A 105,416-nucleotide genomic window follows, 5' to 3' on the forward strand; every position below is an offset into this window, starting at 1 on the left:
GCATCAAGGGCAAAGCACTTCAATATTGTTGCTGTTGTTGGTTGCCAAGTTGTGTCTGACTCATCGCAACCCCATGGACAACATTCCTCTTGGCCTGGTGGAGTGCATGGTGTGCTGTTTTTAAATCTATCTTTTCTTTCTCTGTATTTTTATTTATTTATTTATTTCTGTACTGTAAGCTGCCCGGAATCCTACGGAATTGGGCGGCATATAAATGTTATTAAACTTACAAACTTGCAAACTTCCTGTCCTCTACCATTCTCTGGAGTTCATTTAAGCTCACGCCGACTGCTTCAGTGACTCCATCTAGCCACCTCATTCTCTGTCATCTCCTTCTTTTTTGCCCTCAGTTTTTCCCAGCATTATGCTCTTCTCCAGTGAGTCCTTCCTTCTCATTAGGTGACCAAAGGATTTGAGTTTCATCTTCAGGATCTGGCCTTCTAAAGAGCAGTCAGGGTTGATCTCCTCTAGGACTGACCAGTTTGATCGCCTTGCAGTCCAAGGGACTCGCAGGATATTGTTACCAAGAAAATAACTTGAACAAATCTACAACATTATCAGTGCTTGAGTAGAATCCAAGAGAATCTCCAAGATAGCTTCAAGGGAATTTGGAGATAGCAGAGAATGAAACGAACATATAAAATGCACACTTTCCCTCTCATAGAATTTTCCCTGCGGATCTCACTTCTGCTATACAATATTTTTTAAAGGAGAGAGGGGGGGAGGGAGGGAGGAGTGGGACTACTGGAGCATTTACATGTGATGTTTACTTAGGCCTTCTGATCCAAAACCACAAGCTTTCATGAATGTAGTCAAGCGCACTCACCACCTGGCCCCTGAAATTCTCACATGGATTTTTCATCTGAACGTCTGTTGCTTTGATCAGAAGCCTAATCAGAGAGGGCCAAAGTAATACCCCCCCCCCCCACCCATCCAGCTGCGAAGCAAACACATTAAAAACTTTCAACTTGGCCCTGATGGAAAACTGGTTATTTTCTTATGTTTCTGAAATCCTGAAAAAGAAAATAGTAAAAGGGCAATCTGTAATCATTTTGGAGTGGTCTCATGTGGGCTTTTTCTGTTCTGGAAGATGGGTTATTATTGCTCTCCCCACCCACTCCTCTACCCTGAAGGCACAGAAGAAACTTTTAAGGCCTAAAGTATTTAAACACAAGGCTTCAGAATGACTCCACTGATCCAAAGAGAGATAAGATTTCAAGTGTGTTTCTGAAGTTAATCTGAGATTGTTTTTTTTTTAATTGCACAAATACAGTTCTTGAAATAGCATTATTTTAAAGAAGGCAGATGAGAGAGCAGAGCAGATAACAACCCAAAACCAAGGCCTTTCCTCAACAAGGGAGGGTTAATTCTCTTGAGGATCTGCAAGTTTTTCTTTAATATTTCCATCCTTTGCTACTGGGGCACCGTGTTGGCAAATCGCCTCTTTTTCCTTTGTACTGTCGTCATTCTGTGTTACATAATATTTGGTTCACAGAGGTTCTCCTAGCAAAGCAAACACATATTGCACATTAGGACCACCTTGTTACAAAGCCAAATTTGCTTGGTGGCCAACATTTGTACAGCTTCATTTCGTGGTCTTTTTAATCTTGGATTGCTTGAAAGATTTCATGTCATGCAGATGTTTTTTTTTTAAGAAATCAAGATACCCTTTAGAATAGAATAGAATAAAATAACAGAGTTGGAAGGCACCTTGGAGGTCTTCTAGTCCAACACCCTGCTTAGGCAGAATACCCTACACCACAACAAATGGTTATTTAATCTCTTCTTAAAAGCTTCCAGTGTTGGAGCATTTACAACTTCTGGAGGAAAGTTGTTCCACTGATTAATTGTTCTGACTGTCAGGAAATTTCTCCTTAGTTCAAGTTACTTCTCTCCTTGATTAGCTTCCACCCATTGCTTCTTGTCTTACCCTCTGGTGCTTTGGAGAATAGTTTCACTTCCTCTTCTTTGTGGCAGCTCCTGAGATATTGGAACACTGCTATCATGTCACCCCTAGTCCTTTTAATCAGACTAGACATACACAGTTCCAACAACTTTTCTTTGTATGTTTTAGCCTCCTGTCCCCTAATCTTCTTTGTCTGCACTCTTTCTAGAGTCTCAACATCTTTTGTACATCATGGGGACCAAAACTGGATGCAGTATTCCAAGTGTGGCCTTACCAAGGCATTATAAAGTGGTATGAACACTTGACTTGATCTTGATTTTATCCCTCTGTTTATGCAGCCTAGAACTGTGATGGCTTTTTTAGCAGCAGCAGCAGCAGCAGCAAAGAATCTTAGTTACATAGTCATCTGCCTTCTCACAAGGTTTGGGTCTCCAAGGCCATGCATGGTCCTCAGACTTTTTTTCTGGTGCCTCCTCAACCTCCTCCAAGTTCCTATATTTGTTGAAAACCTACAGTATAGTTTCCTGACATATAAATAAAAGCATCCTTAAACTGTAGTGAAAGCCATCACCTGGTTTATCAAAGTTTAAAATCATCTCCCTCAAATCCAGCGGGGGGGGGGGGGAAACACAGTTTCCTGAATTAACCCACATATGTCCCTGTCCACTACAGCATCTTTGCACTAACTAAGGCAGCTCTAAAATATCTGAACAATTAAATGCAGTCCTCAGGTACTTCTCTTTTAAACGTGCAAGATATTTTGCAATCCAAGCCCACCCCATTTGATAAACATTTTTGGGCATCAGACGTACATGAGAAATCCTCTTAGATGTAACAACTAAGTATTGCAATGAGAAGGGAACAAGAAAATGAATCTTGGTAATTTAGAACAGGCCTGTCAAACTGGTGGCCCGCAGGCTGGATGTGTCATGCGCAGGCCATGACCACAAAGGCGAGAAACATCGCGATATGTCGCATGACACAATCGAATTTGTCACCCATGATTTAGAATGTCTTCTACCACTACTTGATAATACTATATAACCCGGTCTTTAAAGTCAAATTCTATCAGAATATTTCTGCATCTTAAAAAGTGGATTGCTTTTATCCACAGTTAAATATCTTAAATCCCCTATGAGCACTTAATGTAGTTGGGAATTGGCAAAAACTTCAGGATGTCTTCCATTAAGTAGGCTTCTTAAATGTAGGATATTACATAAGGTCATGGGACGGCAAATTGTGAAGTGAAAATCTCAGAGTGTTATGTTTAGACAGTTCAAAAATTAAAACTCAATCAAAAGCTAAAAACATTAAAATAGGAATTAGCGTTCCTGCCATTGCATCAAACTTTTAATTGTTGTTGACTGCTGTTATTGCTGCTATTACTTCATAAGCTGGAGCAAACAGTAATACATTCCAGCCTTTTCCTGAGATTGTTCTAACTTTGGTTCAGAGTCCTCAAATAATTTCTATTACTTCATTGGAAAATTTATTTCCAACATTCCTTAAATCAATGGTTGGCAGTGGTGAGAAGATTGAAAAGACGGTCAATTGCTTCGGCAACTCTTCCTATTTCAATGATTTTCTTCTGAGCAATATTGTCTGAAAACCCAAAGGATATGACATGCTAATACATATGAAAAAGAAAAAAAAAAGAGCTCTTATCCAATCATACTAAATTGGTAGGTGAACTTTCTTTACTGACCTTTATTATGTATGTAGCTTTTTGAATAAAGGGCTTAGGCTAATTACGCTAAATGAGCTTCTTTCAAAGCTTGAGACTTAGCTGCTCAGATTTTGCTCTATAAAAAAAGTTTTTATAAAACCCAAAAGTGATTAACTTTATTATGTTGATGTCAGGAGTGGGTTCCTGCCAGTTCTAACCTCTTCTATAGAAGAGGTTCCACAAATCTACAGTGCCGTTTAGAACCAGTTCCAGCTCCCTCCCCCCCGCCCATCCGCACATCATCAAGATGAAGAGTGAGAGGAGGAATTCTGGGAGTTGAAGTTCACAAGTCTTAAAGCTGTCAAGTTTGAACACCCCTGGGTTTTTTCCCCTAAAGGGTTAGGGGTGCAAGGGTCTTGCGTGCTTCAATGCCAGAGTTCCTGAGCCAACATGACTGGAGGAGGAATTCTGGGAGTTGAAGTTGACCACGCCTACCTGGTCACATGGCCGGCAAGCTACTCCCACAAAGCAGGCCACACCTACAGAAGAGGTTCTAAAAATTTTTGAAACCCACCACTGGTTGATGGCCATATTCCTCAGTGTAATTTGTTCAGGAAGGCACTATAGATAACACCTGATGGCAGAAAGGAACATTTATCTATAGTAGCTGAATCTTTCTCCTGCAGTTTGGTTTTGAAATTGATCTGAGTACTATATTAGCCCTTGTGCTTTTGTTTGGGCATCTCTATCTTAACCATGGCTTAATATATACAGTGTAGCTTCCACCAACACATATTTTTTACAAACTCCTAAGCCCCAGCTGCTTCAGTCCTTAGAGAGTGGCAAGATTTTCAGTTATTGAGAAGCCAATAATATTGGCAACAGCAGGCTTAATTGGGCCAATATTGGGTTAGGGCAGTGATGGCTAACTTTTTTCTCCTTGCATGCCGTGTGCTTGGCCACACCCATAATGTTATATATCCTGCCCTCTGTGCATGCGCGCATGACCCCCCCAACCGCAAGCTCCCCCACCTCCCTTCCATGCGCGCACGACCCCTGCCACCCCATGCATGCATGCGTGTTTCCCACATGCATGGAAGAGCCCTGAAAATCAGCTGGCTGGTGGGACGTGCGCGTGCATGCTCAGTGGAGCTGAGCTGGGCAACGGCTTGCATGCCTGCAGAGGGCTCAACATGCCACTACATGCCATAGATTCATCATCATGGGGTTAAAATGTTGTATGAGAATATGAAAAAGCAGTTAATTGACCCAGCCAACTAACTCCAGCAAGGTTAAGTTTAGCCCCAGGCTGACCCAGTGACACGCAGGGTGAACTCCACTCAGTCTGCTGTGGAAATAATAAAACCCAGTGAATTGCATAAGAAGGCATATATGAGACAGGCTTTTTCAGGAACAAAGTTTGAATTTACGGTCTCAGTAAGGATTCAATTTGCCATATTTTTTTCAGTGGGACACTTTTTCACCACATCAAAGAACAACACATCACACCCATTAAAAGTGAGCACTCTAGACTTAACTGGCACTCCTATCCCTGATTAATTTCCCATCTGTGGCGAGACATACGTTTCTTTAAATTACCATTATTTCTAAAAACACACATTTTGCACACCCAGCTTTGGGATTGCTGTTTTAATTATGTTTTCCTTGTAATATTGTAAATAAGAGTTATGAGATTGTGGCAGAACAAAAATCATACATGCATACAGCAATTTTAAGATAATCCAAGCTTGCTTTTTATCCTTGTTTTAAAATGATGAAATCATCCTGAAACCAATCTCTTAATCTGGGATGGAGATTCTATGGCCTTCAAAGTATCACCAAGCAATGACTCCCCACAATCCTCATCATAGGGCAATTAGGAGCACCAAGGACTCCTCAGTTGTAGTTCAGTACTTTGCAAGTTCATTGCTTCCTCATATCTGCTTTTAAAATAAACTTCCATAAACTAGATTTCTAGATGTGGTTTTTCTTTCTCAAGCTTCCTAGCCATCAAATGGTAGAAAACAGCTATTCCTCTTACATTATAAACATGAAGAGATTTTTCCTAAGTTTTGCTGAAGTTTTTCTTATGTAATACTAGCTGGATATCCATGCTCCGCTATGAAACTATGTGATCCGAGCTGCTAAACCGACACTTACATCTTGAATATTAATGAGTAGTTACGATCGGCCTCTCCTCTTCCCTTCTCTCCCTCAGGCTGGCCCCATTGATCCTCTCCTATCCCTTTCTCTCCCTCAGGCTTGCCCCACAGAGGTCTCTCCCATCTTATCCACTTCTCTCCCTCAGTCTAATCCCTTAGTATCAGAGCGTTTTTTCAGGTGAAGAGGGGAAGTTGAATGTCTAAACTCCAAGCCCGCAGGCCGGATGGATGCCCATACCCATGCGGATGTAGCTGGCCATGCCCATGCCCAAGTGGCAGTTGGAACAGAATTCTTTTCAGGTGGGGAGGAGGAGTAGACCCTTTAACTTCTTAGCATCAGAGCATGTTAATAATAATAATATAAGAAATACTAATCATCTATGGTCATTTCAAAAAATCCTTTCTCAGCACCTAGAAGCCAAGAAGAACATATGTGCCAAATTTCATATAATTTGGCCCTCTAATCGTAATTCCATTTATCCCTCAGCATGGTTTTTAGCAAATCAAATGCAAGTCTAATGAAATTTTCCACAAATATTAGCACTTCTTAATACCTTTGAGAAATGAAAAAAACAACAGACCAAGCCATTTCTATTTATTGAGGTGCAGTTGTTGTGCTTATCAAAAATTCAACTGGGGAACAATGAACCAAACAGCAATGTGTTAGGACAGCCCCTTCCTGAACAAACTATGTTTGTATAAGTGACAATCAAAACCTTCTCAATTGTGGCACAAAGAATGTAGCCCAATTTCCATGGATATTTATTACAAAGTCAATCACTTTTCATAATATATGCATATACGTATGTATAAATAAAAAAATTTCTATTCAAGTACAATGTGGATTGATTAGTTGGCCAGTCACTTGGATTTACTTTTCAGGCAACAAAATTAAATGAGAAATTTTCAACCATAGCTCTGCTTAGAGGTTACTACATCAAATTTATTATTTTGGTTGCAACCAAATTTTATTGATAAAGAAATCCATAGTATTTCTCAACTGTTAAAGTGTTGCACTGTTGCTATATTTATCACATTATATAAAGCAATTACTGCAAAAAAGGGATGTCATTCACCATTCATATTTTTAAATTTGAACTTGAGAAAAAAATCCTCTCATACAATATTTTTAATATTAAGCGTTTAAATGTTTTGAATTTTACTTAGAAAATGCCATGTGTTAAAATGACAAAGAATCCCTGGCTTTCTATGAGTGCTAAATTTATCAGTTTGGACTGGAGATGAACAGTTAATGTTCCCATAAATTTTATGAGAGTATAAAATATTCTTTATAAATTGGGCCAATTGTTGCACACGTATTCTAGTCTAGGCTAAGTAATCAATGATATTTGGGGGAAAATATGCTTAACATCTTTTATTTTTAAATCTTCATATAAATCCATCCAATCTCATTCCGACAGATGGGGAAAAACTTTTTTCTGTAGTTCGTAATGCTACTTTTTTTTTTAAAAAAAAATCCCATTTGATCTTTCATTGCACAATTCAAAGGTTCCATGAAAGATTCTAATAGTCAGTGCCAATCTGAGCTAAGCAGTTGAAGCAATCTGATGACTTCCCAATATATTTGTAACTAATGAACTTATTTAGCTGAAAGGAAAAAAAATGGAAGGGGGGAAAACCCACTTTCAATTTATCTTGGCCTGTTGTAGCTTGAATGAAAGATGTAACTAATCTGGTAATATTTTTGCTTTTTAAATCATTCCAATCCATTAGGTAAGAACAGTGCAATGTAATTGTTATAAAGTACCAAAAATAATGACGTAAATTAATGCACTGAAAATATTTGAGGTCAGTAGCATGCAGACTTTTATTTCTACTTAAATAGTTGGCAGAAAGGCTATTTCCTCCCTTTATTATGTGATAATTCACAAGTGGATAATTCTGTTCACATTGTCCTTCATGCTTTGTTGTTGAATTTTGGGGAAATGTTTCATCCTGCTCAGGCAATCTTTATATGAATTATGTTATAATTATGCAAATGACCTATATAGTAGTAGAGTGTTTTTAAGCAAAACCAGAAAACGTTGGCTATTTGGTGGATAATAAATAAAATAAACAAAAATGATCTTCTGCACATTTGTTTGGCTTGGCGTAGTGCAGGGGTGTCACACTGGCAGCCCGCAGGCAGGATTCATCACATGCAAGTCCCCCCACCCCTACCGCTCTGTGAATGAGAAAAACGTTGCAAAATGGCAATATGACTCAGCGAGTTTGAGACCTGTAGTGTAGTAGTTAAGGTGCTAGCCTAGAAACCAGGTGACCGTGAGTTCTAGTCCTGCCTTAGGCATGAAAACGGTCTTGGGCTTTCCTGAAAAGCTTGAGCCAGTCGGTCTCTCTCTCTACCCAACCCATCGCACAGGGTTGTTGTGGGGAAAAAGAGGAGGAGGAAAGACCATTATGTATGTTCACTGCTTTGAGTTATGGTACTTATAAAATAATAAAGGTGGGATAAAATAAAATAAATACATAATTTGGCCATTCTAGCTCCATTTCTTAATAAAAGAAATCAAAGATTGGCATGTTTAAAGCTAATAGGATAGTGAAATCCAGGATACCTGGAGTTTATTTTCTCCACTGCTGGCATGAAATTGCTGTGTGAACACTGCTTTGTGTACAAAGGCAAACAAGATATAACACCAGGCTTTCTCCAGATTATTTTGATGGATTTATCCATGGCTTTAATTCTCAACTAGCCCTTTTGTCAGGCAAAATGTTACTTATTCACCAGCACATTTTTTAAATACCTGGCGTAACCTGGTACAATTACCTAAGGAGAAATGTTCTCTTATTGAAAAATAGCGTAAGAGTGAACTCTTATGCTATTTTTCAGCAGGAAAACGTTTCTCTTTATAATAATTAGTTTTCCCAGTTTCAGTTAGGAAAACCATTACAATATCCAACTGAGATTTTTTCTAAACTTGGATTTATGTACAAATTAGCGTATTTTTGGACTATAAGACACTCTAGTCTATAAGACGCACATTAGCTTTAGAGGAGGAAAACAAGAAAAAAGAATCTGCCTCTGCCTTCACGGCCCGTTCAAAAGCGCTGTGGCCTGTTCGCTGCTACTGTGATCCATTCACTGCCGATAGCCATGAACAGGTAGTGGCGGCAGTAGGTGGCAATGGCAGCGATCTCTGCTGCCTAGAACAGCTGACTGGCGCTGTACCAACCCCCTCCCCCAGCTCCACAAAATGCACAGACATTTCCACCCACTTTTTTCTTGGGGGGGGGGGGGGAGTGCATCTTATAGTCCAAAAAATACAGTACTCTAGACTTGTTTTTTGGGCTGTAGGTTGTAATATACAGGATGAACCAGGTCTGCTAAAATGAAAATGTTTGGCTAGTATACAATTCAATGGATTGTGTGTGCTTACAAAATGGGATAACCTAGTAATAAAATGATTAACTGAACTTGACCTTTGTAGATTGGTTGGGGGTCCATAGCTCTAAAGCAGGGATTCTTACTCTGGAATCCATAGAGTTGTGAAACTGGATGGAAAAGTAATTACAACTCAATTTTTTTACTAATCTAAGTCAAATGTAGCTATTCACTCAATACTTTAGTTTGATTACTCAGGCCAAATAAAAGCTTTTGCCTTGAAGTTTTTTAAAAATAAAATTTAATTGTAAATACAATTTTAGTATTAAAATATTATTTAATTAAAATAAGATAATTACTTATCTTTTAAACATAATTATTGCTTTGCTGATTTAATGTATTAATTAAGCACATGTATTACTAAATTACACATAAGTTACATTTTAATAATTTGATAACTATCAGAGAACAATTTGTTTCCTGTTGCAATACAATCTATATCAATGCAATGTATGCATTTAAATTATGATTTTTCCAGAGTTGTTTGCTTATTTCCAAAGAAATTCTACATGTAGCAATAGAACCACCATTTTAAAGTACAACATGTAATTTTTGCTTACTGTATTTTCCGGAGTATAAGACGCACCAAGGTTTTGAAGAGGCAAATTAAAAAAAAAATTTTTTTTGCACTCGGCAAATCTCCCAAAAATGGCCTGTTTTTTGCAAAAACGGGCCTGGTTTCTCCCTCCCCAAACGGGCATGAATAACCCTTAGGAGGCTGGTAGACTGTTCCTGTGGGGGAGAGGGGGCAAAAACGAGCAAAAAAATGGCCCGTTTTTTGTGAAAAGAGGCCGATTTTTTTTAAAAAAAGGAATTAGGAAGCTTATAGAGTGCGCCTGGGGGGCTGGGGGGGGGCAAAATTGAGAAAAAATGGGCCTTTTTTGCTCATTTCTGCCCTCCCCAGCCCCCAGGAGGTCTCTGAAAGCCTCCTACAAGCTATGGACGGTCATTTTGGTGAAGGGGGCGGGGTTTCAGGAGGCAAAAAATGCTGTATTCAGTGTATAAGACGCACCCAGATTTTCAGCCCCCTTTTTGAGGGAAAAAGGTGCATCTTATACTCTGAAAAATACAGTATTTTCAAATAATACAAAATCAAGTTCCAGTTACTGTACAATGTAATGTGCATTTCATTAGGCAGCAAATCAAAATATTAGTTTATATAAACATGCTACACTTCTAAATTTGTTTCCTGAAACAAGATGCCTTGACCTTTTGTGAAACAGGTTGCACTAAATGGTTTGGGATGCTTTGTTCCAATTCATTTAGCAAGAGATTTCAGATCAAAGCCATAACTACAGTTCTGCTAACCAAGAAGACCATACTTCAGAGATCCTTTGAACTTTGATATTGCTACATAATGGCCATCTTGGCTTCTGCTATATACAGGATGTGTTAGGATGTGTTAGGAGACCTCAAACAAACTCAGGCGGGTGACGTGGGAAGACAGTCTGAGGGCATTTATTTTCCTCTATGTGGAAAAGTCACAACTAACAGCAGTCAGGACAGATGGAATGGAACAATAGTAATGTATTGTTTTTAAATGTTCCAGTAAAGAAACATAAGTGCAAAAACCATAAACTATTTTGGATTTTGGTTCATATGCACGTTACAGCATACCAGTTTGTTCTTGGTTTCTCTGGATCACAGAAGGGAATAAGGATAGATTTCAACCAGACTCTCAAATAAATTAGGAACTGTAAATACATTTCAAATGCCAGAGTATATTTTTAATGACCGATTAGGACTTCCAGCTCGGAGATAATTAACAGTACTGAAAACACTTTCTATTATTGGGAGAAGCAGAGCACAATAAATATGGAGATGGGGTGTCAAATAGTTGCTTGTTATATTTTAAGGCATTCCATCAGATTCAGGATTAGCACTTAGTGAAAATGCGGTTCATATATGCACACTTACAGAATACTTAAAATCTATTTAGTGAAATTAATATTATTGATGAAATTGCCCAAACTCTGAAAATATATGCATTGTTTAATACATGAAGGGGTCTAGCATTTTTTTCTTTAAAAAAATATAGAAGGCTCTCTTTCTAATCATTCATTACTAAGTTTCTCTATAAGACGACTAATGGATTTGGGGGGAAATTGATGAGTAAATGGCAGACATTTGAAACACTGTAATGTTGTGGGTTGTTTAGTTATAACACCCCTTTAATTTATCAGTACTTTGTTATCATGTGCAAAGTTAGGAAATCATGTCTTTCTAACAGTGTTCAGAACTTACTCATTTATATATATATTACATCTTCTATATACTGAATTCACTGTAATTTTCAAGAAGAAAATTTTATAACAAGGAAAGACCACATGCTTTGCCAGGCAGGATAACAGTGATACAATCTGTTACTATCCAAGAGTTATATTTGCAATAATGGTAACTGGACACTGTAAGAAGAAAAGAGAGAGCGCGCACGAGAGAGAGAGAGAGAGCACGCGAGAGAGAGAGGGGGAGGGAGAAAGAGAGAGAGAGAGAGAAAGAAAGAGAGAGAGAGAGAGAGAGAGAGGCAGTATAACAATATCTAGTAACTTGCCAAAACAAAATGATGTTCATTAATTTCAAGCAGAAAGCATTCCCTTTTATCCTCAGTCCTTCTTCCTGCCACTCTTATTTTTAATTCTTAAATCATGGAACAAACAAAATGTGTGCACCTATTCCAAAGGTAGATACGGTGCTTTGAATTCTCCTACAACATGGAGACGTGGATCAGCATTCACTGAATTCTGAACAGTTACCAGGAATAGACATAAAAATAATCCTTGTAATTTAGAAGATTATGCAGGGTGGCATAATTTAGATGGAAAGAGGGTGTGTGTGAGTCCAGTCTCATCTTCAGTTTCACCCTGGATATTCTTAGGACAACATTTACCCAAGTCAAAGACACCATATCTTATATAAGGTAATGTAATTACATAATGTGTCAGTTTTACCGACCTTGGTTTTTAGTCTAAATTCTATACAAAATGAATATATTATTGTGCAAAGCTGCTGCTTTTAGAGAATACCTCATATGGCTCAAGAAATTCAGTTACAAGTTTATACATCTGCATTTAACAGAGAGAAAGACTAGGCAGTGCTTTTAAGGAAAAGTTAAACATTTCCCCACCAAGGGCAACACCATTAGTCGCTAAATGATGATTCACTATCAGAACTTTCTCCTTTATTTGTCTCATCTCCCCATGCAGGCACTGGAGCATCTGGTGTTCTGAAACACAAAGGCAAGATATCTCAACAATGTGAGCTTTTATGTCTTCAGGCATTCAGAACCTTAAAAAGTATCTTCATATAGGTGCAAAAATGACTTCTGGACCTGAGAAATTGGATAGCAGCTGGGCTCGTACAGTGCGTTAAGTCATACTTAACAGATTGACAGCGTTGGAAGGCACCTTATAGGTGATCTAGTCCAGGGGTCTCCAACCTTGGTAACTTTATACCTGGCAGAACCTTGGTAACTTTATACCTGGCAGACTTCAACTCCCTGTGGACTTCTGGGAGTTGAAGTCCACCAGGCTTAAAGTTGCCAAGGTTGGAGACCCTTGAACTAATCTATAAATGTAATTATAATAAATGTAATTATAAATGTAATTATACTGTACTTCAGGGGTCTCCAACCCGAGCAGTGGCCCACTACCGGGCTGTGGCTGGCTAGAGCATGTGTGTGCATGCTCACAGCTCAACCTGTGCACAGCTCAACTTGCACAAACATGCGCACCAGCTGGCCACTCGTGTGGCATAGTTCCCCTCTTCCCCCCAGCTGGGCTGCCAAGCCACAAAGTTGGGGACTGCTGCTGTAAGTAATAAATTTTAATTAAAGCCTAATTAAAGCCAAACAAATAACATTATGGTCCAGCATATTGTGTGAAGCAGATCATCACTTATCTACAATCATCAACTATATGAAATTAATCAATAAAATGCTTGCTAGGCAAAAAAGCCTCTAGAGGTATACCATAAAGAGATGGGGATACAGTGGAGGAAACTATTATATTAAAGTTTTTTTCTCTGGATGTAAAATCCAGGAAGGCTAGATAACTGATATTGTGAAATGGCTTAAGTAAGCAAATTGAAAGGTTCCAAGTTCACATCTTGCTTAGTTTAGGTCAACTTTCAGTTGACTTCACAATTCTGCAATAAGGAGGTAACACTGGTAGATTTCCTAGAGCTGTTGGCAGGCTCACTGAGCATTCCAAGAACACTTCATAAATTCAAACTACTATGCCTATTTCCACATAATTGAAAAGAATATTTCTCAACCAGTTGGGCCAGCTGTACAACTTTTGTTCTTCTGAGGACTGTATTATCTCAGGATAAATCTTGGGAATTGGGAAAATGCATTCAAATATCAGATCCATTTAGATTCCATGTAAATAATGTTTAAACAAAATAGATATTGCTACTTACTCAAGAAGATCCGGGTTTAATCCTTCAGAAATCATTTTGTTTCTTATTGCCATAACAGGAACACCCTATGGAGGAAAAAAAAAGACTGTGAGAAGCTCAGAACATAGGAGCCCTACCCCAAACATAAGCACCAATATAAACATTAAGAAAGAGGCCCTGGAGACAATTACTAATGACAAATTTTATTTTGACTGATTTATAGGCAGTTTCTCCAACCTGCTAGTTATGCTGCTAGAATTTGATGGCAGCTATGATGGAAGCCAGTAATGCAAAAAAAAAAGAAAAAAGGGTGGGGATATACTTTTCCATTTGAATACAATGCCAAACAATTTTTAAAGGATCCCTAAAGACAGACTTGCCTTAATTTTTTTTAAATATCCCAGTATGATAGACATTGGATACACTCAATTAAACCTTTCAAGAAGCTCAGTACTACTTTCCAGGCGCTACCTGTATCTATTGCATGATGTGGGCCAAAATTAAGTATCACTGTAAAAGCAGCTGGAATTTGGCAAGATGATCACATAAGTGAAGCCAAGGGAAACCAAACAGCTAATGCAGCAAGGAAAGTATGAAATTGCCACACTGCAAATAAGTAATAGACCAAAATTCAAACCAATTTCTTCCCAAGATCCTACCATCATTTCAACCTTTTAAATAGAGGTCTGAAAGGTTAGATGAGATGAAATAATCATTTAATTCATCATTTTAGCTGCATAATGCAAACCAGAATATGAAAGACCACTTGTGTTCCCAAGCATCATGAAGCAGTATTTTTATTTATCTAAGATTTATTTACTGCAAATGAACAATAATGCTTATTCCACCATAAAACATGATTCAAAAGCATCATTAAAAAACAACAACCCAGAACCTTATTTTTCAATTGATCTAACAGTACAATAGAAGCCATGCTGGAACCTGACTGTGTAAGAAAATGGTAGCATTAGCAAGATTCCAGCCAGAGATGACATAATAGAATAATAGCATAATAGAATTACTTAAAATACCTATACTAGAAGACAGATAGTGGAACTATCCTTTCCAATTCAGTTGGCTAATTGCAGTTGGTAGAAAAAAACCCTCGTTTCTTATTAAACCATACATTTAGATGATGATCTAGACTCTAGACCATTCTTGTGTTTATATTTATATGAAGGTTATACATTATCAGTACTATATCCTTTCATGTTGCAAAGGTAAACTCCACCAGCTGAATAGAAAGACATAACTTGTATCAGTGATAGTCCTTAGTGTTAAACTATTCTCAGCAATTACCTTCACTAATCTTACAGCATATTTTATCTCATTTATTTTTTGTGGAAAAGCTACTTTTATTTAGTTTTCCTCTACAGTTTTTTTAAGAAAACTGTGCTCAACTCAGAAAGGCCTATATGAATTTTAGCAGCATGACATCCAGATTTTCATACTGACTGTTCACAATGGCATACTTCAGCCAATTATTCATATGAAAGGAAAACAGCTTTTCCATTAAAATTATCTCAACATTTGTGGATCACTCATCACTAAACATTCTCCTTTCATATTCTTTCAGACTCCTAGGAATAATCTGAAGTCAAAGGTCTTTGCTAGAGATGTTCCAAGAGAAGCTATTCCCATGTTTCTGCTGACAAAGTTCAATAGAACATTCTTTTGACATGAAAAGAAGAAAGAAAGAAAGAAAGAAAGAAAGAAAGAAAGAAAGAAAGAAAGAAAGAAAGAAAGAAAGAAAATCTTATTTCCAAGGTTGATGGCAGGTCCGAAAAGGATGCAAGAGACCTTGGTTTCTAAATTAACAGTAATCAATGTAGTGTAGTTGTATTGGCATGGAACCCAATGACTTTTGGGCCAAGGTAAGAACAATATTTTACAAAGAACTTAACTGTTAAGAGAAGTATCTCTGTACTGGTGTCATTGAGGAAAGCAAGCGAGTGGTCAAGATTAACATGGCAATAACCATGCTGATGTGGTGATTAATATTTTCCCTTGCATATCTGTAGTTGGAGCGCTTTACCCTAATATAAAACTAGCTATCTCCAATAAAAACAATTACACTCAGCAGTTTAAGAGTGGGAATTTACAGAGCTGTCATTACTGTTAGCACACAATTTTTTTAATGACTAGGAGTCACCATCTGCCATATGGAAAATGTATCCTGAAATACAAAGACTAAATTGTGGTGGTGGCAGTGCTCTGTTATTCAGAACTTCTTTCTTATGTCTTACAAATGGAAAATGTTACTTAATATTATTATGTAAACATTTTCCATTTGTAAACAGTATACAATTTTTACTGGGGAAGGGAATCACAAATTACAGCTGAAAATTCACCACAAAATTATAAAAGGAAATAACTTTAAAGAAATTTGTCACTTCAGAATTCTCCAGTATATGTTGTTAAACAGATATGTCAAATTATACCATCGTGGAAATGACCATGGAAAAAATGGTTTATTAATAAGGTCAACATAACTTTTTGAAGCAGGAGGGGAAGCCTTACAAGGATCTCTTGGAATAGTTAAATAAGACATTTATAAAAGCAAGTAATTTAGTATGCTTTAATTATGCATATATACAAGATATTTTCATCACCAAACACATGGCCACAGAATTGGAAACTATCAGTGTTCATTCCATTGCCAAAAAAGGGTGACTCCAAGGATTGCTCCAAATATTGCACAACTGCAATATTTCATCCTAACAAGCTAGCAAGATTGTCTCTAAGATCATACAACAATGTCACAACAAAGCATGAGCTCTAAGATCATACAACAGTTCAACAGTGCCAACCATTGAAAGGGAATTAACAGGTGCCAGGTTGCCTTCAGAAGGGGTAGAACTCATGCCCATGTTGTAAGTCTATGCTGGATCATGTAAAAGTCTAAAGAATATCAAAACAATACCTATCATTTGCTTGATTGACTATTAAGAAAGCCTTTGAATTGTTTTGATCAGGACAAGTTGAGGGTCTTGACACATCTGGTCATTTTTCTGCAGTTTCTGTACTGCAGATCAGGAAGCTATCGTGCAAACACCATATGGTGATCCCAACTAGCTCAAGATATAGCAAGGAGGGTGGCAAGGCTGCATTCCTTCGACTTTCTCATTTGAGCTAGAACTTGAAGAATAAAAAGTTGAAAGAAAGATTGGATCAACCATCTTCAATATGCTAATGACACAACTCCTCCCAGAAACCCAAGAAACCCTGAATATGATCAAAAGGATTAAAGAAGAAAGCAAGAAATTTGACTTCTTCCTAAACAAATGACCATTGTAGGGAATGGAAATGTCAAAATAATTGACAATGAAGAGATCAAATGTTTGCAAAAATTCATTTTCCTAGAATTGATTGATGAAAGCAGTGAATGCAGTGCAGAAATAAAGCATCAAATCACACTGGGTTGCACAGCCTAATGATCATGGATGGAGAATGAAAAAGCAAGGAGATCAACCAATTTTAAGATATGTATGCTGTCTGGGGATATCTGAGAGTTGAAATCCATGCATCTTAAAGTTGCCAAGATTCAGAAACACTGAATCTAATATGATATTCTGTTCCTAATTCAGAGTTTTTAACTATTGCAAGGCTTCAAAATTAAAACAAAATCAAAATTTTCTCATCTAGGTTTTAATCCCAGAAACTGTCAAGGATAATATGAAGGATGGAATGGGTAAGATGAAATGCCACAAATTATTTACCATACTTGCCGATAACTTTATCTAACAGAGAGATGATGGTAACATGATTGATAATTAACTAAAAAGAGAATTGTATCACATAACTAATATAAGAGAAATTATATCCTTGGGCTTAGTTAAAAGTTAGCTTAAGATTTATGAAACAGATGGAGACACTATTCCAAGTGAAAGGTCATTTATTTCCAGACCTACCTTTACATAGAGAACAATTGTATTTTGTATCAACTTAAAATAGGAAAGTTGTCTTTCCTAAGGCTCTGTGTTGGCTTGGTTACTGCTACAGAGAGCTCTTCTGCTTTTACTCTGAAGTTTACACCAAACATTTGAACTTATCACACCCATCTTAATAACAGCTCCACATGGATATCTGCCATTACCATCATTGCTTCAAACTTTTTACTGGAACTGTAGTAAAACTGATTCCTTGGTTATCAGATTAGAACATATTCATTTCCTTAATGGTCAAACTATTAGAGCTCTCCATGCTTTGAAAAGGACTCAGGAGCATTTGGGATTGTATATGAGGACAGTATCTCTCTGCTTCATACTGAAGTCACAAAAGTAGTAGCATTTTTTTTCTAGCTACTCATTTAGAAGCCTGAAAAAGATTTAGTATTTCGTTAGCAAATTAATTCTAGGATTGTATGAAGTCCAGAGCATTTCTTCCAAAACATTGTCAAAATATGCACCTTCACATAAATATAGCTTTTCAACATATATCCAATGAACAGATATTCAAGCAGTAGTAATGATTTGAAGAATTTGTCCTACTTGTCACACCAATGCTCCTCAGTCTGCATTACATGTGCTAAATTCTTAGCAATAGGTGTACACTTTCCTTATTTATTTGTTATTTTTGAAATAGGCCACCATACAGAAAAGAATTCAGCATCTTTTATTCTACTTCTCAGGCACAGACATTTCACTATACATCAGATTTGCATAAATCATTAAAAAAAACTGTTGCTATTCCAGGTATGCAAATTCTTAAAACTTTTGTTCTGCCCTAGAGGATAGATATTTAAGAACATAAACCCTAGCTGAATGATAGAGAACCCTATCAGCAATATTGAACATCTATTCCTGTATAAGGACTGAGTACAAAAAACAGCAGGCCATTCCTCTCTCCTACTCAACATCCAATCACTGAAACAAGAATTGCTCACGGAGTGCAAATGTGTCTCCCCTTAAATGGGCATCTCAACCTGATGCATTTAAAAGCATCAAACGAGCAGACTTAAGGGATGTTTCAGTCCTCCTTGCTTATGTGTTAGTTCTTGTCTATAGTATTTCCTTCAAGGTCATTTCCTCTTCTTCACGCTCCAGTGAACAACTCTGGCCTCGTTTATATCATAATCCATATCCAGGAAAAGGAGAATCACAAAAGCTTACATTTTCCTGTGATTTTTACCACTATTGAAAGAGCTGTAACATTATATTGCATTTCAAAATTATGCAGTGCTTCAAAAGCAAAAGATATTTCAGAATCCACAGTGAGTTCACAAGCCTACAACTTGTTAAATCAAATGTCATTTTCCCCTCAGGACTGCACTATGGTTGAAATGGGTATTTGTGTGCTTCCAGCAAAACTGTAAAGAGTGGCAAAGCAAATGCCATCAAAATTGCTTTGTTATCATATCCTACTTGGGAGAATGGCGACAAAACCACAAGTTTCTAACCTTCTCCATGATGAGATCCTACTAGGGTCAGAAGCTAAATAGGGCAAATGAATAACAACAGTTGAAGTGGAATTATCAATGTAATTTCTTACCTTACCTCTTTGCATTAAATCTATTATATACAATATTACATACACAGAATTTTTAAAAAATGTGCCTATTCGTTCAATTTAGTTTCACTTTGCCAGGCTTACGGATTATTTTCATTTTAAACTTTAGTGTATTCAAGTTGAACTCTTGCTCATATTTTGCACATGTTTCAGCATCAGAAGACATTAAAAAGAAAACTGTTGGCTCTGTCAAAGCTTGACAGGAACTCTGTCAGGAGCTCTTTTGTGAGCAAGTAATAGAGCCAAAAACAAATTCTATGTGATAGAATAAATGGAATGCAACTGGTTTTCTGGGACAACCATAGCCAGCAACGATGGGAAGAAAATTAAAGCTAAACTGGTTTTTAAGTTGTCTATCACAAATAAACACTGTTGGATTAAAACAATCACAGAAACCATTGGAGAGATTTTTTACCCCTAAACAGGACAGAGTAATTCATAATTGTGCATACAATACATACATACATACATACATACATACATACATACATACATACATACACACATACACACATACACACATACACACACACACACACACTGCACATAATGAAAAATCAGTATTTTTAGTAATGACGGACAATTGGGTAAGACATAGAGGAAAATTGTGTTTCAATATTTATGTCTCAATCCATCTCTATACTAATTTCTATGCTAAAAGCATATAAAATTCAACCTACATTCACAATTAACCTCAAAATACAAAATTTACTTTAAAGGAAGCTTCAGGGCATAGAAGTCCAAATGTTTATGATAAAGCCTGGTAAAATAAATGTGACTTACCACTTGAACCATTTTGAGGTATCTGGCATAGTGTGGATCCTTTGCTACAGTGATGACATTGTCATCAGTTCCATTTGTTTTCTGTTGCCCCAACTCAGGTACACTGGTCTGGAATACAACAAACAGTGCACACCAGTCTTCACATGTCCTCAGACTTTACCATATTTTGATATCACATTAAGTTTTTTTAAAAAATATATAGCTTTACCAGCAACTTATACCCAGAGTTTGATTGGTCCTGCTTGGCTCCTCCTGCCAAGGCAGCAGTTAGACAAACCTGAATAGCAATGCCTATGAATCAAGAATTCTATTTCTGTCAAGATACTGCAGAATTACTTTTTAAGATAATAACGTTTAGTCAAGCTTCATTGACTGCAAAAAGCTATGCAGGGTTGGACCTACTTGGGATCTTGGTGCACCCCAAGACAGTTGGGGCACTGGGGAATTGAAGATGCATCCCAGAAGAAGGCAATGGCAAACTACTTCCTCATTGGACTTATTAGGCAAGAGTCTATTAAGTCACCAGAAGTCAAACTGGAGTCCAATGAGATGAATCTTTTGAATCTAAACAGAAGCAAGCCTAAATATCCAGTTCACACAAAAGGTACTGTGTTTTCCGAAAATACGACCTACCCTGAAAGTAGATCCTAGCTTGATTTTTACATTTGTGCCCACTATAAGCCCTACCCCCAAAATAAGCTCTAATTAAGACCCTATCCACTCCAGGGTGCACGGGTAAAAATTAAGCTACGGTGGGGATGTGGGGCTGGTGGAGCTGCCCTACTATTTACCTTCGGATACTTACAGCCAGGCCTCGCACACCCCAATACTTGACTTGCTGGCCCATTTCTTCTGTAGCTGGCAAGGTTTTCCTGAAGGCCTCTGGAGCTGATAACAGAGTTCTGGATCGATCCTGAACTCTGTTATCAGCTGCAAAGGCCTTCAGGAAAGCCTTGCTTGCCTTGCAGGCTGCAAATGAAGTTCCTGAAAACCTCTGACAGCAAAAAGGAGGCCGGGGGTGACGTGGGCAAGTGTGGTGAGTTAGTAGACGACATCCCCCCAAAAATAAGTTAATGCCTTTTTCGGTAGCAAAAAAAAAAAAAAAGACTGTCTTATTTTTGGGGAAACACAAGTAGCAAATCAAGGGATAAATATTTCTGTATTATTTGGCTAGTTGCCAGAATCAATGAGAGCAAACAAACAGCTTGCACCAACGATTTGGTTATTTTCAAATAATTCTGATTTTCTTGACCTTTGAATACAGTCATATTGTGCTTTGGAAAGACTAGCTTACCTCCACGTTAGGTGATATATTTGTTGTCTGTGGCTCTACCAATGTTTGTGAGGCAGAGCCATTCATAACACTGGTGTTTGAGATCTCATCTTCTAGGCCAGGCACAGAAGATAACTGAGGATGGGGCACATCACAAGTAAATGATATTTTAATATTGAACATACAAACATTCCATCTGTAATACATCTGATAAACAATTCTCTTCTATAAAGTTTCAGAATGTATAGTTAATGATGCTAGCATTGTCAGACTTTACATATGTCCAAATCTTTACCTTCACTTTGCACTACTGAATGTATCTATTTCCTTTCTGTTCTTTTTTACTTTCCTTAATACTAAAAATATACATGTTTATTTTTGTTTGTAGACAAACATGATCTAAATGAAATCTACCCTCAGAATCCTACAAATTATATATTTAAGAATGTTTAAACTACCACATAAAAAGAAGCATATTAGGAACAAACCTTTGCATCCAGAATATTGAGCAAAGTTTCAATTTGCTGAATACGGAGAGAAAGTGCTGACAATTTCTGGGAATAAGAAAGAGAAATATTACTCAACAATTTCCTTAGTATCATTTAACTCCTCCACATTTTCCATCCAGTAATACTTAGCTCTTTCCCATCACCCCAATCCTGAAAAGCAAACTTATTGCTTCGGTCTTTTGGAGACTAATACGAAACATATTGGACAATAATCTTCTAAGTGCTATTACATAGATGGTTTGAAATAACCGATTACACTATGATGATCAGCTGTTTTAATATACTACTATGCTAATATTCATTCCATTAACAAATAATATGGCGCACATGACATATGATTATATCCCTATTTATCAAGCTTTACTAACAAATAATTTTAACTAAAAGACATGAACTCAGCAACAAAGAAATCAATACTTGCAGAGAGTTCTTATTAATCTATGCATCCCTGGACATTTAGAATAGCCTTAATTTCTGGTAATACTAAAATGCACTATATAGGCAAGAGATGGGATCGTGAACTCAAATAAATATAAACAAGCAAATTAATCTAATAAATTTATTAAGCATATTATTGAAGAAATAATTTAGTATTCATTATCATTAAAAGCTACTGCTTTTTTTTCTTCAGTCTGGTGCCAAAACATAAGTAGCTACCAAAGGTAGTTAATTGTCTGAGTTCCAGAACTTGTTGTTAGGCAGAGACTAGTTGGGAAATGCTTTTAAACTATTAGTCAAGATTCAACTGATTTATCTAATAGGTTTTAATAAACAATCCCAGTATGCTTCTAGTTAAAATACTATTGATGATTTAGTATTCTTTTTAATTAATAACAAGTACAGGTAAGCAATACAATATTCCTGGACAATTTGGAGTTTACAGAGACACAAAAACCTCAAGGTCCCACTGAATATGGCAAAGTAATACTAACACATTAAAAGAATGGCAAAATTGTAACAAAAAGTCTCTTGTAAACCTAACTCCCTCTTTATACACTGACTTTTCAATTTATGTTTCATACCCACAAATAAAAATATATTGCTTCTCCAGAAAGATTAATATGGTGACATGGTGATGAAAACTGATAACTACCTCTTGTTTAAAGCAATAAAGGATGAAAACCAAGTTTCCAGACATATTCCCCAAAGCATTGCATGCCAAAGCCTCACAAGCCAACTTTGAATACAGAGACATTTTCATGTTTTCCACTGGCAGATTATACTTCTTCATTGTTTTAACCTTTTCATGGTGGAGAATGAGAATTTAAATTATTTCTGTACCAAGCATGCATTATAAAGAAATGTAGTATACGCTGGCTTTGGAAAGTTACAGTATGGCATGTACTACCTCTTCACAAGTAGTTGAAAATCGATTCAGGAACTGAACTGTGTGAACCACAAATTGGTTTAGAAACGCCACTGTTCTCTTTTGTTGGATAGCTGGAACCTGCATTACATAAAACATAGAAAAAAATACAAGAAGAGAAATCAATTAACTAATGGCCAAGTCACTGCCATTTCCTTGGCAAGATTTTTCTTAAGTGGTTTGCCAATGCCTCCTTCCTAGGGCTGAGAGTAGTGACTAGCTAAAAGTCACCCAGCTTTTGTGGCTAAGGTGAGACTAGAACTCATGATTTCCCAGTTTCTAGCCTGATGCCTTAAACACTACACCAAACTAGCTCTTTTAATATCTCTCTAATATGAAGCAAATACAGTATCAAACATTTACATTCAAACTCTGAGAATGGCCAAATATTTGAATGATAATTTATTATTTGAAAGCAATGTGCCAAGATGCATAAAAGTATAACTTAACTTTTATCAAATTCGCAGTTTGTCAATTGAATAAACATATTCTCTTTTATCAGAACTGTACATTAAAACATGGAAGAACAAAAGGATAAGACAGTCAAGAGTTTAAAAACATAAAAGTGAATAACTTTTGAATTTAAGCCAAACTATTTATTAGTGACATTGAATAAATAGGAGTTGTAAATCTCAGATCCTGAAATTGGCACAGGAAACATTTTGGAAGTATATTACAGTTTCACTGTTTTTATAGACTGCTGTCAGAGAATGAACTAGGCTAAAAATCGTATCCTACATTTATTGGTGCTTTTGTAATTAATGAGAAACAACGTAAGGAATTTGTTCATGGTCAAACTGAAAATCCATAGCAGCCACTGTCTCTTAATCTAGCATCACTAATATATCCTTTGCAAGAGAAATGATTAATATTTCAGCAGAAAAACACATTAACACAAAATTTCCCATTTCATACTTATCTACAGAAATTGGCAACAACCATTTTAATGATAAACCATTTATTTCATTTATTTTTATTTATTAACTCAGTTTTAAAGATCAGTCAGCTATACTGACAATAGATATTTATTACACAATGCTTAATCAATCAAATTGAATGCCTTATCAACATTTTTTCCCCCTTGCCATATATGTTGAATTTTTTTTCTTCCATAGAATTAAATACTAAGATCTCTTCAGTATGAAACTTTTGGAAGTTTTTGAGATTTGTCTATTCAGGGAAAAATTTGTGGGCTTTGTTTAGTTTAATTTAAATTTAAACCATCTTAAAAGAGTTTCAAACTCTTTTAAATTTAACCATTATATTAACCTTCCTTACCCTGCTGTTTGCTTGATCAGAATAGCTGGACAATATGAATTAGTATTCAGCACATCTGAAAAGCACCAATTTGGGGAAGTTGTCTTATACATTTTATTTATTTAAAACTATATAGCCATCCATCTTATAATCAAGGCTCCCAATTAAAAATTACAACATCATAATAGCCATCTTAAAACTATAAAGATGAAATAAACTCAGAAAAAACATGGAGTCAAGCCAAACTTCTTGGATGAGCTAAACAACTCATCCCACTGCTTGGAGAAAAAGCCAGGCCTTCAAAGCTTTATGGAGTGGAGGGCAACTGAATGTTGGGGGGGGGGGGGGAGAGTACCCTATGGCAGGAGCTCATTCATTTCATTTATTCATTTACTTTATTTGTATGCCGCCCTTTTCCCTGAGGGGACTCAGGGCGGCTCACAATTCAAGGGAGGGGAAAGACAGACAAATTACAAAACACAAAGACTATACACAGTTAAAAAAGCACAACAATCATACCATTCGAGGTGGGGCTGCAAGTCTTTAGCCCCAGGCCTGTCGGAACAGCCAGGTTTTAAGGGCTATGCGGAAGGCCTGGAGGGTGGTGAGGGTACGAATCTCCACGGGGAGTTCGTTCCAAAGGGTCGGAGCAGCCACAGAGAAGGCCCTCCTCCGGGTAGTTGCCAGTCGACATTGGCCGGCTGATGGAATTCGGAGGAGGCCTAGTCTATGGGATCTTATTGGTCTAGTGGAGGTAATTGGCAGTAGGCGGTCTCTCAAGTACCCAGATCCAATACCATGAAGGGCTTTGTAGGTGACAACCAGCACCTTGAAGCGCACCCGGAGACCAACAGGCAGCCAGTGCAGCTCGCGGAGGATAGGTGTTACGTGGGTGAATCGAGGCGCACCCACGATCGCTTGCGCGGCTGCATTCTGGACAAGCTGAAGTCACCGAATACTCTTCAAGGGCAGCCCCATGTAGAGCACGTTGCAGTACTCCAGCCTAGAGGTCACAAGGGCACGAGTGACTGTTGTGAGAGCCTCCCGGTTCAGGTAGGGACGCAACTGGTGCACCAGGCGAACCTGGGCAAATGCCCCCCTGGTCACAGCTGACAAATGGTGTTCAAGAGTCAGCTGTGAGTCCAGGAGGACTCCCAAGTTGCGGACCCTATCTGAGGGGCGTACTATTTGACCCCCCAGCCTGAGAGATGGAACACTTGGCCAATTAGTGGGAGGGAAGCACAGCAGCCACTCGGTCTTATCTGGATTGAGTACAAGCTTGTTACAAGCTGCCATAGAAGAGGTACATTTTGAGATACCACAAGAAGGCAATGTTTAAGGAAAGAGATTAGGACTGTGCCCATCCTATTGTCAGACCTGGAAGCCATTTTTTTACATTGGGACTTCAGGCCTGCCACATTTTTCTACTGTGGGAAGGGAGGATTACATAAGAGCATGGGTGATATACAGTCAAAATAACATTCTTATTTCAGAGAGTCAAGGAGACCTTGGCCTGCAGCTGTGATGAGGTGACTGGGAGGCATCTCTAGTTTTGGATGGTGCCTGATTGGATCATGTGACAGATATGTGGGTGTTGGGCAGGAACTTGAACTTTCTTTTGGGTGGGGAAAACCTGGAAACTTTCAGATTTGGGTCTGAAGATGTGCCAATATGACATCTATTTCCTCAAATGGAACTTTGAGGAAACTCCAGCCTCGGAGTCTTATTTCATTGGAGATGTTACTTTGAACCCTGACACCTATCTGATCTGGCAGGATGGGAATATCCTTAGGGAAAGGCGCTCATACAAATAACCTGGCCATATAGGACTTTAAAAGTGATGACCAGCTCTTTAAATTGCACTTGGAAAGAAACTGGAAGCCAGTACAAATTCTGCAACAGTGGTTTTACACAGGTAAACCAACCCCCCTCCCCTCGCTCCCCAGGTTACTTTGCACTGCTGCATTCTGGACTAGCTGCAATTTCTAGGTGGTCTTCAAGGGCAGTCCCATCTAGAATACATTGCAGTAATCCAAATGGGAGGTGACCAAGGCATGAGCTACTGTAAACATGTACAGTGGAAATTTCTTTCTATTTCAAACTTTATTTGAATGTAGGAATGCTATGGAAACCCATTTCAGGAGCTATGGGTGCAAGAAGATTGCAATGTTATTCTCTCTCCTGGTAGGATGGCTCGATTCATGTAACTGCATAAACACAGTAATAATATCATCCTATAAATGTTATGGTATTTTATGATTTGTTTTAAAAAAGTTATAAGTAACGTACGCAGAGTCACCTTAACTGTGAGATCTGCAGTGATTCCCTTAACAATTGTAAGTCGTAAAAAATGAAGCAAAACTTGTTTAACAGCTGCCTCACTTAGCAACATAAACTTTGGGCTCAATTGTGGTCGTAAGTCAAGGACTACCTGCACAGAACAAAAAAATTACTGGAGTAGCCTAGAAGACCCATAAGCAAATAAATCAATGCGTTTTCATGTATATATCTACTCAGAGATGACTCAGGGAGGTTTCCTCTCCTGTTCCTGGATATATATATGATTACAGCTAAACAATGCAAAATGCACTGACAATGTCTCCTGGAATGGTGAGGAAACATTTGCAACCAAATAAACCAAGATAAACCGCTCTGAACTCGACTGCAGAAAATATGACTTCAGCAACAGAGTGGTCAATGCCTGGAATGCACTACCTGACTCTGTGGTTTCTTCCCCAAACCCCCATAATTTTAACCTTAGGCTTTTTACTGTTGACCTTACCCTATTCCTAAGAGATCTGTAAGGGGCATGCCTACGGTCCCTGTCCTACTGTCCCCATTTATTTGTACCCATTTCTTGTGCTCATGTTTATGTTTACACCTATACCTGTTATCTTTTACATGTTTGACAAACTAAATAAAATAAATAGCCAAGCTCGGAGCTCAAAACCAACAGCCTATATAACTACCAACTCGAGCTACTAATATTCAAACGCTGTGAAGAGTAACGACCACGACTCTTTCCGTCTGTTGTCTCTTCAGCCTTCAGGCCCCCCATTCGAGGCTGTTACAGATTTTGCTTCATCATAAAACTTTTTTGCTTCTGCTTTCCCTGTCAGAAGTGGGCTCCCCCCCAGTACACACACATTTGTGGGCCTGCTGTGAAATATTACTGCAGGGAGCGGGGGGGGGGGGCTTTTAAAGGGATGGGGAAGGCAGCGGGCACCCAGAAGGGGCTCTCGCCCGGTTCCTCCTCTTCCCCACCCGAACGCCAGCTGGGACACGGGGCGGCCGTAGAAGCGGCCTTTCGGGGCAGGCAGGAGTCGCTCCACGCATGCGCAAGACCAGGCCGCCCGCCAATACCTTGGTCAGGTCGATGCCCGAACCTACGAGAGGCAACCCGTCCTCGTCCATCCCCGGCGACCTCTCACAGCGTCGAGACCACGGCCGCAAACCTCTTCCCTAATCATCCCTCGCGACCTCTTCTCACGGGAAGCTCTTCCGACGTCTCTTTCGTGGCCTCAGAGCAGAAGGAAGGGCATCATGGGAACTGTAGTTCGGATGCTTGAAGGTTGAGGTTCTTTAGACGCCGAGACTTCCCGATGTTCGCAGCATCTTTTGCAAAAGGAGGTTTGAATGGCAGTTTTAATTATGAAGGTGCTGACAGGAGCTCTCCGCTCAAACCCACTCAGTAAAGACAGACGGACTGGAAGAAACTTGAGTGTGAAATGAAAATGGTTACGACTTGGTAGGACGATATAATTTCGATACAATTCTTTATTAGGGTGCAAAGCGAAAGTGAATCTTGGGCAAGCCACCCTGAATTGGCTTATTGGGCAGATTGGCAGCATATAAATTAAATCAATAAATCCATCCTGAGAATGGGACAAATAATTTGAAATGGTCTACAATTAGAAGTGGAGTCTGGGTGTGTTTGGTGGAAGACTGACTCAGATAACACGGAAGGTTGTTCTAGTCTAGTCAACCTGGATGTATTGTGACAGGCCCAAACTTTTATCTGAGTATATGTATATTAACATCCATAAAGGTAAAGGTTCCCCTCACACATATGTGCTAGTTGTTCTAGGAGTAGCCAACCTTTTTATACCTATCACCCACTTTTGTATCTGTTAGTAGTAAAATTTTCTAACCGCCCACCGGTTCCACAGTATGGTGATTTATAAAGTAGGGAAGTAACTTTACTTTATAAAATTTATAAAGCAGAGTTACAGCAAACCCCTACTACCCACCATGAAAACTGGAACGCCTTACTAGTGGGTGGTAGGAACCAGGTTGACTACCACTGCTCTAGGGGGTGGTGCTCAGCTCCGTTTCAAAGCCGAAGAGCCAGCGCTGTCCGAAGATGTCTCGGTGGTCATGTGGCCGGCATAACTAAATGCTGAAGGTGCATGGAATACTGTTACCTTCCCACCAAAGGTGGTTCCTATTTTTTTCTACTTGCACTTTTACATGCTTTTGAATTGCTGGGTTGGCAGAAGCTGGGACAAGTAACGGGACCTCACTCCATTACCTGGCACAAGGGATTAGAACTGCCAAACTGCCGACCTTTCTGATTGACAAGTTCAGCATCTTAGCCACTGAGCCACTGCGTCCCTCATGAGCCATCACATCCCTCACTCTAACATCCACAGTTACATGGAAATGCACGCAGGCATAAATAAATGGCTAGTTGATAGAAATTGTCATCAAAGAAAACACATCCTTTGCACACAGAGGAAACAAATTACCCTATGCACACTGTCTATGATTTTCAAAAAGTCATTGACAACATTTCTCATCAGAGGCTTTGGAATAAATTTAGCAGCTATGAATTGAGATTTGTTTTTATATACAGTACATTGCCAACTGATTAAAAACAAGATGTATTGATGGCCACTGCAATGGACTTTAAATGGGGTTTGGTATATTTGTGTAGGGCACATCTATCAGACTCTTGAATTTGAACATTTAGTATTCCTCCAGATTGGTGGCACCTTGTGTCTGAAGAATTCTTGGGATCAAATAAAAAGCACCTAAGCCAAATATATCTTCTGAAGAAAGTAAAACTCAACTTAGCCATTAAAGATGTAAGTCAAGGAATGCTTTAGATACTGGGGAAGATATTAGTAGGCAAGTAGAGTTCTGAACAAAGAAACTTTGTTCATAGAACCTCTTTGTTGTTTCAAAATGCCATTGTCTTTGTGGTCCTGGATGCTTCATCAGTTCAGTTATGCCCTAATGGCCTCATAGCAGAGAGACCTAGACAAAGGGAACTGAAACATTCCTTAAATCTTGGAAAACAATATTCAGAAACCATTCAGGCAAATATCTTCCTAATTCAGAAGGATATATGAAGCATGAGAGGACCAACACATCTAGACTTGCAAGGTTCTGTTATTATAACTTATCCCAAAAAAGTGTAATTCTGGTTTTTCTGTGGAGTTAATTTTCTGATTCTGGTCTACCTAGTACAGCTGATACTGATCTCACTCGGCACATGATGTGTTGTATCCAGTGAAATACCTGGCTGTTCAATCTGCGGTATATTTTAATATGCATAAGTCTATAAAACAAACTCCAACCCACCCTTCTTTAGGCCTGTCTCTGCTCCAGCACTGTCAATAAGCCAATTTGTGCTTTAATTTAGTGTTCTGGTTTCTGGTTCAAAAGCACCCCTAAATTCCACAGCAAATTATGTGAGAAATGGGATGAATGGAAACATAGAAGCTGAAGTTTTCACTGATGAATCAGATGATTCTGAAATGCTCCCAGACAGTTGAGGAGGATATACTCATATAATCCTAGTATTTAAAAAGGCAGTGAAAATTTGGGAGTCTATTTGAACTAAAGACAAACTATAATCACCAAGAAAAAAGGAAATGTTCCCCATCTGACTATATATATTGCGTGTGTGTGTGTGTGTGTGTATATATATATATATATATATATATATATATATATATATATATATATATATATATATGTGTGTATATATATATATATATATATATATATATATATATGTGTGTATATATATATATATATATATATATATATATATATATATATAATTTGTGCTGATAAATAAATAAAGGGAGACTAGTATAGATCAATTTCAAGCTATTTAGCTCTCATCAGCTAGCCATACCCTTACTGGGATTCGAACCTGTGCTGTATTGCATCTTAGGCAGATGTGTTAACCACTAAGCCACAGAGTTCAACTCCTTATCAGCTGAGCCGGGGTGATAGGTATCTATTTAGAGTTACAACCCCCGGTATGCCCAAATATGGGAGGAAGTTCACTACTTCCATTCTCTGTCCATCGGCTCGTCACAAGAGACCATCCAGACAGAAACCCAATATTTTCCAAATAAAATATTTTATTCAATTTTCACATTCCATTTGCAATCATTTATATACAGGGTATTTACTATAAGAAAAGAAAAAAAAAAAAAAAGAAAAAAAAGGGAATAAAACGAACAAGTAAAAAGGAAACACAACTCATCATTCACAACCCCACCTAACCCTTGCATCCTCCATACACCCCATCTACCCCCTCCAACTTTCCTTTCTCCCTCTAACACTCCCCTCCTACTTCCCTTTCCCCTCAAACCTTCCTTCTCCCCTTACTCCCCAGACACCCTCCTTACATTCCCCTTACTCCTTACATTCCCCTTATTCCTTCCTACTCCTCCCTCTTCCTTCCCTCTACCTCCCTCCTTGGTGTATGCCTTTATTCGAGTGTTGTTTGATCTGATAAAAGTAAAATGAACCAAGGAAAAAAATAACAATAATAATAATAATAATAAAAAGAACCACCGTATATAAATACATTCTTGTTCTTATTAAGACTATGTTAACACCCCCCCACCCCACCCCCCACAATCCCCATCCCTAATCCTCCCGACTTCCCAGGGCCCACACCTGGCATTACCTTCTATCTAAAATATCTTGTATACATATGAATTAAAAAAATAAAAGTAATATATCAAAAAAAAAAAAAAAGAAAAAGAAAAGCAGAGAAAGAAAAAAAAAAGGAAAAAAAGAAAAGAGAAAAGAGAAAAAAGAAAAAAAGAAACCACTCTTTGTGTTGATCTCAGCCCCCCATCTTTATCTATGCTTAAATAATATAAATCATTCTATCTATATTTTATTCTCATCTCTTACTTCTTTGCTATTTACCCCGACCTTCTGTAGGCTCTCCCGTTCCCTTCCTAAACCTCATGATCCCTTCCAATAAGATTTAAGCAGCGTGATTCATGCCATATATTCAAATATAACTTTACAGACAAGTAATCAAACTTTCCCTTCTAGTAAAATTTAAACAGCGTAAATGATCTTTCTTTACCCCTTTTTCAAACAGTAATTCAAAATAATCTAACCAGATTTCCCCTTCTTAGTAAAGTTAAGCAGCGTAGATCAGATATTACTTTACACAGGAATCAATTTCTATCTTAAGATAATTCCAACCGACTTCCCCTTCTAATAGGATTTAAAAAACTTAGTTCATTCCACATGTATTTTACCCTCATCCCCCACTTGTCTGATATTTACCACTATCAAATTTATACTACCATTTGTTTAAAATATAACTCAGAGCGATTTGTAGCATGAATCATTCCACATATTCCAATAATACTTTCAGCAAGAATCAGTTAACCTTCTATTTTAAGGTAGTCGCTTCTAACAAAGTTTAAACAACATAAATCATTCCGCATTCTTTTTACAGTTATCTTAAAATAATCCCAAGCGGCTTCCTGTTCTAATAAGCTTTAAACAACGTAAATTTTGCCCTCTTCCCTTGCTTGTCTGATATTTACCACAAATAACGTAGTTCATTCCACATGCATTTTACCCTCATCTCTTGCTTGTCTAATATTTACCACTATCAAATTTATACTAACGTTTATTTGAAAAGTAACTCAGAACTATTACAACCAACTTTCCCTTCAAATAAAAGTTAAATAGCATGGATCATATTCAAATAATACTTTCAGCAAGAGTCAGTTAACCTTCTATTTTAAAATAGTCCCATCTAACAAAGTTTAAACAACATAGATCATTCCGCATTCTTTTAACCACTATCAAATTTATGCTAACGTTACTTTAGAATCTAGCTCAAAGTAGTTTCACCCAGCTTTCCCTTCTGATAAAAAGTCCACTTTTTCTACCGGAGAGAGGTCTCAAACCCCCATTCAGTCCTCAACTTTAGGAAGTCTTTTGAAGTATCTAAATTCTCGATCTGCGTTCTTCTGCTTCTCCGAGGGAGGAGGGGCTGCCCCCTCCATCTTGCAGCCGCATGGCCAGCCGTTTGCTTTCTCCTTCCGCTTGTCTCTCCTCTCTTCCAAGCGCGTTAGGAAGTCCCGCCTTCAGAATCCTAGAATAGAAATCTTGAGCCTCCGAAACAGAGTTAAGACGAAATCTTTGATTCTCAAATGTAACCGTGATGCCGGCAGGGGCCTCCCATCTGTATCGAATCTGTTGACTCCTAAGCTCTTTAGTTAAAAAAGTATATTCCCTTCTTGCTTTCAACATGTGGAAAGGTATATCTTTGAAGACAATCACGTCTTGGTCATCAACTCGGAGACTGTTATTATAAAACTTTTGCACAATCGCGTTTCTAGATTCTTTTGTAGAGAAATGTATAATTATGTCCCTCGGGAGCTGTCGCTGTTCCGCTATCAATGAGTTTTGGCGATAGATTTTCCGAATCTGCCAATCAAAGTTAAGTCCCGGGCTTCCCAGCGCATGGCTGAAGGCTTCAGCAAAGGTCTGTTTCAAATTCTCTTGTTCCTTTTCACGGAATCCTCTGACTCTTATTGAAAATGCCTTCCTATCAAAATTTAGCATCATAAGCTGTTCTTCGTTATTTCTAATTTTTTCTTGTAAAATTTGAATATTGGTAGTCAAATTAAAATTAGCCTTCTCCAGACTTTCCAATTTGTTCTCTATTTCAGCAGAGTAATCTGACAGGGCAGACACGGCTGCAAACGTATTCGCCTTCATTTGATTAACTTTAGATTTTAGATCATCATAAAGTTGCAATACAAATTCCTTAAGTTCTTGCTTAAAGGCATTAAAGATTTTAAAGAGATATTCCTGTGTTAAAACTTCTCCAGTAGAGGGCGTAGGAGACAAAGGCTGTGTTTCCAATAAAAATTCTTTACATTCTTTAGACACATTTGTAGCAAGACGCTTCTTTGACTTGGGTGGCATAATAGATAAGCAAGTAAGCAGAGCTTCGCTCCCCTCTATTTCCAAAGAAGAAGAGTTTATTTTGTTAAGGAGCGGTCTGCAAGAAGATAACACCGGCTGAGTACATCAATCATCCACGGAGAGAAATCGCCATTTTAAGGTCTGTTTAGACAAAGAAGTCTCTAAGACGAATGGTGCTGGTATTTACGATAGTAATGAAAGCATAAATCTCACAGGGGTGGGACCCGCCCGTATCAATTCTAGCTTGAGAAAACTTTATTTTGTCCTGGGGGGGGCTAGCCTGTCTGGGGCTGCCAAAAAAAAAAAAAGGCAGCTGAGAAGAAATGGCTGGAGATAAACGCTCCGCTTCGGCTGGATCTAATCTCTTTCCACAGCCAAAAAAGAAAAAAGGCTGTGGCTTACGATTAGACCCTAGCCTACGGAGCTATCCTCCCTGCCCCTTTCTTAGCCAAAAAGGGGTGCTATCTATGATCTTAATTAGATATACAGACCAGATCTCTGAGGAGCTCGGTGGAGCCCTCCTCGGCAACAGGCCACGCCCCCAGGAAGTCCCAGAAACCCAATATTTTTACTGTTGCCTTTTTGTTACATATGTGTTGTATTTGTGCTGATAAATAGTAAACATATTGGGTTTCTGTCTGGATGGTCTCTTGTGTATATATATATATATATATATATATATACAATATATATATATATATATATATATATATATATATATATATAAATTATATATTTTTTATAAAAATTTTATATAAATATAAAAAAATATAAATTTATGTCTAGTTTTATATATATATATATATATATATATATATATATATATATATATATATATATATATATATATATATATATATATATAACTAGACATAAATTTATATTTTTATTGAACCTTTTGATATATTCTCAGTAAAAATAATCAGGAAAGGCTATAAGCTGCAGAATGTTAAGGGCATAGATTCGGGAAATTAGCATAAATTACTCCAAATATCAGAAATATTGCTAGATTTACATATGTAAAATAAATTTAAATTTTGATAAATCTTTTTGTAGTAAAATTGTTTTATGATTTAGAAGATAGTGTTATCTGTTGATAAATATCTGCCAAACGTGACAGATGAATACAACACACACACACACACACACACACAAAAAGGGAAATGATACTGATCACTTTCAGCTATTTGAAATTAAAAACTCCCTTTCTTCTGATTCTTGGATGTTACACTGACCTATTAAGCTATTTAGAGGAACTGAAAATGTGTGTGATCTGAATATATGAATCCACGCTAAGCTTTGTAATCTTTGACAGCATTTTGCCTGCTTTGATCTTTACAAAAATTGTGAAAAAGGGCAGATGGCAATCCACTGTAGCAAATAAAACATTAAAATTTGAATAAAATAAGTGTCCGCAATATATATTTACCGAATATTTGTTTCACTTCTTGCAGCCTTGTTATATTTGTGCAACAGTTAATAAAATCATATTTTTAATTGTAATGTGAAATAAAATATTGACACACTACTTCAGAAAAGCAAATTTATTTAAAACATGTTTAATTAAAAACATTTGTGTCTGATTTGTATCATCTCAGTTTACAAGAACCTCTCCCATCACATACTATCATATGAAATAAATAAATAATGTTTGAATTTTGCAGTTATAAAAAGTTCAGTCTTTATTACAGCCCAATCTTCAAAAGCATTGTCTTGTGCAGGTCCAAATCAGAAAAATGAAAGTTTATGGACATTTTTAATTTTCAAGCAACTGAAGGATGGATTTTGCCCATTATTCAACAACCTGGAAAAACTGAGTTCTAGTTTATCATGAGAAAAAAAATGTTCTTAACATCTGTTATGTATACAATTTAATTTCATTGTAGAAATTGACTACCTGTTTGTTCATTTTGGATTTGTCTTTGTTCTCAATATATTGAGTTGTAAAAGTTAGCAGCCAATAAATGAGATTATTTATTCCAACCACATCATTTCTTGCTATCTTCAGTTAGCATAGCACTTCTTGGTATCACAGATATACACATTCATATCAGAAATCAATTTTTATTAAGAAATATTCACTATTAGAAGATTTTACTATGCTTTGTCAATGAACATTCCAGGCTGAAATGGCATCTGAACCAACATTTTTAGCCCTTCTTACTCTGCTGGTAATTGTATCAAAGTCTGTATCTATCTATGTAGGCAATCTATTTTAACTGTTTATCTTGACTGCACTTCCTTTTAAACAAATGAAAATTTGCGCAAGATATTATTTCAACAAGATTTGTACAGAAAACGTTGAGTACAATGCCCTATTAAATCCAGCTGCACTTCTAAAACTAGAAAGTCTAAAATCTTCAGAACTTCATTAAAAAGCAATGTTTCTGTAAAAAAAGTATAAAATAAGCCAACTATATTACTTCAACTCTTCCCTTCCTTAATCATTATCTGATACTTTAAACCACTATACAGTAGATATAATTTTTTACATTTCGGTCACCCAAAAATATACTTTATGATCTCCTCCCATGGCACATAGTGGAAGGGTCCTGTGCCAGGTTAAACCAGATCCTAAGGGTGCAGAACCAATAAGGATAGGCTGTAAAGGAAGCAAAAAAATAGTTTAGTTATTCTTTCTATTTAAGATCTAGCATACAGTAAGACAACCTCAAAATAAATTTCAAAGAACTCTTTTAGTAGTTTGACTGTGACCTAGCAATCATCACTGGAATTGGATATAAATTCAGAATTTCTAAATCTCAAGATAGCTTGCTTCTAAATTTGAAACTAAAAGCCAAAAAATAATGCTTTAGCAAAGAATAAACTATACAAGTAAAAAAAAAACTACTGTTAGTACATGAGGATAAAGTCCAAAATATATTGAGACAGTCCTCCCAACCTTTTAGAGATCTGACACTGCATCTAGAGGCCAGCACTTCCATTTAGTTGTTTTTCAACAGTAAAACCTAGATTTGCCTGTCATAGCCTATCCCCTTTACATCACATTCGAAATATAGTTTACATCATGGATATCTAAGAAATGCACTTGTTATACGCTGACTTTTTTAGCCTTAGAAGTTGGAAAATCAGGAGGCACACAGAAATGTCTTGCTAAATCAGCGTGTAGCTATCCTGAGATCTATAGAAGTTCTTCTATTGTATGATTTACATTAAACCAAAGTATAAGCACTATGCTATTTTTATAGCTTCTAATATTAATTCTACCAGATAAAGAATTTTGTGAAATTACAACTCTCTTATAAGGTATTACCTTAAATGATTCTTTTAACTGGTTCCCATTATTGCTTTCTGGAAATCTAATCCACTGGACATCAGAACTAAATGTATAATGCATAGCATGTATAAGATGCAATACAAGATGCAAAATACAGACATTATTTTAATTATCTTAATCCTCAAGTTCCTTTTGAGTGCAGAGGATTGAGATAGAATAATTTATTCTCAAGTCTTTTCCAGTAGACTCAGCTTTACTTTCTAAATCAATTTCATAATCACTTCAACTCATATGGTATGCCAAAGAGATTGTGGAAGACACAATCACAATGACACAAAGTTAATTATTAGTAATACTATATGTCTTAGATTGAACAGCTTGCCTATTAAAGCTATTAAAGCCAGGTGAACCTAGAATATATTTTCATATGCTCCAAATATCCTCAGTAAATCCCCTACAACCAGAATCTAAAAGGGATTTTGCTTCTTAAGCTGCCAATTTCCATGGCATTTAATATATTGTTTTTTTTTAAAACTGAAGCTATTACCAAGAACACTGTGCACTCCACCATGAGAATCTAATGTTTAAAAGCAGTAAACTGGAAAAAAAATCCTAACAAGCCTGCCTAAGACTTTAAAGAGAACATGTCTAAAGTAACTTTCTGAATTCCAGCCTATATTTTTTTTTCCATTTTGACCGTACAAATGTAGTTTTCCTTGAGATGTTCTGATAAAGTAGATTCAAAGCATATGAAATCAAAGTGAGAAGTAAATAAAATAAAATTTCCCACATTGTATTACACTTGATTTGTCATATAATCATAAGTTGCTTAAGGATGAAATTGTACAGAATTTTTTTAAAATGGATTTTACATCTTTGATTTTTCATAAATTTACCTGAGGATGACCTAAATGATGAACCAGAAGTTGACTGATCATTTTTCCTGGATAGCCAGTAGTAGCAAACAAGTTTTCATTCACTCGGGACCATCTAAACACAAAAAGAGAATCTAAACAAAATTTTAAAATAGATTATGTTCAATATAATTATGAAACAGTCAAAATTAAACACTTCTGAATTTCATCATTTCAATGGGAACGTTAGGTATATAATAGATATTTTCCAGTGAATGCAGTGAATCATTTCAGAAGACTATGCTACAGCTCTTGAAAATATTTTATATAATGTAGGCAAGACATTAAAGCAACCACATCTTTTAGAAGGTATGTGCAGCTATTAAGAATGTCCACAGCTGTCAGTGTATGCATGTGGCTTCAATTTTTGGTTGGGAATACAGGGAAGTGTTATCTATGCATATACACAATATGCATATAAATAATCATGGACATTTTTTGAAGCATCTGAGTGAATCTTTCCATAGACATAGCTACTTTAAAGTAGGATGCTTTTTCATACTGATATGTTAAGTTTGCCCTTCTGAATGCTTTGCATAGGGCTAAGGCATGTCTATGTACATGCATGCACAAAACTTTTTGCTCAGTATAAAAAATACAATAATACAGGTAGTCCTACAACAGTTCATGTAGTGACTGTTTGAAGTTATAATGGCACTCAAAAAAGTGACTTATTGCCATTTTTCATACTTACAACCATTGTAGCATATCCATAGTCACAAGATCAAAATTTGTACACTTGGCAGCTGGCTCATATTTCTAACTATTGCAGTGTCCCAGGGTTATGGGATCACCTTTTGTGACCCTCTGACCCTCAATGGGGAAGCCAGATTCACATAACAATCGTGTTTCTAACTTAACTATAGTGATTCACTTAAATATTGTGGAAAGAAAGGTAATAAAATGGAGCAAAAAACAACTGACTTCTTAGCAACAGAAATTTTGGGCTCAATTAATAGTACTGAATGTTTTGCATTGTATTTCATTCCTGTGAAACAACTACCGTATCTTTTGGACTATAAGACACATTCACCCCAAAGTGGGTGGAAATGTCTGTGCGTTTTATAGTGAATATTGCAGCGGGGGAGGGGAGTGGTACAGTGCCAATCAGCTGTTCTAGGTGGCAGGGATTGCCACCACTGATCGCTGCAGGCCATTCACCACCAATTGCTGGTGAACAGGCCGCAGCGGCAGTGAACGGGCTGTGGCGATGGTGAAGTGGCTGCAGTGAACTGGCCACGGCGGTGTTGAATGAATGGCTGCCGCTGGTGATAGACAGTGGCAGTGATTCCTGCCGCCTAGAATAGGCAGTATTCCGGGAGGCCGATCCAACCGCCAATCAGCTGCTCAGCAGCGAAAGCTCCAGTGTTCCTGGTAGAGGCAGCAGACACAGAGGAGGCATCAGTGTTTCTGGTCAGCCAGCCCACTGATCGCTGGGGCTATGGGAGGCCAGGATCCGGCTGTCGCTCAGCTGACTGGTGGGGGGCACATAGCCAAGCCCTGACGAGCTATGTGCTGGGGCTGCGATAACATGCTGAACCTGACCAGACTGTTTGCTGTAAGGATGCTAGCCAGATGAATATCAGATGGATGTTGGGAGCAGAGGCAGATTTTTTTTTCTTATTTTTCTCCTGTAAAGCTAATGTGCATCTTATGGTCATAGACCTAAAAATAGGGTATGCAGTTTTAGAATACATTAGAAATATATAATACGAAATCCATGGGAAGTAATTATTTCATTCTATTATACTATGGTCAGACCCACGTCAAGGACTGTATAGTGTGCAGTTCTAGGTACCATACCTTAAGAAAGTTTTAGAAAAAACTGACATGGGGAAAGACAATTAAAAGTTCAGGAACTAGAAAGCAAATATTGTTAATTTTATTACCAGCATTTTTATGCCGTTTACTCTGGTATCTCCAAGGTTTTACATCTGTCCAAAAATCTGCCATTTGGGACATGAAATCATGCATTTATATGAATGAAAATTTTGATTGAATGTTTGAAAAAAGACATGCAGCTGAACAGTGAAACCAATTATCCAAAGATGTGATGGAATCTACATACTTAATTGTATGTGCTCAAGCTGGAATGGCACTTCTCTAACATGCCTTAACTTGGATTCCTGCATTGAGCAAGGGCTTGGACATGACAGCCTTTCTAACTAATGTAAAAATTATTATACATTGTGCTACAATGCTTCCTTATTTCCTATTTCACCCTATTTTTCTTAACAGTCTTTCATTTTCTAACTAAGTCCTTTGAAAGCTGGTTAGTTCCCCAATGTTTTAAGTTTACAATTTTCAGAGTTCCCAATCATAAAAATCAAGTTAGAAGGGTTAGGCTAAGAGAAAGAGTAAAATATTAACAATTAATTTAAAATAAAACTTCTAAGAAAAATTATACAGTTATCTCTCAAATGCAAAGTATATCTGGAAATAATGGCAAAAGCCAAATCTTGTGGTCCTTTATCAATAATTAATGGAGAAGCTAGTTAATCAAATGCATCAATTAAGTACATACCCAAATAAAACTTACCTGAATAACTTGGCTCGATCTGCATGGACAGGCCTTTTATCCAAAGGGTAACTAAAAGAGAGAATAATTTCTAATAATAAAAATCATTAGTTCCTGCTGAGAAGTAGGTCATGCACAATTTGGACTTCATGACTTTATTCTAAGATAACAATCATAAATGCATGCTATCCAACAACTTTATTTGTAAAAAAGGCTGCCACTTAAAAACCACAAAATGGTTCCTTTCCAACATAATTTTAAAAGCATTTCACATGGAAATTACTTTTGAGAATATGTAGGTTTGAGTACTGTGGAAAAAGAATTGCTAGAAAAAGAGATATTTTTAATTATCTTTATTCAACCCACATATACAAGGAAAATCATGCATAAAGCAAAGAAATGCAGTGGAAATATTTTCCTGCCTTTATTCTCTGTCCATGTTTCTCTTTTCTTGGCTTTTAATATCAATATTAATTGCTAATACAAATTTAGGAAGTTATTTTGTAAACCAATAAGTGATTTCTAGAAATTATTCTTTGTACAGTGTAATTCATTTTTTTGCATCATAAAAAGTGTATTAGGCTAAAATTTCCCTATAAATTCAAATCAACAGTTAAAGTGTAATAGTCTTTTACACTAAAGAACTAGTCACAGCAAATAAGATCTAAGCATTTCCTTTTTTTCTTTGTACTTCTAAATCAAATAGCCATGATAAGCCATGTAGTCTTAATAATAAATATTTTGTACACGTTTTTTTTTAAAAAGCCAACTTTTAAAATAGTCATCTATTATACTGAAACATTTCAGTAAAAAAAATGTATTGAATATTTTATGATACCTAGATCGAGTAATGTCCCAGATAAACCAGTCATTTCCTGCAACTGCTCCAATTTTAAAAGTATTTTTTAGGCACCAGCTTGCTGACATTAGTGGTGTTTGATCGGTTGTGAGAGACAAGATAGCCTGATGTGTCACAAGATCATAGAATCGAATCGTTCCATTCTTTTCTGCTACCATCAACTACAAATGAAAGAAAACAGATAGTTGCAATTTTTGGGATATGGCATTATTTAGACTTCTTTATCCTGTACACCTTATAACAGCGCAATCAAGAATCATTATAATTAAGTTCTGTTTTTTCTATATGTCTAATATTCAAAAATGAATTCTAACTGAAGAAAGAACTTGGTATGAGCCAACTCCATCATTTATCATAATTCAATAATTCATTATATCATAAACACAAAGTATGAGAAATATTGGAAGAATTGAAGATTAAAGCACATGATGTCATCCAGCAATATAAATCCACAAAACAGATCATGTAGTGAATTCCAACTGGCTTTAAAATGCAGCAATAAATTAAAACCCGACAACCCAAATTTATTCTCATGCCCATTAGACATTGCAAAAGGTCAGAAAGTCAGACCTCAAATAAGAGTTATCAAGGTGACTTTTTTTATTACCTAGGGTTCAGCAAGTTCTATCAGTGCTTACTTTTAAAGCAGCCCCAAAGATTCATTTATAGTTCATGTTTTTCCTCTGAATACCTCTGCTATTACTCATAGTTGGGACTACGATTTTATAATTTTGGAGAGCTATTTTAATTTTTATACCATTTGGTTTTAAAACTGATTTCATTTATGTTTTATTTCTCTTACATAAGAGTTTTGGAAAGTTTAAAGACTGTCTAGACAGTAAATAAGTAAAGAGCATGGCAGGAAATTATTTTAACTGACAATAAATGTTAGGTTCAAGATGCTTTGAAAATAATGAGGCTAGACCATTTTAATAATTAAATTATCATAGTATGATAATACATTTTTTTTTAAAAATCCCCTTAAATGCATAGAGGAGCATATGTGATTATTTCCCAGTTACTTTACCTTTTTCCAATAGCTTAAACTAAGAAGTAGGTTACCATTTCTAAAGGAACCATAATGTGCCTTTAACTGCAAAGCTTGCACTTTTTCAGAATATGAACACTGGAAAATTCTGAAATGCTTCAGTTTTATATACAATTATTTACAATAATTGTAGCTCCCAGTTTGGTTGCTACTTGCCTTGAATGCATCCTCAGGATGCCAGCCCACACTCATTCCAGGAGAACGCAGAACAAAATAAGCTCTTAAATTTCCTTCTAAATCCCAGACTCTAAACATAAAAAAGATTAGGGTTTAAGGAAGTTATACATTGTTACTCCTTCCTAGCACAGTAAAGATCTTGTCTTTTCAACCTAAGTGCAGTTGACAGTAGATAGAATGTACATACTGTATATTTTAACTGGTTAATATCAGTGGATGATGGTTATGAAGTTGACAGAAAAAATGAGAAAGGAAAAATATTTTTTATAGGAGAAAGCTATATTATATGTGCTCATTCCTAGGTGTCTCAGTGGCCCAACTCTGTTACAGTTTACTGTCAATTACAGCAAAGATCATATCCAATTTGTATTCTCTAAACTAAGAAGTTATATGCATTCGTAATGTTGATACTGTATACCAACAAACAAATAAACATACATATAAAATTTATGCCGGGTTCTCCAAATTTGGAGATTAGAACCCTTTTTTCTAAAGTGCATATCTGTGAAAACAAAGAATATCTATTTGATTACATAATCTGCAGACAAAGCCCTTTCTTCTGGTGCCAGAAATCTTGCCTTGTAGATTTTTCCAAGCCAAATCAACACTTTCTGTGTGTTTATGTATTTAAAAATGAACTTAATATAATTCAAGACAGTGAATCATTTTGGCAAAAGAATCAGGTCCTCTTCCTGAGCCAAAGAAGCAAAAGAGAATTGCATCAATTTTACAGTTTATGACTTAATGCTTTAATCTGCTTTAAATTTAGTTGCAATATAAAGATCACATTCAGTTACAGAATATATTCAGAATATTTTCCCGCCTCCCTTCTACTGCAACATGTTCTGTTATTCATCTAAAACAGCTTTATACCTCAAATATGTGCAGGCAATAAAAATAAATTAACGTATAAACATACAAAAATGGATAAAAAACAGTTTCCTAATATTGCTATAAATTCATGGTCCTTATGAATTATGGAGACAATATTGATCGCATCACAGATGAATGTTATCATCTATGCTCTGAAAACTTAAAGCATTATTAATGCCATTGTTTCAGGGTGACTTTGAGCTGGTTAATCTCTCTTAGCCCAATCTATCACACAGAGTTGTGGGGAAAATAGGATGCGAGAGTACAGGTAGCCCTCGACTTACGACCACAATTGAGCTCAAAATTTTTGTTGCTAAATGAGACATTTGTTAAGTGAATTTTGCCCCATTTCGTACTATATCAGCATTATACACTGTGTACAAGCAGTGTCGCCTTTTGTAACTGACAGATGGAATTTTTGTTAATGTGCAGATTTTCTGAGTATTATGCAAAGCTTTTAGGTATGGTACACAGTGAGCTGATAACCAAGAGGACCACTGCTGCTGGTTTATGCCATAATTGCTCAACTTCAATTTTTGATACTTTTCCAATTCTCTGATTTCTATTCTACAGTATACTTTTGTCATTCTTGGTTATTCCAGTAATACTACAGGACTTGGCAGTGGTGGGATTTAAATAATTTAACAATCGGTTCTCTGCCCTAATGATTTCTTCCAACAACCAGTTCACCAAACTTGATTTGATTGATTGATTTTATTTTATTTGTCTTGTATGCCGCCCACTCCCAGAGGACTCCAGGCAGCTCACAATAGACAAGGGAAAGGGGGAAAACTAGACAAAGACAACACTTTAAAAACAAAACCGCAACATTCACAATTTCCGTGGGGCTGGATATTTCACAGGCCCCCCGGCCAGCTGGAGCAGCCAGGACTTGGTGGCTTTGCGGAAGGCTGGGAGGATAGTAAGGGTCCGGATCTCGACAGGGAGATCATTCCAGAGGGCTGGAGCTGCAACAGAGAAGGCTCTCCCCTGGGGGGTCGCCGACATTGGCTGGCAGATGGAATCCGGAGGAGACCTAACCTGTGAGATCTAAACGGTCTGAGGGAGGTAATCGGCAGGAGGCGGTCTCTCAGGTACCCGGGTCCAATGCCATGTAGGGCTTTATAGGTAGCGACCAGCACCTTGAAGCGGATTTGGAGACTAATGGGTAGCCAGTGCAGCTCGCGGAGGATAGGTGTGACGTGGGTGTACCTGGGTGCACCCACAATCGCTCGCGCGGCTGCGTTCTGGACTAACTGGAGTCTTTGAACATTCTTCAAGGGCAGCCCCATGTAGAGCGCATTATAATAATCCAGTCTTGAGGTCACAAGGGTGTGAGTGACTGTCTGAAGGGCCTCCCAATTCAGGTAGGGTCGCAATTGGTGCACCAGGCGAACCTGGGCAAAGGTTCCCCTGGTCACAGCCGACAGGTGGTGTTCTAAAGTCAGCTGGGGATCCAGGAGAACTCCCAAATTGCGAACCCTCTCTGAGGGGCGTATAATTTCACCCCCCAGCCTGAGAGATGGAATAATTGGCCAATCTTTGGGAGGGAACATCAGAAGCCACTCGGTCTTGTCTGGATTGAGTGCCAACTTGTTTGCTCCCATCCAGACCCTAACAGCCTCCAGGCACTGGCACATCACTTCTACTGCTTCGCTGAGTTGGCACGGGGCAGACAGATACAACTGCGTATCGTCTGCGTATTGATGGTACTTAATCCCGTGCCGGCGTATGATCTCACCCAGCGGCTTCATGTAGATGTTAAATAGGAGGGGGGACAGGACCGAACCCTGCGGCACCCCGTAATTGAGGGGCCTTGGGGTCGATCTCTGCCCTCCGACCAACACCGACTGCGACCTGTCCGAGAGGTAGGAGGAGAACCACCGAAGAACGGTGCCTCCCACTCCCACCTCTCGCAACCGTCGCAGAAGGATACCATGGTTGATGGTATTGAAGGCCGCTGAGAGGTCAAGGAGCACAAGGATAGAGGGGTGGCCCCTATCCCTGGCCCGCCAGAGATCATCGATCAGCGCGACTAAAGCAGTTTCCGTGCTGTAGCCAGGCCTGAAGCCCGACTGAAAGGAGTCTAGATAATCGGCTGAAGCCTGACTGAAAGGAGTCTAGATAAACTGTTCAGAAACTTAACAACTGGTTCTCCGGTTGGTGCAAACTGGCTGAATCCCACCACTGGGACTTGCCCACCCAGAGCACTTGAATCTGACCATAGTCCTTGCTGACTTGGGTGACAACTGATCTAGTATAGGATTCTTTTCTGTTTTTTCATCATATTAAATGGGTATTTAGACTGGCCCTTCTGCTAAAATCTGTCTGGCATGGATGACCCTTCTGGTAGTATACACTACTGTCTGTATAGGTTTCAATCACATCAGAGCATCATAAGCCGTTCTTCCTGACAGGGGGTATCCATATATCTGCCTATCCCAGGTTCTTGTGAGGGGCTGGGATAGATGGATTGACATTCCAAATCTATTAATTAATAATTAATTATGTAATTATTATTATGCACTATAATCTAAGAGAAGCACAGGGTTTCTTTTAAAATGAAAGGATGATGAAAGGTATCCTGCATTTTAAAATTTCAGTCACTCAACAAAATTTTAAGGAAAAAGATAAAGTGAATGAATTAAAACAAAAACCAGTGTAGGTAATGAAAATGCTGGGCAGATTTTATACTAAAACAGCTTAAAATTGTGCTAATAGATAATCAAGGCCAGATTTTTAGTCACGTATATCATGCATATCTAAACTAATTTGGGAATATTTTTTTAAAACTAGATGAGAGTCAGTAATTTACTCAGTTTTTAAGACAACCAGAAATTGTATTGACAGTTATTGCTTTGCTATTTTTCCTCATTAAATCACAAGAATTCATAATGCTTTGTGGACCATCCTTAGCAGATTTTTTTGTAGTTGAATTTGAAATGAGCTATGTATTTCTACATGCTATTTTTTATCTGTAAATCATTTTATTCTTCAAGTAGCAAAATGATTGGCAAATTTTCTGTAAAAGGCAGAATTACTACATTATTTTTGTTTTTAAACAATATGCTAACATTATGTACTACCCTTTCATTAATATAATATTCAATTTCTGGTATTAGTGATGTCACTAAAACATTATTTTAGATGCATTTTCATACCAGTATGAGTAATTGTAGAGTAATTGGTACATTTGTACTGAATCATGATTTTTTTTATAGTCACTCAAGCGGTTAAAAAACCTGTGGTTTCAATATAAGTTCTGCACAATCCTATTACTGAAATAATATAAATAAGGGACCAGGGCAGAGATAATCTGCTAAGACCCAGGAACAGAAAATACTGCATATCCCACTGCCAATGAGTATTTCTGAATGTTCAAGATGACTCTCAGAAGACTGTGTCTTCACAAAGACAGAGGATGGGAAGAGCAAGGTAAAGAGCGGTTTGAAATACTCTTGTCCTTCATTCTTATAGCATGAATCAATTCAAACTGTCCCCTTGAAAACCCATCATCCAAACAGGCCAAAATAGACCATCTATTTGCTACAGTAATCATCCAAATACTAGAATTCTGTGTGTTTGCGTGTAGCTTCTAAATATTAAAAATTCTACAAAAGTATCAATTTTCTACATGTTTTTTTTCCACATTTAAATAATTAAAGTAATATTTCACTAACAGAATACATACCTACATGTGTTGTCATCACTCACACTTGCAATTTCTTGACCTTTAGGTGAAAATACCAAATCATTAATGTAATCTGAATGGCCTTCCAAAGTCTGTTAATAAAAAGGAGAAATATCTTTTATTACAGAATTAAGACAAAGATGGCATTTTAAAAGTAATATCAGCCAAGGTAAAATGAAGGCACCATTCTAAGGCATAGTAAGGAGATGGTAGCAAGATTACGATCAAAATATAAGACCAAGATTCAAGTCATTTAGGCTGAGGATTTTGCTGGTCGAAACGATATTTTGAATTGTACCCTTGAAGGAAATAAAGTCAACATGATTTTAGCTTTGTAAAGAGACAATTTGGCATGTTTAGATCTAGTTTATTCAAACTGGCATCAATGTAGTATAATATGAATTACGTGCAATAGCCTGCACAAACACCAATTCCATTCTAAAGCCATCTTTGTTATCGGAAGCTTCAGGCTCAATGATAAATAAATCTAAGTCACCACAATGATTAAATAACACTTATCACAGGTTTCTGACTTACCTTCCACAGGAATTGGCAATTGCCATTATTTATTTTTTTGCTTGGGTCTCTTAATTGACTTCACAGCACATACTATAGAATCAGTATACCAAGGCATCATAAATGCAGAATTTGAGTGCACTCATGCTTTTGCACTCTGAGTTAATTTGTTATACTGTATCTAACTTTTCAAGTAAGCTTCAAATGTTGATGAGACACAGAAGTCATCTTTGCTTAAGATCCATTTGTTCAGGGCCTGTCCAAAGTCACAATGGTGCTGAACGAAGAACCTACAGCTGGTCCTCAAAGTCCTGGCTGTTGCAACACCTTTCATAATCACCTGAACAAAATTCAGGTACCTGGTAACCAGCTCACACATACCACCAACTGCAATTTCTCAATAACAATTGCTATTTGCAACTTTTCCTGTTGGTTTCCCACAAGTAAAGTCAAGGAAGTGAGCAGGAAGATTGCAAGTCTTCTGGCCTTTCTTTGCTTGCATGCACTGTGCTTTCCTCCCTTTTGCTCCTTCTGCAGTTATGCTACTCTGCAGCACCGCCCTTCACCAACTCATACAAGGCCTGCCCAGAGCCTCGCTTAACCTCCTGTGGTATCCCACACTGCTTACCTTAGACTCATTGCTTCCTGTTTTAATAACCTGAATGTTTTGAGATTATGTGGGATTGCCTGAATTGTCATCCCTAAGCGATATGGTCACAGGTCATTGTGCTTTCTGATCACTTTGCCTAGCAAAGGCAATCCTGGTTCCAATTGCCATCGTATCTTAGAGAGTATCTATACTGTCTTAGAATATTATATAAAACAGTATTAATTCCACTCTGTTAATTTTTATTCATCCTGTCAAATCTGAATGTTTATATGCTTCATTTATAATTATATTGCTGCTGATTGTTTCTGTATAAAGAATCATTTCAAATCCAAAGACTTGCCATTCTGAGCGTGGGTCAAAAACACACACTGAAAATCTAAAAATTCTGAAATGAGGAATTACAATATGAGAATTGAAATAGTTCACTTCATCAACACTGAGATCCATTCAAAGTTTATCTCCTTCAGCTACTATATATAACTAAGAGAGACAGAAAATACATTTTGTCTATGATATTACTAAACAACTGGAGTAAGAAATCCTTGCACATCACCAAAAGATGTAACAGAATATCCAGTTGTACTTTCTGTTCACCTTCTATTTATTCATTAAATTTATATGCCACCCATTTCACATTCAAGGCAACCCTGAGCAGATTCTTAAATGTCATAAATTAATTTCACCTTCATTCTTCATGGTTCAATCTACTTTAGATTTATAAAGATATTTAATTTTATTTAAAATGCGCACTAGAATTATAAAATGGAACTTAGTTCTGAATTGCTAAAATAAATATTATCATGCTTCTTAATACAAATGTGCTTCAAAAATGTCACCTAGAATCACCTTTTAAAATACAAGATACAGTGCAATTGTTTATGTCTATTCAAAATTACGGAATGCTGAATTACTGAATGCAAGGCATTGTAATGCAATTTAATTTGCAATTTAAATTGATCTGTATATAATATTAAAAGCCACTGTTGTTATTATAATTAATTTTTTTTCTTCTCACCTTATATTCATTCTTATCTTTGAGGTCCGATGTGAATAACCTTAACTTCTTATCGGCAGCAGCAGTACAAAATCTAATATAATGAAACACTTTATAAGTATTGTAATTTTGTGTAACAGTTGACATGTTATTTTCTCAAATTCATTTTACTTTATCATGAAAAAGTACATCATTTAATTATTAAAGATGGTCCTCATTTAGCAACCACAATTGGGCAACTCCATGTTACTATACAGAAAGGGTATGTGATGATGGGTTTAATGACTCTTTGGTCATTAAGTAAGTCACTGTAGTCATTAAACATACATGTGACAAAAACTTGTAGTTTGATTTCCACATTCTACATTAACTGATAAGGTGATTGGGAAGCACATGATTAGTGATCACATACTGTGGCATGCTGTAATGGTCATAAATGTGATAATTTGCCATAAAAATGTATTTTTACATCAGTTACTTTTAATGGTTGCTAAATGAGGAGGTTGGTAAACAGAGACTAATTATATATGCATAACAGGTCACAGCAAAGCAGGTCGTCTGTAATTATTTATATAAAGGGTTTTTACTTGTTCTTCAGTGAAAAAAGCATATAGCATAACATTTATCATCTATAAAGAAAATGCATTTTCTTTCCTGCTCAAGCTATATGATATGATACATACATGATATAAATAATACATACAAGAAAAATACATGGAATGATATAAAACCACATTCTGACACAAAAGGTAAATAACAATTCAATTTGGAAATACAAATTACCCTGTTTCCCTGAAAATAAGACCACCTCGGATAATAAGCCCAATTGGGCTTTTGAGCACATGCGCTAAAATAAGTCCTCCCCACAAAATAAGCCCTCCCCCAAAATATTGCAACACAGCAGCAGCCATGAGGTGACCATGCTCACCACCTCCTGCACCTCAAAAATAATAAGACCTCCCCAAAAATAAGGCCAAGCGCTTATTTCGGGGGTCAAAAGAAAATAAGGCCCTGTCTTATTTTCAGGGAAACACGGTAGAAAATCTGGAAGTCATTACTTAGGACTAACATACATATTTTACAACATATGAGGCACAAGAGAGCTGTTTATATGTTCCACATGGCACTGTGTTTTGCTGCTGTGTCTGAGTTTTAGTTAGGGCTAATTTTGTTTTCTATTTTTCAGGCAACTGATAAGTTAAAAAATGGTTAAGGTTTATAGGAGTTTATTATTTGAAAATCAAGCTTTATGTAAAAGGACACTGACACTGGTTCTTACTTGGGTTTCACAGCTGTAATGTATTTGCTTTCTTAAAAGTTTCATTGTCTTCTATTAAGTAGGAAAAGTGATAATCCTAGAGTCATAGCTTTGCATTTCTGAACTGTATGTGCACATAGCATAGAAGGAACAACAGCATCTGCCCTTTTAAACTGGCAGCAGTAGGCATTTAGTATCAGTGATGAACTAAGAGGCTTATGAAAATGAGGTATTTTCTCAGAATCACTCTATCCGATCTGTTTTATTGCCACAATTAATGCTTCAATGTTTCTGGGCAGATTTCTAAAACATTCAGTGACTGAGAAAAGTAGCATTACACTGTATTTTTTTTAATATTTCTTGTATGATATAAATACTTCTTAAATTTCCTGTTTTGCCATATTAATGCCAGTTGCTTGATCACACAAGAGTGCAAATATGCTATTGTATTTATCTCTCCTAAGTTCTGCTGTGGTGCTTTATCACAACAAGGGTTCTTCCATGCAGAGATGAGCAAAATATAAAAGCCAAATGTATATAATCCCAGCAGCAAGACTTGAAGGCCATCCCACTGTCCAGCTAAGGAAAGGAATCAGCAATACTGGAAGATGATGCATTATAGTGCATGGGAGAAGACAATGGCAAACCATTCCTTGTCTATGGAGATTCTCAGTCATCCAGGTCATGGTTGTCCCAAAGGTGCTTTTTCAAGAGGCAATGGGAACTTTCTGGTTTTTCTTTTAAGACATTTTGCTTCTTATTCAAGAAGCTTCTTCGAAGTTGGATGAGAACCAAAACATCTTCAAAGAAAAAGCAGAAAGTCTAGTTGCCTCTTGAAAAAGCACCTTTGGAATAAACAATTCCTTGTATTTAACAAGAAACTGCATGGACAGACAGTATAAAATGATTAATAAGATAGCGCCAGATGATGGGGCCCTCAGGTCAGATGGTACTCAACATGCTACTGAAGAAGAGGTGAGGATCTTTATGAGTATTAATACTATAGTACTTATGATGAGGCTGGACCATAAGATTATGACTAGACATGCCTTTGTAGTGTCTAATTGTGATGTCTCTATGGTGAATAAGAAAATCCAAAGCTTCAAAGACAGAAGTACAGTGAGACCATGGAATGTAAATAATGTAAGCATGGAAAAAATCAACACAATAACAAACAGATTGAATCAATCACCAGTTTTTTTGTAAAAAAAATAAAGATGGAATACAAAACGAGCAAACCAATATTGATCTATTACACAAATTAAATGGACACTGTGGGGCTATTGGGATATCCAGAACTTCAAGGACCGGTCGTAACTAGAGCTAGTCTGGTCTAGTGGTTAAGGCACCAAACTAGAAACCAGGAGATTGTGAATTCTAGTCCTCCCTTAGGCATGAAAGCCATTTTGGACCAGTCCCTGCAGGGTTGTTAAATGAATCTGGCTTCACCATTGACTTTGTTGTCAGAAGAGTACAAAAGGGGATCACAGGACAAGAGGACACTGTAACTGTCAAACTTCCTAATTCCAATCACGTTACCATAAAGATGGAGCAACCATTGTAAGTGTGAAAATAGTCATGTTACTTTTTCAGTGTAACTTTGAATGGTCACTAAAAATGGTTGCAAGTTGAAGACTGCCTGTACTGAACTCCCTATATGACATTAAGTTGTCATTTTCTCAGCCCAATCTACCTTAAAAGATTGCTGGGAGAGAGGGAAAGAGATATAATCAGGAGGGGGTCCACTATGCATTTGGTCTTGAATTCCCAGACAAAAGGCAAGATATATAATTAATATTTTAAAAAACCAAATAAAATCCTGCTATCTTTAAGTTTTTATTAGGCATATTACCTTATATGGGGAGGTAAAGCATCAAGTCTAGTTTCTGGGCTCCACACAACGGCATCAACTCTGCTTTCATGTTGAAAAGTCCTGAGAGTTTTATATTGTATTCCTTCTACTGCTGCATCTTCTTCCTAAAGATGTATGTAATATTTTGATATGCTTCATAACAAATGAATAGGCTGTTAAAATAAAAGCTACCTCCTTGCCATGAGACCCTTGCATACTCTTTTCTCTTGTAAACAAAATTAAGTGAATACTGCAATCTGATGCATATTGGTCTGGGTATAGCTCCCACTGAACTAAAAAAAAGATACCATTCTAAGAAGACATACACAATATTTTACTGAAGTAATACTTGTATTTTTGTATGCATATACGAGGTGAATCTGAAAGAAAACTAATTGCTGGGTTTAAAAACTGTCCATGTTTCTCTCCAAAAGTGTTGGGAAGTGAATGTTTCTAGGATTATAGGACAGCTTGGTATTATGGGCAGGTTTACTACATATGTTAGGTGCATTTTTATTTATGCTGGTATTGTTTGCTGTCCAAAGCTTTCAGGAATGGAAGGCAAAATAAGTAAATGAGCAAATAAATACAAGAGGTATTACAAAAAAGGAAGCATTATTATAAATCTTATTATGAAATTTCATAAATGCTATAAAAAGGACAGTTTGTTCCTCTATTTCAGATAAAACAAAATCCTGGATCATTTAAAAAAGTAATGTCTGTTAAGGCATGCACTTTACCTTATAATGTTCTATTTTATAAAAGACTTATTATCTCAAGAGATAATTGGGACATGTGGAAGAGGGAGGAAACAGCAATCATTAAGTGGTCAAGCAATAAAGAAATGAGATTGTAATAATTACTTGGGTACACAACAATTGTTCTTACACTTAATATATAGGTTGTAAAAATGCCTTGCCTATGCAATACATCGGTAATGAAATCATTTTTTTTGATGAATTCTACCTTGCCTGCTTTAATATGAATTTGATCTTTGTAATTCTTTTGTTTAAGAATGATGCTAAGACCCATCATTGAGAGTCCTGGGGAATTCAGGATAATGGCTGAAATGAAATACAGCCCTCTAAAGCTTATTCCTCAATACATTTATTAGTGTTTAAAAAACACAATACTTTGCTGCTGCTTCTGACATGGAGTCACCAATTATCCTTTGGAAACTTCTATTTTATGTATATCTTGTCCATTGAGTTTCTAAAACACTTTCCTCAAATTTCAGATGTAACTCAAAATGTAGTCTCCCCCCCCTCTATTAAGGCTTCCACATAAATTTAAGAATTATAGAGTATACTAACCTGGAATCTGCAAGTCCCAACAACTACGTAATTATTGCCACCATATGCAATGAGTGATTCTGCAGTGCCACAGTCAAATGGATTGAATTCTACCACATGCACATAATCCTTACATTCCACAGTATAGGCTGCTCTTCGGAAAGACTCCTGCTTCATCTTCGGTTGAAGGAACCAGAAGAGCGCTTTCTGTAGTTGGACAAAAATGGGTTTATCTAAATGCCTAATTCTAGAGGCACATTTTTCAATTAAGAACTTCACCTGAAACATGACAGCTTTGGTAGCTTAATTCTTCCATTTTAGAACTCAGAATAACGTTATTGTCACTTTCAATGTACTCTGATTGGCATACCTTGCAATGAAATCTCTTTGCATACAGCTCTCAAAGGGTCACTTGCCTTCAACATACACTACATAAACTACTCAAGTCCTTAAATATTTGAAACCACATTTAACCAATCCATAGTAAATGTATTGCACAGTAAGTGCAACCAACGCATAGTAAATAATAAGAGATGGCAAAAATCAGACAGTTTGGAACGGCTTGTGTTAGCTACCTCTTGGTTAGCAGTTCACCGGCACCTACTGAGCTCGGGCGGGCGGGCGGTGCACACAACACCCCAAAAGTCCCAGGGGTTGAGGCAGGCTTAGAAGACAGCGGGCTGAAGCGAGTATTCCTGCATGAAACAGCCTCGCCGCCCCGTATAGCTCATTCCTCACCTCAGAGGAACCAGCCTCTTCTTCCACAGGCCTAGATTTACGCGGGAAAAAGAAACTATCGAGCGCGCGCGCGCACACCCACCACCAAGAGGAAAAACTTTCTCCACAAATTTACCCATCAAATTCCCGCGGCTACTTCGCGTACAGCGCAGGACTTCCGGATAGCTTCACTCTCCCACCCCGTGGAAAAAACACTTCCGGGTCGTCAAAGGCCGCCGCTTTGCGATTGGCTGACGGCGGAGCGTTTAAAAATAAACCGCCATGGGTGGCTGCTTGAGTTAAAAGGTTCTATGGTGTGTGTTTGTTTTTTTGACGGCGCGGTGAGTTTGAGGGAGGCGAGCGACGCTGCGAGAAAAGCGCATTTAGGACTTGAAGTGTGTGACCAACAAGTAAGGGAGAGGGATGGGTTTTTTGCTTTGCTCTTACACTGAATCTAATCATTTTTATAAGAATCCGAATAGTCTGTATAAGCATAGAGGGCTGTCATCTAAATATATATAGATGACAGCCCTCTATGCTTATACAGACTATTCGGATATGGTATATATACCAGACTGCTGATGGAGCAACCGGGAAAAAGTTCGCAGGCAGAGCATGACTGTAACAGTCTCCTCCACTGATTACATAGCCATCATAACCAAGAGCCACCAAGAGGTTGTTTTGTTTCCTAGATTTTTCTTAATATTTTAAAATTTGGCTGTGGTCATTGCCATGCCTTATGCAAAGACTTTGTATAAAATTATTTTTGCCTGTTTGGAATTGCCTATTTATCTTCGTTGGATAATTGCAGGCTAATTTAAAGGTAAAGGTTCCCCTCGCACATATGTGTTAGTTGTTTCCGACTCTAGGGGGCAGTGCGCAGCCGAAGAGCCAGTGCTGTCCAAAGACGTCTCCGTGGTCATGTGGCCGGCATGACTAGACACCGAAGGTGTACGGAACGCTGTTACCATCCCACCAAAGAGGTCCTTGTTTTTCTACTTGCATTTTTTACGTGCTTTCGAACTGCTAGATAGTAATGGGAGCTCACTCCGTTACACGGCGCTAGGGATTTGAACCTCTGAACTGCTGGCCTTTCTGATTGACAAACAGGTCAATTTACCTGTGGTTAAATTGCCAAAGGGGTCTTCAAGGTAACAGTTATACTGGCTGGTTGGAAGGAAGAAAAATATGCTTTAACCTTGGTATATTGTTGCTGTGTGGGCTTATCCAACACGTTGCCATTAGCTCTTGGGGTACACACAACTGTAAAAAAATATATTTGTTTAGCTTGCTATGTAAATGTAATTACTGTGTTGTGTTGGAATTGGGCTGCAGTCAGTGCTGAAATTCAATCAAGCAAGTAGGTGAAGTTTTGCAAAAAAAAACCCTGAAACTTGGATTGTTTTAATTAACACTTCTTAGTTCAGTTTCAATTTTTAATCTTAATGCCTTATTAGAGACTAATGTGAGATGAGTAATAGACATGCTGAGAAGGATTTTTCTCCTTTAGTAGGCTGCTCTGTTTTGCTATGGTGCAGTTCTTCTTTGTCTAAGACATTATTTTGGCCTTTCATTCAATACAGTAGACAATTATTTAATTGACAAAAACTATTTGGTAAGCTTTGTGCCATCATTTGACTCTCACTCCAAGTTCGTATTGATCCAGAGATTATTTGATCATGATTTTTAAGCTATCCATTCATTTGGAAGTTGCCTATTCACAGAACTAGGTGTCTTACAGTGAGAAAATGAGCAGCAACAATACTAAATTAAATGGATTGATTAAAAAAAATCCCATAATTGCTATTGGCCTAATTATTATTTTTTTTATAAAAGAGCATTTTTTTACTCTCTTTCTATTAACAGATAAGGTATAATCTTAATCTGGGGATACACACTATTGCCATCAAGAAATCCATCTGGGGCCCTGATATCTTGGAAATAAGTGCCTGCAGTGCTCTCTTTTAGGTTGTATTGGGAACATGTTCCCGAAGGTGGCAAAGACCCAATATAGAAGGCGGCAAAGACCCAATATAGAAGGCCTTATAAGTAATAACCAGCAGTTTGAATTGGACCCAGAAGCCAATATAGTTCTCACAACATAACTGTTCGTTTCCTAAGCACCATTCAGCAGTAGATAGATTCTGTGCTAGCTGTAGCTTTTAGGTTATTTTCAGGGTAACCACATGTCAAGAAAATGATGTAGCCAAAATATGAGATGTCAAGGGCATAAGTCAATGTCTTCAGTGTCACCTAGTCCCATAAAGGTCGCAACTGGCAAGTATGTTGAAGCTGACCAAAGGCTCATCTGACTGCAACCTTTACTTTCTGCTCTGATGAGAATTGGGAGTCTAGTAGGCTCCCCTCCCCTGACTGCTCATCTCTATGGCTACACAGAGAGCTCAGTTGACAAACAACAGAAGTAACTTAAAACATATTCTTCAGGCACATTAAGTAAAAGCCAAGGTAGGTGGAGGTATATGAAGAAGAAATGATGAGAGATCAGAATTGCTCCCTTTCAGCCCCCACCAGGAGCTCCCTTTCAGCCCCCACAATGCACTATTGCAGGCTAATTCTGCTGACTGCCAGGAGTTCCTTTCTCATTGGCTCAAGATTGACTCAACCGTCTATCCTTCCGAGGTTGGTAAAATGAGGATCCAGATTGTTGGGGGCAATATGCTGACTCTCTAAAAAGCTTAGAGAGGGCTGTAAAGCACTGTGAAGTGGTATATAAGTCTAAGTGCTATTACTATTTTATGACTATCTTCTCTCAGAAGGGAAATGGACCCCTAACTGCTGTTTATTAGGTCATTGGAGGAAGGAGAGAACTCCAGCTTCAATAAGACAAAGGGTAAGAGAGAACTTCGACAATTTAAAGAACTAAAGAGTCAGACGATTGCATCCTACAGTACTAAAGAAACTAGTAGGAATTGCTAGTTGCTCTCAAGCAATTGCTAAACTGCTCTCAAGAATTCTTGAAGGTGAGGCTGGAGGAGAGCAAATATTATCGTCTTCAAAAAGAGGATGAAGGAACACATGGGAGACTTCAGAATTTTCAGTTTGAAGTCTATATTGGAGAAAATTAGATTACAAAGCAGCATGTTTGTAAGCATTTCAATAGCGTGCAATTACAGATAGTCCTTGTTTAATGACCATTTGCAGTTATGCCAGTAATGAAAGAGTAACTGTATGACTTTCATAGCTCTGTAAAGCAAAAGGAAGTGGAAATAAAATCTTATGCTTGTGCCACACTTAAAAAAATTAAATTATAATTAAGATGGACAGGTTCAAGTAATGACTTCTGGATGGGTGGAGAGAGACTACTCCTTACTTTAAGGCCTGTGGTATCATTTTCTCTCTCAAGGAGATGTTTACCTTCCATACTGAGTTCATGCCCTCTCCGGCCATGTTTACAAGACAAGAAGGACATCTATTTTATCCATAAGTGAGTGACCTCTTTCCATAGAGGTTGCTATCCACATCTTCAGATGTTACAAGTTTGAGAGTATCTTAGTGATCTCACAAAATATGATCTTGTAATTTTTTGAGATAATATAAGATTGCCATTTAATGGGCTTCAGAAGCATGCTTTTTCAATTGCTGTCCCAATTGGAATTTCCCATGAAGGTCCAGTCAGCTGCTGTCTTCCTAGTTTTCAGAAGAACAATTAAGACAGAAAGAGGTCATGTTATCAATTAAGACTGGAATAAGGTGACCCACATGATTTTGTATATTTTTAATTTAATGTCAGTTTTGTTTATAGTGTGGGTGGGTTTCTTATTTTTGAGAGGGTGCTTTTTATGTTGATCCTAATTATTTACTGTCCAGAGCTTTTAAGAATGGGAGGTATATAAAGTAAGTAAAGAAAATGCCTGAGAAACTAGGCGTTGGCAATTAATACTCACAGCTGTACAGATTGCAGGACTCTGTTTTTATATTAATTTTAAGTTATGCTATTTTTATGCTTTTATGAAATAAAGTGCCTGAAATTGTTCTGGCTCTTGTAGTATATAAGTAGAAATAAATTAAACACTTAAGACTTTAAAAGTGAGCCCTATTAAAATAATTAATTTAGATGATAAATAAGTTTGTCAAGGAATAATTTGTTTATAATTTTTTGAATTCCTATGCTGATTCTATTTATCATATGTCAACTATAAACTATTTCCCCTGTGCTGTCCTATCATTAAGCTTCCTGTTCTCAGTTACATTGTTTGCTGCTTATGATTCATTTTCTAAATGTTAAACATAGTGCTGACTGACTAATGGTTATTTTATCTACAATAGATGGGAATTATAGGCCAAGTACACAAAGAGACCCAAGTGGGAGATCCTACTTTATCATTTTTGATATTCAACTTCAAAGGCAGTTTTTCAAAAATCTTGAACTGCAGTGCCCAAATTGGATTCTATCTTATATTTAAGTGTAATACTGTTATTTTACAGGATGTCCTTTTGCCACATAGTTACCTTGATAACCCATTTTAGGTTGTCTTTAGTTTTGCTTCCTGTCCAATTTTGTATTTTGAACTTTTGCATTTCCTTCCATTGCTGTTATCTTCCTTATAGAAGCCATTGTAAATTCTTAATATTTGCAAGTTGTCCTGTATGATTTTTTTTTCTTATTTAGGATAATGACTCCTCTTCAGCAAAGCATTTGGAATATGATTAAATGTTTCCGGAGAAATTGGCGCTTATTTTCAGATTCAGAAAGGACTACAGTATGTGGGGCAGATTGTATGCTGATGGCTTTGCACTTATCTGTTGCGGAAATTAATAAGAAGGTTAATATATATTGATTTAAAGGACTTTTTAAAATAAGTCAATGAGACCATAAAACCCAAAGTACTTTGAAGGGTATCTTAATAATATTTTGTTCATTATTCTGATATTTGGGAATAGAAAAATATTTTACTGCTGAAAAACTACTAAAGGATTCATCAAAATCTTGTTATTTTCTTTGATTAGCTGCCTCATAAAAAGTTAATTTAATATCTTAGCTTCTGCATCACTTAGGCTTCAAACAAACGCTAGTTCCTGAATTTGCTATAATAAGTTCTTTGTTTAAATAAGAGTATATGAATATGCATGTTCAAACCTCACAAATGTCTGAATGTAGAACATGTTTTCTGCTACATAGAGAGATGGTATATGGTAGTTAAGATGTACAGTATGTCTGGGAGACTCAAAGTCAGTAGGGGAAACTCAGTAGGTTTTAGGTTGGTCGTTCACTTTCAGTCCAAGTAGGAATGGTTTAGTGGTTGCATTCCAATTATAAAATTCCCAAGGGAAACACAATTAACCTCCAGTTTAGATAGAAATATGACTGCCATAGCATTGGGAGCAACCAGTGCACAAGAACTAGAATACATTTTAAATTGCTGCCAGTAACTTGCTTGGTTTTTAAAAATTTTATTGGATGGTTTAATCATTATATGGTGATCTGCACTGTAAAAGGAAAAGGGATATATTAAACAATTGTTATTAACACTGGAATCATTTTTCTTTAATCTCTCTTCAACTGCATGCAGTTGAAAGATGAAGTATCTCATCAAATGTTTCCAAGAAAATTTACTTTTTCTGGTGAGATCAACCGCAGAAATTTTATGCTCAAAGGAATTTATGCTCTAAAATTGTAAGCAGAGGAAAAATAAGTGAAATGTAAGAAGTAAATCATTTTTAGCTTTATCTGTAATTCCAAAATGCAACTTAAATATCTTTGTTTATGCCTCTTTTCCCAACATAATCTATATAAAATAAATATATGTTTTAAGCTGAAAAGCTAGACTTGTTAATCTGACTACACAGTTTGTAAAAGTATAAATATTACTTTTACCTCACAAAATATGATATGACTATGATAGGAGTTAATCACGTGCAGTTATAGAAATGTTCAGCTATCTTTGGCTTATTTAATCTGTTCAGCTATTTTTGGCTTATTTCATCTGTTAAACATAAACACTGAGGGTTATGGGTATCTACATTTTAGCTTGCCTGGTGTTCATTGAGTGAAGATGAATTGTCTTGGCTCCCGTATAAAATATATAATATAGGTAAAGTATGTAAATCATATAATAACGTTAAAAAGTTTATGATATTGTGGAGCCACATTACTAGCTGTTGAGGGCCACATAGAGCTCACAGATTGTGGGCTGGACATACCTGCTCTAAGTGATGCACAAAATAGATATAAAATATTTAGTAAAAGTCCCAAATAAAGAATCCAAATGAAGAAAATTACCCGGTAACTTACTTAAAAAAGAATTTAAAAAAATGTATGATTTATAGAACTGCATCTCACAGCAGTGTAAAAAAATTAAAACCACCATAACAATATAAATGCATGAAGTAATCCCCAGAAAAAAACCCTACATCATAAAAAGACACCACATAACTTGATCCAAATGGCTGTGGGAAAATCTAGGTCTTGTTAGCCTTGTGAAAGGCTAACAAGATTGATGCCATCCATTTTTTTTTGGGGGGGGGGGGAGGCATTTCTGTTCCATAGGACAGATATAGCTGCAGAGAACTCTAGCTTTTGCAACTGTAAAAAGGCACCTGTATTGAAAATGTCATGAAAGATAACACTAAAGAAGAATACTTATATAGAAAATATATTCAGATTCTGCAAATGTTAAAAGGACTGGGAAGAAAAACTGTAAAAGAAGCATTTAATCATTTTTCCATAGTTACATCTCTAAAAGGCATTCATTAGTGTCATGCACACACAAAAAATACTTTTATGGAAAAACTCATTTTTAAACTTTGATACAAAAATATGATTTCTACAGAATAATGTTAGAACTGCAAAGCTTTAAGAATTGTACATTTTTCTTCATTTTACCTTTGTGAAATACAATATTCTTGTTGTCTATCACAGACTTAAGCTATTGAACTTTATGAACTTCCTTTATGAATTAGCCAGCTGGCATTTGGTCCTAGCAAAACATTTTCTGAGTTCTACCACAAACTCTTATAGTCCTTTCTATGAATAATATGCTGTCATGGTGGGCACCTGATCATGAAAACTGATATTTGGACAGCATTTTTATTTGGATTTAAATTGTTTTTATAATAACAGTATAAACAAAGTTAAGCCCTGAAAATTCCTCATCTTGTGAGAAAAGATTTTGACTGAATTAAATTGGAACTTAGCTAGCTGTTGCATTTCGAAGAACTGGTTTCAGAAACATTAGTGAAAAAATATATTCCACTATCTTTAAACTGCAATCTTATACCATATGGAACAAATCACTTTAATATCCAAAAGCTTATAATAAATCAGACTAACTTACATTTAGGAAAAATACAACTTTAGAGCAAAGCTTGAAACAATTTGAATGTTTTGTTGGACAAAAATTCCTCCAAGTCCTGTTGGGCTAAAGCAGCAAACAGAGAAATTATTTATTGTTTGATAATACAGTATAATCACCCAGTAATTTTCAAAACACTATAGTATTACTGTTCCTAGTAAGTGTAGTTGATATTCAATTAATACACTGTAAATGTAATTCAACAACCAATATAATGTAAAAACATTTGGTCCTTTCATATGTTCACCTGTCACATTTTCTTTCTATCTTGTCCTTCAGGAAAATTCTCCCTGCTTTACCTTTCTCACAAAACCATGGCTTAGTTGCCTGACAATTCAATTATTAACCCTTAGTTGCTTGGTGGAAAACCACAACTTTTCTTTTATGAGAAGATGGGCAAAGCCCAGGCTACCCACTTACCAAAGCAACAGGAATAACAAATGGCAATCATTATCTTCTCTGCTATTTTCCTGCCTTGTTTTCTATTTCCTGCTTATTTTATTCACAGAGAGTGCATGTGACAGTTTGCATTGGTTAAATGTATCCAATCAAATAGATGCAATATGCAGTACTTCAGGGGTGGGTTTCTCGCCCCGTTCCAACTGGTTCGGTTGGAACGGGGCCGGCGGCGTCCTCGTGCACGCGTGCGGTGCACGCATGCGTACTAGCGTTTGCGCGATGCTCCAGCTGCTCCTGGAGGATCGCGCAGGCGCTGTATGCGTCCTGCGCATGCGTAAAAGTGTAGAACTCGTCAAAACCGGGTAAGGACCGCGGGCGGGCGCACCCTTCGCCGTTCCCGGAAGTTACTTACTTCCGGGTTTGCCGACCAACCGGTTCACAGGGACCGCCGCGAACCGGTTGAAACCCACCCCTTCAGTACATGCAGGAATCATGCTGAATTATCATGAATATCATAAGAATTAAAGCAAAAGATAGAAAAAAATATACATGTGAAGGTGCACCTGGGTTGCTTAGTTCAGTGTCATTGCTAGCTGATCAACGAAGAACACTTTTATAAATGTCATAAAATGATAAAAATGTAATCAGTTACAGTTCATTTTTCCTGATACAATAGCTCTCATTTCAGCTCAGTTAAGTTTGCAAAACATGTTTAACACTTGGCTGATGTTGCTGTAAGCATCAGTACACAGTTATTCTGAATAACTCTTTCTTCTTTTTTTATAGCTTTATGGTGAGTTTAAAGCATCTCTTAGTGAAGTGATACTATCTTGGAATTACTTTGTTCCTGACAAATTAGGTATATTATCTGAAAATGCAAACGCTCCTGAAAATTATATAGACATCAAAAATACCTATGCTAGCTTTTTAAAGCACTGCAATATGATGGATCTTGTAGATATATATATAAAATGTGAGACACTAGGACTGCAAATTGAATCTATACCTTCTGTAAGTATGTGCCATTATTGATTTGAATGTACAGATATCAAATAAAAATTGTTTCTAATATAAATTGGACATTTTATAGCTTTCAATAATGAAATATTGAAAATATTTCTTTATTGAAAGAAATAAACCATGAACAAAGCAGTAATGTCTAACTTATTAGGTGTGGGTTAATAGGAATTTTTGTAAAGTGCGGTAGCATTATTATGATTTTATTTAAAAGATGCTGCGGTAAATTACCGGCACAATGGTCTTGAAATTGCAAAACCACAGATTATGTGATTTAAAATTAACAGATCATTCTCCGCGTTTTTGTAGAATTACTAATGTAATTACTACTAATGGAATTACTAAATCTAGAATTACTAGATTTATTTATCAATGCTTATTTATTATTTATTTAATACATGTTTGAACATCCACAGAGTAATATATAAATGTTATAATCTTTCTTCTTAAATTCTGTTATTTTATCTCGATGTCGTCTCATCCATATTGGGTTCATTGGTTCTGCTAAGTAGATTTCAAGAACCTTCCCAAAGGACAATTCTTTCCCATTTTTTATATAAATGGACAACACTTTTTTTAAAACATTCACCTATCATTGTTTTAAAAATGTGAAATTGAAGTTTTCTAGCTTGCTTCTTTTTAAAAAGTGACTATCAAGCTAACTATAATTCTGAAATTTCTTCTTTGCCAAAGGTACAATTGTTAGAATTTATTGCTGGAACAGCAGATTTAACAACCGAGAACAATTCTACTAATTATGCACTCTCCACACCAACGAGAAAAATAAACCACGATAAGGAAGAGGTAAGACTTGTGCCTTCTATAGTACTATAACATTTCTTATGAAATATAATTATATTATACTGGTCTGTGACCATAATAAAAATTTTATTTGCTAATTATTATGCTACCTGTTTTTCCCATTTTAATGGTTAGTGTCAAAGCCCTATTCTTTTCACTTATTGAAATCCCAAGTCTTGTTTGGGGTTTTGCTTTACACTCTGTATTACATGGTTTTTAAAAGTCTGTTCAGAAATAAAATTGAGTATTTTCAGAACATTTATTGGCATTTGAAGTAACAATTTAGCAATGAAATAGTATCCATTATCTATTGATCCACACAAATGTTCTAAATGCCAGATTGGTAAAGGTAAAAAAATTATACGAATAATATAAAATTATGGTCAATGCATGCTTATTTATGCTAATTCTTACCTAAAAACTTGGCTGTGTAGCCTTGTGGGGGAGGGGGCGACACGTGGCACACACAACTATGGGGCTGGCTGTCCCCATGAGATCCACCCTGCTCTATTATCAACCTCTAATCCCTCATCCTGGAATTCTTCTATAAAACGTTTATAATGTTTTATAATTTTAAAGTTTTTAATCTTAATCTTAAATTATTCTGATTTAATTTTACTGATTATATTGTGCGCTGCCCAGAGAGCCTCTCCAAGGAAGATGAATAGTTAACAAATATGAAATATAAACAAATATATAAATACATTTTTTTTTTCCAAATATATTTTTTATTCATTTTCACATTCAATTTTTTACAGTCACTTATATACTGGATATTTGCTATAAGAAAAGAAATAAAATAAAATAAAAAAGAAAACACAACTCATCATCATTCAGCATAAAACAAAACCCCACCTGACACTTCCATCTTCCATACACCCCATCTTCCCCCTCCAACTTTCCTTTCCTCCCTCTAACACTCCCCTTTCCTACTTCCCTTTCCCCTCAAACCTTCCTTTCTCCCCTTCCTCACCCTAGCATTCCCCTTACACCCTCCTTACATTCCCCTCTTACTCCCTCCTTGCTCCTCCCTCTTCTTTCCCTCTACCTCTCCCCTTGGTGTATTCCTTTATTCAACTCTTATTTATTAATATTGAGCTATGAAGATAGAAAATAGGAAACAAAATATGATAAAAAAAAAACCAAGGAAAAAAATATAAAGAAAGAAAAAAAAAGAAGAGACAACCGTATACAAGTGCATTCTTCTTCTTATTGAAACTATATTACCACCCACCCACCCACCCCCAGTAGGTCCCCCTCCCTAGTCCCCCCCGACTTCCCAGGGCCCACACCTGGCACTGCCCTCTGTCAAACCCCTTCTGAAGTATCTTGTGATCCTATGGATTAAAAATAAAAGTAATATGAGAAAAAACTAAATAAAAAGAAATTACAAATTATAAAAAGGAAAAGAAATGAAGAAAAAAGAAAAAACTCTTTGTATTAAGCTCAGCCCCCCATCTTTATTAATGTTTAAACAGTATAAATCATTCTATATGTATTTTATTCTTGTCTGTTGCTTCTTTGTTATTTACCCCATCTTCCTGTAGACTCTCCAATTCATCTTACTTAACCTTATATTCAAATAAAAATTTATGCAGATTTATGCAGAGATCAGTTTACGATCTAGCTCAAAATAATCTCACCAAACTTTCCCTTCTAGTAGGATTTAAGCAGTGTGGATCATTCCACATATTCAAATAGTAATTTACACAAGAATCAATTTGCATTCTGTCTCAAAATAATCTCACCAAGCTTTCCCTTCTAATAGAGTTTAAACAATGTAGATCATTCCGCGTGAATTTTACCCTCGTCCCTTGCTTCTCTGATATTTACCACTACTTCCTGTAGTCACTCCAAATAATCTTTCTTAACCTTATTTTTGGATAATAATTTACACAAGAGTCAGTTTGCCTTTTAACTCGAAATAATCTGATCAGGCTTTCGCTACCTCTCCACCTACCCCGCGTTACCCAGCTCCCTTCCTCCCAAACCAAAGTTCAGTGAAGTTACCATCTCCACTCTCTTCACTTTAAAGTCCTGGACAATTTAAATTAAAGTTCAAACATATAAGTCCCGTGAAATATGTGTTCAGCATCCGTTCCACGTAGTTCAGTCCCAATATCACACCACCAGTATCCAATTCCACTTTTTCTACCGGAGAGAGACCGCAAACCCCCATTCAATCCACAACTCTGGTGGTTTCTAAGCTCTTCAGTTAGGAAAGTATAGTCTCTTCTTGCTTTTAACATCTGGGATGGTATTTCTTTGAAGACAATCAAATCCTGCCCATCAACTCGCAACCTATTATTGTAAAACTTTTGTATGATAGCATTTCTGGATTCTTTTGTGGAGAAATATATGATTATGTCCCTCGGGAGCTGTCGCTGTTCTGCTACCAACGAATTCTGGCGATAGATTTTTCGAATCTGCCAATCAAAATTAAATCCCGGGCTTCCCACCGCATGGCTGAAGGCCTCAACAAAAGTCTGTTTCAAATTCTCTCGCTCCTTTTTGCGCAATCCTCTGACTCTTATTGCAAATGCCTTCCTGTTACAATTTATCATAACGAGCTATTCTTGAGTATCTCTAATTTTTTGTTGTAGTGTTTGGATGTTAGTAGTCAAATTAGAGTTAGCCTCCTCCAAGCTTTCCAATTTATTCTCCATTTCAGCGGTGTAATCTGTCAGAGCAGACATGGCTTCAAACGTATCCGCCTTCATTTGGGCAATCTTAATCTCTAGATTATCATATAACTCCAATACAAATTCTTTAATTTCCTGTTTAAAGTCATTAAGCATTTGAGAAAGAAATTCCTGTGTTAAGAAATCTCCAGTAGAGGGCGTAGGAGACAAGGGCAGCGATTTTGTAGCAGATTCTTTAAGCACATTCGTAGAAAGACGCTTCGGCTTTGACCTGGGAGCCATTATAAGTAAAAGCTAAAGATAAACAAATAAACAGCGTTCTCGCTCCCCTCAATTTCCCAAAAAAAATAATTTGTTTATAGATTTTGGGTAGTTAATGAGGAATAGTCTCCAGGAAGGTAGAGCCGGCTAAGTACATCCCCTATCAGTCACCAAAGGAGAAAAATCGCCATTTTGTAACACGTTTGAACAAAGAAGCCTCTAGGACAAACGAGGCTGGTGTTTAAGATAGTAATAAAAGTAAAACCTCTCAGGGGTGGGACCCGCTCGTATTAATCATAAATAACTTCAAACAACTTTGCTTTGTCCTGAGGGGGGAGTCTCCTGTCTGGAGCTGCAAAAAAGGCAGCTGAGAAGAACTGGCTGGAGATAAGAGCTCAGCTACCGCTGGATCTAATCTCCGTCACAGCCAAAAAAAAAGAAGGCTGTGAACTACGAATAGACCCTAGCCACTGAGCTTCTCCCTGCCCCTTTCTTGCCAAAAAGGGGTGATATCTTTGATCATTTAGATATACAGACCAGATCTCTGAGAGGAGCTCCGTTGAGCCCCTTTCGGCGACAGGCTCCGCCCCCGGAAGTCTGTATAAATACATTTTTTCAAAACAGTGTCAGTAATTTGAAAAATATATGGATCACATTTTACTTTATTAAGAAAGTTTCCTAATACATTGCTACATGATATTTTTTTTGAAGCAATCTAGAAGAAAAATGATAGGATTGTGTTTTAATTACAGCTGCCATTGATGGTGAAGAAAATTTTGTTTGCATATTTAACCTTATTGGTTAATTCCAAAAATGATATGGCTTTTGCTCACATTTTAAACATTCCTGACAGAGGACTTGGAAGAGAGGCTTTTACTGACCTAAAGCATGCTGCCCAGAAGAAACAAATGTCTATATTTCCGGTATGTATGAGAGATTGCTTTGCTTTGCTTTGCTTTGCTTTGCTTTGGGATGACATTGAAGAGATGTAACAAAATAGTCTTAGATAGTTGATTCCTCTACTCAAAAGTTAACTTGGGATTCTTTTTCTACATTAAGCAAATGTATATAAGTATTATTTTCGGCAGATATAAAGATCAGTTTATAGTAAACAATTGATGGTATTATTCATAATATTATCTCTATTTATGAATGAAAAAATATTATATTACTGTATAGTGATTGAAATAAAAAACATAACAAAAATTAATTAGCAAAATTATGTAATTATATATAATAACTATAATTTATTATGTAGTTAATTCAATCCTTGAGCTTCTAATTAAATCCAATCCATTTAAATACCTTACTGTATCATCTTATTTTTGAAACACATAGTTTTTTTTTTTTAAAAATAGATACATTTATACTGTGCAAGTGTTCTGTCCCTTCAAATCCATGCTGGGAACTGCCTGGAAAAGTTCCTGTATTTAGCTTGGCAAGAATTTTGGAAATGGTTGGCCATTGCCTGCTTCCTGGGAGAAAGAGTGAATGGCCGAGCTGATTTGGTCCTAAGGCAGGGCTACAAATCATTCACTTCTAGCCTGATGCCTTTAAACCACTACACCAAACAGCTCTCTCAATTTTCTTTAAAGTGACATGAAATTACTGTGTTTGCTGCATTCAAGGATAAATAAACCAAAGCTATAAATGAGACATGTTTTAGGGATATAATTCAATATTGCATTGAGATACCTAATTATAACATTTCTCATATAATGTTATGTATTTGGCCAAGTATATATTAGAGGTAAGTCAGAGTATTGACATAAAGCACTGTTTCTCAAGAACTTTAAAGCAACCATTAGAAATCAACTGATTTAAAATAGTAATTCCTTGCCCAGTCCAGACATTCCAAAAGAAATCTTTCTTGCTATTTTTTTTAATTTAATTGTACCCCAGCTTCAATTTCTCATGTGATTTTGGGATCAAAATATAACTATCAGTTAATAACCAAATATGCTTGCAAGTTTTCAGTACGAGCTGAAATGCCATGCTTTTCCCCATTATTTTAAAATAATATAAGGTTACAGTCTAAAATAACATAATTAGTGGTTATTTTTGAGTTGTATATGATTGTGCTGTTTGGCTGTAATACAGAGCATCCTCTATTCAAGCTACATTTTGTTGAATATTTTATTTTCCAACGATAATTTCTATTGTACAGTAGGCCCCTTTTGAAATCTGGGGGTTTCTGAACAATTTGATACAATGTGTATGGGCACTGCTATTGAAAGAAAAAAATTGGGTATGTGTGCTGGGATACACTAGAACTCTCTGGATTGTTTTAATTGTAAAAGAAACAAGGCTAAAAAGTACTCATTCCCAGAGCCGGATATTCAACAGTCTTGTGGGTTGTCCCAACTGGAGACTTAAACATGCTGAGATTTGCCATGTGAAAGGAAATGTCTTCCATATGCACTGGTTTTTCCCAGCAGGTTACAGGGGGGAAAATGGGTCAGAAAATGCTGGTGTTCATATCATCTTGGCTTACTGCTTTTAATATAATCTTAGAAACATTGATCTTTGCTCATTGTCAGAGTCACAGGAAAATCCAGAAGCAAAACTAGAACATCGTACTAGAACATCTAAGAACCTAAAAGCAAAAGAGGGCATAAATTTGATATATGATGATTACATACAGAAAATAGAAAACATTATTTCAATTTCCAACAGACAATGAATGCATTTTTATGAAGTAAAGGTTTTTATGCCTTTTTGTAAAGAATTTCTTTAAAAAAACCTATCTTTTTCTATTATCATTTTACATATTGTAACTAAATTATGTGTTTCTTGTTAGATGGCAACTTCATTTATACGTGTCATAGAACTTGGAGGAAAAGGATATGCTCCTTTACCAACTGATCCTTTAAGAACTCATGTGAAGGGGCTTTCTCAGTTTATTCACTTTATTGATAAATTAGAAGAAATTATTGGTGAAGATCTGGATTCAAGGTAATTATTTTCTCATACATAGACTTACCTATTATTATTTTTTTTAAACTTAAAATATATCTTTATTCATTAGCCTTTGAAAAACCAAGCAATCTGATTCTTAATTACAGTTATCAAACTGGTAAATCTCATAATATGATGTCCTTTTTAATGCAATTGAAATAATTCACGTGGAAAACAGGACTTTAATTATTACTTGTCACTTCTATCAAGCTTTCATTGTTTCAGTCTCTTTCAATTATTTTTGCTTTTGTTTACTATAACTTATTGTTGTTCTTATTAAAATTGTGTAAGCAGAAAGTACAGTAGCTATTATTGCAACAGCTACAAACTAAATGTTATCCCTACATGTAGTTATTGATTGAACATACAGTAGTCTATCTTCAGATTGTTTTATAGTTAATATTTCATTAATGGATTTTATAGTATATAGTTTTATATAATTTTATAGTTTGGAATATTTGGAATGTTAAAAAATAACGACTGATAAAGCACAGTTGAGACAATAAAAGTGGTGATGTGGCAGTAGAAAACCAATTAAGTGAAGGTTAGTTCTGAAAAAAATTGCTGAACAAGAATTAATTCCTTGAGGGAAAAGCTTAGTAGAGTAAGAGGTAATATTGTTAGTAGAAAGAAGATAGGTAAAATAGATGAGCTTGTGCAGGAAGTAAGAACAGATAAATGGGAGATAGAGAAAAGGAGATTTTGGGATTCAACATAGTTAAAAGTGATGCTTCCAATATTATAGATAAAAGAGCCAATGTATAAGAAAAAAGGTGGTAATAACTGGAAAAACTCCTGTTACTGTAACTGACTCTTGTTAGCATCAGTAGGATCTAGTGAGGTGCAATTACTTCAGAATATAAATTAAAATTGCATGCTTATGATATAATACTCAAAATTACTCAGTCCAGAGGGTCTTTAACATTGTTGGGAAGGTATACAGCATATGACAAAATGGTTCACCATTAGGTTGTGGAATTAATAAAGAAAAAAAAACCATGCATTGGTATGGAATTTGACAGGATGAAAAGCAATGTTCTTATCAAACAACAGACTTTAATTTTCCTGCTAAAAAGATAAAATATTTTGGATTTTAAAAAAAATATTTAAGATTAATTATTTAATCTTGGAAAAATATATCAACAGATATTTCTAGATGGGAAAAGTTAAATGTATCATGGTTAAGAATAATCACAGCTGTCAAAATGAATTTCTCACCACGACTAAACTTCTCTTTTTCAAACAATTTCTCTATTTATTGAAGATAAGCTATTACTTGGCACAGACAAGTAATAAATTACTCTTCCAGTCTTCAAGAAGTTGTTCATATGTATCTGGATCTACAAATTAGAAGTTATTATGCAAGACTAAGTAAACTACTGAATGCCTGAGATATACAGGAAAATAATAAATCTGGGCTTTTCCCCTCCTGCAGTGTTCTAAATGTTTGCTTTTATGAAGACAAAGCCTCTAATAAATTTGCTCAGTGGAGAAATAGTTTGTAGGAATTTCAAGATTTTATTAAGAATAGGACAAGGATAAAAGCTCTCAAGATGCTTAGTATGCGGCATTCTGCCACACTTAATTGGTTTCAGTGCCTTCAAATAAGCAGTGTGACAGTAAAAAGAAAAGCTATTGAGAAGTCTGTCCAATTTTACAGTCTAATAACACGTATTTTTGACTTATGCTAAGCATTATAACAGAGCCGTGGTGGTACAGTAGTTAGAGTGCAGTACTGCTAATTGCTGGCTGCCAGCTGTTTGGCAGTCTGAATCTCACCAGGCTCAAAGTTGACTCAGCCTTCCATTCTTCCGAGGTCGGTAAAATGAGGACCCAGCTTGTTAGGGGCAAGATGCTGACTGTAAACCATTTAGAGAGGGCCATAAAGCATTGTGAAGTGGTATATAAGTCTAAATGCTATTGCTATCATATCTATATCTGTTCTGGCCCCCCTCCGTCCAGTAATGAATGCAGACACAGGCTTAGCTGTTTGCCACTCTTTATTCACAGCAATTATAATCCTGTTGGCTGAAAGCCCAGACACAACTCACTGGCAAGACGTTGGCAGCAACCCAGACTCCAACAGACATGGGAACACAAGGCAGACCAGACAAGGAGTTCTCCAGATTATTACGAACGGTTGTGTCCTGTAAAAGGACTCCTCCCAAAGTCTCTTACTGTTTTGGGAGGGGCCAAGCCACAACCACCTGGACTTGATTATCTCTTATGAGTCTGTCTCTGTAACTGCTGCCTCCGTTTCTCCGCCCTCCGTTGCCTGGCGTCAGGGACAAGCTCCCTTTGATCTTCCCCACTGCTCCATGCCTCAGGCGCCTCCTGGTGGCCAACCAGCCTCTCTGGTCCCTGTTCTGAGTCAGAACCCTGCCCAGGGTCCTCCACATCTTCCATAGCTGACTCATAGGGGTCCTTGCTATCGGAGTCCATCGGCAGCTCCAACTGGGCCACAACATATGTCTATATCTGTCTGTCTGTCTTTGTGTATATGTTCCAGCATAATTCTGGAATGCCTCAAGCAATTCTCCAAGTAGGTGGAGACATACAGGCATGGGTAATATTCCGTCAGGATCTAATATGACTGGGTCTACAAGTATTAAAGACACGCCCACTAGGCTCCTCCCCAGAAATAGACTCAGTCGATCCTTTGATTAGCTGTGTCTCCATATCTCTCCTTGCTAATTAATCACTTTTTCTCTAAAATTTGTCTAAAATCTTTCCAAAAATTCTCTAATTGGCTTTCTCTCAAATTGGGTTCGATTGGTGCTACTTTTTTGCTCCTTTCAGGCATTGCAGCCTCTAGGAGGCTTCTGCCTCTCTCTGACTTGGCTGCTTCAGCAGCGGAGAGCGTTGGTGGCCAGCCTACGAGGTTTTCCCTCAGGCTCCTTTCATTATCTCTCTCCGCTGCCGCGCTGCCCGAAAGGCCAATCTCTCAGCTGCGCCGCCAAAGGAGCCGATTGCTGCAGCCGCGCCACCCAATGCAACGATCGCTGCAGCTGCGCCACCAGAGAAGCTGCTTCTAATCACGGCAGTCACAGGAAGCGTTTCGCATGCTGCAGCCTCTTCTTGCCACCCCAGCAGCGTCCTTTGTACGGCTTCAAATTCTGCTCCTGTTGGTATTGAGTGTTTGGCGGGCAGCTAATTGTCTGGCGATAAGTGCCTTGTCAGCTCACTACCTCAGCCCTTCCTCAGGACCCTATCTACCCGGGCGGCAGTTGGATTTAGGCGCAAAATCTGTGGTGGCCATTTTGTTTAGGCAGGAAGCCTACAACGACACTTTGGGACGCTTCGGTGAGTAATGGCGACCAACGAGACCACGGTTTCCCAGGGGGAGGATTCACCCATTCCAGTTGTTCCTTCTCTTCTGGTCCCCTCTGAACCTAGAAGCAAAAAGAGAGCTTATACCTCCAAGCCTTCTGTTGCCAAGTCTGCTAAGGCCCCTAGGCCTGTTCCTCCTCAGGAGGCCCAAAGTGTGACTTCTCCGAGTGCAGTTCTTGATAAGGCCTCTGACCCTGCTCCACAAAAGGCCACTTCTAAAGCCAATCATTGTTCTACTCCTATCCCTGCTCCTAGGGTTTCTCCTCCATCAAATTTCAATCCCATGGAGAATCTCTCAACTGATACCGATGGGGATATCTCCCTCCCCGGCTTCTCCCTTAAACCCAGAGGATGGGATTGGATTTCAAGGGGATTCTGACTCTGAAGGGGATGGTAGCGTCACCCCGGACATAGATGTGGGTTCTCCTGCCCCCAGAGCTGTCTCCATTAACCCTAATCATATGGCTGACATCATAGCAGCTGCCATTGAGCGGGGCATTGCTGCAGGCCTTCAACATCGGCCTCCTGCTGCTGCCATTCCTCATTGCTCCACTTCTAACAAGTCAAAGAGGGGGCATTCTAACCATGCTCAAGGGGCAACTTCTGCAAGCACTTCTCAGCCTTCTGCTGTGGACCCTGAGGTACAGGTTGCTTGTGATTCCGACCTGTCAGAGGATGAGGACTTGACTCCTGCTCCTTCTGCCTTATGGGCCTGTTCAAGCCTGCCTTGTTTCACTCCCTCTTGTTTAAGGCCAAAAAGGTTTCGGGTATTCCGGCCTCAAAACCATCCTCCTCTGCAGAGGTCGACAAATCTGACACTACGGATTCTCTCTTTTCACGTCCACCCGTCGAAAAGGATATAGTTCCTTCCCCAAAACTATTCCTGGAAGTAATTCAAAATCAGTGGGTTTCTCCGGGGTCAGGACCCCGCCCTTCTACTCAGGACAAACAGTTGTACAATATCAGCCCAGAGCTCTCTAAACTTTTGGAGGTTCCTTCCATTGATCTTCTGGTTTTTCTGTCATCTCCCAACCAATGCTCCAGAGGACGCTCTCCGTCCTGAGGACAAACGCTTTGAGCAATCACTGGTGAAGGGCCATCAGTCCGCCCCATGCTTCCTTTTTCAACAGGGCAGCTCTTCGTTGGCTGAAGCAGATGCAGGACAGGATCCCTCCTGGTGATTCCCGCGCTCACCAGGACATCAACAAGCTCAAAGCGGCGATGGAGTACGTGGCAGATGCCTCTCTGGATGCGGCTTGTTTCTTCTCCAGGTCGATGGCTTCTACAATCACCACGAGGCGTCTTCTTTGGTTGAAGCAGTGGCAGGCAGAGGCCAGAGCAAAGTGGCATTTGGCGTCTGCCCCTTTTTCACCTGGTCTGCTCTTTGGTCTGCCTTTGGAACCTCTCTTGGTAGAGTCCAAGGACAAGCACAAGGTGCTTCCTTCTGCAAACCGCAAGACTGACCCTAAATCGTCTTCTTTCTTCTGGACGGGGGATTTGCCTATTCCCATCCTCAGAGCCAGGCTCCCCTGAGACAGGGCTATCAGTTCCAAGACAGATCCAACTGGAACTCCCAGTGATTCTCCTATCGAAAGCCCTTCAAGGGCAGCTCAAACCATACCTTTCAAAAGCAGAAGTGAAATCTCTGAAAACCTCTCTATTGGGGGATGTCTGTCAGCCTTCGCTGATCACTGGGATGACATCACCAGCGACTCCTGGATCAGGCGTACTGTCCGTTTTGGCCTGGCCCTGGAATTTCTCTCCAGTCTCCCACAGACCTTCATACCATATCCTGTCTCCAGGGACATTTTCAAAAAACATCTGGTTGAACTAGCTATCGGTCATCTCCAAATTCAGGCCATCGAGGAGGTGCCCTTTGAGCAACAGGGGCGGGGTTTTTTATGCACTCTCTGCTATCCATTCTGGAGAGCATTCGGCCCAATGACCTCCTCTCCTCCATTTTGGGGGCCCAAAACACTCAGGCAGATGACCTCAGCCGCATGCACATTGATCCAGCAGAGTGGAGCTTACATCGGCGCATCTTCCAACAATTGAGGGTCAGGTTCGGACTTCCGGTTCTTGACCTCTTTGCCTCCCAGGACAACACTCAGCTACCAAGGTACTTTGCACGCTATGCAACTCTAGGGGTGGAGGGCGTGGATGCTCTGAGCAGCGAGTGGTGCAAAAACTGCTGGTGGAAAGGGCAGAACTAATCTTGATTGTGCCCTGGTGGCCCCGCAGGCCTTGTTTGCCGACCTCATGAACCTCTCTGTAGCTCCACCGTGGCAACTGCCTCAATTCCCCTCGCTGCTCCTCCAAGGGTCGTTCCAACATCCCGACCTACCTTGGTTGCGTCTCACTGCTTGGAGGTTGAGTGGGAAGCTTTAAGGACTGCGAATCTGTCCACCGAGGTCATTCACACAATAGCAATAGCAATAGCAATAGCAATAGCAATAGCAGTAGACTTATATACCGCTTCATAGGCCTTTCAGGCCTCTCTAAGCGGTTTACAGAGAGTCAGCATATTGCCCCCAACAATCTGGGTCCTCATTTTACCCACCTCGGAAGGGTGGAAGGCTGAGTCAACCCTGAGCCGGTGAGATTTGAACCGCTGACCTGCTGATCTAGCAGTAGCCTGCAGTGCTGCATTTAACCACTGCGCCACCTTGGCTCTTAATTCAAGAGCTGACAATTCAAGCCTCCAGGCACTCTTCTACTAACCGCATTTATGACGCCACTTGGACTCAATTCTCAATTCTCTGACTGGTGCCATACAAAGGGCATTGTTCCTCTACAGGCTTCTATTCCTTATATTCTCCAGTTTCTGCAACAGGGGCTGGATCTAAGACTTTTGCCAAATACTCTTCGTCGCCAGGTCGCGGCCCTGTCCTCAGTCCTATCTCTGACTTCTGCTCAGCCCCTTTCTCATGAACCTCTTATTTGTCGTTTCTTGAGAGGTGCCAAAAACATCAAGCCGCTGACAATACACAGATTCCCTACCTAGGATGTCTCCAAAGTCCTGGAATCATTAACTCAGTCTCTATTTGAACCTTTGCATTCTGTGTCTTTGCATGATTTGACATTAAAAGCGGTTTTTCTTGTAGCCATTACCTCAGCGAGTTGGCAGCCTTGTCCATCAGAGAAAATTTATGCATCTTTCATCCGGATAAGGTAGTCCTTCAGCTTGACCCGGCCTTTGTACCTAAGGTAAATTCTGTACTCCATAGAACCCAGGAATTGGTGCTCCCCGACTTCTGTCCTCAGCCATCACACAAGCTGGAACGCAAGTGGCACTACCTTGATGTACTACGTGCTTTATGTGTTTATATTAAATGAACTGCTACTTTCATGCGATCTGAGGCTCTCTTCATCAAGTTCCAGCCCAGAGGTAAGAGAGGCTCCAAGGCCTCCTCTTCGGACATTGGTTGTTGGGTATGGGCGGCTATTTCTAGGGTGTATTCTGCTCTCTCTCTGCCTGTTCCACCTCATATCACGGCGCACTCCACACGCAGTGCAGCCTGGTCATCTCAAGCTTCGTTGGAGGAGATATGCCGAGCGGCCACATGGACCTCAATTTCTCTGTTCATCCGACACTACAAACTTGATAAATACGCCTCAGCAGACCATTCGGACGGCACGTGTTGCAGCATGTGGTTTCTACTTAAATTTTCTTATCTTATTCCATTCCCTCCCAATGGGACTATTGGGCTTTAGTATGTCCCATGCCTGGATGATGTCTCCACCTACTTGGAGAATGGGCGTTGGTTCTTATCTGATACGCCCTTTCTCAGGATGTTGGAGACATCATCCAGCCCCACCCTGTTACTTTGACTTACTCCTGGTTTTTCTTCTCTACTGTTTTCCTTGGGGAGAGATAATATCTATCGTTTCAGATCGTTTACACAGTGGTCTACAAGTCACTCCTTCATCTATTTCTGGGGAGGAGTCTAGTGGGTGTGTCTTTAATACTTGTAGACCCAGTCATATTGGAGCCTGACAGAGTCATACCCATGCCTGGATGATGTCTCCACCGTCCTGAGAAAAGGCGTATCAGGTAGGAACCAACGCCCATTTCAACCAAACGGGACACAGATGACTTATTCTCTGGAAACAAATACTGTGGTGTAAGCCCTCAGGGTGTGTGTTCTGTTAAGATACAGCCTGTTGTGCCTTAAAATGGCTTCTACTGTACTGCTGTAAAATAGCTTCTACTCTGCAGCGCAGTGGAGTTTCCATGGTAACAGCTTCACAGTACTCCACAAGGCGGCTCCCTTTGGTAAGGGGGAAAATGCAACATTAGAAATTATATTTGGTCCGGATATTTTCCCCCTATAAATAAATATGCAGGCAGCACCAGGTTATTGGCTAGTTATGTATAAATTATTAGTATAACTCGGTTATATTTGATGCAACAGTACAAATTTAATGGAACACTATAAAATTTACTTTGAACATAATAATCAGAAAGAGTATAAGATGCTTGACTGTTGATGTATCATTCTGATTTTGATTGCTAAAATGAGTATTTTCTTTAAAAAATACTAGAAATGTAACAAGCAGGGAGAATCCTCCTTTCATATGACAATACAATAAAACCTTGAAATATTGGAAAACGATTCACTCTAGAATGGAACAAATTTTGAAAACTGCAACTAGAGATACCTTTATTAAACGTTACCAATATAGACACGCTTTCAAAATGTACTGCACTGGCACTGCCTGCAAGGACCCTATATGCTTTTTATTGGAAAAATACCTTTGATTTCATCTTTTGAAGACTGGTTAATATAAACTATGGGATTATATCTTAAATATAAAAAATCTAAGATATCTAAAATAACTATGTGAAATCGAATTTGTGTCAGTCACCAGGACCAGAGATTTTCTCTTCCAAGCTTTTGGACTCATGTAGAAGAACAAGAACGCAAGGGAGCGGTCAGACAAAGAGACCTCATTGGTAGCCTCACATTGCAATGAACAAGGACACACATTTAATTTTGCAGCAACTAAGATCATTGGCCATGCAGGCACAAAGATAGCCAGGGAAATGATTGAAGCCTGGGAAGCGGGCCCCTTGTCAGTTAACAGGAGTGCTGAATTTCCACCAGCATATCAAATACTTAGGAGCTGAGGATTTGGCAACACAAGGAAATGACAGCCAACCACCATCCATCAACACACCAATCAGCCAATAGGAAGATACCACACAAACAACAGCCTCACAGAACAGCCTAAAGCAAATATTCGAATAGAGAAATTCCCTGAAGATACACCCCAAAAAGCTTGGAAGAATAAATCTCTGGTCCCAGTGACAGACCCAAATTCAATTTTACCTCATACTGAAACACGTATATTTGCCTTTATACTTATAAAATATTTTTTTAAAAGTAAATTTGTCACAGAATCTAATTCAAATTATAATTTCATACATGGAATTGTTTGGCATCTAAAATTTGATTTCTAAAGCTTGTGAATTTACATTGTGTAATTTATAGTATTGCAACAGTGTATTACAGTATTTACTACTTACAGTTTTTCTTAGTTTGAACAAATATAACTATTTTTTAATTCAAAAGAGCTATGTGGGTTTAGACTGAAAATGGATTAAATGTCTTATAATGTTATCATTTGAGCAACATTTGAGTAGTTGTATGTATAGCCCTCTTGAATTATAGAAAGGACAAAATGAAGTAAGAGGAATAGCAAAGCTACTTCTTCCCCATTCAGCAAGTGTAATCATAGTAGTGTAGTATAGAAGCAACTATTTCCCTTGCTATCCACTTAGTGAGTGATTACCTACTTGGCAGGAAAAAAGTTGGTTTTTTTTTCATAAGTCAGAAGCCTACAAATAGGCAAGCCAGACACCTGCAGTTTATAGGATTATAGTTTACTGGGTTTTTTTTAATATTCATTTTTGAACCATCCTGTAAGATTGTACATATTTCCAGATGGGAAAACTTTTTGCCAGGAACTTTTGGCACAGGTAGAACTTGAATCCAGGTAAAAATTGTGTCTACTGGATTATCCTTTAATTTCTTTCAAGGAAATAAAGCAATGATCGATTGTAATTCTAAAAACATTCCTTTCATGGATGCACAGTTTCTTTGTGGAGGCTTGGGGTCATGTAGGAGTCACACAGAAAATACCTGAAATGTGAATCAGAAGGACAAGACGAGCAGGGAGAGATGGTTCAAGCAAAATTAGGCTGAAAAAACCACAGCATAGCCCTTATTTACTTTTTTGCATTGCTTAAAAACAACCTTTCACACCTTTTCTGCTCTTTCCATTATTTCTCAAAGTTTTGCAGCAGGAGAGGGATTGGTACCCACAAAAAGTGGCTGGAAAGAAGGATACATGTTCAAAGCCCTGGATTTTTCTCTTACTTCTCTCAAATAAAAATCTAACAGTACCACATTATATGCTTTTAATTGCAATACAACTACCATATTGCAAGAAGAAATATTCAAATTTAAATATGAATGAAGCATTTTGGGATTTGTTTGTATTGTCTTTGGACAGCTTCCCTGTATGAGATGTCCTTAGTAGTCATAAGGCCATATGGCCACCTTGAGTTGTACAAACAAAGGGATATAAATCTACAACATAATATTTAAAAGGCAATTACTGAATTTATTAAGGATCTATTAATTTTTTCTGAGGAAAATGTTCATGCTAATGAAAACATATGAAAAATTAGTACTTTTCACTCAACCACATAAATAAAATGTATATGCCAGAGGCAAGTAAACATTTGTATCCTTCAAAGATTGGATTATTTTGGTGATTCCCTGTGTCTTCTACAAGGCCATTGTAGAATTTCTCAGGAATCCCTGTTTGCTTTAACTTTTGACTACACTAAATATCCAATTGTCAATTTTAACTCAATGAAGAAAAAAGAATATTGTACAGACTTGGTATAAACAAGGGCAAAAAACTAAAAATGACTCCAAATATTAAACTGTTTTGTTTGTTTAGGGAATTTTGTCACACCTCTATTAAATAACGTATTCCTAGTATAAGCTTTAAAACAACTGATCTCTGAAAGTTGTCTTATGATGAAGGTGGAGGGGCTTTAGGTTGTTTGCATCCAGCAATTGAAAAACTGATATGTCTTTCAGAGGAGCTGCTTTCCCAGGAAGGAATAAGTCTTTTTTTAAAAACTTCCTTCCCTCCTTTCTTTTCCCTCTGTTTTGAATTGAGTGATGAAATGCCACACTTGGTTATTTCCTGCTTTGATGGATAATAACTACACGGGTTGGAACTCTGAACAACTGGATTGAATTGCTCCTATATATCATTCCCATCCAAGGTTGGCCCAGAAACATAAATACCATTTTAGAGCATTCTCCTCTGATACTTGCATTTTAACTTAAAATGGCACAGATGAGAGGAAGAATTGAAAAAAAACCCCAAATGTTAACTCCTTGGAATCTTCTTTTTTTCAGATTAAATCATTCATGTAATGTACAGGCAGCACATTTAATACACTGGGTAAAGTATTTCAACACTTAATAAAAGCAGTCTCCAGCCACGGTATGATGCACACTTACTTGGGAGCAAATCCTGTTGAGCTTGGTAGGATTTAACAATCATAGGTAGTTCTGTATTACAAGGATTGCCTGTTAATAGCATACCTTAATGCAAAATGAAGTAAGACATGGCATGATGTCCTAAACTAATCCCTCACATAGTAGATCAGCACTTTATTTTGGCTCCTTCATATAAAAAGTGAATGAAGTTTTCCTTTCTTTGGTCCAGCTAGAGTTATGTATATCTGATGGGGAATGGGAACTTTTTTCTTGGAAATGAAGACTGTGGGAAGAAAGATTAAATAAGAATTGAGACATTAACTGCTCACAGCAGGCATATTCGTTCAAGGCAAGGATGTCAAATCTTGGCTTTACTGGATTATGTGGTGCAAAAACATAGTTAATCATTCAAACGTACTCAGTAAAAGACTTTACTTTGAATATTAGGGCTCCTCATCCTTTTGGGGCTTGGTTGTCATAGTTTATAATCTGGAGAACACACACAGTAGTAGGTGACCTTGCAAAATGACAGTTGGTTGCTTTCCCATATACAAAATAACAGCCCTAAAGAACACAATGACTTAACAAAGGACAGATGAACCAGCATGTCGTCTAGATCTATTTCTGCAGGATGCTTCCTATCATCCCAGATGTCAATTCCTTTTGAGAATGTTAACTCCCTATTTTTAAAATATGAATATTTTTAAATAAAAAATCAGATGGATCAAGAAGCTAGCAGATACCAAGAGTGATGCTTACTGATGTTGCTGGTACTGTGTGTACACAAAAGATAGGTTTTTTTAAAAAAAAATATTTTTATAACTATCTTATTTTTTTGGAATATAAGAATTGGAAGGCAATTTGGAGAGCCAACCTCTTTTCCAATATAAGTATAAGTATAATCTTTATTGTCATTGTACTTAAATACAATGAAATTGGTTTATATAGGGATCCAGTACTGCAGCATCTCCATGACATCCTCTGTTAAATCACCTCAAAATACACTCTTGAAATCTCTTTCCAATTCCTCTGCTCTGTGAGGGAGCAGGCGGAGAGGAAAAAAAGCAAGTGATTTTTGTAGTCAATCTCTCATTTGCCTAGCCCTTTTCCACCTCTGGAACAATCACATTGCTCTTTATGTGTAGAAGAACAAACAGCTCACTCTTTTGAAACTCCCCTTCTCTCCAATTAATCTGCTCTGTAAAGAGGGGGAAAACCCCCACATGTCAGAAACCCGAATGTGAGTATTGATATGTATGGTAATGATGATTATGTGACTGATAGATGCTGTGAAGGCCATAAATGGTTTTAAATATGCTGTAGATTCCCCCCCCCCCGAACTATCATGAGTTTGAATGGTGCTGAAAAATAGTCAAAAGTCAAAAATACCTCTGTACTTTTGCTGATGCAGTCTACAAATGGATTGGTTGGTTAGTTGGTTTCAGCTATATCACATTGTGGCTTATATTCACTTGTGATTATGATTCACCAAGATATTCAGATCTTTTGTGCACATATTGCTGTCCAATGTCCCTCTTATCTATACTCTTACTTATGCTGTAAGCTACCCATAGTCGTTGGATATGAGATGGGCAACAAATAAACATCATAAATAAAATACTCATGTTATTAATTTTTTTCTACCCTGTTGGTAGCATTTGTCATTGTTTAAATTTATTTTGCTAATATTTTCCCATTTTACTAGCTTTTGGGTCCTCCTGAATCTCATTATTGTCTCTGTGGAGTTTGCTATTCCCCATGTTTAAGACATCTGCAAATTTGATAATCATATTTTCTGTGATTATCAGGAGAAGTATTTAGTTTAGCTTTTGGCTTACCTAAAGAAGCATACCCATAATAAGGTGATAAGCAGCCATTTGAAATTACTGATGGCCCTCTTGAAAAAGTTGGTAATGAAATTTTTCTGGAGAGCAAATTCCATTTTCATCATCAGTTTGTTGAACTCAGACTTTATTCTTTATTCCTAAGGACTTCATAGTCGTACTTATAAAACTGTATAAAAACTATGGAGAGACCAAGTACACTACCTTATCCTCTTTACACAATAAACAGTGAAATGAGAATGAAGTCATAGAGGTCTTGGAACAGTAGGTACTGTTCAAGAAAGTCTGAAAAGCAGGCTGTAACAAAGTCTCACTTGAAACAGGCAACATGAAGGTTATAAGATGCTTCCACGTAGCCTGAGAAAAATCTGTACGTAGTTGTCTCCAAAGAAAGGATTGAGAAAATGGAGCAATTTTATATCTTATGTTCAAATTTTTTCACCATATAAAAAGACACAAATGGGACAAAATACTAATGTTTTGGAGGGCTTCTCCCTTTATACTTTACTTGAATCAGACTTAGACTAATGGAAGGAAGTTTTCCAGAATGTGGAAATAAGCTTTCAGAATACATATCTGATTTCTAATATGTTAGCCAAAAGGCTGTCACTTTTAACAAATGGGAGAGGAGAGTTGGCTTTTTTTTTTTCATTTAGTATATGTACTATCTAATTTCAAAGAAATATATTGAAAGGAGATGAAATCTCTTCGCCTTTAATTACTCCAACTTAAAGTCAAATATGCTATTTATATAACTTCAACTTCTCTTTTCTGGTAGTATGCACTAGAATGTTGGAAACTTATATATCTCTAGGAGGGTGCATTTTATGTTATGAAAGTATTAGAAAACTTTGTCTTTCCAGGTGCTTGAAATTCTGTCTAAAATGCTGTTTATCAGTCTTTATGAAAACACTATTCATAAGTTAATATGCTCCTAAGTAGATGGGAAACAAATAGGTATGTAACAAGGCAGAGGATTTCAAAATCTTAGTGGTGAAGCAGGATTTGGATAATGTGAGCTAATCTATGATAATGTAATTAAAGCTCTAACAGGCTATTTTCCTTGCTACTTAAACGATGCCTTAACAAGGTATGAGTCTATTGTCCTTACCTCTTCCTTCTGTAATCTCCCAATTCATAATACCAAATTATTTCATTAAAAGGCAAAATCTCACTTCAAGATGCTGTGCAACTTAACAGATCAAAGCTGTTTGCTGAGCAATTTTGATTAACTGTGAATATTCTCTGTTTTCAAATTACTAAATATCTTAAGATAGTGCCAAAATGAATATGGAAATGACCCCTAGGTCTGTTTTTCAGACATGCAGGGGGCCGAATCCTATCAACAATCAAGATGCAGTTGATAAAAGGCCGAAACAGCAGGGATCCTTTCTGTCAAGCAGCAGAGGACGTTGTACAAGATTTGGATTTGAGGATTAAAAATATTATCAGTTTTCAGCATGAGGCTGTGGCAGCCAGCGCTACTGGAATCAGTCCAGCCCGAGTAAGGGGCCTCCTTTTGTTCTTCTAAACTGCTTGATATAACAGAGATATTTTTTTAATGCCCTGATTATTTCTTGTACATTAGTTGAAGAAAATAGTTGCTTTGAACCACTTTGAAAATGGTAATGTGTTTTAAAAACGTTCTTATTTTAAATGGGCAAATATTTTCTGCAAGAAGAAAAAGCTTTCTCCTCTAATGTAGTGCTGATAATTAGTTTAATCTTTGGGAAGTTCTTCATTTGTTCCCCACCCTCCCTTCCAAGTATATTTTGGCAGTGATTATTTTTATTTTGACTTCCCTATCTTGTGTTAAGTGATTTATCTGCTGATTTCTTCCTGACAGGATTGGCTAACTCTTCCTAGGGAAAAGGTTATTGCCTTGCTTGAATCTCATGTCAGTTTTTTGCCTCTTTGCTTGTACAAGCACCAGCCTGTGCACCTTACTGTTTCTTGTGCTCTGTTTGTATGCACCTTGCCTTGAGGTTTACAGAGCCAGTTGATTAATGAAGATTTCGATCATGAGGAAGTTTTATGTGATGAATCTGCATTAGACAGTATTCTACAGAAATGTGCCTACTATTAAAAAAACAGCAAAATAGATATCAATAATATTTCAGATATTTCAATTCAGGGTTTAAGATAAACATTGCATCATTTAAATGTGTTTAGGAAGCTTGGATTGGAAGTAAATTAATATGAATTCCATGATCAAACCCCTTCAATGTGGTCTAATGTAGCTAATAAACTTATCATATAGTACAGCTAATAAAGTTATTTTAATTTTTAGCCAAAACTACATTCTATAAACCACGACACTGTTTACTGTGGCAGAGATACTGTGAAGTCCTTATTGGCTGTTTTAGATGAAGCAGCTAGTTATCCTCCTCTCAGCAACAAAGCTCTCCTGTTATTTGGAAGTGAAGAATTTGGATTTCCTTCTACCATGTTATTGTTCAGGTAAGTTCAAAGATGATGATGATGAGGTAGATTCAATCTTTGTTTTGTGAAGAAAACTATTTTCTTTTGCAGAAAATATCTGGGAACCTATACAATAATGCTAATGCTGATACAAGCCAGAAACAAAAGTGAATAATTCTACATTTTCAATGTCTCTTTCTACCACTCATTTTATTTTTTCCAACTCTTTAGAATATTAGAAGAAATTATGTAGAATGTGTGATGCTACATTTTCTGTCTGTCCATCAGTGGGATAACTCTCCAAAAGTTAAACCCCCAAAATTTAGAAAAGCCAGCCCCCCCCCCCCCCCAATGTTAAGCTTTAAAAACGGCAGAATCTGGCTTTAGACTGTTGAAAAAAAAGTTTCCTGAAAATAATCCCCAACTCATCTATGAAAGAGACAAATGACAAGTGGCTTGGAATGTTGGTAACTGCTTCATTCTAAGACCCCCTTCCCTTTTTTCCCCAAGTCACATGACCCTGAGCGGAGGACAAGTAGTCCTCAACTTACAATCATAAATCAACCTGCAATTGTGGTTGTAAGTTATGATGGTAATTAAGCAGGTCATCACGTGACCACACCTAATTTTACAACCCTTTTTGCAGCGACTGTTAGCTGAACGCGGCAGTCATAAAGTGAATGCTGCCATCATTAAGCAAACCCATTGTTCATTCTTGAGGCATTTTTGCTGGAAAACTGTAAGACACAGTTACGTGACTGCAAATGGTCATAAAAGTGGACTAGTTGTGCCAAGCATCCAAAATGCGATCATGTGACTGTGGGAGGGGATGACCATCAGAAATTCTTAACTAGATTGTTAGTACCTTTTTGGAAGTCTGTTGTAACTTCAAATAGTTGCTAAACGACCAGACTTAAGTCCAGAACTGTCTATATATGTTGCCCACTTTGTGTTTCCTAGTGTGCACAAAACCCAGACGCAAGACAGTTGGAGAGCAGAAACATACACAAACAGATGCAACATATTACTGAAAATATAGATGTCTTCTGTGACTATTGTTGATAAAGCAGTTGGTGAAAAAAAATCCCAGAAGCTATGTTTTGGCTCTTTACCTTGTTTATTCTATCCAGACTAGTGGAATGTTTGAAAGAATTATATAAGAAGGTTTGGATTTATGTCTAATACAATAACTTCCTGAAAACTGAACCATATTTGGCTCAAATTTGGTGTCTGGGGGCAGGGGGAACAAAAGAAAGATGGAGGTAATGATATGAAGAACATTTCTCCATTGCGCTTCCCCAGAGAGTGAGAAGGAAATTGGGATCCTTTTGGAATGTTGCCATTTCAATTCCAATCTCTCCCCTCTTTTTTCCCTCTCAGTCAATGACCAGAGCAGGCAGCTATTAAGAAGTTGGAAAGAGTTGCACGAGCCTTGCTCAGCAGGCTTTCATTCTCTTTTTGATCACTCCATTCCTCCCTTCCCCCACTTTTTTTTGCTTTGCTTAGTAGCTGCCAAGAATTGGGGAAAGATTGCATTTTCAGAATTATTAATAGTTTGCAGAGAGCTAGAAGAGAGTACATGGAGAGCTAAGGTCACAAATGAATCCAGAGGTCTGTAACTTTTAGAATGGTAGGTTATTCTGCATTGGAAACATCAGCTTTTTGGAATGCTATCTGTCAAAATTCTGTTCTTGGTCAATATTCTGTTGTGTCAGTTACAAAGGAAAATAGGATAAAATATGGTACTTAGGACCACAGGATATGATCAGAATGTTAAAAATCATTACCAAGCAAAATTAATCTTATGTTACTAAGAAATGAATAGATGATTCTAACTGCAAAGTTATAATGCTACTGATTCTTCCTTGCTGAATATAGAAATTAGATGTGACCATAAGACACAAATTCAGAAGAGAGAAGAAATATTTGAATTGTGAACAGCATAAAAAGTGAAATAAAGGAAGACTAACCAGATTTCTAATTTTTCGTTGACCCAATCAAGCTGTCTCAAGTAGACATAGGAGTTCCTATGCACATATGGAAGTTAAGCACCTACAGAACCTTTCATTTTATAGTGGAACCTCGTATCTAAGTAAATTGGCTTTTTCAAAAATGGATTAAAAACCACACAGACAAAAGCTTCTGAATTTCAGAATTCTTTGGTTGGTTGGTTTTGCTTTATAAGGGTTCTGGTCTTGTACTTCATTTAATGTACAGTATTAACAAGTATTCTAAATCTATACATGCATATCATATAAAGCTAACCAACATATTTCATGCTTACCACAGTAGCTTGTATTTTGCTTAAATATTAATATAGATCTCCAACACAGTCCAGAGGATCTTCTCCCAAAGCTCTGAGACAACGGATTCAAATGGAAGCGTGTGAAAAAATCAAGGTAGTTAACCATGAACCTCTCTTGCCTGCTTCTTCCTCCCAAGATGAAGCATTTATCTAATCTGAACTAACCTTATTAGTTTATAGATTCTAAACTAAACTAAACTTATCAAATCTAAACTTTGTTGCCTATGCATTCTGGCATCCTACATGTAATGCTACGTGGGACTGATGTTTGCATATAGGGAGAAGAGATACAGCCAAGGGAATGGACAGATAAAAGGCAACTTAGCCTACAGCAGAAGTGCAGCTCAGAAGGGACCCTACCTAGTTTCCTGAGTGTAAAAGGGAGTCGGGGGGGGGGGGAGGGAGAGGAGGAGAATGTATTTATAGGTTTGCATAATTTTATGTTAACATAATCTTACCATAAAGTAGAATGAGTTCGTCTGGCCATGTATCCTGTTTGATCCAATTTAAAAAGCTTATGCTACTGTTCTATTTTCTGGGTTTGTTTTTAAAAGGGAGGAATAGATCACTTTTAGGGGGAAATAAGGCTATTGTTCAGAATGGGTCAATGATGCTAAGGCATAATTGCTGTTAATATTCTCCTACTTGAACTAGAAGGTTTGCAGCCAGAGATTTAAACATAAAGATACTTTTTTCCCCTCTAGATTCTAGAAAAGCCCTTTCTAAGAAAGAAAACCAGCACTACTTGACTTACATATTGTCAGCCCCAAGATAAAAGCCTACATCTTTTTTCTCCTGCCTTTACATTGCAAAGGCTTGAGAACTTTTTGTTTTTCCGCAGGAGTGATTGGTACCTTTGAATTTTATTCTAACAGACCAGTCTGGTGTCAGTCCCCTTTCCCCCTAAGCTTGCGAGCATTTGCCCTTACACTGATTACATCTCTTCACCACCTCAAGTAATGCAGGGGGGTGTTATGAAAACAAAACCAGAAAATTGAGGAGGGGGGAGAGAAACTTGCTCCTATGTGCCAAGAAGCTTTTATCTTACTTCTCCCCCCCCCTTTGTTTTTACCTTCAAAATAAACATAAACTGGAAAACCTCCTTTCCCATATTGCCATAACAGTGGGTTCTCTAAGATTACAGCTTAGAAATGCTCAGATTCCATGTTTGCTAACTTCTGTAATATAAGCCCTTGGTGAACATTAGTTACTTTAACTGCTTGGTGCATAAGAGGCTTCATCCATTGTTTATTATTTATTGAAACAGTAAAAAATACAGTATAAATACATTTGCAATATTTTTACATATATTGAAATCTTTTTAACCCCCCTGCCTGCTAAATTAAGTCAAAAATGGCTCACCAAAGAACCAGTTAAAGACAGTTCACCTTGCATGAATGTGTCCCTTCTGTCTCTGGACCCTCCCTTTCTTCTTGGCTCTACCTACTTTTTCCTGAAAGAAACCTTTGTCTGTGACTTTGTTCATGCATCACACCAAGATACTGCATAACGTGAATATGGATATGTGTTGGTTTGTTACGTGAATACAGTCATTGTGCTTTATAAATGTTGTGCCAAGTGTGGCTCATTCAGTAAATCTTGACTAAAGAAGTCTTGACTTAGTGGAGTATGTGAACATAGCTTATATCTGGCTATATGTTTATCTGTATACATGTATGTTTGCATACAGAGGAAAAAATATTCTTTTTAATGAACATGAGAATCCTTTCAAAAATCAAACAAGGCTACAGCTTTCTAAAATACACTTAATGTGGCTATTTTTTCATGTGAAATACAAGCAATTATACAGTAACTTTAGGTATACAAATAGTTATTCCAGGACTTTGCTATTACTCTCACAGTGGGATAGAAATCCTGTCTTCTTCACTTATACATTATAATTCATATTGATCTACTTCCTTTTTAGTTGAAGCAACCTTTAATTAGATCTCAGTTTGCTTGCACTTATAAAGATGACCAAATACTCAAGCCAAAGAATCAACCCTCCAGTTCATCTCCGGTCGTAACAAATGCACTCCAAAAAATGGCAACTTCTCATATTGAAGACAGATCAACTTCAGGTAAATTCAGTCAGCAATATCTCTCTATTTCTCTGCCCCCTCATTTATTCACCAGGATGAATGTATATGCTGTCAGTTAATTGAATGGTGCCCTAAATAAATGAAATAATTGCTATACCAATGTAGAAGTGGTCTACTAGACATATGTTGGCACCTGCAATGGCTAGTTAGATGCCACAGGAAGCCCAAAACAAGGCATAATGGCAGCAACCTTTCCTTGCCAAGAATTTCTCTACAGTTGATACTCAATGTTATGTTGTCTCTGAATCTATTAGCTCTTTGTAGTCAGCATACACTTACATAGTTATTTTATTTTGTTGCATTTATTAAAAACTGCTTTCTCAAAACTGTAAGCAGTCTTTCCTTCTGTCAACTTAAGGTCAAACATGGAAAAATAAGGAGGTCCGGGCAGTTCAAATGAATATAAAGGTTTATTGCAAGCAATGTTCCCTCTAATTTTTTTTCAGTGTGTGCAGAAAAGTATAGTATTTGAGCAGCACATTTTCATGCCTGAGCACCTGAATTTTTTTCACAGATGTTTCACAGAGCAATTGATTTATAGGATCCGAATTGGAATGGAGAAAAATGGTTTTGTGCGTAAGTGAGTGTGTTTGTGTGTGTTTGAGTGAGCGAGGGATCCGGTAAGGGAACTGCGCCTATTTAGGAAAGAAGGTAAATTATTGCAAACATGATCAATCGAAGATAAGTATGGGGACAGGTTGGGCAGTAGAGAGAAAGTGATAAAAGAGTGGGAGAGAGGAAGAAAAAAAAAGGGAAGAGAGACAGAAAGAGACAGAGAAGGACAGAGAAAGTGACAGAAGAGTGGGAAAGAAGGAGAGAGAAAGAGAGACAAAGAAAGAGGGTGAAAGAGACAGAAAGAGACAAAGAGGAGAGAGAAGGGAGGAGGAGAGAGAAAGTGACAGAAGAATGGAAAAGAGGGAGAGAGAAAGAGAAGAGAGACAAAGAGAAAGAGGATGAGAGAGACAGAGAGAGAAGAGAGGAAGAGGAAAGAGTAAGAGAGAACATTTCATTTCAACCCTGAGGTGCAAATATTCTCTTTGATTGGTAATTTTATTTGTCCATTTACTATCCAATACTCTCATTTCTCCTTAAGTTCATCAAGAATTCCCTTCTTTTTATTGAATTTATCACAATACCGTGAGAACAACTTTTTCAGCATAGCTTTACAGCTATTTAAAATATATAGTAATTTAGGTCAGGTTTTCAGAACATTAGTCTATTTATAAGTCACTAAGTGCAAAGAAACAGATTCAGAAAGTTGGCTTCCCTTTTTGTAATTGCCTATTGCCTGCTTAATTTTCTACTTACATTTTTGATAACTGATATTCACGTTGACCCAAGAAACCCATCATAGAAATAAACCCTCCCTATGAACTTTGTTGGGTTTCCATGGAATGAAGTTTGGTCTTCTTCTCAACCATACAGTAGCATATTCTTTCTAAGGAGGATATAATCAAGATAGTCCATAATTGCCTATCAATCTAACAGTATGGCGATTGACAATCTCTTTATATTTCAACTCTAACTCTTTCAGTCTTAAAGATTTGGTGAGGAGAAATCCAAAAATTCTTTTAAAGAGGAAAAAAAATGCTTGCACAATTGCACCCATTGAGACATGTATATATACACAACACACAGAGAAACAAACTTAACAAAGTACTAAGTCTGCCCACCAACTAACTAACTAACTAACACTCTCTCTCTCTCTTAAAGAGAGGGAGAGAGAGGGAGGGAGAGAGAGAGAGAGAGAGAGAGAGGGAGAATCCCTCCTTCCTTCAGCCCAACACTCTTGCTGGCATCCCGGACAGATGAGAGGGACTGCAGAGGGTCTCCTCAAGTCTAGGGCAGCAAGTCATTCGGTGGAAAAGTTGCCTCTTGGAAGGAATGACCCGGCTTGGCTCCCACTTTCAATCTGCCGCCCAATGACCGAATGGAGAAGTGAAGAGACAGGAGAGACGAAGCGAGGCCCAAGCCAGGTCATTCCTTCCAAGAGGCATGTTTCCCATCGAATGACTCGCTGCCCTAGACTCGAGGAGACCCTCTGCAGTCCTTCTTGTCTGGCTGGGATGCCAGCGAGAGTGTTGGGCTGAAGGAAGGAGGGATGCACACGCTCACGCTCTCACTCACTCACTCACTCACTCACTCCCCTCCTCCTCCTCCTCCCTCCCTTCCTCTCTCTCTCTCAAATGGCAAATCTGAGCAGCCGCTGCGGGGAGCCGGTCCCATGCCTTCTCCCAACCCCCACACCCCTTCTCTCAGCTACTTCCTGCCTTGTGATTGCTGTCTCCAGGCTGGCTCTCCCCTCCTATTATCGTGGAAGGCGTCTCACAAAAACCACTGGGCGGCAATTGGAAACTGCTGCATGGTGTTTTGTTGCCACGTGCGCGGCCGCACACCTGCGCAGCTTAGAGGGAACAGTGATTGCAAGCCTGTGGTCTCTATAAGAATCTGAACTACTAATCTCAAAGCAAAGAGGCTGTAGATAAGAGTGGATAAGAATAGAAACCAAAGTGGGCTGGCCTTAGATCTCTTGTAGGAAGGGACTCAAGACTGATTATGTGTTTGACCCCCTCCCTTGGGTTCAGCTTGGTTGTTTCCTATACTTTCTTTACAATGGTAATATGAGAATGATCAATATGGTCCTGAAATCATCCATAATTCTAAAATGTGGGTGTTTACTACCATTTTGCAGCACAAAATATGCCATCTTTGTGAAAAAGAGAATATTTGCTTGTCAAGGCAGTTTGTGGGTTTTTTTTTTTGTTACATTCTACCTACTGGATATACCACAGAGACCTTGTTGCTACTTCTAGAGAGTTCTGGGGACATTGGCATTCTCTAAGACCCTCAACAATTGTAGGGCAGAAAAAAAAGGGTTTGCTGCCCAGGAGTGACAAGGACATAGTTGGTGAGATCACCAAAGGGCAAAACCACAAAGCTGAGGACATGCCAGGCAGATCATTTTGTTTTAATTGCTGCTGAAATGTTATTTGGTTGGTTGTATTTCAAGAGCTAATTATTGACAGTAGATGATAGCACGATGTGGCCTGGGCAAGAGTAAAGAGAGAGAGAGAATGAGAGGTAATGTAGGTAGGAGGAGAGACTAAGGTCAGCTAAGAAGAACTTTGGTTAGGTACTTCTAAGTTATTTTGTGTTGGTGGTTCCTCTTCATTTTTCAAGATTATGGTCATCTGACCAATCTGCCTTCTAGTCTTGTAGTTTAAATATTAAATTGGGTCATAATAAGTCTAAATGCCCAACGAGAAAGCCAGTGGAGTTATTACCAGTTCTTACATAGATGGACCAGCTGAACTTGATCAGATTACATTCTGTGAGTCTGACCAAGTATCAACCTAGATTGGCGGGCTGGATATGCTTTTCGCCGTTATGTTAACTCATAATCTAATATCAGTTTTGAGTTCACGTAACTGATATAGGAGCAAAGAGATAGGACATAGTATTTCTAGTGAATCATTCCTCATGGTCTAGGTCACCAAGGTAGAGTTCCAGGATGATGGAGCTATGAAACTTTTTTGTCCATGCTGAGAAGATCATCTCAAGACTTTATGTCTATTATGAAAACTATGGGACTTTCTAAATCAGCCTAATATATGATATATTTGGAATTTGTCTGTTGTGATTGAGCAGAGAGAAAGGGTATGGAGAATTTTGAAATGCTATTGTCATAAGCCTAACAATTCCATATTATTGCTTCCTTAAACATATTTTTCTGGGATCAAGAGGCTGTCATGAAAAAAAAAAACCACCTGAACTTCTTTAAGACAATACAACAAGTACCAGTCCTGAAGCACCTTTGCTCACTTTGGATCCAAGTATGCCCACTTGTCCTTGCATCACTCACAAGCTTACCTCTCTATTCTTTCCTGACACAGAATCATCTCTGAGCACATAAAGTAGCACTACTTTTAGAGCAGACTGTAAGCAGATCCTACTGGGGCAATCAAACTTTTAAGATTTGAAAATAACATTGCTTGTTGTTATTTTTAAGGCATTTTCTGTGTTTGCTTTTAGTGGTAAATAATTGAAACCTCATTGAAAGTGCTGCAAAAAATATCTGGGAGGTAAACTTAGTGAACATTGATAAACTATAGCAGTTCCCATAATCATAAAAGCATGTGCAGTTTTTGCTTCGTTTATCTTGAACGTTTCCAAGGCTCTTTGCTGTTGTTTTCTCCTGAATTAATATCTGTTGCCACCCGTGTCATTACAAGATTGACTTTTTGAATTTGTCCAGCTAAGTGGCTGATAAAGTACACTTGGGATTCCTCAACAGTAAAAACATAATACTTTTTGGTGATTGGACACTGCATCAAAATCCTATTCATGTTTTTCAATAATTTGTGCATGCTTTTAAAAAGAATGGCTTCTTGTACTCTTGTTTCTACACGTGTTTATTTTCTGAAGTGGTTACTGAAGTATTTTTTATGTCAAGGGTGATGGCTCAGCTTGTATATTGTTGTTTTCAACTCAATTATCTCTACTAATTAGACTTAGTTAACTCAATTACAGGAATGTTGTCTCTTTTGAAAATTACCAGGGGTGGCAAGTGTACAACAAAAGCAATTTAAAAATTAGTGTATTCTTTTTCCCTTATAAAATGTTTTGTTTTCTTAACCATCAGAAAGCCTGAATTCATCACTTGAAAATACTACACGCGGAACTGGTTCTGGAAGTATTTGTCAGAATGGAAGGAGAAGAAAAGAAATAGGAAAATTAAGTTGCCAGCTAGAAAACAAGAACCCAAAGAGAAAGCTGGTGGAAAGAATGAGTGAAAATGTCATATTGACTAATGAAAATGAAACACCACAGCATATATACCATAAGAAACCAAAGATGCAAGTGATATGCCAAAATAGTTTGGACAGCAAACTAAAAGAAACCAGAAAATCCAAAAAGGCTATACCCAAAAATAAGCTTATTATTGGACAAGCGAAACTCACTCAGTTCTTTAGGTTGTAAATGTCAGTGGCTTAAAAAGGCAAAAAGTTGGCTATATTAGGATTTCTATTGCAATCATGATTATGCAGAAGTTTTATAAAAATCAAATCATCAAGTTTTATGCAGAATTCTCAGTTTAATAATGCACTGTAACTTTACACTTGTTTCCACATGTGGCATTCTGACATAGAAATATTTAGAATCCTTACAGTAAACACATAGCAATATTTTAACCACAATTACAATTTTTGTGACTTATCAAGGAAAGGGCTTGTCTCTTCCCAGTGATTCACTTCAGGGTCGTTTTAGGCTTGCCAACAAGGTCGATACACTCTTCCCAGCATACATCTCAGCACTAAAGAAAACACACCAAAATTTTGTGGTTTTGACTCTCACATACGTATTTTTATAAACAAGTTTAACTACATTGTCATCTGTAGTAAATTTTTATTCATTTGAAATTTTAACTCATTTTTTGCTAATAAATATTTAGAACATGCTATCTTTTATATCTTACATTTAACCAGTCACTCTTTAAAAGACTGAGTGGAACCTACAATTTTTAAAGACTGAGAAAAACAAATAAACTTTTCTTTTACAGAGAAGCATATTCTGATGATTGAGTGCTACAGTTGTCCTTTGATAATAAAAGGGTGGCAGCTGAGTATATTTTAATTGTGTAAATACATAGAGATGCAATTGAATATATATGGGTGAATGAAACACTGGTTTATTCTCGACCAGGCTTGAGCTAAAAAATTGGCTGATTTCTAAGGCACTCCAAGTCTTCAGGAGTTTGGTAGAGAAACTTGGCTACCTTTTGTGTGAATGCATTGAAAAAGATGATGGAAAAAAGGCAGCTCACGGGAGAGGAGGGAGAAGTGATTGGGTCCCTCCTGCTAAGCCAAGTTAGGAAAACACTTACATTTGGGCATCTGGACAATAGAACTAACCTGAAGGCATCAATCTGTGAATTCTCTTTCTCTCTGGTTGGATGCTCCTTGCGACTTCCACAACTGGCCTAGCAGCATGAGGATTGCTGACAAATTAAAGTTGGCTTCAAACTGCTGTTGTAACTTATGAACAAACTGCCCAAAAGGAAATGGTGGGCAACAAGTGCCACAGACGTCAGGCAGGTGGAAAGCAAAACTGGAGGGCAAGCTATGTGGCTCTTCTTGAGCCTCCACTGCAATGTGCAAGTGAAAGTTGGGAGTACAGGTAGTCCTCAACTTATGGCCACAATTGAGCCCCAAATTTCAGATGTTGAGGGAGACATTTGGTAAGTGAATTTTCCCCATTTTACAACCTTTCTTGCTACAATTGTTGAGTGAATTCCTGCAGTTGATAAGTTAGTAACCCAATTGTTAAGAGAATCTGGCTTCCCCATTGACCTTGCTTGTCAAAAGATGATCACATGGGACACAGCAATGGCCATAAATAAGAACCAGTTGCCAGCATCTGAATTTTGATCACACGATCATGGGGATGCTGCAAAGGTTGTAACTGTGCAAAACGGTCATAAGTAACTTTTTAGTGTCGTAACTTTGAAAGGTCACTAAATGAATTGTAAGTCAAGAACTACCTGCACTGCAGATCAGCTAGTCACATACATCAGGAAAAATAACCACCTGAGAAATTTGAGCATTTGCCTCTACCTAGATTGCTTCATATCACTGGTGGCCACAGTTATTCATTTCAACAGTTATCATGGTACTATTTCAGCAAATTAAGGTAATATTTCTGTTTTGCAGTAACATGAAAATATAACTTACTATCAAAATCTCTTCTTCCAATAGGCAAGTTAGCTGAGTTTTCATCACTTCCTGTCTCACGCCGTTCTTGTATTGATTCAATATTTTCAACCTCAGCATTTGATGGAAAACTCATAGGTCCCTCCAATTCAAAATAAGGAAGCTTGTTAATACTTAAGCTCTGTGGCTGGCCGTAGTTTATAACATGATGGTTATAATCTATATTCTGCACTCCAAAGAAAAAGTATAGATGAAAATAATGCAAAATTTCCAAAATACAAATATTTTAGTCCTTAACCCACTAATAAGATATTTTCAGAAAAGAGTTGTGTTCTGATTGCAGCATAATCTACCTTGGAAGTTCAGTTTTCATCTTAAAATCAAGAGTCAAACCAGGTTTTTTCAAGACAAGACATCTTAATACATATCCAAGGAATGTTAATGCTAAATAACATTGATTTGTTTAATTAAGTTAAATAATGCCAAGGTCTCCTTAAACATTTTTTTTCTTTGTAAATTTAAGTAGTAATGAAGTTGGTAAGAGCAACATTAGGATTTGTTTTTAAATTAAAGCTGAAAGGCATGTATTTCATTTAAGCTCTTAAGACTGAAAATACAATATTAACATTTTCAAATATGACTCAAAACACAGTATTCTCTTAGCTTCATTTTAGGATGATAGCCACTTCAAATCACATTTCATACTTTAATTATATAACAATAGCAATGCCCTTAGATTTATATACCGCCTCACAGTGCTTTGCAGCCCTCCCTAAGCAGTTTACAGAGCCAGCATATTGTCCCCAACAATTTGGGTCCTCATTTTACCAACCTCAGAAGAATGGAAGGCTGACTCAACCTTGAACCCGTCAGGATTGAACTGCTGGCAATCGGCAGAGATAGCCTGCAGTACTGCATTCTAACCACTGTGCCACCATGGCTCTATTGGCATATCTGAAATAATCTATTCCAATATTTTGTTACACATTTTTCGTTCATCATTTGTGTTACACAATAGCTACACAGAAAACTCACTGAGAAATGTGGATTCCGGTCTTCATCCAAAAACTTGCTGTCCTCCATTTTATAATGCTCAAAAGAAGATGCAGGCAGAGACTTTCCAACTTTGTCACCATTCTGTGTTATCTTTCCAAGACTGAATGTGCTTAGCAGCATATTATCTTCTGCTTTTCGCATAGACTTTGAAACAGAACACAAGGAGCCTTGAGACAAAAGAGAAAAAACCAATAAGAATACATGGGATGAGATACACATTCTCCAGCGTTTAGATGTTTGCATGGAGGTGAACAAACTTTAAATATTACTTAAGTCAGGCTAATTTGAAAATAGCATAAGGACAGGAAAAAGGGTGTTATATAGCTTGCGGAATGAATAGATATCACTTCAATGACTTACACGGTTTTCAAAGAACGATGAGTAAAGAGGACTGACCTTTTGTATATCATTACATGTCTTTTGTTCCAAACCATAGGTGATGAGCTGCTTTTCAAGACGTTCATTATATAATTTGGATTATTTTATCAAGTACCACAGGATAATTTTCTTCTGAATTCTAATTTAATCTTTAAATTCCACTTCACACAGCCTCAGGAAAGAATTAATTTGTGCAGGGGTGGAAAAAGAAAGGCAGACAAACTTCATTATTCGTGCTTTAAAAACTAAGGCTTCTTGAAAAGTAAGAAAAACAGTCTCTGCGAGGAATAGTCTTAAGCAATTATATCTTATCTTAAAGAGAATTCAAACCTCTTCCTACTTATCCATACAAACAGTTTCATAAGTATGCATAAAATAAGTGGTCATGGATATAATTTTAAATACACCACACTTGTGCTTTAATTTTGAAGTAGATGCAGGGCTGAGGTGCTACGGGTTCGCCTGGATTTGGGAGAACCAATAGCCAACGTTATGGCCGGTTCAGAAAATCTCCAAATCCCACCCCTGACTGGCCTCACCCACCACACCCTGCCCCTGCCACCCCACCGTGCCCCTTCCAGGAGTCTCCACGTGACCCATTTTGGATGTGAGGTAAGTACCGGGCCCGCCTGGAGCCCGGGGGAGACAGTTTTCGCCCTCCCAAAGGCTCGAGGAAATCCTCTGGAAGGCAAAAATACCTCCCCCTGCGCCATGGTGCAGGAGGCTGACTAGGCCATGTCCACCCAACAACCGAGCAGAGAACCCATTGCTGAAATTTTTGAAGCCCACCCCTGAGTAGATGCCATGATTCCTGCTTCCTTAGGAGAGAATATTATTTAAACAAACATGAATTGCAAAGCCTGTCTTTGTCTCATAAATGTTCAGAGAAGACATTTAATATGGAAAAAGTGACATGAGTGAGGAATAACTTGGCTGTGTGCCTGTCTCATGCTTTTCTCAAGCTGCTTTGTCTGAGATTTTGAATTGTTCCGTTCTTGCTCCACAAAGGTTTAAATATGACAAAAGGTAGCATGGAGGAGCATTTCTGGAACAGAATTCAAAAATATTGATCTTTATTTAGAATACCCCATCTTATGCAACACATAGTTTTTTATTTCAGAAGCTTGGCTGAAACTCACTCGGATATTTTCAGTAGCAATGTCTGCATTATGAAATTTCCTTAGCATAACTGCTTCTCGGGTTTGTTTCAAGAAAGATGTAAAAATATTTTCACAATCTAGCCTTTCGCCCATAAATCTAGGTTTGTCTCTTGGACTGGTATGTTTGACATACCTTTGAGGTCTTGATTATTTATTGTCCTTTGGTTGTAATTTAGAATTTATCTACATGGACACCTAGAATTAATACCAACTTGATGGCACATTATTATTCAGTTGATTGTGATCTATTTTTGCATTGACTGTTGCTGATGTTTGGAGAGAATAATATTCAAGTATGACAAAGACATAGTTTGTTTTACAAGTTCCTCCTTAGACAACTAGTCACAGATTAGAAGATATCAAACAATAAAATAAGCGAAGGAATATAGGAGTGATTCAAGTAATGACATTTAAATTAACTGCACTATGCTTTGATCAGATATTCACGAATAAATATACATCAGTTTGCACAAATAATGAATCAAGACAAAAGAGGACAAGTAATTAAATTAGATATTTAAGATCTTATTCAATGGGGCTGGGAGGAAAGGAAAACGAGGAGGCTTTCAAACAACCTGGTGGATGGACTTAGATTGGCAATGGATGTACCTTTGGAAGATCAGATTAGGGACAGATCATCATGGAGGATATTTATGTGGTCACTAAGAGTTAACACTGAGTTGATGTGACATAACAAGGATCACAAAACAATACATTTTAAGTCTGAACCTTGTGAAATAGATTACAAACTGTTTGTGTGCATGCTCTAGGAGGGTGTCAAACTCGATTTCATTGAGGGCTGCATCAGGGTTGTGTTTGACCTTGGGGACCAGGGTGGGCATGGCCAGCTCAACATCACTCACATCAGAGGTGCCTGTGGTTGCCCAAGCTCCATTTTCAGCTTCCACAGTCTCCTGTATCCCTCTGCCAGTGAAAACGGAGCTCAGGAGGGCAGCATTTGGCTCCTCCTTTCACTGTCAGAAGCACGTGGGCTCCTCCTTTCACTGGCAGAAGCACATTTGCTGTTCCCAGTGTGGCCCCACGGGCCAGATCTAAGTACCCTGTAGGCTGGATCCGGCTCCCGGGCCTCGGGTTTGACACCCCTGCTTTAGATAAACTAAAGCAAAAGAAGAATGCCAACCATTTCCCACGATAACATTTTGAACATCTATCCTAATTTTAGACAGGACTTCCAGAATCTCTTTGAAGGCCTGAACCTCAGTGATAGGACAGGAACGAAATCAAATAAATTGTTGAGGATGAAAAGGGACTGCTAAAAACCTAGATACAAAAGATAGCAAATTGGATGTCAGAACAAATGGTAAAAATTGCCAAGAAGAAAAGAGACATCAAAGCCAAGAATGACAAAGGTCTCAGGAAGGAACTTAAAGAATTTCAACAGCTGTTAGATGAGAAACAGTTATCTAACAACATCTGTAAAGATACTGAAACTGGTGGCATACACAGAAAAACTAGGAAAGTCTTCTAAAAGAGTTCATATCTTGCAACCTTGAATTGATATGCTAAAGAATGATAATGGAAAGATGGTAACTGATTTAAAAAGAGCCAACAAGGATGGAAGGAGTATACTGAAATTCTATACATTAAAGATGTCACCATCTAAGATCTTATTCAATGGGATATTCTCTACAGGAAATCATTTCTTTTTTTTTTTTTTTAAATATATTTTATTCATTTTTCACATTCCATTTGCAATCACTTATATACAGGGTATTTACTATAAGAAAAGAAAAAAAGAAAAAGGGAATAAAACGAAGAAATAAAAAGGAAACACAACTCATCATTCACAACCCCACCTAACCCTTCCATCCTCCATACACCCCATCTACCCCCTCCAACTTTCCTTTCTCCCTCTAACACTCCCCTCCTACTTCCCTTTCCCCTCAAACCTTCCTTCTCCCCTTACTCCCCAGACACCTTCCTTACATTCCCCTTACTCCTTCCTTACTCCTCCCTCTTCTTTCCCTCTACCTCCCTCCTTGGTGTATGCCTTTATTCGAGTGTTGTTTGATCTGATAAAAGTAAAATGAACCAAGGAAAAAAAAATAAAAGAAAAAAAGAACCACCATATATAAATACATTCTTGTTCTTATTAAGACTATGTTAACACCCCCCCACCCCACAAATCCCCATCCCCAATCCTCCCGACTTCCCAGGGCCCACACCTGGCACTACCTTCTGTCTAAAATATCTTGTATACATATGGATTAAAAAATAAAAGTAATATGTCAAAAGAAAGAAAAACAGAAAAAAAAAGAAGAGAGAAAAGAAAAGAGAAAAGAAAAAAAAAAAGGAAACCACTCTTTGTGTTGATCTCAGCCCCCCATCTTTATCTATGCTTAAATAGTATAAATCATTCTATCTATATTTTATTCTCGTCTCTTACTTCTTTGCTATTTACCCCAACCTTCTGTAGACTCTCCCGTTCCTCTTCCTAAACCTCATGATCCCTTCCGATAAGATTTAAGCAACGTGGTTCATGCCACATATTCAAATATGACTTTACAGAAGAGTAATCAAACTTTCCCTTCTAGTAAAATTTAAACAGCGTAAGTGATCTTTCTTAACCTCCTTTTCAAACAGTAATTCAAAATAATCTAGCCAAGCTTCCCCTTCTTAGTAAAATTAAGCAGCGTAGATCAAATATTACTTTACACAGAAATCAATTTCTATCTTAAGATAATTCCAACCGACTTTCTCTTCTAATAGGATTTAAATAACGTAGTTCATTCCACATGCATTTTACCCTCATCCCTTACTTGTCTGATATTTACCACTATCAAATTTATACTAGCATTTGTTTAAAATCTAACTCAAAGCAATTTCAACCGACTTTCCCTTCTAATAAAAGTTAAATAGCATGGATCATTCCACATATTCAAATAATACTTTCAGCAAGAGTCAGTTAACCTTCTGTTTTAAAGTAATCCCTTCTAACAAAGTTTAAACAACATAAATCATTCCGCATTCTTTTTACACTTATCTTAAGATAATCCCAACCGGCTTTCTGTTCTAATAAGCCTTAAACAACGTAAATCATTCCACATATATTTTACCCTCATCCCTTGCTTGTCTGATGTTTACCACTATCAAATTTATGCTAACGTTAATTTAAAATCTAGCTCAAAGTAGTTTCACCCAGCTTTCCCTTCTAATAAGAATTAGTCCGCTTTTTCTACCGGAGAGAGGTCTCAAACCCCCATTCAGTCCTCAACTTTGGCGAGTATTTTGAAATGTCTAAATTCTCGATCTCCGTTTTTCTGCTTCTCCGAGGGAGGAAGGGCTACCCCCTCCATCTTGCAACCACATGGCCTGCCGTTTGCCTTCTCCTTCCGCTTGTCTCTCCTCTCTTCCAAGCGAGTCAGGAAGTCCTGCCTTCAGAATCCTGCAATAGAAATCTTGAGCCTCCGAAACAGAGTTAAGACGAAATCTTTGATTCTCAAATGTAACCGTGATGCCGGCAGGGGCCTCCCATCTGTATCGAATCTGTTGACTCCTAAGCTCCTTAGTTAAAAAGGTGTAATCCCTTCTTGCTTTCAGCATCTGGAAAGGAATATCTTTGAAGACAATCAGGTCCTGGTCATCAACTCGGAGACTGTTATTATGAAACTTTTGCACAATCGCATTTCTAGATTCTTTTGTAGAGAAATGTATAATTATGTCCCTCGGGAGCTGTCGCTGTTCCGCTATCAATGAGTTCTGGCGATAGATTTTCCGAATCTGCCAATCAAAGTTAAGTCCCGGGCTTCCCACCGCATGGCTGAAGGCTTCAGCAAAGGTCTGTTTCAGATTCTCTTGCTCCTTTTCACGGAATCCTCTGACTCTTATTGCAAATGCCTTCCTATTAAAATTTATCATCATGAGCTGTTCTTCATTGTCTCTAATTTTTTGTTGTAAAATTTGAATATTGGTAGTCAAATTAAAATTAGCCTTCTCCAAACTTTCCAATTTGTTCTCTATTTCAGCAGAGTAATCTGACAGGGCAGACATGGCTGCAAACGTATTCGCCTTCATTTGATTAACTTTAGACTTTAAATCATCATATAGTTCCAATACAAATTCCTTAATTTCTTGTTTAAAGGCATTAAACATTTTAAAGAAATATTCCTGTGTTAAAAATTCTCCAGTAGAGGGCATAGGAGACAAAGGCTGTGGTTCCAGTAAAAATTCTTTAAATTCTTTAGACACATTTGTAGCAAGACGCTTCTTTGACCTGGGTGCCATAATAAATAAACAAGTAAGCAGCGCTTTGCTCCCCTCTATTTCCAAAGAAGAAGAGTTTATTTTGTTAAGGAGCGGTCTGCAGGAAGGTAAAACCGGCTAAGTACATCCACTATCAATCATCCACGGAGAGAAATCGCCATTTTGAAGTCCATTTAGACAAAGAAGTCTCTAAGACAAATGGTGCTGGTATTTAAGATAGTAATAAAAGCATAAATCTCACAGGGGTGGGACCCGCCCGTATCAATTCTAGCTTGAAAAAACTTTGTTTTGTCCTGGGGGGGGGGCTAGCCTGTCTGGGGCTGCCAAAAAAAAAGGCAGCTGAAATCATTTCTTAGCGACCATGAAAAGTTAAGATGGGCTCCAAGAAAGCTACTTATGACTTAGATCTGAAGTTCTGATACCTTCCTCCCCCGCCACTTAATCATGTGATTGCATTTTGGATGCTTAGCAACCAGATCACATTTAGGTGACTGTTATTTATGATTTATTTGGGGAAAATTGGCGTTTTCTTCCAGTTTCCACCCAAAACCGCCAATTATGAATGCTGATAACTTTACAGGCACTGCTTTAATGTTAATGCTTAACATTAAAAATATGTAAAACCAAGTTGGTCATGTGATGACTTGCTTAATGATTTATAATCATAATTCCAGGCTCAATTGTGATCCTAAGTCAAAGACTACTTATAAATACAAGTACTACTACTGTGATCATTACCAAGCTGGAAAGCTACTTGACACATGTGCCAAGAGATTGGTAAAGTTTGGTCAAAATACAAATAAGAAAGAAAGGGCATTTATGTTGTAGAGTGTGAAAATTATCATACAAAATTCTTAATTTCACATGCTAGCAAAATAATGCTTAGGATCATTCAACACAGATTTGAATCTTGTATGGAAACGAAAATTCTAGATGTTCAGGCTAGTCTTAGAAAGACAAGAGACATTATTGTCAATGCAGCCTGGATAGTTTAGAAAGCCAATTGTAAATAAAAAGATGTTGATAGATATCTCATTGATTATAAAGAGATCTTTCATTGTATAACCATGGAATTGTAAAGCCATGGAATGGCTTTGGAATCTCAGAAAATATCATATAAAATCAATATATAAAACAGGAAGCCACAGTCTGGAAGGAACTTGGCAAAAGAGGTTAGCTGCAGGCTGGCAAAGAAGTGAGATAAAACTACCATATTTTTCGGAGAAGGACCTTTTTCCCTCAAAAAAGAGGCTGAAAATCTGAGTACATCTTATAATACAGCATTTTTGGCCTCCAGAAATCCCGCCCCTTCACCAAAATGGCCATGCATAGCTTTTAGGAGGCTTTCAGAGAGCTCCTGGGGGCTGGGGAGGGCAGAAATGAGCAAAAAACGGGCCATTTTATAAGCCTCCTAAAGGCTATCCACGCCCTTTTCTTTGACAAAAAATGGGCCCGTTTTTTGCAAAAAAATGGTCTGTTTTTTGCTCATTTTTGCTCCCCCATCCCCCAGGAGCACTCTACAAGCCTCCTAAAGGCTATTTGAAGCAGTAAGTACTGAGGTACCACTGTACATTGTGAATATAAAACAATATGACCAACATTTGGCAAACAGATCCAAAGGGTGGATCTATTTTATGTTGTTAGTTGTGAAGTCGTGTCTGACCCATCACAGCCCCATGGACCCCATCGATGTCTCTAGGCCTTCCTGTCCTCTACCATCCTCTGGAGTCCATTTAAGCTCATGCCTACTGCTTCAGTGACTCTATCCAGCCACCTCATTCTGTTGTCTCCTTCTTTTACTCTCAATCTTTCCCAGCATTAGGCTCTTCTCCAGTGAGTCCTTCCTTCTCAGTTGGTGGCCAAAGTATTTGAGTTTCATCTTCAGGATCTGTCCTTCTAAAGAGCAGTCAGGCTTTATCTCCTCTAGGACTGACCGGTTTGATCACCTTGCAATCCAAGGGACTCACAGGAGTCTTTTCCAGCATCCATTTTACGCAGAGCAGCAAAATGTAAATGAGGGAAAAGCTGCATATTTGTACTTTCCCTCATCTTCTCTTTATTAGGAATCCCCTGCTTGGCATCTATACCAGTTCCAGAACTGGAGTAAATCTGGTGCCAAAGGAGGGCTATCTGAGGACTAGAAAAACTATTTTTATTCTGCAGAACTATGCAACAACAAGGACACTTCCAGGAAACTTCCAAATCCTTCATTTCTCTGTGGCAGAATTCTGGCATCAGAGGCTTCTGTGTTAGCTAGGAGGGGCTTTTTAAATCAGATCTCCCTCTTTGGATTTGATTCTTTACAAGTAGTCCTCAACTTACGACTGTAATGAAGCCAGCCCATTTATGATAAAACCTGTTTTTGTGACCTTTTTTGTGATAGTTGTCAAGTGAATTAAAGCAAATGCCATGGTCATTAAGCAAACACCATGATTGTTAAGTGAACCAATGATTTACTATGAGCACAGTTTTGCCAAAAACTAGAAGTAAGTGGCAATTTTGACAAAACTCCTAAAACATAGTCATGTGACTTCAGGACTCTGCAAGTTGCCTGAAATTTGGTAACACAAATGCAGTGAAGCCTATTATTGAAACTTCAAATCTGGGTCATAACTAGCACACAAATAAGCTTCATCATAACTTCCAACCCTAACCCAACTTCTGTAGAAGAGATCTGGTCTTTTTGTGCTCCTCAGAAGGAGCTATTGAAGCATATTATTAGATTTATAGACAACAACATCCAAAAGGTGCATAACTATTAATCATATTATTAGATTTATGGACAACAATATCCAAAAGGTGCATAGAATTCTCTCTCTCTCTCTCTCTCTCTCTCTCTCTCTCTCTGTATGTATGTATGTATGTATGTATGTATGTATGTATGGTGTCACAACCCCTGGTATGCCCAAATATGGGAGGAAGCATACTGCTGATGAGAGCTAAATAGCTTGAAATAGATCTG

The 105,416-nt window shown here is 37.6% G+C and overlaps 4 protein-coding genes across 7 annotated transcripts; 1 reads left to right on the forward strand and 3 right to left on the reverse strand.

Annotated features, from left to right (window-relative positions):
* Positions 1-10,404: 10,404 nt before the first annotated feature.
* Positions 10,405-28,278, reverse strand: WASHC3 (WASH complex subunit 3). Its single transcript, XM_032221521.1, has 7 exons — positions 27,595-28,278; positions 22,957-23,055; positions 21,588-21,653; positions 21,121-21,234; positions 19,827-19,934; positions 13,557-13,621; positions 10,405-12,360 (listed from the first exon to the last, which is right to left on the reverse strand). Exons 1-7 carry the CDS (start codon positions 27,643-27,645, stop codon positions 12,276-12,278), a joined length of 588 nt encoding a protein of 195 aa, XP_032077412.1. The 5' UTR covers positions 27,646-28,278; the 3' UTR covers positions 10,405-12,275.
* Positions 28,279-34,976: 6,698 nt separating this feature from the next.
* Positions 34,977-54,196, reverse strand: NUP37 (nucleoporin 37). Of its 3 annotated transcripts, none has more exons than XM_032221801.1 (10): positions 54,141-54,196; positions 53,309-53,494; positions 51,996-52,120; positions 48,907-48,979; positions 46,766-46,857; positions 42,181-42,271; positions 40,956-41,137; positions 40,139-40,189; positions 37,582-37,675; positions 34,977-36,049 (listed from the first exon to the last, which is right to left on the reverse strand). In XM_032221801.1, the coding sequence occupies exons 2-10, from the start codon at positions 53,462-53,464 to the stop codon at positions 35,936-35,938; spliced, it is 978 nt and encodes a 325-aa protein (XP_032077692.1). In that variant the 5' UTR covers positions 53,465-53,494; positions 54,141-54,196; the 3' UTR covers positions 34,977-35,935. The 3 variants fall into 3 exon arrangements, with proteins under 3 accessions (XP_032077692.1, XP_032077693.1, XP_032077694.1); XM_032221802.1 differs by lacking the exon at positions 54,141-54,196 and adding an exon at positions 53,863-54,123; XM_032221803.1 differs by lacking the exon at positions 54,141-54,196 and adding an exon at positions 54,026-54,121.
* Positions 54,197-54,303: 107 nt separating this feature from the next.
* On the forward strand, positions 54,304-94,403 carry PARPBP (PARP1 binding protein). 2 transcript variants are annotated; one of them, XM_032220728.1, is made up of 11 exons: positions 54,304-54,414; positions 58,635-58,788; positions 62,503-62,727; positions 63,427-63,537; positions 67,190-67,360; positions 69,238-69,392; positions 83,419-83,602; positions 84,389-84,558; positions 86,840-86,918; positions 88,752-88,905; positions 93,569-94,403. In XM_032220728.1, exons 2-11 carry the CDS (start codon positions 58,639-58,641, stop codon positions 93,904-93,906), a joined length of 1,737 nt encoding a protein of 578 aa, XP_032076619.1. In that variant the 5' UTR covers positions 54,304-54,414; positions 58,635-58,638; the 3' UTR covers positions 93,907-94,403. The 2 variants fall into 2 exon arrangements, with proteins under 2 accessions (XP_032076619.1, XP_032076621.1); XM_032220730.1 differs by lacking the exon at positions 54,304-54,414 and having other exon boundaries at positions 58,622-58,788.
* On the reverse strand, positions 94,177-96,935 carry PMCH (pro-melanin concentrating hormone). Its single transcript, XM_032220731.1, has 3 exons — positions 96,672-96,935; positions 95,658-95,862; positions 94,177-94,240 (listed from the first exon to the last, which is right to left on the reverse strand). The coding sequence occupies exons 1-3, from the start codon at positions 96,933-96,935 to the stop codon at positions 94,191-94,193; spliced, it is 519 nt and encodes a 172-aa protein (XP_032076622.1). The 3' UTR covers positions 94,177-94,190.
* Between the last annotated feature and the right edge of the window lie 8,481 nt (positions 96,936-105,416).

This window comes from Thamnophis elegans, chromosome 7, assembly GCF_009769535.1.
Source record: "Thamnophis elegans isolate rThaEle1 chromosome 7, rThaEle1.pri, whole genome shotgun sequence".
Taxonomy (NCBI): Eukaryota; Metazoa; Chordata; class Lepidosauria; order Squamata; family Colubridae; genus Thamnophis; species Thamnophis elegans.

Bases quoted from the DNA above. Each gene is read 5' to 3' on its own strand.
- WASHC3 (XM_032221521.1), bottom strand. From the start codon at position 27,645: ATGGACGAGGACGGGTTGCCTCTCGTAGGTTCGGGCATCGACCTGACC. The intron at 21,235-21,587 runs GTTTGTTCCTAA...CCCCATCCTCAG, and splicing joins TCAATATTCTGGATGCAAAG to TTATCTTCTGTGCCTGGCCT. The intron at 12,361-13,556 runs GTAAGTAGCAAT...TTTGTGTTTCAG, and splicing joins TTAAACCCGGATCTTCTTGA to AACACCAGATGCTCCAGTGC.
- NUP37 (XM_032221801.1), bottom strand. From the start codon at position 53,464: ATGAAGCAGGAGTCTTTCCGAAGAGCAGCCTATACTGTGGAATGTAAG. The intron at 52,121-53,308 runs GTTAGTATACTC...ATACATCTTTAG, and splicing joins TTGGGACTTGCAGATTCCAG to GAAGAAGATGCAGCAGTAGA. The intron at 41,138-42,180 runs GCAAGTAGCAAC...TTTCATTTGTAG, and splicing joins ATCCTGAGGATGCATTCAAG to TTGATGGTAGCAGAAAAGAA.
- PARPBP (XM_032220728.1), top strand. From the start codon at position 58,639: ATGACTCCTCTTCAGCAAAGCATTTGGAATATGATTAAATGTTTCCGG. The intron at 58,789-62,502 runs GTTAATATATAT...CTTTTTTTATAG, and splicing joins TTGCGGAAATTAATAAGAAG to CTTTATGGTGAGTTTAAAGC. The intron at 63,538-67,189 runs GTAAGACTTGTG...TTTTAATTACAG, and splicing joins TAAACCACGATAAGGAAGAG to CTGCCATTGATGGTGAAGAA.
- PMCH (XM_032220731.1), bottom strand. From the start codon at position 96,935: ATGCAAACATCTAAACGCTGGAGAATGTGTATCTCATCCCATGTATTC. The intron at 95,863-96,671 runs GTGAGTTTTCTG...TTTGGAGTGCAG, and splicing joins ACCGGAATCCACATTTCTCA to AATATAGATTATAACCATCA. The intron at 94,241-95,657 runs GTAAGTTATATT...TGTTTTCTTTAG, and splicing joins TGGAAGAAGAGATTTTGATA to TGCTGAGATGTATGCTGGGA.